Source organism: Apis florea, unplaced genomic scaffold (genome assembly GCF_048593485.1).
Source record: "Apis florea isolate Af1SG1 unplaced genomic scaffold, ASM4859348v1 contig_3585_pilon, whole genome shotgun sequence".
NCBI classification, from domain to species: Eukaryota; Metazoa; Arthropoda; class Insecta; order Hymenoptera; family Apidae; genus Apis; species Apis florea.
In genome coordinates this window covers 2259351-2381246 of record NW_028256788.1, presented here as the reverse complement: position 1 = coordinate 2381246, position 121896 = coordinate 2259351, and the positions used below count along the sequence as shown (strand labels likewise).

The following is a 121896-nucleotide window of genomic DNA, read 5'->3' as shown; positions in this document are numbered from 1 at the left end:
CAGCGTACGATCAACTCTACGATAAAATTACTCGCCGTAGAAACAATATCGCGTCTTTCACGAAATTGTTCAAAGATATCTATGCGAAGAAATGATTCGGTTAAGGAGAAGAAGAAAACGAAGGAAATCGTTGCGAATCAACGAAATCGAGCAAGGAGTGAAAACTTTTTTATAGAGAAGATAATTCCACGGGGAAATGGATTAAGTTAAGAGTTTAAACGTAAACAACGATCCCTGTCCAACCATCACAATTGAACGTCGTTATATACGGGAATAATTGCACGTTGGCCATTGTTCCACCTTCTCCTCTCACCTACTTTCATTTTTATTCGAACACGATTGATCACTCACCCATTCGGTAAATAGGTCGGTTATATAGAGAGAAAGATATATATATATATATATATATGAGCGGCTATATCACGTCTTTCGACGACATCTGTTACTTTAACCGCGCGGTTCTAATTCTGATCAAGTTCTCCTCCGATGCGATCATTGATTCTGCCGGGGTTACCGCTGGATTAACGACAATCATTTCACCGATAATATTTTCATAGACGCTGTTTGCCTGATATCGACACGTTTCACTCACCATCTCTTCTCGCCTGATTCGACCGATTATTTGAAATAATAATACTCGCTACTTGTTCTTGTTTTTTTTTTTTTTTTCAATCAAATAAAAAGGAAGAACAAACTTTTTGTCGTCGAGGGGATTGAAGAAAATTTGCTAGGATAGTTATAATTCTCGTGTTGGTGAAAATATATTTTTTATTCGATGATCGTATGATTTTTATTACATCGTTTCTGAACAATCAGCCACGACGAGACAAGTGTGAGGTACGCCTTTACGGTTCTCCGTGAACGAGTTACCCCTTCTCCTCCCCTCCTCTTGAAGCAAGTCATCCAGCACGGCTTCGTCGACCGTTTTCCCATTTTTCATGGGATTGTTGCTAGCTAGGAGAGGAGAATCCACTCTGTCAGAATTTATGGTTCCTCCGGCGTTGGACTCTCGTGGTAAATTTATCATGATATTAGGCTGTATGAAAAGAAGTACGAAAAGAAAAAAAAAGAAAGAGATATGAACGTGTGGAACAGGCTCAATTAGTATGCAACAATAGAGTTATTATATCGAACAATCTAATAGCAAGCAAAGTTTTCCACGTATATTTTTCAATACACCTTTTATTATTATAAAATAGCAGTGATAATAATTTTTTCAATCGAGTTTTCAGAAAAACCATGCATTACGTATTTTTATCATTAAGATTAATAACTTTGCAACATTTATCCATGAAATAATGAAAAAAAAACGTAATCAATCATCGGTATACAACCGATTCAGCAATTCTCAATTATAGATGGATAAAAGTTTTTAGATTAATTTCTTCTGTTTCATCGCGGAGGACAGGATTACCGCTAAGGAAGATTAATCGAATGCTATAGATCATCAACTTTTATGGATTAAAATTATGGTGGACCGATATAGAAAAATATTCCGGTATAGGGAATCGTAAACCAAAGTTTCGAGTACTTAATTAATTAATCAAAAAGTTTTAGAAACTCAGAGAAGAGAACTGTATCATCTTTAAAAATTTTAATCATGCAAATGATCTGTTAGAGAGATTTTAACATTTTTTGAATCGATTTAAGAAAAAAAAAAAAAAAAGATTTCGAATTTCGAAATCTCCCAAATCTTCAACCCATTTCTACTCTTTTTGTGCCTAATTAAAAAGTCTGAATTATTAAAATCCACACTCTGATATTTTAGTTCAAAACGATGTAACATGTATTTTTGTTTTACATTCTTACTTATGCTACTCTTACATTTTACATTTCTCCGCTTGCGAGACGCGAGTTCATTTCTTAGCGAGAGCCAGTTCCAACATCTGGCTAGATTCTCATAAATTGTAAGAAGGATATTTCGTTTTCCTCGCGGGAATATATAACGTGTTAAAATCTTGTTAGAGAGCCTTTATTTATTAATCTCACGCTCTTATCTTTTTAGTATCGATGCTTTTGAGAAAAATTTAAAAATTTCAATATGGAAAGGAAGAAAACGTAAATGTATCTTCTCGTTGATTGATTCGTTTTATTAGTAGCTGCAAACAATATGTATCACGAACGAAAATACGTGTTATGGTATGACACGCATAAATTGTGAATTTTCAATTTACCTGCAAATTTAAAACGTTCTCCAGTCCGATAGTTGGCGGCCTCGGTCTCAACGATCTGGAAGCGAGTTGAAATTGAATATCGTTCGCATCCCGATAACTCAAACATCTCGATCGCCTTGGCACCTCCGCCGGTAGTATTCTTCGTTTTTGTTTTGGCAATTTGCTACGAGCCTGCGGGCGTAAATAGGACGTGCATTCGTTCTTTTTATTACTTTAAAGTTATTTCTTTTTTTTTTTTATTACATTCCTTCCTTCACCAACTCTGTTGACACACCTCTCTCTCTCTCTCTCTCTCTCTCTCTCTTTCTCGTATTCATCATCCTCTTATAAGTATCCGCAAATATCTCGCGGAGAAGAAACGGGCGGAAATAATAGGCATGCAAGCTGGAAACCTTTAATTTTCACGATGTTCCCCGAAAAACTTTGGAAACGTTGGTTGGCCAAGGCAAACTTTCGAGCTTCCTTAAACTCATAGCCCAGGCTTGATCTTCGCTCCAACGAAACGTTTAATAGCGAACGTTTCGAATACACGATTCATCTAACATGTATTTTAGATGGAAATAACGTATAAAATTATGGAATTAATAGGAAAAATGTTTTTTTTTTCTTGCAGATGGACAAATACAGAAGGATTGAACTTTGGTTCGATCGTTAATTATGTTATATCGTACGATACCAACGAAGGATTAAGAGTATTATTCCGAATAATGATGGAGAAACGAGCACGTTACGCGACTCTATCCCGGCAAAGTGCTCGGTAACGAGGCGGAGTATTTCGTTGTCGATTAATTGGATGGCGCCACCTGTCGTCTCTCCCCACCCATTCGCCTCGTCGAATATTCGTCGGGTATTCGGGTGTCGCTTGAACGGTGTCGCATGAAAAATTGACACCCGGGCCCGGCCGGGGAAGAAACTTCTTTAGCCGTGGAAAACTTTCAAATTGGCTGGTGAAAAGTGCAAAAGTTTACATGTTGCCCGGCTGAATGGATTTCCGCTTCCGTGTCCCCTCGGTGAACGCGTTATTCAGACCGCGTATTATACAGAGTCGCCCGGTGCGGCTGTATAATCCGATGAGAGGAGGAAAAATGAAAGAAAAGGAGAGGAAGAGGAATCTTTCCGTTAACTTTCTCCGCGTCGCTTCGAGAAAAAAAAAATCGTGTCCAAACGCGAGGTTTATTTAAACGTCACAGTGTGAAAAAACTCGCGAAGAAAAAATTTGCTTTCCGATTTATTCAACGAGATTTATTCAACGTTGGCGTTCTTCGAAACCAATTATTAGATGCGATTATTGTATTTCGATATTTAAGATGATTTGGCTCAATTGATTTTTTTTTTTTTTTGGGGTGGGAGGCTAAAAGTCGAAAAGAGAAAAGAAAAAGAACGAGATGCAAACCTGTGTGTGGGAATAAAACATGGAGAAGTTGCTGACGATAACAGGAACCGGAAGAGCGATGGCTAAAACGCCTGCAATAGCGCACAATCCCCCTATGAACATTCCGGGAAAGGTTTTTGGTGTCATGTCGCCGTAACCAACTGTCGTCATGGTCACCAAAGCCCACCAGAGACCTTGTGGTATGCTGTCGAAGTCGTTATGCGGGTTCTCCTGCGGGCAACGGCGTAATCATAGGTCATTTTAAGATTTATGGACTCGAGCAGTGGTGAGAATTTTATAATTATAATATTTGGTAAAAAGAGAAGGGTAATTGTCTCGAATAATATGGAAATTATTCCTTTCGTTTCGTTTTAATTTTTTCCGGTGAATTATATTTCGATATTATTTTTATCAAAATAAATAAATAAATAAAATGTACGCGTGATATTTTTTTTTTATGTCCATCAATCTTTCAATGTCGTAAAATATTTTTATCCATTTTTATACAAATTTCAAACAATCTTCATAAATTTTTATTTTTAATATAACGAAAATTATTATATATTTGTAATTTTCTTCCATTTCGATATTTTAACAATTTTAACAATTTACGACATTGCATGCAATATTTTCTTTCCTACGTTGTATATTAATTTTTATAAAAATCAGTTATTCATACCAGAGGGGTTAGTTCTTTATTATCAATGAAAATAGCCAGTATGGTAATCTATTACGTTTTACTCGATGGAATTCCAATAATCCAACATACCGGGGAACATCAAATTATCAAATGTATTAAAATATTGGGCTGCACGCAATACGCGCATAAAAATGAGAAGAATGATGTAAAAATCAATCAATGTTCGTAACAAAGATAAGCTAAAAAAGGGAAACGTATTTGTAAGAAGAATAAACTTCTCGTATCTTTCCATCCAATTTTAAGACAATGAGATAAAATACAATGGCGTTCGATACAAAACTTTATATGATTCGATATTCAAACGTTTGCGTATAATTAATTTCACAGTCGACGAAATAATCGTACGTACAAATATTATCTCTCACCTCTTTTATCCATCGATCACTGTTCGCAAAATAATAATCACGATTATGCAATTCGTCCTATATGCCGGATTATCAGTGCGTTTCCAATCGATTCGCTCCTTCGAATTAACATTTTCGACACTCGAGCAATTTTAACTAAAGCGAACTTATCTCCCCTAAAAAAGATTACTTTAAAAATCGATCTTCTCCACGAGACAAAAGTTTGCAGCGAAGGTAAAGAAACAACCGCTTCTCCAATTACGACGAGTTCCATCACCGTTCCACAAATCTTGCACCTGGTGTACTGTTCCTGGTGTAAGCGATGTTGGAGAGAGGACGAAGAACTTACTTGAAGGCGCTCGGCGTAGAAGATGAGGCTGGCAAACAGGACTATGCCAAGGACGAGGAAGAAAACCAGCAACGCCAGCTCCTTGGCGGAAGCTTTGAAAGTGTGGATCAGAATTCTGAGACCTGGCGAGTGTCTCGTCAGCTTGAAGAGGCGCAGGACCCGGGCTATCGACAGGATCTCGAGGTACAGGCTGGATTTGGTGAGGAACTCCGTGTAAAAGCTGAACGTGGCGGCCAAGTCTATCGCGTTCAATGGCGACACGGCGAATCTCCTCAGACTCGGGCTTACCTGCAACCGTATATGGAGGATTATGAGATGAATCGATAAATTTGGGTCTGATTGAAATTTAGCTGGACGGTTAAAGGATTTTCATCGTTCCATCTTTGGATAGTGGAGATAGAATTGAAAGAGATCAGAAGAATCTTTTTCAAACTTTCGGTGGGAGAAAAGAAAAGTTATCTTCGCATTTTAACTTCGCCAAAAAGTTAAGATAAGAAATTGGTGAAATTGTCACGAAATTATTCCGTCAAAACGTTATCTAAGTCTTGATTAGTCGCTGTTGCACTCGGTTGTTTTAAAATCGAAACGAAATACAAGCGAAAACGGGGGGGGGCTTGACACGCGACTCTTGAAACATCATTCGCGTAATTTATGTTTCGCGTGATACGTTTGGTAATCGCCGCGATTTCGCGTATTGATTTTCCACGTGAAAACGTGGATGGAAAAATTCCAACGACGTGGACAAAGTGGCGAAAGATTTTTCACTTGTGAAAATCCTGCATAAATCATACGTGGATACTCGCGGTGTTCGATCGGCCAATTATTGAATTCCCATTTAAACACTTGGTGGAACTTGCATTGCTATGAATTAATAGAGGGATATTATCGTTATCGGAAAAGGGAAAAAGGAAAAATTTTCGAGGGGAAATTTCGTCGATTGCCTTATTATATTAACGAGATGAAATGTTCCACGATATTTTCGGACAGACGATCATTCGATCTTGCTAATTTGCGCGAGAATTGTCTCTATGAAAAAATTAAAGAAGACTTTTAAGAAGAATCTAATTAACATTTTTTTAAGCTGATACGATTAAAAATTTTTCGTACACGATGTGTCCGTGTCAACATTTTTAACGTTTTCTGATGTCTTTCTCGTGATTTTTTTTTTTTTTTTTAAGGCAACGATTATGTTTGGATATTCGAACATGAATGGTACAGATCTATGTTGCGAGGACAATGTCGTTTTTTGAGGGAGAAATTTGTATATTTGGAAACAATTCGACGTGGTTGGAGTCACGTCAATCACGTGGTCTTGGGACTTGAGACGACATTTTCCAGTCTCAACGGCAATCAGCGACATCTTATTTGAAAAGAGTTATTACAAGCACTCGCGGATCAGATTCCTGGGAAACAGTGGACTCAGTCTCGTTCTAGGAATTTTTCTTAGATTGGAGTTATCGTACAATCAGAAAGATCCATGGTGTTGTTGCTGTGCATCCCTTGTGTATTCCATCGAAGATTTGCGATTTCGCAATACGAGCATGGAGGAGGCTTTAAAAAGTATTCACGAGCGTTCTAGAAGAATTTTTTGAATTTTAGAAATTTTCGAATCTTTGGAACTTTTTGAACTCCTGAATTGTCAGAATTTTTCGAACCTTTTCAATCCTTTGGAACTTTTTGAACTTCTGAACTTTCAGAACTTTTCGAATCTTTTGAACCTTTCGGAACTTTCAAAACTTTTCGAACCTTTTGAACCTTTGGAACTTTCAGAACTTTTCGAATCTTTTGAACTTTTGGAAATTTTGAATTTTTCGAACGTTTTGAACCTTTGAAACTTTCAGAACTTTTCGAATCTTTTGAACTTTTAGAAATTTTGAATTTTTTGAACTTTTTGGACCTTTGAAGCTTTCAGAACTTTTCGAACCTTTTGGACTTTTGGAACTTTTAGAACTTTTCGAATCTTTTGAACTTTCGGAACTTTCAGAACTTTTCGAACCTTTTGAACCTTTGGAACTTTCAGAACTTTTCGAATCTTTTGAACTTTTGGAAATTTTGAATTTTTCGAGCTTTTTGGACCTTTGAAACTTTCAGAACTTTTCGAACCTTTTGAACCTTTGGAACTTTCAGAACTTTTCGAATCTTTTGAATCTTTGGAACTGTCAGAATTTTTTGAAGTTTCAGAACTTTTCGAACCTTTTGAACCTTTGGAACTTTCAGAACTTTTCGAATCTTTTGAACTTTTGGAACTTTCAGAACTTTTAGAAATTTTGAATTTTTCGAACTTTTTGGACCTTTGAAACTTTCAGAACTTTTCGAACCTTTTGAACCTTTGAAATTTTCAGAACTTTTCGTATCTTTTGAATCTTTGGAACTGTCAGAATTTTTCGAATTTTTCAAACCTTTAGAACTTTAGGAATCATTTTAAGCTTTAGAACTCTTTGAATTTAGAAATCTTCTGAACTTGTAACTTCGAATTTGCGAATTTAGCGGTAAACCTTCATTTTCATATGAATTTTGATCGTGTTACAATAAAACAAGTTCGCTTGTTAACAGCGGACTTTGTAATAAATTGATTTTACTGCTACATATCATAGCTCCAGGAATGAATTATGGATAGAATATGTGCCAAACACTTTTACCAATCACTATATAAACGTTTCTTAACTTATTCAGTAATTTTAAACTGTTTTATCAAGAAACAAGCCATCAGGCTCTAATTTATGTTTGTTTAGCAACCTAATCCTAAAATTAACTTGTACCGAAACGTATAAATTTGTTCGCTGTCATAACTGGGCAAAAACTGTGCTTTGTCCCAACTTTGTAGCATTGTGTTGGCGAACCACTTTTGCCCTGTCACTCGCGTGCACTTGAAAAGGACCGTAATTATACCGTGAGCTTGCCTCGTCATGGACGTCGCTCGTCTTTACGCGATACAAAACGATAAAAAGTCGCGTAAAATCGTTCCCCTCAACCCATCCTCCAACTGTCGAAAGTTCGTTCGATCGATGGAACGAACGCCATCCATAAATCATCAACTCGATCGAATCTCGTTCGTCGAAATTATTTAACCCTTTGCGTTCCTTTTCGCTCGGGCGAACCAACAACTTCACACGATTCGCAGCATCCGTTCGATGAATTTCTTAGCAAAAACTTAAAATGATTTCGCGCGTATAAAACTTTTACATTTCAATATTTTATCTATCTTTGCATACAAAGAAAGATAACTTGTTGAATATTAAAAATCTATATTGTTGCGTGATATTTTGTTTGTCAGGGCAAATATCACGATAAAATAAACCCTTTCTTATACCACATCTCTATTTTTATCACTACTACTTCCTACTCTTTATCCTCAATTTCTTCTTATTCAACAACGAAAAATCAAACTCGTCTTCGCTCGAACTAATTTCATTCACCGTATTCCATCCTTGCAAAACTCGAAAACTTTGAAAACAATATTTCTATCGCCAGTGATCGTCAAACTTCGATCCAATTTCATATAAAAGAAAAATCTAATCATTCGATAATATATCATTCCACGCTTCATAAGATTATACTTAAAGAGGTTAGGAACATCTATTGACGAAGCGATATTTTAAAAGAATCAAACATCAAATAAATATCGTCACCGTTCGAATTGGAATCGCAAAGGGTTGAAATTATTTAAAATTATTGAAACAACTTAGTGGAACAACGTACCAAGCATCGAAGGGTGATCTCGAGAGTGAACCACGCGTTGCACGCGTGCTCCACGTAAAAAAGCAGGGGATAAGAATCGTCGGATCGTTCCGCGTGACTCTTGAGGCAAAAGCATAGCACCGAGAGGCAGATGAAAAGTATCGAGATGCACGCCACGCACTTGGCAGCGAAGGACGAGTACGGCTCGTCGAAGAGAGCCCACAACCGTGCGCGTAGCCTCTGCCACCTCGTCAACGCCCCCTTCCCGTGCTCCTCCTCCAAGCCGAAAAGTCGCGCGATCTGCTCGTCGCTCAGCCTCTCACCCTCCACGTCCAATTTGTCGAGGATCGCCAGAGTCGCTTGAGTGTCCCTGTGCCTGCTGTACGTGCTCCAACAGCATGGCTCCACCTGTAACCCGGAATTACGGTTTCATACCGGCTTGGGTTTTCGGTTATACACTCGAAATTAATAGGGAAACTGCTCTCGTGGATGGATGGATGGGTATCGTGAGCAATATCGTGTATAATTGTTGAATTAATACGTCAGGAATTTACTTTACCAACCGAACAGAGATTGTTGGTAAAATACGGACATTAATTTCGTTTCCAGGAGGAGAAAGTGGTTTAAAGCGAATGGTACGAGGTTGCAGCATAGTTTGAAATTAGAATTTTTCTTTGTTTGCCTCGTTGTTCGATGTTAATATTATTAATAGTGTATAGCGAAATATGTATTGTTTAAGTATCAGCCATTTTCTTTATCGTGATTAATTTCTTTTTCTTTTTTTTTTTTTTTTTTTTGGTTACTATAGAATTATTATCACTTATAACGCTGTCTTAATTGGCACGAATAAATTCTCTTGGGACTTGCGGGGGAAAAAAGAGGATTTGGAATGAAGACGGGAAGGTTAATTGATATTGATTGCGTCATTAATTAAGCAACGAAACGCAAACGCAGTAAGTGAAAAACTCGGTTCTCATATTTTTTTTACTTCACATTTATTATTTGTACGTATCTTTCTTCCTTTCTTTTTCAAATCCTCTTTTTCTCGAAAAACGTTTGATTAATTGATTATATGACTCGAGGGATTTAAAAAATATTTTATTTTTCTCGATGATAGAAATAAAACGTAATTCCGTGAAATATTTGGAAAAAGAGGATGCAATATAAAGAAAATAAATCGTTCGAGTAAATTTTATGAAATCAATGAATCGTTTCGAAGGAAAATAAAAGAAACTTTTGTTCGCGCGATAAGTCAAAAGTTATTTTCACCCAACTTTTGAAATGTATTGAGAAGAAGATAGTAAAATTATTGAAATTATTGATGAGGAAAATATCAGAAATTGGTAAGAATCGATCATGTGAAATACAAACTTTGTTGTTGTCGAATAATATTTTTAAACAATTCCAATAAAAACTCGATATTTTCCAAGAATGTGTTTATACTAATACGATTACGCGTAAATAACGTGGATGCAGCGTTCGAGAAATATTTAATAGAATATAATCAGAACGTTGATAAAGTTTCGCGTGTATTATAAACTAAAGATAAACGGAGGATAATTCGTCATCGTTCTACAAAAGCCATCGATTTAATTTAATTAATGCGACATAAATGAATATTAAACGGAATAAATTTATTTTCGTATCTAATTACAATTTATGAAAATTATTCAACTTTGGACAATTGTGTTTTGTCATTTATGTTCTCATAAAATTATACCTCTTTTGTAATGAAAACGTTGGATCGATGTTTGCACGCGCGCAGAATGAAAGCAATATCGAAGCAAGGAAAAATAAATAAATTTGATTTAAAAAATTAAAAAGCGAATCGTGATTATTATTTAAACGATCAAACGTCACATTATTATAATATTATCTGAGAGAAGAATTGAAATCTAAATTGAAAAAAAGGAATCCTGGTGTGATATGCAACTAAAAATTTCAATCAACAAATTTATTATAATTGGAAATTGAATTAATTGAATAAAAATAATCGTTCATCAAAGAAGCAATATTATTTCATAACCGATATATTCGGCATAACTAACGTTGATTACCTGTCCATTTCCTGGATACACAGCCACCAATACAAATGTATGCTTTGCCACCACGGAAAATGTCTCGTTCAAAATGCAGAAACCATGGAACCGCCATCGAGCTAACAGATCGGAAATGTTTGCCCGACGACAGCTCGTATTGCGCAAACACCTATTCTTCTCTTTGATTTTCGATTCACACTATATATTTAAGCTGCTGCCAATCGTCCAATAAATAATAAACTATGTCTTTCATCGATCAAATCGTCTGCTGCTAATAACATTTTCTTCTTCTTCTTTTTCTTTTGAGAAGAAAATTATTATATGTTTAAATGTACGAAAGAATTTCATATAAAAATAGATGCATAGAGCGGTGCTGATTCTGCACGTGCAGAATATAAAATCGAGAAGGAAGAGCAACAACCGCTCTGTCTTCGTCGTACCTCTTAGCCTCGCTCTATTTTTATCTTGCTTCATACAACGCAAACTTTTTATTAATTACTTTCACAAATGAATCTCTATAGATCCTTTCTCATATTTATCTTCAAAATCGATCCTCCAGAAAGATATTTTATAAATTAACATCATACGCGAAATAAGAATACATAATCAAATTTAAAATTTTTTAATTTTTAAGTACCTCGACAGATTTGGGTATTAATCCGTTGAAAAAGTAGTTGAAAATTTCGAATAAGGTTACTTTAAGTAATTATTAAAAATAATATTTACTCTTTTCCCTATAACCTCGATTGTTTGGCAATTACAATTATTTCCGCATTATTATTACAATATTGTCTTGAACAATAAATTATCGAAGTAACTTTATTCGCATACATAACCTTCGACCATTAAATTTTGCCCATCACTGTGTACCACGATATCAAAATTAAATACTTTGTATATCGAGTCGTTTATATTTTCTCTTTTCTATTTCTATCTCTTCGAAACAAGTGTATCGTCGTTAACCACAGATTTCCAAACAACAAAGCAGAGTCGTTTCACGGTTGGAATAAAAGGTAATTGCAAACCTGATTAGAGTCCAGGCCCCAGAAGTCGAGTTCCTCCTCGAAAAGTGGTCCGCAGACGTCTGTTGGGTAATGAAGTTTTCCCGTACGATAGTAATTCAATACTTGGGCGAAGACGCCCGGATGCCGGTCGTAAAAGTACTCGTTCAAAACAGGGTCGTAATTGACCAGTGCTTCGGTTAAACGCGATAACCTGGTCGCTGGTATTTTCCTCAACGTGGATTTGTAAGTCTCGTGCCGTACACCACCAACGTTCAGGATCACACGGTCGTTCCATCTGCCGTCATCCAGTTTCCTCATCTTTCCCGACTTTCGTGGATCGCATGGTACGAGGAGATGCTCGAATGATAACTTTCGGATCCTAGCTCTCTCCGATGGTAACAGCTGTGCGTGAAATAACGATTTTAATGGAACGATGATACGTGCGCTGAGTATTTTATCGATAATTTGTTTAACTTTTTTTCACAAATAATGTTTAAACTTATTTATGGGTGATGTTCGAAATTGTCGTTATAAAAGTTTTATAAAAATGTTTCCTCGAAACTTGGTCAATTTAGAATCTTTTTTACATAAAAGTATTTCTTGTCGGATTAGAATAATCTTCATTGTAATTCACGTGAAAAGAGTTCGAGAATTAGTATTACAAAACTCTTGGGAAAATCGATAAGAGAATAGGTTAAAAATAAGAATTATTTCGCGAGGAAATCATCGATTGTGCAATTTAAACGAAGTCTTTCATCGATGATACGTTATATTCTTTTAATAGCCACAATTTGTATCGTTTGTTTGAAGAAATCTTTATTTCTTTCGAGAAATAACGAATTGAATCGAGCATTTTATTTGTACATTAATTTACTAATTAATTATTATTGATTAAACCGATTTGATTAGTTGATATAAGATCAAAATCGTTTCTTTTTTTTCCTAAATTTTTCCAAAAATTTAGTCTTACTTTCCACGTAATAAAATATATATATACACGCGCGCGCAACACAAAGAATGCCGGAATATATTTATATAATATATTTTGGAAGATGCTTTTATTTTTAGAACTTGAATTTCTTGCTATTTGCTCAAGTTAGAGTTTAAATATTTTATGGAAATACTATCGTGATTAATTTTTTAGAAATAATTATTATCTTTTTTAGAAATTAATATTATACGAAATAATAATATTTAATATTCAAATTTTGTAAATAATTCATACGTACATTTATATGGAAAAAGATGTAGATGGATAGATAAGTTTAAAACAATATTACTTTAATATTATTATATTTTAATAAAATCCTTGTTACACAAACACGTTTCAACAATCACATTTTTATCAGGCACTAATATTGTATGTAGAATTATATTTTCACAAAATTTAATCAATAAGATATATAATAATAATGATATAATTTATTTATTGCATATATTATTTCATTTCTCGTTTATATTTCTGTTTTGTAAGTAAGCGTAAAAATTTTATAGTATACACTCGAAAAATAATTTACTCGAAATTAAAAAAAATATATATTCACTTCGCATCTCGACACGTTACTGATGGAGAGAATATCGACGATTCTCCGCGGTCGAAGAATTCACGGGGAGGAATAACCGAACAGCACGAGTTCTATAAATTCGACTCTGTTTATTTATGTGGCCAACCGCGAACGTTCGTGTTACCATCGAATCGCGAACCGACGAAATCGATCCATTCTGGATACGAGATGGAAAATATTTACTTTCCCATCAAAGAGTCGTTCATCCTTTATTCACGTGAAGATTAATTAATATTAATGTGCACATTTCATGGTAAGCGTAAAATATCGTTTTATCTACGATCATAGAAGAAGTAATATAAAATATACTTAAAATTCAATACATTTTTTTATTCACTATCTCCATTATTATTAAGATATCACTCTCAATATTTATAATATATATAAACTATTATAAAACGGATAATTGAAGTTTCAAAATATTGGAAGGATTCGATAAATGAAATTCTTCGATAGAAGATTTTGATACCTTTCAGATTTCAAAATTCGTTTCTAATTCTGTTAAAATATCGAGACATATTATGTTTAGATAAAAATAGAATATGAATTTTATATTTTTTACATTAAAGATTAAGACATATTATAATTTCGAATTTTTAGATGAAATAAGTACAGTCAAAGTAAATTGAAATGGAAGAATAGATATTCAAGTAAAAATTGATCATTAGCGCTATCTTTTGTTAAAACATTTTACTAAAGTTCAAAAAATTCTTAATTCTTAATTTTCTATTTTACCGTGTAAAGATATATTAACATAATATTAATTCCACGATTTCTATTTGATATTTGAAACTTATATGTATAAACCAAATATGTATTTTTTAATTGTAGTACAAAAAATGGAAAAAAATGGAACCTTATTTTTCAATAAGATATAACGATAAGCAACAATAGAGAATAACTTTTAAAAAATTTATATTAACCAACATTTCATTACTATATTTGAGAAACGACGATGGATAAAATTTTAGAAAAAATAGTCTCAAGAAAACTAAATAGAAAAAACTTTAGATAAATTGTTAATAAACCATAATATAATTATTATATTATATTTTTTATTTACATTGTTGAATATACTATACTTACTATATATATAGATTATAGATCTTGTTGTTAATGCTAAATAATAATTTAAGCTAAATAATGATAAAGTTCAAATTAAAATGAAAAATCGTTAGTCCGTCAATCTAGTTATCTTCAAATATATATCCGTAAAAGGAGATAAAAGTAGTGCACGTGGATGAAATTTATAAGGAATTAACGTTTTATCGCAAACATCAAGCTTGAAATTTCGAAGAATTTTTATCAATCCAATTTTTACTTGATACACAGCAAATCGTGCACCTGGAACAAAATTCTAATTAATATCGTACAATTATCATTTTATTTTTTTATATTATCTTTGATTTTAAATTTCTACTATACAAGTGCATACCAATGCAATTTCTTGGTCCGTGACCAAAAGGTGAAAAATGCATAGGATGTCTTTGTTTTATCTTATCCTCTGAAAATCTTTCAGGATCAAATTTTTCTGGATCAGGATAAATATCTGGATCGTGATGAATGGCGTAAATAGGTATCCATATTTTTAATCCTTTTGGAAGTGTCACTTTATTACTTTCGAAAGTATAATTCTCAATTATTTCTCTGTTTAAAAATGGCAGAGATGGATATTTTCTTAGAGTCTCTGTAAATATAGGATAAGGAATTAAAAAGAATAAAATTATGAATAAAACTATAAATAAAATTACAAATAATCGTTCAAAATGTTAATACGTTAGTGGTACACTAATAAACCTTTGAAGATTTTTAGTGACCAAAACGAATGAAAATTAATTTCGTTAGATGAAGACATAAAATATACCAACTATCGTATTTAGGATTGACTCTTTAAATTCTTACGAACATATTAATATTTGCTATAAAGTAAAATGTAAATTAAAATAATTAGGCACACGAAGAAATAAAATTTAAATCTTGGTTTGAAAGTTAGAAATTACACTTGAAAAAACTATTTAGTAGTATTCACCTTGAAAAACTTTTCCCAAATATTCCATTTCCTTTATGGTTTCGTACTTCCAATCTCCATCATTTTTTTCTTCAAATTCTTTGATTTCTTTTCGTAACTTGTCCTGAATATCAGGATTCAAAGCTAATTCATAAAGAGCATTGCTAATCGTTGTTGACGAAGTCTCGAAACCGGCAACAAAAAAAATAAACGTTTGTGCCGCCAATAATTCATTTGTTATGTCTAAAATAGGAAAAAAAAGAATAGAAAAATTTTTGAATACAAAATAATTATTATAAACAAACAAAGATTATTACTATTTAGTTTAGTTGAACAGCGTTATTTTAAGCAATTATATTTTAAAAAATAAAATATTAATAATTATAATAAATAATATATAATATAATGAATAATGTTAACTTGCAATAAAATCATTAATAAAATAAGTATTAAAAAAAAGATACCAAAATTGCCAAGTTATAAACATTTTTTTACAAACTTTTTTTCTACAATAGATATGGATATACTAACGGAGGTCAATCTTTTCCGGATGTTTCTTGAGATTTAATAGTATATTCATAAAATCGGGCCTAAAGAAATTGTTTCTCTCTCTGTATTCCAATGTTTCCCTCGTTAATTTTATAATGTTTTCCGCCATTTCGTCTGTCGGCCATAAATAAAGAATATAATTGTAAAGTCGCGGCGTAAACTCTCTGATTCTATGCTTTATTATTCTTGCGTAATCTGTGGCAAAAACAGATTTTCCAAGTCGTCGAAATTCGCTCTCTTTTTCCGACAATGAGTTCATGTCCACACCAAAACCACAGCTTCCAACGACATCTGTGGTAAATCTTGCGGCAACTTCTCGTACGTTGATAGGTTCTCCTTTTTTTACCAAACTATCCACGTAAGTTACGAAATGCATAGAACACTCAAGAATCAAGGAAAACATTCCTTTAAGTTTATTGGCAGTAAATACTGGTGTGAGATGTTTTCTTAATGCCTGCCATCTTTCTGCCTCTATCGCGAAAAGATGTTGAGATAATGGTTCACCCTGAAACATTGAACATATTAGAAAAAATCAAATATTATTTATTTAAAATATTTCTTTGTCTCTTACAACTTCAATAATTAATCATTATTTATTCACTTTGTTATTTTTAGAAATAAAATATATATATAATATTCTGCATTTAAACATACAACATAGAATAATTTTAAAAATTGATAAGATATCATTTATGATAATGAAAAGGTAAAATGAAAATATGTCGTATATAGATAAAAAATGAGTTTGCACTAATTATACTACTATTGTTTTTTTTTTTTTTTTTCTAAACTATTACTTACTCAAATAGAACGTCAATTATAGCACAAATTGTAAAAAAAGACAAATTTCAATTTATTTTTTTTATTATTGTGAAAGTATAACTTGATATCGTATACAGTATTATTTTTTTTACTTACTGAGACTACTGGCAATAATCCTCGATTCATTATTTTAGAGAAATCTTTAATCAAGATAGTTTTTATGAGATCTGGATCATTGATGATTAATTCAGGTGTTCTTGTTGCAAATATTCCAATTATAGGCTCGTTTTTATATTCACGATACATTTTTGTAAGAAATTGTGTTATCGATTCTCTTCCTAACAATACCTCCTTTATATTACCAAATCCCAACATGGGTTTTGGTCCAGGTATTCCACGATTTTTCCAAAAATTATTATTAACCGTTAAATAATAGTAGAGCGCAATAAGCGCCACTACTATTCCACAAAAAATTTCTAAACTATACATTTTTTAGATTTTATGCTATGCGATGCGAAGAATGAATTTGTCACTTTCTACAAATTAATTAATTTAGATAATTTTCTTAAATATTGTTGTATCGAAATTGCCGATATTTTGAATAACGTGATTAATTATAAGTTTTTTTGATACTGTATATAGAAGAAATGTTAGAATATTTTTACGACTTTACTTTTTGTAATCTTTTTTAACAACTGCAAAAGTAACTTTTAAATGTTTTTCACTCTGCATGTTGATTGATATAAATTTTATTTGGTCAAAAGTATGTTAAATTTTAATTGTCTTTTTGTTTACAACAAATATCTTTTCTTTCACAAACAATGTCGCTCTAGGACTGATGTTATATTATGGAACGTATTTTATATATTCGAACGATAATAAATCAAAATTGTTTAACATTTAATTTTCAAATGTTACGATAATATGGGAAAAGATATGGGATATTTGAATATTGATTTTGAATCTTTAATGAGATTTTAAAATAGTATGATAAAATGCATGGACATATTATAATTACAATGTATCATATTTTGTGAATTCATCGGTGAATCGAATGAATTGAATTTCAATAATTTTTGAATTATGTTACGAATAATTTGATAAAGAACATGTGTACTTATTTATACATCCAACGTTATTATTGCTTATAATTTAATTTAAACGAATTAGATTTATTTTTTGCTACTTTTATGTATAAAGAGATCCATTATTAAAAATACCTCTCAGTACAGTAAAATATGTATAGAGTATGTATTTGAACTTATACATTATTATATAAATTTTAGAATATTATTTATATCCTGCATATAATAATCTCTGATACTAATGATAAAATTAGTGACAATTATTTATTCATAATGTTCTTTAGTGAAATATCCAATTTATGTAAATATTCAAACATGATAGTTGATTTTATCTTTCTCGCTAAAGCATAATGTCCAATCATAGGAGGTCATTTCATAATTTTCAAAGATTAGAAAAATTATCATTTTTACATTATTTATAAAAACGTTACATTATTTTTTCGAAATGTTACATTTGTTAACATTTCAAAATTTCAAATTAAATATGTCAGACCATTTCTGTATCTAAAAGTCGATCACTTCGAACAAGCTTATTAGTTACAATTAGTTACAGAATTAAATATATGGAAATTGATCAATTTTTTTAAAAAAGTAAAAAATATATTTATTTTTTTTTTAAACGGAATTATTTTTAAACATTGCGTGTAATGTTGTATATTAAGATAAAATAACGTATATTGTGAATTTAATTTTATTTTTGCACAATTTAAATTTATATTGTTTTAAATTAATTAAATTTATACATATACACATTATGGTTCTATCGAATTGAATTAATAAAATATAGATAATAATTTTTATATAAATTAAATATATAATATTGTAGAAGAATATTATCATATATATATATATAGATTTTTATAATATTTCAAATATAAAATATCATTACGAGTGCAAATGAAATATGTTTGAATAGAATATTCCATATTCAATGCATTTTATTCAATACTCTCAAACAATATTCTCAAACATAAGATCTTCTTTATCGTTTTCATAACAAATCCTAATATTATTTTATTAATTCATAAACACATTTATATAAATTATTGAAATAAGTGACTATTGTGAAACAAGTAGCTGGAGTTTTGAAAAATTGCAATTAGAAAATTGGACGGAAGACTTTTTCATAATATATTTTAAAATTCCTAATTCTGTTATTTCCGAATTAAGGGAAAATATACTTCAAATTCAGTTACTATTTCCGAGCAATAATTTGCATTAAAACACTTTTATTATATATCAGGATATATTATTAATAGCTGTTTTGCATAGATAAAAATATAATTTTTATATTTTTTACAATGAAAGTTAAAATACATTGTAGTCTCGAGAAAGGAATGAAATTGATATCCTGTATTTACAATTGTACAATAAAAACAAGTATGCAGAAAAAATACAAAGAAAAAAGAAAAGAAAGACAGAAATATTATAAAAAAAAAAAAATTGAGAAATTTTCATCTCTGACAAAGCAAAACTAAATAGACAAGAAACAGTATTAAAACAGTATAAAAAGAATTGATCATAAGTGGTATCTTTAGAAAACATCATGCTCATGAGATAATTTTCAATATTGTTCCTGTTTTACTATATTATTGAGAAAATACAAAAAGATACATATTATTAAGTAGACATTGATTCTTCGATTTTTATTTGATTTTTGAAATCTATTTCTATAAATCAATTATGTATTCTCTAACTGTAAATGTAGAAAATAGAATGTCATCTAAAGCAATAAAATATTTTTGCTATCATTAGAGTGAATATTTTTATGAAGCACTGATGAATATTAGAAAATTTAGAAATCGTTAGTCCGTCAATCTAGTTATCTTCAAATATATATCCGTGAAAGGAGATAAAAGTAGTGCACGTGGATGAAATTTATAAGGAATTAACGTTTTGTCGCAAACATCAAGCTTGAAATTTCGAAGAATTTCTATCAATCCAATTTTTACTTGATATACGGCAAATCGTGAACCTGGAACAAAACTCTAATTAATATCGTATTATTGCTATTTCTTTTCTCATATTATATTTGATTTTAAATTCCTATATTATACATACCAATGCAATTTCTTGGTCCATGACCAAAAGGTAAAAAATGCATAGGATGTCTTTGTTTTATATTATCCTCTGAAAATCTTTCAGGATCAAATTTTTCTGGATCAGGATAAATATCCGGATCGTTATGAATGGCGTAAGTCGGTATCCATATTTTTAACCCTTTTGGAAGTGTCACTTTATTATTTCCGATAGTATAATCATCAATTATTTCTCTGTTTAAAAATGGCAAAGATGGATATTTTCTTAGAGTTTCTGTGGAATAGCATATACAAAAATATATATATATGTAGAATAGAATATAGAAAAAATATAAAAATAGCAATTAAAGGTAGCGTAAAATTACGAATAATCGTTCAAAGTGTTAATACATTAGTGACACACTAATACCTTTGAAGATTCTAGTGACCAAAACGAGCGAAAATTAATTTCGTTAGATGAAGACATAAAATATACATAAACTATCATTTTTAGCATTGACTCTTTAAATTTTTATGAACATATTAACACCTGTTATAAAGTGAAATGTAAATGAAAATAATTAGGTATACGAAGAAATAAAATTTATATCTTGATTTGAAAGTCAGAAATTACATTTAAAAAAACTATTCACCTTGAAAAATTTTTTCCAAATATTCCATTTCCTTTATGGTTTCGTACTTCCAATCTCCATCATTTTTTTCTTCAAATTCTTTGATTTCTTTTCGTAACTTGTCCTGAATATCAGGATTCAAAGCTAATTCATAAAGAGCATTGCTAATCGTTGTTGACGAAGTCTCGAAACCGGCAATAAAGAAAATAAACGCTTGTGCCGCCAAGAATTCATTTGTTACGTCTAAAATAGGATAAAAAGGAATAGAAAAATGGATAATATATTATTTTTTAATTTTAGAATACAAAATAGTTATTATAAACAAACAAAGATTTTTTTCATTCGCATAAAAGTAAAATTTCCATCTAAGATTATAACTATTTAGTTTAGTTAAATAGCGTTATTTTAAGCAATTATATTTTAAAAAATAAAATACTAATAATTATGTAATAAATAATATATCAATGAATGACTTTATTTTTTTTTTCTTCTTTTTCGAATTTAAACAGGGAGAATAAGTTATCTTGCAATAAATCTTTAAAAGAATATCTATTAAAAAGAAGATACCAAAATTGCCAAGTTATAAAAATTTTTTTACAAACGACTTTTTTTCTACATAATAAATATGGATATACTAACGGAGGTCAATCTTTTCCGGATGTTTCTCGAGATCTAACAGTATATTCATAAAATCGGGCCTCAAGATATTGTTCTTCTCTCTGTATTCCAGTGTTTCTCTCGTTAGTTTTATCATATTTTCCGCCATTTCGTCTGTCGGCCATAAATAAAGAATATAATTGTAAAGTCGCGGCGTAAACTCTCTGATTCTATGCTTTATTATTCTTGCGTAATCTGTGGCAAAAACAGATTTTCCAAGTCGTCGAAATTCGCTCTCTTTTTCCGACAATGAGTTCATGTCCACACCAAAACCACAGCTTCCAACGACATCTGTGGTAAATCTTGCGGCAACTTCTCGTACGTTGATAGGTTCTCCTTTTTTTACCAAACTATCCACGTAAGTTACGAAATGCATAGAACACTCAAGAATCAAGGAAAACATTCCTTTAAGTTTATTGGCAGTAAATACTGGTGTGAGATGTTTTCTTAACGCCTGCCATCTTTCTGCCTCCAACGCGAAAAGATGTTGAGATAATGGTTCACCCTGAAGCATTGAACATATTAGAAAAAATCAAATATTATTTATTTAGAATATTTCTTTGTCTCTTACATCTTCAATAATTAATCATTATTTATTCACTTTGTTATTTTTATTTAGAAATAAAAAATATATGTAATATTCTTCATTTAGGCTATAGAATAATTGTAAAAATTTATAGGATATCATTTATGATAATGGAATGTTACCATAAGGTAAAATCGAAGTATATCTCATATAGATAAAAAAATATTAATTAGAAATAGCGCGCATTAATTACATTACTTTTATTTTCTATTTTTTTTTTTAATTACTTACTCGAATGAAATATCTCTTATAGCACAAATTGTAAAAAAGAATGAATATCAATTTATTTTTTTATTATTGTGAAAGTATAACTTGATATCGTATACAGTATTATTTTCATACTTACTGAGACCACTGGCAATAATCCTCGATTCATTATTTTAGAGAAATCTTTAATCAAGATAGTTTTTATGAGATCTGGATCATTGATGATTAATTCAGGTGTTCTTGTTGCAAATATTCCAATTATAGGCTCGTTTTTATATTCACGATACATTTTTGTAAGAAATTGTGTTATCGATTCTCTTCCTAACAATACCTCCTTCATATTGCCAAATCCCAATATGGGTTTTGGTCCAGGTATTCCACGATTTTTCCAAAAATTTTTATTAATCGTTAAATAATAGTAGAGCGCAATAAGCGTCACTACTATTCCACAAAAAATTTCTAAATTAGTATACATTTTTTAAATTTTGTTATTATACAATGCGAAGAATTAATTAAGAATTAATTTTTTGAATTAGCAATACGCTTTAATCAAGTATTAGTTAATATAATTAATTTTGTTCAATATCGTTAAACTATTGATATTTTAAAGAACGTGTTATAAAATATAATTAAATTTTTTGATTTTACGAAACACGAAATGAAGAATATTCGAATTTTCTTTCGTAATTTTCTTATCATTCATTAATTTATATTTAAATTATTATTGACTTATAAGAATCTATTATGTATGGTGTTATAAATATTTTAGAAATTATTTGAAAACACTACTAAAACTAACTGCTTATGTTCAAATAAGCGCTATTTATAAACAACAAATTTATTTAATTGACACTATTAACTATTAACATAAAACGTTTTATGTATTTAATAGATGAAATAATTTTATTATCATTAACATTTCCTTTTTAAGTCATATTTGATAAAATAGATTTGAATATCGATAGCTTTACTTAAATGGAATATATTATAATAAAAATATATACGATAGATACCATACTTTGCGAATTAAAATCGATGAATTATGTCGCTACTTCAATAATTTTTGAAATTATGTTACGAAGAATTTGAAGAACGTTTATTTATGTATGCATCCAACGTTATTATTACTTATAATTTTCGAGATTATTTATATAAAAATCTTTTTTTCGTGATTTGTTTCACTATAATTTAAATAAAATATATTTATCTTTTGCTATTTTTATATGTGAAGAAATCCATTATTAAAAATGCTTCTTAGTTGAATACATATGGAAAATATATATGTAGAACATGTATTCGGACTAATGCATCATTATATAAATTTTATTATACTATTTATATCTCGCATATAATAATCTCTGATGTTAATAATAAAAAGTGTTCATTTATAATAAAAATTTATAATAATTTTAAAAATTTATAATAATTTATTCAAATGAAATATGCAATATATGTAAATATTTAGTACTATTCAAGCATGATGGATGATTTTATCTTCCTCATTAAGACATGACGTTTATAAACTTTTAGGATATGATATATTGTTATTTACTATAATTTACATTAATTATAGTAAATTATAGTAAAATACGTACAAAACGTTATTTTTTCAAATCGCAATATTTGTGAACATTTCAAAACGTGCAACATATCTTTTTATTCTCTTTTTATTCTTAATCTCTTCAGATTAATCCGAAGATAGTGACATTTGCTTATTAATATCCAATAATGATGTGCAAATCATTGATTCAATGATTAACTATGTGGAAATTGATTGATTAATTTTGGTATTTTTGTAAAAAAATAAAAAACATTTTTATTTTTGGAAGCGGAACGTAGTTTGCTTGCAATATTATATATTAATATACAATAATATTGTTTATATCAGGACACACTATATTATGACACAATTCAAATTATTTTCATTAGTATGCTATATTCTATTTTTTTCTAATCAAACAATTCTATTATTGTATTCAACATATAGTAAATATATAAATTAAATAATTCTCTGAATAAATACTTCGTAAATCTATATGTACGTATTTGATTATATAAAATTATAAAGTAAATTAAAGAAAAGCAATAACAATTTTGCAAATTAATTATATAATTATATAGAAAGAGATGCAAATGGAATTAAAATGTTTTAATGCAAATATAATTTTAAATTTTAAGTTACGAGCAATTTCGGTAATATTTAAATCCAAATTTTGTAAATAATTAAATATTTTTAAATATTATTTAAATTCATTTATATATAAAAAGAAAATAGAAAAATTAAAGACAATATTATTTTCTTTTTATTGTTCGTGTATATATTTTTATCAATCGTCAAACATATAAACATATATATTGCGTTAAAACATTCTTATTATATATCAGGATATATTTTAGAATAATAAATATTGTATAAATAAAAATGTAATTTTTATATTTTTTTACGATAAAAGTTAAAATACATTGTAGTGTCGGGAAAGAAATGAAATTGATATCTTGTATTTATATTTTATTTATACAATAAAAACAAGTATGCAGAAAAAAATACAGAGTAAAAATAGAAGAAAGATAGAAATATTATGAGAAATTTTCACCTTCAACAAAACAAAATCAAATAGACAAGGAAGAAAATAATATTTAAACAAGAATTGATCGTCAGCGCTATCTTTTGGAAACGACAGATATTCCTAATCGTACTCATGAGATAATTTTCAATATCGTTCCTGTTTTACCATATTATTAAGAAAATATAAGATCTAAATTATTAAGTAGGCATTAATTCTTCGATTTTTGTTTGATTTTTGAAATCTATTTGTCTATAAATCAAATATGTATTCTAATTAATAAATACAGAAAATAGAATCTCATTTAAAGTAATAAAATATTTTAAAATATTTTTATCATTATAATAAATGTTTTTATGAAGCGCCGATAAATAAAGTTTAAAATAGTTTTAAAAAGTTGAAAGTTTAAAAAAAAATAGTTTCAAAAATGAAAATGGATAACATTCTAAATAAATAACTGTAGAATAAATATAATATTACATATATACGTTATACGTTATATATATATGTTTTATTTATATTAACACGTATGTTGTGCATATTATTCTTATTCTTACACATAGATTCTTATAGATAACATCTTTTATGTTAAACAATAATGAAGTTTAAATTAATAAAGAGAGATTGTTAGTTCGTCAATCGAGTTATCTTTAAATATAAGCCTGTAAGAGGTATTAAAATTAATCCACGTGGATGAAGTTTATAAGGAATTAATGTTTTGTCGCAAACATCAAGCTTGAAATTACGAATAATATTTATCAATCCAATTTTTACTTGATATACGGCAAATCGTATACCTGGAACAAAATTCTAATTAATATCGTACTATTATTCTAATTCTAATTATAAATAGTATTATTATTATTATTATTTTTTATATTATTTTCGATTTTAAATTTCTTTTGTACATATCCATACCAATGCAATTTCTTGGTCCGTGTCCAAAAGGTAAAAAATACATAGGATGTCTTTGTTTTATATTATCCTCTGAAAATCTTTCAGGATCAAATTTTTCTGGATCAGGATAAATATCCGGATCGTTATGAATGGCGTAAGTTGGTATCCAAATTTTTAATCCTTTTGGAACTGTCACTTTATTACTTTCGAAAGTATAATCCTCAATTATTTCTCTATTCAAAAATGGCACAGATGGGTACTTTCTTAAAGTTTCTATAAGCAGAAAAGAAATTAAAAACACTGTAATAATTATTACTCAAAGTATTAATATATTTTATTTTGAAGAATTGATGTGGTCAATTAAAAACACGCACAAAAGTTGGTATGTAAAAATGTTGATTCGAACTTATCTGTTGAACAATTTATATTTGTATTAGATAAAGCAAGATAGAGAATATAAGAATTTTTGTATGTTTTTTCCATCCTTATCGATTCTTCAATGTTTCTTGTCCGGCATTAACGTGAACGTATCAGGTTTCAGAATAGAGATAGTGAAATATAAATAAAAGTTTCAAATACACGCATCAACAAATTAAAATTTGAACATTCATTTGAAAAAGTAAAAAAGTTACGTTAGAAGAAACTATTGCGGTATTTACCTTGAAATATTTTTTCCAAATAGTTCATTTTTTTAACGGTTTCATGTTTCCACTCTTCATCATTTTTCGATTCAAATTCTTTAATCTCCTCTCGCAATTTGTTCTGAATATCAGGATTCAAAGCTAGTTCGTAAAGAGCATTGCTTAACATTGTTGAAGAAGTTTCAAAGCCAGCCGTGAAAAAAATAAATACTTGCGCCGCTAATAATTCATCTGTTATCTCTATAAAATTAGAAAATAGATAGCATATTAATTTTTTTATGCAGCAATAAGTTTACACGAAAACAAAAGTCTATTATTTTATTATATAAAAATTAAATTACCATTTAAATTTAATTACATAATTATCATATTTGCAATTAGTATAATAAAATATTAGTAATTATTTTCTAAGAAAAGTAATGATCATTTTATCCCTCTCCCTCTCTCTCTCTCTCTTTCACATTAAACTATAGCAAGGCCAATAGTTTAACGTAGCAACATAACTTACTTTACACAACAGCAATTATTAAAAGTAAAAAAAGAGTAAATTGTGAATATTTTTTCTACAAATTCTGTATCATCTTTGTATAGTAAATTTGTACTAACCGAGGTCAATTTTTTCTGGATGTTTCTTAAGTTCTAATAATATATTTATAAAATCAGGCCTAAAGATATCATTCTTTATTCTATATTCTATTGTCTCCTTCGTTAGTTTCAGAATATTTGGCGATATTTTATCTAATGGCAATATATAAAGAAGCAAATTGTAGAATTGTGGCGTCAATTCTCTGATTCGATCTATTATTATTTTATAGACATTTGTGTCGAAGATACTTTTTCCAAGTCGTCGAAATTCGCTCTCTTTTTCCGACAATGAGTTCATGTCCACACCAAAACCACAGCTTCCAACGACATCTGTGGTAAATCTTGCGGCAACTTCTCGCACATTGATAGATTCTTCTTTCCTTATTAAGATATCCACATAGTTTACGAGTTGCTGAGAGCACTCGTGAATCAAGTAAAACATTCCTTTAAGTTTGTTACTGGTAAATCCTGATGTAAGATGTTTTCTTAATGGCTGCCATCTTTTTGCCTCCAACGCGAAAAGATGTTGTGATATCGGTTCTGTCTGAAACATTGAACATATTAAAAAAATAGCAAATATTATTTATTTAGAGTATTTTTTTTTTATCTATTACATCTTCTTCAATAATTATTCATTATTTATTCACTTTGTTATTTTTACTTAGAAATAAAAAAAATGTATATAATATTTTTTATTTAAGTTATAGAATAGTTGTAAAAATTGATAAGACGTCATTTATGATAATGTTATCATAAGGTATAATCACAATATATCGCATATAAATAAAGAATGAATTGATCGCATTATATTCATTTTGTTAATTACATTTTGTTAATTTTGCTTTCTATTTTTTTTTTTTTTTAACTACTTATTCATACACTTATGAAATATCAATAAAGCACAAATTGTAAAAAAGAATAAATTTTAATTTATTTTTTTGTTATTATCTTGAAACCATATACAGTATTATTTTTATACTTACTGAGATAATTGGCAATAATCCTCGATTCATGAATTTTGAAAAATCTTTAATCAAGACAGTTTTTATGAGATCTGGATCTTTGATGATTAAAGCAGGTGTTTTTAGTTTAAATATTCCAATCATAGATTCGTTCTTGTATTCATGGTACATCTTTGTAAGAAATTGTACTAACGATTCCTCTCCAAATATTACCTTTTTCATATTGCCGAATCCCAACATGGGTTTTGGTCCAGATATTCCACGATTTTTCCAAAAATTATTATTACTTGTTAAATAACAGTAAAACGCAATAAGCGTTATCACTATTCCACAAAAAATTTCTAAATTAATATACATTTTTTATAATTTGTGTAGATCATGCGAAGAATTAATTCACTATCTTCTACAAATTGGCAGTAACATTTAATCAAATGGTAATCAATTTAAACAATTTTATTTAATTTTATTATATGATTTTATTATATGAATTTTATGATATTTTAAATAACGTATTTATAATCAGATATTTGATATTTCTGATTAAAAAACGGAGACGGAGATCGTTGGAATTATTTTTTGTAACTTTTTTTAAAATTTTTTCTTTAAATCATGATTACGAAATTAACTTTTAAGAATTTTTTATTTATTTAATGTGTTAATTATTTTATAAATCTTATTTATTTGAATTTGTATTAAAACTATGACTATATTTCTTTATGTCTGTTTAAGTAAAAATTGTTTAAGCAATAGTGACTAGGTTACTATTATATTAACTTCGAACGTAATTTATGTACTAGATAACAATGATGACAAACCGAAATTATTATCGTTATATTTTTAACTTATTGCGATAAAATAAAAATGCACAAATTTAAATTTCGATTTTTAATTGGATGGAAGGTTTAACTAATTTTAACAATTTTGAATAACGTTATATAAGAAAAAATTTTTATTTCATATTTATGTTACATTTAACGTTATTGCTGGTTATTTCAATCTTCACTCACATTTAAACGATATGTCCTGCGATTCTTCGTGTCACAAGTTCAGATTAATATTATATTTATTTATCGATAAATTACGTGATAAGTATTATTTATAAATTCTTTTGATATTTTTCCAATAAAGTATGTATGTGTATATAAAATGTATTTCAACTTGTGCATGTTAATTACATGGATATGACAAAGTAATATCTTGTATGTGATAATAATAATCTCACGTGATAATTAAGAATGATAATAGTGATAACAGTGATAAAAGTTCATTCATCATATCACTGTTTATAGATATATAATAATTATGTAAATATTTATTATTATTCGATGTGATGGATAATTTCGGCGACGAATTTACGATTTTTTATTAATACTTTTTGTTAAAAAGACATGATGCTGAAAAATATCAAATCGAAGCCAGCCAATTCACGAGTTTCAGAGGTAAGATGAACTATCTATTTTTTTTTTTATTACATTTATTTATATTAATATCATTTTTTACATTATTATATTATGTTAAATTTATATTAATTAAGTGAATAAATTGCAAACTAATAAATTTTTTTCAAAGACCACTGTTACTTGTTGTTGGTAATTCAAAAGTGAGATTAAACATAAATTTACATGCATAACTGATTGTCCGATTATTTGAACAGACTTGTTATTATTAATATTAATAAAATTCAAATCATTGAAATCAATGATTGTATTTGTTATATACTTATGTACATGAGAATTAGGTTAATTTTATCATATTTTTTTAAAAAACGTTTTTATTCGAGGCGAAACATAATTTGTAGATAACGTCATGCTGATATATATTAACATACATTGCAAGACAATTTAAATTATTATCAATACTATATCTCACTTTTATTTACAATTAAACGATTCGAATATTCGTCATATTCAACGTATACGTATAAATTGAATAAAATTAAATAAAATTCTTCCGAATAAATATCTATAAGATCTAAACATAGAATTATATGTAATTACATATTCCATTATTACGTAAATATAAAGTAAAATATTTTATATAAAAAAAAAAGGGAAAAAGATATTAATTTTTCAACTTAACTACATTCAAGTATAAACCCGTTATTGGTACTAAAAGAGCCGTATACGGATTAACTTTGTAAGGAATTAATGTTTTATTGCAAACGTGGACCTCGAAATTACGAAGAATCTTTATTAATCCAATCTTTGTTTGGTATACCGCAAATCGTGCACCTGGAACGAATATTTAGAGTTGAGCATATTGGAAAATATATAAGGAATTATTTAATATTCTCCAACAATATATTATAAAAATAACATTTTTATAAATCATGATATTTGTGGAACAATATAGATAAAAAAAGATATCACAATTTTATCATATGACAATATGATCGTAGTAACAGGATAAGAAAATTTATAATTTTATTATTAATCGAGTTGTTTATAGTTTAATAAATATCTCTCTCTCAATCGATATTTTTGTACATCAATTTTATATTTATTTTAGCCTGATCTAATTCTAATTTGAAAATGACTTTTCTTAATAATTAATAATTGTATTTTTTCTTGCATAATCTCGATTAACAGATATTAAATTTAAATTTCGTCATTCATTTGCTAAAGTTTGAACGAATAAAAAAAAAATTTGCAAAATAAATTTTTTTCACGTCATTGGGAGAATTGTTTGCAATCAAATAATTATAATTTTGTCACATACCAATGCAATTTCTTGGTCCGTGTCCAAAAGACAAGAAATGCATAGGATGCCTTTTCTTTATCTCCTCCTTCGAAAATCTTTCAGGATCGAACTTTTCCGGATTTAAATATATATCTGGATCGTGGTGAATGCCATAAATCGGTATCCAGATCTTTAAATCTTTGGGAACTGTTATTTTACTATTTTCGAAGGTATAATCGTTTATTAATTTTCTGCTCAGAATTGGCAAGGCTGGATATTTTCTCAGAGTTTCTGCAAATGGAAAATAATGTTTCAGAAATTGGTCACCACCGATCAAGCAAAAATTTGAGAAATTTCGATTCGAAAAATTAAAAATTTGCTTATCACCTTGAAAAACTTTCTCCAAGTACTCCATTTCTTTTATGATCTCATATTTCCATTCTCCATTATTTTCCACTTCGAACTTTTTGATTTCTTTTCGTAACTTGTCCTGGATATCGGGATTCAAAGCTAATTCGTAAAGAGCATTGCTAATCGTTGACGAAGAAGTTTCGAAACCGGCAGCGAAGAAAATGAAAATTTGCGCCGATAATAAATCGTTCGTTAACTCTGAAAAGAAAGGATCGTATAAAAATATCGTATATATAATTTTGTAAAACAGCGATTCACGAAAGAAAACAAGAAAGGATCCGATTGGTGGATCTGGATAACTCGAGCATTTTATGATAAAGTAAAAATTTACTTTGACCGACTAGCAATTATTGCTAGTATACCAACCGATATCAATCTTTTCTGGATGTTTCTTGAGGTCTAAAAGCATATTTATAAAGTCAGGCCTGAAAACATTGTTCTCTTCTCTGTACTTCATTGTATCGATCATTAGTTTCGTGATGATCCTCGTTTTCTCGTCCCGTGGGAATATAGAAAGGAATAAATTGTACAACCATGGGAACATATCTTGCATCCTAAGGCTCAATATCTTTCGCAATGTCGTGGCGAAGATTAACTTCCCTAATCGACGGAATATGCTCTCTTTTTCCGAAAGGGAGTTCATCTCTATCCCGAAAGCGCAACTTCCAACGACATCGGTGGTGAATCTGGCTGAAACTTCTCTAACATCGATGGGCTCCCCTTTCTTTATCAACGTGTCCATGTAACTTTCCAGTTGGTCGGCGCATTCGAGAATCAGGGAGAACATTTCTTTAAGTTTACTGGCGGTAAATAACGGCGTGAATTGTGTTCTCAACGGCTTCCATCTTTCAACTTCTAGATTGAAGAGATGATGAGTCAGCGGATCTCGCTATAACGATTCAACGTTATACATATTAAAAAGAAAAATTAAAATGTTATTTATTCATTTATTGTATTTTTTATTACACTCGATGGAAGAATTTAAAATAATTTCATATAATAATTTTGGAATAAAGTTGGACAATAAAGTATTTAAGTGTAATAATAAGAAAGAAATATAAAAAACAAAAATCGTGAAGATGGAAATGAAATGTTAATACAAGTGAGATAATGGAAAATGAATTTTCATTTGTAAAAAATAAATAACGTAAAATTTTGTATTATGTATAAATAAGTAAAAATGTGATTCATGATAGCTATACAGATATTTTCTATTGTGCGTTTCAAAAACGAAATATTGAAATCGTGGAATAAAAGATACGTTGCAATAATTTATTTGTCCTTTTAAAAATCGTAGAAAGAAAATAAGATCGTGAATTATTTTTCACGTTTATTTAAATACTTACTGAAAAAATTGGAAATAATCCCCGATTCGCAAACTTGGGAAAATCTTTGATCAAGATAGTCTTTATAAGATCTGGATCCTTAATAATTAAAATAGGTGTCCTTTTTGAAAATATCCCAATCATCGGCTCGTTCTTATATTCGTTGTACATCCTTGTGAGAAATTGTGACAGCGATTCCTTTCCAAATATTACATCTTTCACATTGCCGAATCCCAGCACGGGTTTTGGTCCAATCACTCCACGATTTTTCCAAAAATTGTTATCGAACGTTAAGTAACAATACAACGCGATAAGTGTTATCACTATTCCACAAAGAATTTCCAAATTAATATACATTTTTTTCTTTACTTTTTCTGCGAATCAATTAGGAGTCGAATAAATAATTTGCTGCAAAGTATAAACGATATTTAATGGATTTTAATAAACACTGGCAGATTCTCATTAACATAATATACACACGAAACGTTATAGAATAGATCGTAAATATAATAAATGTCAAACAATTGTATTTGAATATCTTGATGATATAAAACAATTATTTTTAAAAGGAATAAAGACATTTGAATCTTACCTGGAAGGTAGATCGAAGAGGAAAGAGGATCGTCTTAGAAGATCGAAAAAAAACTTGTGTAGATATTCATTAACTGACGACTTACTTGTGGATCGAATATATATATATGTATGTATATATGTATGTATGTACATATATACATACATGTCTATATACATATATACGTATATATATAAACCATTCGTGTTGATTTCTGAAATGAAACGAAAGATAACGGAATAAAAATGTAATAAGCTGAATAGTGATGTTATTCTAAATATACCTTCTCATTTTATCAAATGACTTTTAATAATTTCTGGACTTCGTGAGATTTATGGACAATTTATTTATTTATTTTTTTTTTTCAAGCAAACGGTTGCTTATCAATGATTATATTAAATAATCACATTTTGAAAATACAAAATTTATAACTCGTAAGATGATGCGATATATATATTTCAGATAGATCTAATATTTAATATATTTAATATTTAATATTCAAATATTATATATGTATATGTATATGTATGTGTATATTTGATATTTTGTAATTAATATTCTTTTTCTAATATATATTAGATAACATTTTATTTTATCTAATTTTATTTCATTATTATTCTTTTACGTCATAAATACTTACATTATAAGTTTATATAATGTTTGTGCATTGCACAATTATAAATTAATATTGTATAGATTTATGATATAAACGTTTCACATTATTATAACTTAATATCTCGATACAAAACGCATTTTTGAAAATTTTTGTTATATCTATAATTATGTATTAGATTTCAAAATTAGAAGAATTAGATTTCAAGATTTGAAAATTAAAATATTATCTTAATGATAAGATAATAGATATAATCCTTAATATTCTGATTTTTTTTTTCAAATATTTTTCCAAATATTTTTTGGCAACATTCACATTTTTCAAAATATTTACATGCTTTCAAATAAATCACGCATATTGAAATAATATATTTCTTGCATTTATGAATAAATCTTACTCTGCAACTTCTGAATCATAAATATTTAGACTTGATAAAATCTGAAATGAAAAATATTTTATTTTTATCATAGATAAACACAAACTTATCAATTTCCATAAAACTTCCTTCCTTTTCTACCACATTAGATTGATTGGTTTACCCCGATTAACTTGAACGAATAAAAAGAATTTATTAAAAATGATAGAATAAAATAAAAGAATAATAGAATAAATGGATATACTGTTTAATGAAATCTGTTTTCGACTCATAAACGTTTGTTTATCTTGCACGATTACAATTATATCTAATATGTTTTTTTGTTACAATTCTTGCTAACTGATTGCTAGAAATTTCCCATTCCCATAATTATATACATATACATTGTAATAATCTTTTTATATGTTTTTGATTTCTTTCTCTTAATAAAAACTTAGTATCTCTTATAAAACATTTTTATTATCTATTTGTGGAACATTATCTTTGAATCAAGAGGCTAAAGCAAATACAAAAATTAATAACACAAAAATGTTAATTGAGATTTATTTATTAATTTATTTTATTAATAAGCAATTGAAGTTTATATTAGCGAGACAATAGTGTGATGGAAATAAAGTTTTATTTTCTGTATCGTTTTTTCTATATTATTTTATATTTTTATATAGATTATTCTGTAAAAAATTTTCAATTTTTTTCGTGATAATTTCGTATAAATTATTTCTTAAAAACGAGTCCAAGTATAAAACTATGTATACATACACACATATATATAATTAAAGACAAAAGTACAAAAATGTTAAACTAAAATAAATTTTAAATTTAAAAATATTAATATTTAAAAAAAATATAATATTATAATGTAAATTTATAATTTTATTTTAAATTTATTTTATTTTTTCGTTGTCTTTTCTGATTATATCTATATATATATATATGAAATATTATATTCAACAATTTTGATAACAAAATTAATTAAAAATTAATACTTTTCTTTAAGCATATGAATTTGTAAAATAAATATAAGCAAAAAAATGATAAAAGAAGAACAAAGATAGAAGATATATAGAAGATAAGAATTGATCATTAGCGTCATCTCTTAAATGATAAAGATATTATAATTCTTATTCTACTTTATCATATTTGCTTATACGTATCATTTTCAAGGATAAGATAAATATTATTCTTATACTGTAATAAATTTTTGTAAAATTGAATAAAATAAAATTTTGATGTATAAAAATCTATAATTAAAATATATTGTGTTTGAATTCTTATACGATTTGAATGAATAGGAAATGATACTGCTTTAGTCGATTGAGAAACTAAGCAGATGAGTGCGCATCATAGTGCGCATGTCGTCAGTTTATAGTTGAAAATTGTGCTGATAGGTTGTATTTCATCGGCAAAGGTGCGTAATTAAATAAATTTAAGCTTATTATAAATTATTAAGTTTAATTAAGCTTAATATATTAAGCGTTGTTTAATTAATATATGTTTATTTGATCATTATTATATTAGAATTAACCATATTTTTGTACAGATTATTTGATCGAAGCTTCGAAGATGTCTTTGAATGTGTAATAGTTTCTCCGTATACCATGATAATTAAGATATATAATTGGACGATTTTCATCCAAATATAGTAAGTTTTTATTTATTTTACATATTTTAACAGAAAATCATTATAAATTTATTTTATCGTTTTATTCATATAAAGATCGAAATAGCTAAGTTATTTCACATACACATATTTCTTGTTTAAATGCGTTTATCTATTACGTTCAATTCGTGTATTATTAAAGATTTCTGTATTTGTTTTGATTTTACGCTTAAAGTCTTAAGGTTGAAAACATTTCTTTCCGAGAAATATTGTTCGCATGCCACGCTCCGACATGTTTTGACTTATCGAATTGTTGAGCATACCCCCTCTCATTCTCGATACATCGAAATTAGTACGCAAAATGTTATTCTGTTATCGACATTCGTCACAGCTAGATGCTTTAATTGAGATGCGTGATTTATTCCGTAATTATTTTCTTACTCTTTATATTATTATTTCATTAATAAATATTTGTTTAGTTATTGAATATTAATATGATTAATAATTTTTTGAAAAATCATTTTTCAATAATTTCTTCTTTTTTTATTTTATGTCAATTTGACAATTAGAGTTACCATTAACTCATATTGAGAGTTTCTAAAATAGAATTTGAATTAGATTACGATTAATTTAATTTTATATATTTTATACATTTATTTTAAAGATTTGACTTTTTTGCGCAGACAAATAGCTGATCGCTTTAACTGGAAAAAAGGATTTTCAATACAGACGTCACGATGACAGCTAACGTTTTATGGAACAGAGGTAAGTGCTTTTTTTTTTTTAACTGAATTTATTAAAGTAGTTAACAGTAGTAAGATAGTTAACATTCAGTTTTAAAATATATAAACTAAATAAGTACGAATTTTTTTATATAATTTCAATTCTGCGTACATACTTAGATTATAGCGTTCTAGATGGCGCAAGAAACGTTCTTTGTTAAGGTCGGTATTTCAGAATACGTGATTCAAAATTCCATAAGATATTATGTCTATTCTGTTTCTCGTTTGTGTGTCAGTACTGTCGATGACAAGTTGTAGCACGGTCGGTATATCAGATATCATTTGATTCCGTAAAAAGTTTGATCTTTATGTAAAATATCCTGTAATATGGAAAGGTTTTCGAAAGAAAACTAGAGAATCGCGGCGTTGGAAAATCGTTATATCGTTGCCAACAATTGAACCGAAGCAACGAAACGAGATAATACATCTTTCGATTGTCACGAACAGTCGTGGAAACTCGCGAGCGGGTTGTTTACCCGTACACAGCAACAAAAACTAGCGCAGAAAACGGACTGTCGATTCGTTGAACGCCATGTATCACGCGAATGCAAGCGCGCTGGATAAATACATAGTATAAAAAAATTCTAACGCTGTAGAACGAAAAGTTACGACCGTAGCTACGTTATTATCGATATTTATCATTCTATTTATTTAATTTTTCATCTTATGATCATCACAATATAATTATTTCTATCTTAATTTTACATAAAGAAATAACAATTTCTTGTGCATTTATAAAAATTAAATATCGAAGCTAATTCGACAAAGTTAAGATTTATAAGTTTTTTTAAATTAGATTTTGAAACTTTTTGATCTTGTTTATATACAACAGATATTTTATAAATAAGTCAAGTATAATAAGTAAAAATCTTTACTTCTTAAAAATGAATTATTCTCAACAGTCTCGGCCAGTTTGGCTTCCGTATAACTCACATCATATCGAACGGAATGTCATAAGTTTTCAATGCAAAATGTATCGTGAATTTTATCGCGTTGATTTTACAGGCAACGAGACTATTTGAATTTTTGACGATACAAGCTAGCATCTGTTTGAATTAGACTGACTACGAGCTCTGTACAAAGATGTTCCTCCTTTTCATAAGCATAAGAGTACGCATCCATTTCTCGCGTGGGCGTCAGTTCTTCCGTGGAGGGTCGATGACGTAAAACACGATTCTCTTTTTCTATTTTTTTTTTTTTTTTTCCCCGCTTCTACTCCCTTTTTCTACTCCCTTCCACCGCTATATCTTCCGTCTGATACGCTTTTTTCCAGATTGCCAATCCGTCAACTCGTAGGCGTCGCGCGATACGTTCTGTATTTTTTATCGAAACGCGATGACGTTGTCGTTAGCGAGAATATTTCTTTCTTTTGATGAGAGCTGAATCAATCGCAACGATCGATCGTTCTGCATGGTTTTTATCACGAACGTTTCTTTCTTTCTCTTTTCTTTCTTTCTCATTCGCCTAGGGGTTTTGTTTAAAGCATCATAGCGAAATTGAATTATTACGTAGGTTCTTATCGGATAAAGTTCAAATGGTCTCCGTTTCTCGCGTATATAAATATTCATTGACATGTGGGTGTCCATCAGTTTTCACGTGGGTTTCATTCAGTTGTTTCTTTTTTTTTTTTTTTTTTTTTTCAATTTAAGATTCAATTGTTCTCGAAAACTTGTGACAACTTTAATATTTTAACATTTATCGACATTTGCGCGTGCACAATGAAACCGAACCAGAACTTGATAAATCACATTTTCTAATTTTTAGAATAGAGAAGTTTTAAAGTTAGATTTATTTCAAGTAAAATGGTTAGTTACTGCATCCTACTTAAACGTTAGAGTTTATAAATTGAAGTCGCATTTCACAAAGTGATTTTATTAAATATGATGTCGTATTTAATGTGAAATATTAATTTAAAATTACTCTCGCCCCATCCATAAATAATAGCGATGCTGTTAATCTGCTATTTTGAAAGAAGTAAACTTTTATCAACTCACAAAGTTTTACTCACTGACTACTTTTAATCAGTTTTATTCCTTAACTAGTTTCAATAGCATTAAAACTAGGAGGAGATTATTATATCGAAGGATATATCTTCGAAAGGCATTTGTTTGGCTTTAAAAAAAATCTTCATATTTATAAATCTTTCAAAGATTTTACTTTATTTAACGAATAACACTTTATAGTCTTCGTTGTTGCAATTATTTTTAAAATATATATCTTTCATGTTTTCAAATTCTATAATGTTATTCAGCAAGATGTGAAGAAGCATGTATATCAACCAATCGATATCTTATATAATTTCTCCACCAATCCGAGTCTCGTTAATTCTACATTGTCGAAGGAAGCATCCTTATCGAATGCCCTGTGCAATTACCTCATTACACAGGTGGAAACAGTCGACTTGGAGGAATTCCAAGGAGATGGAATTAATTTCAACGCGATTCATTCGCGAATCCAACTCAATTTCATAACACTCATTTCAATCGTATCGTATCTCGTAAAAATATTTAAATCGTACGTGTGATTTTACAATTTTATCTTTAAAAAAAAAAAAAACGAAAAGGTAACAGCATGCGGCTATATATTCGAAAGACAAGAAACTGTATTCTTACCTTCGATGAAGCGTAAATACATTCCCTCTGTTGGAAGTCTTGGATTTCCCTTGAGCTTCTACCGCTAGTTAAAAGACTACGAAAGTATTGGCACAAACGATCCGAGGCTCGAGTTCAACCTTTCCTTGCTGGTTAACAAGTATCACGATTTCTTCCATGGATCCACTACCATCCTCCCTTCCACAATCTGAAATTCTCGTACGAACCGTGTTCAATCCTCGCCACCATGATCGAGGCCTTCGAGACATTCCATTCTCCCAGTTTCTTTCTTTTCCTTTTTTCCTACACTTTTCTTTTTCGTCACGATCTTCCATTCTCGGAATAACGAAAACGCTATCACGATGAATGCACGTTTTGTACAGGGAGATTTTTATTTATTAAGCGAATTAACTTTTTCATATGATAAAATCGTGTATTGTGATGGTATTTTGGGATAATAAATTGTTTTGATTTGCGAAACAGGAAGAGTATTTCTGCTTAAAATTATAAAAATTTTATTTCTTAAGTTTATCTGTTTGCAAAATTTATCTTTTGCGTTTATGATTTAAATAAAATGTAGAATATTAAAGAATATTAAAGAAAGGAATTTTATTTATTGAAATATATATATATATATATATATATATATATATATATATATGAAAAAAGTGGAAAATATGTTGAAGTATACATGAAAGATACTAGAGATACTGATGAATAAGAAATATAATAGCTTCATAGATTAATGTTTTATTCATTTATTTGAAGCAAAGGAAAAAATATATTTGATCAAGCTCGTATCATTTTTCTATATATAGGTTACGTTTTGATATATTCCATTTTTCGAATAATTTTTTATCTAGTTCGTGGAAATATTAAAGAAATAGTTGGTAAACAATTGTTAATAATATTAAAATTTTTATACAATACGATTTATATTTAACAAATTATATTTGTATTTGAAACTTTATGGATTTCTGCATCTATTTTTTCATAAACGCATTTACACAATAATACTAGCATTAGAAAAAAATTAGAAATTAAAATATTAAAACAATTTCTAACGCGTACATTTTAATACAATTCATAATTCTAACCTATAATTCTAATCTTATATAACTCTGCATACACCGCAATTGTACAATTTCCTTTTCGATCTTTGCGCTCATATCCGAAAACCCATAAATCCTGACACCTGTTCAACGCAAATTTCCTCTGTACTAGCTCGCTTTCTGTGAAAATAAAAATTGCAAAGAATACAATCCACAAAGAAATCAAGCGAGACAAATATTCGATAAGAAAAATAAAAGATAGGAAAAGATCGTAATGTAAACAAAGTTCTATTCTATATATTTTTAATCTACTACATTAAAATACTCGTAGTCTATTTAATTATTGCAAATCCCATCTTTTTATTCACGTATAATTTTAAATAAAATATATTAAATACCAAAAATACCTTTACAACTCTGCACATTTATCTACCACGAAATATTCATATTCTATTTAGTTATTACAAATTCCACTTATACTATTCTGAAACAAATTCCAACATTCCACTTTCCTTAAACTCATCCACAACGATCCAGTACACAATATCTATCGTGTACATCGCAAGGTTCGTAGTAGAATCAAAAAATCCTTAAATATTTAAATCCTCTTGAGTGCTATGATCACTCTACTTTATTTCGTAAAAAAACGTGAAAGTATCGTGTCTTATCTATATATAACTACCGCGTACCGTGTATCATCTTAAACCACTCCTTTGGAATTAAAAAATTTACACATCATTTATCAAGAAGCAAAGAAATCATTCTTGGTCCGTTTCCAAGATTTTCCATTTCGTTCAAAGTGAAATCTATCTAGTCGACTCGGATTCTAACCTTATTAAACTATCATAAATTCCAAATTCAAATTCTCTCCTATCTTTACGAATCCTTAAGCTCAACGCGATCCAAAAATCCAATTTCCACGAGCTACGCTAATTTTTCTTTTTTTTTTTTTTTTTAATCTCACTCTGAATATTTAAAACCCTCTGTATAAATGGATCACGGTACGTATAAGCCGAAGCATTACGCGCGTCCACGACTATTATTACGACACACGCGAGCCATCTTTCGCCGTGTTTCGGAATTAATGGAAACATTCGCGCATCATTCATTTTAAACGGGGATGAAACGGTCCCTGGCCAGTCCGCCCACCTCGAAACTCTCCTCCATCGTTCGCGGTGAGATCTCTCTCGTCGACGGAGCCCCACGTCCCCTACTTCCCTCGCTGTCCGCCTGTGGCGCTGCGCTCTCGGCCGTGGTCGGGATAAGTCGGCAGAACGAGACGATGTACGTTCGAGGGAGGGAACGGAGCGTGGAGATAGTCGACGAGGACGCTGGGTGGTGAGTGCCACCGTAACCGGGTCCTCCTCAGGGGTCCTACCGTCAGGACCACGGACAATTTTCTCATTTTTTCCCTTCCCGTTTCACGCGTTCTACCGCGAAAAAAGGGGAGAACAACAAGAGAGAAGGACAGATCGATAGAACCGGCGGCAGCGGCGGCCAGTGTGCTTTTGCTTGCTCTCGCCTGTGCTTCGTCTCCACGGTGCGTGCGTGCTTTTTCTCCCTTGCTCTCTTTCTCTCTTTCTTTCTCTCTTTCTCTCTCTCGCTCTTTCTCGCTATTTCCTTGCGTGTGCTCCGTGGAACAGCGGGGAATCGAGAGCACACACCGGGGTGCGGCCGACGATGGTGAAGGCCCCGACCATGGGTCCCTCGACCGGCACCCAGGGGATCAGGAAGATTCACCCTGGGCCCGAAATCGCGATGAATCCGAGGAATCTGCCGACCGCGAACGCTACTACACCTCCCAGCATCCGAACAGATGGCAAGACCACCTCTATGTATCATCCTCAGGTATATTAGGATTTTTCATCGTTTTTAGGATAGGATGTTTTTTAACCACGTTCTCTGGTGTTTATACGTTTGTGCAACTATACGTGTTTTGCGTGTCTTTTTTTCTCTCTCTCTCTTTTTTCTTTTTACTTCATCCTTTTTTTTTCCTTTTCTTTTTTTTTTTTTTTTTTGTTTTTTGATTTTACAGTTTAGTTTTTCCCGAAAGTTTCATATTTACGTACGCTGCCACCGCCGCCGCGAACTTTGTTCTCGGCTGTACGCGGTTTTGCTCGTTTTCCACTCTCGCGACGACAAGGGAAACAGTTTGAGTGTTGTGAACGGGTCGGGGGTTGCGACGGCAACATCCCTTCGCGGATCAGGATCCGTATCCCCGCCAATGCCCTGTTCTCGTGCTGATCTCCCTTTCGCCGAGTTTCACGGTTTTTGGCTTTTTCCACCACGTTTCCAGCTGTGCTCCGTTTTTTCCTCCCCCGTGGACGTTGATTAAGGACAAATTGAGCTTCGACCGATGTCGATCGAGTTCCCGGCTCGCCTCTTTTTTCTCGTCTCGGTTTAATTATTCTCGCATTCGCAAAATTTCATAAAAAAAAATAATCTCTATTTGTGCATTTTGCGAATCGCTAAATTCAAAGAACTTTATTTTCCTCTGGTTTTTTTTCGTTTGTTTAGATTTTAATTCTTTTACAATTGGTTAAAAAATTGGTTACAAAATTGTTATTGTATTTTTCGTATCGTATGTTGAAGAAGAATTATATTTAATCACGTTAATGATTGTACGATTATTTTCATCGACGTTTAATAGATTCTACGAATTCTTAAATTTTATAAGACGTTATCGGCTCGATGCTTCTTTTATTTTAGATTATTTTCATCAATACTTGAATTTCAATTTATTTATCGATAAAATAAAACGTATTATTTAAATTACGCGCGTAATGACGGTATATAAGTCTATCGATTATTCCTCTCTTTTTCCCCTCCTTTTTTTTATTACTATTTTCCTCTCGTTACGATTAATAAAGGTTATTATTTTTTTTTTTAATCAAATATTTATCGTAATTCCGCGACTATTAAAGGGAGAACAAAATTTCTGCGTATTTATTTTGCTTTACCTTTATCCACGATACGATTTTTCATGTTCGTGCGTTTAATCAACGTCGGCTCTATTTACGTGGTCATTAACCGTGATGCTTCATTGCGGAGATAATTAGATCAGTCGAAGCCTATTAAGTAGCAGGCGTCTTTCAAACAGAGTAACAGATGTTGAATGTTGTGGCAATCTTCGAAATTTCCCTTTAGAGTTCGAGTTATATACCATGCACGTATATACGTGTATATATACATATTTCCTCTTATCAAACAGAATACCCAGAATAGAGCGGTTAATGGGATAATATTTTTAATTGTTCTCCGATCACGATGTTTCTCAGATTTCGAACAATATTATTCGAAGTTATTGCAATTATTACGTTAAGAGTTCGTTTCATTCTTTATTTATTTTTTGGATCAGATATTTCTAAAATATTCTTATTCTTATCGGATGGAAATAGAATTAGAAAGCGTTCTAAATAATGAAGCTAGAATTACGATACAGTGGATTTTATTTCATTTTATTTTTATTTGTTTTTTTTTTTTTTTTTTTATCATTGAACAGGAGTGTCACGAAATCACTTAATCACTCCAGATCTTTTTTAACCCTCCATAAAAATCAAGTGATGCAGAAGTGACGCATATCAACGCGCTTATATTTTTAAAACAACGTTCTATTTGTTTATACCATTCGATTTTATCTCCACACCAATTTACACTGCAATTTATTTATAACAATTATCGCTTTCTAGTTTATCGATCGAAGTGGAAAACTTCGATTAATCATCAATTTTCTCAGAAACGAACGAAACTCCAATTGCAACTGACCTATACTTTCTAACTTTTAAGCTGAATTCATAACTTATACATATCGATCCAAGTTATCAAAAGGAAGAGAATTCCTGTATTCGTTCGTTCCATACGTAAATTTTTACAAATTTTTCAAACCAACTATTTCCATCGTTCATTCATGCTATCAATTATATTATTAAATTATTATTATTATTACTATTATTAAGCAAAGATGCCATCTACGCGAATGTTTCTTCCCTTTCGATTCGATTTCTCAAACGTCCATCCCTCGATTCCTCGATTTCTCGAGCACGATTTCGAAATTGCACGATCTGAATTTCCCCACCCACCATCTCTTTACTTCTTGCACCATCTCCCGTTTGATCTTTACGCGACAGAGCTTCTGGCTCCAAGTTGCTCTTCATTTCACACCTTTGTCGGCCCGACCTTTTTGCAATTCAATGATCGTGGAACGGTTTCGATGCGTTCGCAAATAAATTATTGTTAAATTCAGCGGGGAAATATTAGGTCGAGGGAAAAACGTGCGGGCGTATTCATGAATGAATGGATGCTTTCTCGAGAACAAACTCGTAATCTTTTAAATCCATTGATTTATTCGATCTCTCGCTTCTGTCCCTCTCTTTCTTTCTTTCCTTTCTTTTTTTCCATCTCTTTATTCCTCTTCCTTGTAATTCAATATTATCGCCATCGGCCGGATCGTAAACGAGCTAATTTGTACCACTTCTTGTACCACGTTGCAACTTCCGACTCGTAATTTGCTTCATTATTAAAGGCTATTTTTTCTTTTCTTTAATTTTCCTTTTTTTTTTTTTTTTTTACGCGAAATTTTGCGATATCTTGCTTCTGTTTTGATTAATGATTAATTATGTCGGATTATTTTACGAAAAGTAGTGACGGTATTCGTTTAAAATATCGACAATATTATCGATGAAGTTAAATTTTATTGAACGAGAGTGGGCAGTATTCGAATTGTCAAGTAAGTTGACAACAAGTTTAGATTTTATGAAAGGGTTGTTGTATCAATCGGTTTAATTCGTAGGTTTAAACATTTTCAAAATGCACGATTTATTCGATTTCGATCGATAATATTATATACGGTAAATGGGGGAAGAATTAATTAATTAAATCTTTCTAGCGAAAATGCAAAACAGCTTGAACTATTGTCACAGAATTAAACGAATAATTTTACCACGTTGAAATCAATGAAACCGAGCCATAGATTGGAACGTTTAATAACATATTTTCTTGTCCATAACAGGTTCTCCTAAAGAAAGCGGAATGTAATCGTGGAAAAATTTTAAATTGCGAATTAATCGCTTCATTTAAATATTCATTCGCATACGTGGATCGAGTAATTTATTCTTTTAAGTCCATTTTTTTTTTTTTTTTTTTTTTGCTTTCTTTATGAATTTTTAATACACCAACGAATTTTAAATGTTAAATTATACTAAATACGTTCCAATTAATTTCTAAATATGCATGTATAAATTTATTTTATTTCGTTTCATTTTATTATATCTAAATCGTTCAATTTATAGGTTTTTTCAAAGGTTTATTCTATAACCAATGTCAACGAATAAAATAGATAGTATCTATTTTTCATCGAATGCAAGGATCGAATTATTTCTGCAACGATTAAGCTACTTGAAAAGAATTATTTTTCACGGGTAAAAAAAAAAAAAAAAAAAAAAGATAAAGCAGAAAACACGTACGTACAGTATCCTTTGTTCTCGAGAAAATCGATTTTCTGGATACGTGAGATACGTGTGTTTGACTAAAATTCGGTTCAATGAATATCACTGGAAATGTCTATTATGTTTATATCTAATACGGTGTGTACGTGTAGATTCAGCAACCTGCCGCTAAAAATATCGTCCCCTTTAGTAAAAATATCGAGGATCTTTTATAATTAGGGAAAGAGAGTTATTAAGATGCACAAACGGTTAGAAACTCAAATTATGCTAATGATGCACTCGATCCACATTCTCGGTGCGATAAAACCTTGCCAAAATTATTTAAATTTTAAACGCTTGATATCTAAGCCTTTAATACCTGTTTGCATTTTATTTATTAGGACGAACAATTTTTTTATTCAAAAAAAAAAGAAAAATGAATCGCATACGATACACATAAAGACAATCTACATTATTATAACGAAAGTGTAGAATTTTATGATAAGATAATAATTAATTAACACAGATATTTGTACAAATAATAATTGAAACAGCAACAACTTTCTGTTAACTGTTAACAACGAGTACACAGTGGTACACCGTTCTGTGTATTTAATTTTTATTTTCACCAAGGGACGACTTATTTTCTGCTTGTACTACTTGCACATTAAACTGTGCGCTCGTAAGATCGCGAGTCGAAATACTTGTCCAGAAAGTTTATAACACTGGCCAGACATTTTGTGTAACAAACTATCTCAATAAACAGAGTTCTCCCTAACTATATACACGAACGTTGGAAGATGTCACGAGCAATTAATATATTTCGGCTACTCTACAATCCGTGTAACCTACATATATATATATATTTATATCGGACATCGAGGGCACGCATATCTCGATTTTCCAATATTCCATTAATTTCCGCGATAAATTTGTTATAATTTTGTTTCTCGTTAGAAATTGAACCGCATCTTTGATCCTTCGATCATTAATCTGTTCATCTTTAATTTGACGAATTATGTTGTTTTTTTTTTTTTATCACGTTAAAAATACGCCACCCCCGAATGTATCCAGCTTGATTTCATTCGATTCGTTGAATTACTTCGATTGGAACGTCGCTCGATACGATTTCTTTCCACGGAGTTTAAATTTGCGACGAAAGATTATAATTTATCTCGATTATTTACCTCGAGGAAATAAAGTTGCTCGCTTTGTTTTCGATACTTGAAAATTAACTTTTATATTCCGAAATTTTGTTCAACGTTGTGGAACGTAATTTTAATCAAAATTGAAACGCGTGCAAACGAAACCGAATTCAATACGATAGTTGAATTTATTTATTTCTTTTTTTTTTCTTTTTTCGTCGTTTAGACACGTCGATGTCTACGCATTTACATCGACGATAAATTACGAAGTTACGTTTCTAAACGGATTTTTAGAAATTCGTGGAAAAAGTAAAAAAAAACACCAAAAAAATTACTGTTACATTACAACATCGGTTTTTTCTAATATTTAATTCATTTCTCTTTTCAAAACGATCCAATAAATTAGATCATTTAATTCGATGATAATTTTCTTTCGAAATATCAATATTACAAGGAGACGAAACCAATTATTAATGTGCAAATTATTAGTTTTTTTTTTTTTTTTTAGATGTAATCGCAAGACGTTGAAAAATTCCCCGCTCTATAATATAAAAATTATCAAGCAAATGAAAAATCTAAAAATATGCTAAAACTTCGATTCGACTTTTGAAATCAAGCATAAGATGGCATCGAAGCCACGCTGAGTCTACGACCCCTTTCTCCCTTTCCCCCTTCCCTGGATTGTTCCATTTGTTAATAAGGTCCGATTAATTATCGGGCACGAAAATTCGATAAACAACGATACCGACAATTCACAAGGAATCTGTCGGCTCGACCCACCAGCCAGCCATTGAAAGTGTCATAAAGGGCCCAGAAAGCGTAAAGAACTCGAGTTAGCTGTAAAGCCTTTAATTAATCGTGATTACCGCTCGAGGAGTTCTCGTTTCTTCTTCTCCTTTTCGCCTCTCCCCTCTCCCCCCACCACCGAAACGAACGAAAGAGTGCACGACCTCGAATCGAATCGAAGCTCAGCCCTTCGTGCCATCCTCTCGTCTTTCGTGTAAGTGCTCGGGTACGCCTCGATGATGCACTCGAAGACTCGTTTCCCGCCGATCATCGAATGTGGGTCAGTTTTATCGAGAAGGGGTGTGAGAGAGAGATCCGTTCCATTTTACTCGTCGAGGGAGGGGGGTATACACCCCCTTTTTGTTGATCTTTTCACGCTCGAATTCCAATAAATGGAATTACGGATGGCGGAGGAATTTTCAACGTCTTTCGCGGATTAGAAAATTTCCCGGGATTATGCTCGGCATAGTCCGAGGGGATAAAGCATTCGCTGATATCTTCACCGGACCGGATTCCAATAAAATGGCGTCGAGGGAATTTTCGCCCCCATCGATGATTCTCGAGATGCTTTCACTCCCCCCTTTCCGTATCGTATCTCTTGGAATTGGGGAGGTTTTTTTTTTCCTTCTTTCTGGAACCAGAACTATTCGCTGCTAATTTTTAACGCGCAACCCCTCCGGTCGCGATGACGAACTAGATTTCTAGCAACCGACGAATTGGATCCGTATAGAAATCGTGAAAAATCGTGAGAACGAGGGATATTTTGTGACCGAATTGTAATAATAACGAGGATCAACGAAGTTTGCTCGGTCGGGAAATGAGTATATTCGTAAAATTCGAAATTGTCGCGCAGTTTCGAGAAGATGGAAGGCGCGGGGCAAAAGATTTACGGCACCGCGTTAACAACACCATCGTACTGTCACGAGCAAAAGTATATATATACATGTGTGTGTGTATGTTCCACACGAGATGTCGCATATTCTCGAGGACCATAAGCGAGGGCACTCGTAACTTTTAAAATGTCCATTCATATAAACGGTGTTTCCCACTTGTGACAACCTGTGCCGCGTAACTGCGAATCTAAAGTTGCATTTCTCTTGTGGAGGGAAATGCGCGTTTCGAAAGGAAACGTAAGAAATTTTTATGTCACTCGCGCCTAGGTTGTGTAGTGGAACTCGACGATGAATTTAAGCAAGATTAAATTGCGATTAAAATGTGCGAGGAGTAACGTTTGTAAATACGTGAAAGGATAGGATAGGAGATAAAAAGAGATGAAATAAATGGAGAAGGTGAATAATGTTTGTAATATAAAGTGTTATTTAATAAAAGTAATTTTTAAAATCGGTTCTTATATTAATTGTATTCTTTACTTTCGACGGACGCTTTGAGTATTTTCCATAGAAATTGAACGGATTAAACGATTGAATGAAATGAATGAATCGTTTCGAAAAATTTAATAACACTTATTATTGTTTCTTAGGTATTAAAAAATTGAAAAAAATTGGCATTGCGCGAAATGAATTTCAATTATATCCCAAGCATAAATCTTCGATATTATATCTATCATTTTATCCGCAGTAATACTTTTATTGGATCTTTTTTTTCGGAAGCAAATTACTATCCCAATCGACGTATGGAGATAATTACAGAGGAAAGAAAAAGTGGTGGAAAAGGGGAATGGAAACGGGGAGAGGCAACTCTTAAAAATTATTAGAATTCCAATTTTCAGTAACATGGAGTATTCATCGAGAGAAATAACATCTCGCATTGTGTAAAATTATTAAAAAAACAAATAAAGAATAAATTCGAAAATAATAATCACGATATTATGATAACAATTTTTTCATCGATAATGTTTAAACAAATTTTTTTTTCTATGTATCAAACGTTCTGGAAAAAAAGGAAAAAAAAAGAGGAAAGAAGCAGATTAATTGGTTTTTTCATAACCTAAAGAGTGACTCTCTGACAATTGTGTCATTGTTCTTTTGCACCGACGAAATAAAAGGTGTGTTGTCGAGAAGCGTGTTAAGTGTCGTTAGAGTATCGCGAGTATCAAAAGAGAGTTATTAACGTCGCTTGAGTTTATAGTTGTATCGAACATAGTTGTTCAACGCTATTCACATTTACCATAAAAAAATTTATCACAAAATTATCTCATTAATTATTACATAAAATGCGTGGTATCATTATAAAATTTATGAAATTATCTTTAAAAGATACGTTATCAAACAAATTTGAATAACGATATTTTCGAAATAGTATCGAATTATTAAAATGAATTTATCTAATTATTCATTTAGCATCCCGTTGTCCGTTGCATTTTCTAATTTCAGTCGGAGAGATAATAAACGAAAACTCTCCACCACTTTGTTTCCCCTTAATTTTAGTTTTCGATGTAAGAAAAAGTTCACCGCGTGTTTTGCGATTTTCAAATTACGCGGGCCACGTATTCTCACGTTTATCGATAAAGAAGAATTTCTTTGGCGCGCGTGTACAAGAACCTTGCATTATCGATCTTCGTTACGGAACATTTTTGTTCACCTTTTTTGCGGTACAACAACAAAGAGAATTATTGGAGTAGAAGCATGGCGTCTGGTCTCTATGGTAAAAAAGGGAAGAGACAAAAAAAAAAAGGAGAAGAAGCGACTTGAAAGAGAAAACAAGTTTGCAAAGTCTGTTTTCAACCAAATAGAAACGTCAAAAGCGATTTTGCCGTTTCTGATTCTTAAAATCGGTAACCTATTCTTCTTTTCAACCTGGGATAAGAACTTTTTTTTTCTTCTTTTTTTTTTTACTCCAGCGACCGGTTAAATACACGGCATTTTACAGTGGCAATGATAGAAAATGCTTGTCTCTCTGCAACCATTTTAATTTTAAAAACGTTATTCCCTCTTGAAAAAGACTTCCACGCAGGATATTTGAAAAATATATTTTTAAAATTAGAAAATTTTGTTCGACTAAAGATTAAGATCACTATATATATACATATATGTGTATTTTGAACTCTTCATCAGCCTTTATATCTCGTAATTCTTCCTTATGCTCCCTAAAACTATGTCGACTCGTCGATAATTCGCGTTAATCGCATCGAATCTCGAGCCAATGGCATCACTTATCGCGGTATACGGCCGGAAGACATTAATTTTTGATGCGCTCGCAAGATATGGCTCGTACACCCCGCCGAATCATTATCACCGCGTGATCGTTTGACCGGAATATCGCGATCATTATTCCGCTTGATAACCGTTTCCACGAATGCCGAAAATGAAAAGGTCGAGGCTCTTGCAATGTAATTGGAAGCGCGAGCACGACAGGTGTGCACGTGTCCCATCCACCAAGGCAGAAACTCTTAATTAGTCTCTAACGATCAATTATCGCTTTTTTCCCCACTCTCGAAAAGAAATCGAAAATTTGTATTTGCCGCGTACGCGTGCGTGTCGATCGAACCCTTCTCGTGTCATTGTTCTCGTATAGGTTCGATGGTTGGTGTTCACTGTTGTGGAAAAGGATGTGGAACTGGATTGCAAAGATCCCCAAGTTTGTGATGATTAAAAGTGTCTTTTAATTATTATCGTTGGAAAAATTTTTCTGATTAATATTTCTTGCCATCTTTCAGGAGAAAGTTTAGCAATTTTTTTTCTGTTTTTTTTTTTTTTTTTTTTTTTTTAAGTTTTAAGTTCGATTGGAAAGTTTTTGTGTATGCCTTGTATCTGGGATCGAGTTTCGTTTATTTTTCCGATAAAGAAAATGATACAATTTCTAATTCTCGCGTATGTTTTAGATAGGAAATTTTAACTTCGATCAAAAAGAGCAGAGATAGTTGTAACGTTCGTTTGGGAAAAGAAATATTTATTTGTGTTTTTGTTTAGGATAAAGCTAGGATAACCGAGTAGGGCAAAAAAAAAGGAAAAAAATTTTTCGAAAAATTTTTTCCACTCGAAGCTTTGTTTTCGAGGGAAAAGTGTGCGAAAACTTGTCAAATATAAACGAATTTGGCTAATTTTGAACGACGATTGAAAATAATCGAAAAATATAGGATAAAACTCTTTTGTTTTAAATTTTTGTTTCGAACGAGCAAATTGTACAAAAATAGCATACAATGCTTGACATTATACACGCAAACGAGTAGCAAATAATTCAATTAAATTTATATTTGAACGTATAAAACTTTTCACGGTACAGAACAGGAAGGAATAAAAGGGTAAAATTATACATAGGCTTGCAAAAATTTTTGTATCGTAAAAAGTTTGACTATGTCCATTTACAAACAAGTTAACAACCATTGAGCACAATTTTTCACGAATATTTTTTTCACGCGATAAATGATCGACAAGTTATTTTCACGACTTACTTACGCAAAAGAATTTTCAAACTAGATAATAAAAAAAAAAAAAAGAAATCGTGAAGATTTAGAAAAAGCATAAAAGAATCTAGCAAGAATAGTTGTACATAAAAGAATTCATCATTAATTCGTCACACATTGTTTCCGATTTCAATCCGATTTCGCCTGGCCGTGCGACGAGTACACACAAGCAGCAAATCGGAACCGGATTAAGAATTAACGAAAAGCTGAAAGGCGAAGTCTCTGGCTGGGAAAGGGGCACGGTTTTGTATCGTGTAGCATCTTAGACGCGTCCCATTCTCTCTCCGCATTTAGGAAGAAAATTGAATCCCCGACACGACGAGCATCATTGACTGAAAACGAACCTCCATAGATCTTTCGTACGATTGAAAGTTGTGCAGCGCACCTATATTACCGACAGAGATGAACAGCTGAACGACTCGTGTCTCGCTCGAAACGACTTGATTAGGCACTTTGCAACGCATTGGAAAACAATTTTCGCGAATTAAAGGATAATCTCTGCGCCCTGTTTGCAAATCGAATCGAGAATTTCTCTTCTTCGTTTATCTTTTTTTTTTTTTTTTTTCCTTCATTTTCAACATCTTCGTTCGTTCACAATCGTGCAAGAATATTATTTCACGTGTCGCGGTATGAATTGCGAACACGTGATTCACGATGTCGTGTATTTGATAATAAATTGAGCGGTTGAAAAGATCGAATTATACAATTGAGATTGATGATCAATACAGTATATATTCTTTGAATTCAAATTATACGATACAAATTAGATCTAATTCCAACAATTTCAAACAATTTAACAAGGAGTGTTCACGCGATGAACGTGAAACTTTTTTTACCTTCGTATCCTGAAAGAAAATTTCTTCCCTCCCATCTGCATCACACCATAAAACTTTCCCCCTTCTCCCATTCACTCTCTTAATTTTCATTGGATCTTGCCTAAAATTCCTCTTGTAAACTTTAACTTCTTCATTCGATATAGAACTTTCTCGTCGCTCGTCGCCTCCTCCCCCCTCCCACCCCACGTTTCTCGATGTTTTTTCTCTCTCGCCCGCTCTGTTTTTCCCCGCATATTTTTTAACCGTAACTTTCGAAACTTGTTTTTCAAACTGTTTTATTCCATTGCATCCTTCTCGAACAATTCGAGCAACTTCTCCAAATTCCATCCTGTTTCTTCCCTTTTTTTTTTTTTTCGAACATCCGATGTTTTTTTTTTTAAACGAAAATTATTCGCATTTTCGAAGATAATTTCTAGAAGAATATTTCGATAGGATCGTTATCAATTTTGTAATCTTCTTTTTATTTGCTTTTTTCTATCGAAGTTGTTCGTTAATTCATTCCTTTAACTTTAAAAACTAGGCGAACAATTCCTCGCAATTTTTACTCTCGCTGTTTTCTTTTTCCCCCTTTGTTTCTCTCGAGAGAAGCCGTTCCTAAAAACTTTTGATGGTCTTACATTCTCTTCGGGTTCACGAGATAATCTCGAGCATTTCTCGCTCGAAACATTTCTCTTTTCACAGGTGTAACGTATCAAGGCATATATACGTCAATCGTATATATTTCTACTTATTTCTTATTAAGATTATTTTAAAAAAGCAAAGAAGCATTATTAAAGATCGATTGTACAAAAACGTCTCGTTGTTTTTGTATACGTGATACGATTATACGTAAACAGGTGTTTACGTTAAAGAAAGGAATACGATTCCTTCGTTCGAGGCTTCGTTTTCGAAACGTTTGTCAAACGTAAAGTTGGTTAACTTTGAAGAAGAAACCTTAAAGACGAAACTTTCTCGTTTAAAGCTTCGAAAGAAATTTCAATTTTCGAGGAAGAGGCGAATTGAACACGAATTTCGATCGAGAAAATTCGATATTTCTCGAGAACGAGATGTGGAAAACGAGAAAAATTTCATTCAAATTCTGGAGAATTTAAATTGATTTCCGTCCAGTGTGCAAACTTCGTTAAATCACACCAGATTGGCCGGGATCATTTTAATATTTACGCGTAATTTTCGAGAAGATATTATCAATATCCCCGTAGAGGGAGTCTCAAATGAGTTAATCAAAGTTCCCTTATAAACACTGTTAATCATATTTCGTAAACTTAATCATCCGTGTTATATCTGTCCAATGGGATTTCACTTTCAGAGATACATTACGTCATAAATAGAATAAAATTACGTCTCGCTCGGAAACTCTTGGCGATTGTATTATTCTTGCGATAAAGAAGATTTCTTGGGACAAAAGCGTGAAATAAATTATTTTGAAAGTTTTTTTTTAGTTTTGTTATATATATATCGAGATTATTTAACAAACATTTCGTTATTATTGATTTTGAAACAAGTTTTTCAAACGTTGTTTATAAATCTGTTATACGTTAAACCCCTAATCACCCATCCTCCAATTTATTTCAACTCTTAATTACTCAAATCAGAGCCATTGAAAACATTTTATACAAAGCTCGAATACACAGTTCCACCATCATCTCCAAACTCTGCATTGTCCCAATTTCATCCAGTTCCTCTCTATTTGACCAGTTATATAGTATATACACACACATATATATAACATGCATATCTAAACGTTGCTTCATCCCTGTTCTATAATTTCTCCCTGAATTTCTCGTTCGATTTTTCGAACGATCCTAGTCCGATCGCGTTAAATCTCAATACGCGTTGAAAAATCGTACGAATCGTTTAAGATTTTATTGCGATACGTTTCGTCCGATTGTTTTTTTTTTCTTTTTAATAATTTTAACAAAATTTCCTCTCATCCTTGACTCCTTGAATCTTGCTGCATACTCTGAAACGTTCAAACACATTCGTTTCGAAGAGTTTTTATTATTAAAAATGGAGATGGCGGACGGAATAACATTTCCAACCCATTACGATATCCACTCTCGAACCGTGAACAGTACATTGAACACGAAAAGCAACGTTCATCCAGTTTATAATAACGAAACCTTTACGATGGATACTCGGTGGAAGGGGAAGGTTTGAAGCCCGAGAGAATTCCCTTCGATCGCAAGCGGGGTCTCTCGTTGAGAAAATCCGTTTTACCCTTCGATTTCGAAACTCTTTTTCGTGGCGCATCGATCGCCATTTCCGATCTCGCCAGGATCGAGGGCTGTTTAACCCTTTCGCTACTACAGGCGACTATAATTGCTCTGCTACTAAAATAGTACGGCCGATTATAATCACTTTACATTAGACGCCACTGAGATATTACAAACGACTATAATCGCTTTGCATAAGATGCCATTGAGATTACGAACGATTATAGTCGCTCTACATAAGATGCCATTAAGATTATGGACGACTATAATCGCTTTGCATAAGATGCCACTGAGATTACGAACGATTATAGCCGCTCTACATAAAATGTCACTAAGATTATGAGTGACAATAATCGCTCTGCATAAAATGCCATTGGGATTACGAACGATTATAGTCGTTCTATATAAGATGCCACTAAATTAATGGGCGACTATAGTCGCTTTGTATAAGATGTCACTGAAATACTATGAACGACTGTAATTACTCTGCATAAGATGCCACTGAGATTACGAATTATTATAGTCGCTCTACATAAGATGCCACTGAGATTATGGGTGACTATAGTCACTCTACATAAGATGCCACTAAGATTATGGGTGACTATAGTCGCTCTACATAAGATGCCACTAAGATTATGGGTGACTATAGTCGCTCTATATAAGATGCCACTAAGATTATGGGTGACTATTATCGCTCTGCATAAAATACCACCGAGATTACGAATGGTTATAGTTGCTCTGCATAAAATGCCACTGAGATTACGAACGATTATAGTCGCTCTGCATAAGATGTCACTGAAATACTATGGGCGATTATAGTCGCTTTGCATAAGATGCTACTAAGATTATGGGCGACTATAGTCGCTCTGTATAAGATGCCACTGAGATTACGAATTATTATAGTCGCTCTACATAAGATGCCACTGAGATTATGGGTGACTATAGTCGCTCTACATAAGATGCCACTAAGATTATGAGTGACTATAGTCGCTCTATATAAGATGCCACTAAATTAATGGGCGACTATAGTCGCTTTGTATAAAATGTCACTGAAATACTATGAACGACTGAAATCACTCTGCATAAGATGCCACTGAGATTACGAATTATTATAGTCGCTCTACATAAGATGCCACTGAGATTATGGGTGACTATAGTCGCTCTACATAAGATGCCACTAAGATTATGAGTGACTATAGTCGCTCTATATAAGATGCCACTGAGATTATGGGTGACTATAGTCGCTCTACATAAGATGCCACTAAGATTATGAGTGACTATAGTCGCTCTATATAAGATGCCACTTAATTAATGGGCGACTATAGTCGCTTTGTATAAAATGTCACTGAAATACTATGAACGACTGAAATCACTCTGCATAAGATGCCACTGAGATTACGAATTATTATAGTCGCTCTACATAAGATGCCACTGAGATTATGGGTGACTATAGTCGCTCTACATAAGATGCCACTAAGATTATGGGTGACTATAGTCGCTCTATATAAGATGCCACTAAGATTATGGGTGATTATTATCGCTCTGCATAAAATACCACCGTGATTACGAATGGTTATAGTCGCTCTGCATAAAATGCCACTGAGATTACGAACGATTATAGTCGCTCTGCATAAGATGTCACTGAAATACTATGGGCGACTATAGTCGCTTTGCATAAGATGCCACTAAGATTATACTATAGTCGCTCTGTATAAGATATCACTGAGATTAAAAGCGATTATAGTCGCTCTACATAAGATGTCACTAAGATTATGGTCGTTTTGCATAAGATGCCACTGAAATACTATGGGCGATTATAATCACTCTGCATTAGATACCACTAAGATTATGGGCGACTATAGTCGCTTTACATAAAATGCCACTAAGATTATGAGTGACTATAATCGCTCTGCATAAAATGCCACTGAGATTACGAACGATTATAGTCGCTCTGCATAAGATGCCATTAAGATTATGGATGACTATAGTCGCTTTGCATAAGATGTCACTAAGATTATGGGCGACTATAGTCGCTCTGTATAAGATATCACTGAGATTAAAAGCGATTATAGTTGCTCTACATAAGATATCAAACTGATGTACTACCGACGACTAGAGTCGCTCTGCACAAGATGCCGCGTATCGTATGATATGACGAGTTGACGACAAGACGATTGGAGTTATCGCACATCGAGTATCTTTCTCTGGAAACGTAGCATCGATATTTTGTTTTTATCATCAATTTTTTTTTTTTTTCAATAAACACCGTCAAAACAACGATATTTCTCGAGCACAACCGTGCACATTTTTGATATGGCGACTCGTTCAACGGGAATGGCACGACGGAAAAGTCGAAAAGTCGGGTTAATCTGGAAACGATCGTGCGAAGCCGAATTCTGTTACGTTGAGTTTAGTCGTCGAGAAGATCGTTGGAATGGCAATCGTCTTGTTAACGTTCGATCGATCGGCCTTCGAGGACCGCCGTTAATCTCGCCCCGTCTATGCAATTTGCGCTAATCTTGAGGAATCTAGGAATGGGAATGGGGCGGGAAATTGACCTCTTGCGATCGAGAAATCGGTTGGTATCGTAAGTTAGCTAAGAGTTATGAGTTTCTAAGACGAATGTTTCGGCTAAAAAAGAATAGATGTAACGAGAATAGATTGTTATCGTTAGCGAGATTCGATGTAGGATGGCTCGCCAACAGGGTTGATGAGGATTTTACTTTGAGGATTTCTTTTAATTTCACGGATATTTTGTCGTCAAAAGGAATCGAGAATCTTGCGGCTTTGGGTTTTTGAGTTATTATAGAGGCAATGTCGTGTATGTCGCGACGTATGAGCCGCAAAAATAATGAATTCAACGAAAGAAACGAGGGCAACTTTCTACTCGTTTTAACTTTTTCGAAACTGTTGTTATTATTTTCTTTTTTTCTTTTCTCTCTCTCTCTCTCTCTTTCTTTCTTGTATCAATTTATCGAATAGTTAAATTTCGAACTGACGATTCTTTTCATACGATTTAAATCGGTTTAGGTTTTACTAAACGAGACTTTTCGAATTTGTATCAGCAATATTTATATTTATACGCGTTTAAAAATCGTATTTTTCAAAAATACGTTTGACAAATCTATCATGTTCAAGATTACAAAAAATTTAGAAAAGCGAATATTTTCAAACACGTGGACAGATATATTTTCCTTTGTTTTCTATTTAATCAACATTTATATCAAATTACGCAAATAATATCATATTATAACACAATAATAATAATAATATAACAATACATTTCACTTCTCCAAGATAAACTTCATCTCAACACATTTGTAATGATAATAAAAACAACCGTGAAATTATACAATATAATAATAACAACACAACAACGATATATATAATTTTCAATTCAAAATTGTCCACGATAATTACAAATTTCTCCCCGCCTTGAAGCGTTTATAACGATGGTGCATTTTATTAACTGACGCGTCCAGCTTCGCAATTTAACCGCCCGTTGGGAATAGAGAGACGGTTGAGGAAGATAGAGAAAGGCATCGATCTAAATATCCCATCTCCGAATCATCATATATGATACCACGCGTTCCTCGAGTTTTCAAACGTTTCTTTTTTTTTTTTTTTTTTTTTTTTTTCTTAAGTCACGCGCTCACGTGTATCAATATTCCTAGTGACGCTAATAGCGTTGCAGTTTCCGTTCGACACGGCGCGTATCGATCAATCTGTGAAGGATCGATTGGCCGCCGAGGCAAGCTGAGCCGGAATAGACGCGTTAATGGAGGATAAAAGAACGTTTGCCTCTTCTTTCTCTTTTTTTCCCCTTCCCCCTATCCATCTCTCTCTTTCTCCGTTCCTTTCTTTTTGCTCCGCGAGGCCAATTAGAGATCAACGAGTATCGGCGGTCGATAAAATTGATGCGCGTTGCCGGGTTTTTAGGAGAGGATGATATTGAATAATGACTTTGAAAGTGGAAAAAAAATATCTATTTTTATACGCGTGATATACGTGTATTTCGAGTCGGATATTTTGGCAGCCGAATTTTGACGGATCAAAGTTTCAATTTGAGGTTATGCACGGAAACGTGTACCGAGTTAGAGTACTTGTGGCGCGGAGCAGGGAGCTATTTTCAGACGGTTGTGTCACTTTCAACGTTATCGATTCGAAGCGGAATGAGATTAGAATAGAAATGGAAATTGGAATTTCGCGGGGATCAATTAGAAATTGACGAGGATTGCAGCGACCAGTTCGAATATGCGCAAAATTGTTCAGTGTTCACGATGGAATATATCGTGATGAAATTTCATCGGAATGAATTTCTCGGATCGGATGTATATTTCGATCGAGATTAAGTCTTTTTTAAACTACGATTTTAAATATCGTCGTGTAATTTGATATTGATATAATTTCTTTCTTTTTTTTTTTTTTTTTTTGTTTTTTAAATAATTTCGAAGAGACAGGGAATCGTAATCGACGGTCAAATTAGAAATTATTTTGTCGATTTGACAAATTTGATTTCGTAACTCGTAATGGCGTAAATGGTTCTCGTAAATTTGAACGAGCGACATTGTGAAAGTGTCGGTACGATATCGATATCGTCACTTGTTAATTGATCTCAATTTTAACAATTGGAATAAATCTGAATGAGACGGAAAAATGAACATTTGATGCAATTTTTCCCTTTTTTTTTTTTTTTTTTTTCATTCTTGTTTATTTTCGATCGCTTCTTGAAATTGCTTTTATCGAAGTTTGTCATTCGAAGAATATCACTTTTCGCACGGCTTTAAAGTTACTTCGCGAAAGGGATATCGTTTGAATAATAGCTTTCTTGTTTTTTTTTTTTTTCTTTCTTCTTTAAAGTTTTCTTCAAGTAAAAGTATCGCGTACACTAATAAACATTTGTTCGTTACAAAAATATCGTAGAAAAAATTCAAAGAAAAGGATTGAAATTTGTCTCTTTTAATCTTTTACAACGATCAAATCTCACTGAAATCTTTTCCAAAATATCTCGTTTAAATTACATTTACGTACACGTGGCAAACTAATTCGAACGCTTTCTAACCTGATCTGATCACCGCCCATCGATTCTCCCCCGCTAATCAAAGCTTACCTGGTGTGGGTGACAGGTGGACGTCTCGACTCAGGTGGATCTGCAAGTCGGTTTCGTGGCGCCAGCAGGCAGTATCAGCATCGACTGGGATCGTAGAGCGACTCCCCTTTACTCTCGCGAGGACATCAAGGAGCAGTATTGCATAACCAGCCGGCAATTGGACGCGGTCGAGAAATCTGGAGGTGGGTTCTTCGGTTGCCTGTCGACCAGAGGTCCGTCGCCGTGCGCCTCGGCCAGAACCTCGATTCTCTCCGCCTGCGTGAGGAGCGTGCCCAGCGATGAGAACCTCTGCGATGCCCCCTACCCCCGCCGTTCCCTCCAGATCATGTATCGTCAACCTTACCCAACCTACTCGAGAGGTTTCTCGCGTTACGACCTGGAGGACGAGGCCGATTGGATCGAGAGTTCCTACTTCAGGCGCAGACCGAGATCTTTCTGCACTGTGCCCGATCCGAAAAGGTGAGAGTAGGTTTTGCCTAAAATTTAACCCTTTGCACTCGTATTTATATTTAAGAAGGTTAACAATCAAGGGTAATTATGTAATTATACGTGCCTAAAATGTAATTATACGTATAATTATACACATAATATATAATAAAATGTAGGATGGCGATTATATGGCGTACGAATGCAACGGTAAAACGTATCGTGTCGCCTGCAAAGGATTAATAGTTGAAGTTGATTCGAATAAAATTACTTCGATAATTTATTGTTCAAGGCGTAATTATTAATTATGTGCAAATAAGATCTTTCCTCCTTTTTTTTTTCCAAATTCAAGATTTCATTACGTAAATTAGGTACAAGATTACCCAATTGTTTCAATGGGATAGATACCACTTGTCTGGTGACTCCTAATCTTTCTGCCAATTAATTCTTCTCGCGTCTGGATTGGATTTTCGTCGAGCCAATTCCACTAACTCACCGTCGTCAAACTTTCTCGGTACACCTGAACGATCATTATCTTCCAAATTAAAATTTCCGGCTTTATAAATCTTTGGTATCACTTTTTGCACTGTTCTGCAAGACACAGTTCTCCATTAATGGCACACAAATCATTTCAATAGCTTCGACAATTGATTTCCTAAGCTGGAATGCTAAAAGTAAACAGTGACGCGAATGATTTCTCGCACGCCATATTGAAATCGACTGGAAACTCTTAGAGCGCTCGTCACGGCTCTTTTTAAAAACGAAAGAACACTTTTTCAGATGGCGCCACAAACAAAATAAAAGTGAAGTAATTCGAATTCGATTACGATCGTAGAAAAAAAGAGAAAGGAACTTATTTGTACCTGATAATAATCGAAAGTAATTGTAAACAGTCGAGGTTGTGTGAAAAGCGGATCTATTATAATAGCTACGAATAAATTATTTCTAACTAGTTACTTTTTTCTTTTCGGGTTAACGCCCTACTCTGGTTGTTTCGCCTATTGGTAACACGAGGGTTCGTGTAACGATGTAACGAGGAGTATTTGAGCGGTAGAGCTCCCTTTACCTGTCGCTTGAGTTCAAAGAAGGTCGTGTGATTAAGTTGTTCGTGCGATAAGTTCGCGTAATAATCTCTTATATAGGCGTTCTCTTACTCGGAGACGATCTTTCAAATAACGTAATAATTGTGTAAATTTTAGTATATCTTTACTGTATCCGGTTCAAATGGTGCAAAATTGATACGTTTCGTCAAGTTTTCGTTTAGATTTTCTGTCTCAAGAGGAAGAGTAAGAAAGTTTTGTGAGATTGGAGGTAAGGATTTGTCTTGTCGTTCAAAATTCTTTTTGCGTTTTAATTGTTTTCAAAAAATCGATCGTATAAATGATCGATCTGATATTGTTATACACACTGTTTTTGTATACACTGAATATTAATTCCAAAAATTTTTATATGGAAGCAACGATATATGTAAATCTTTTTGATCCGCCAAACGACCTGATAATTATAGAGTTTAGATATGAAGTGAATTGGAAGAATATCAAAGTGATAGAAATTATGGACGAAAGTCTGTTTAGAATTAAAGTAATATATTTTACGCTGTTTCGTGGATTATTTCGAGTTGGAAAATAGCTCGAGCGATTCCGTCATTATGGGACGGGATGCGACAAAGTGTCTCAATTTGGTTTTCGTTGTCAGACCTCTTTCTAAAATGTTTTTCAGATTTTCGATTAAATTATGATAATCCAAGCGATATTATTCCAAATTGAGAAATTCATCTTGATCCACGAACTCGGACTATACTTTTTGGAAAGTTATCAAATTAACAATTCGTAGAGATTGAGAAATGAAAAAAAAAGAGATCGAATGACGTGACATACTAAAATAAAAAACATGAGAAATATATAGATTATATATATGACACACGTGTACGTAGAATTAATTTCACTAAAAATAATCATTTCGACAGGGTTTTTCGTTTATTTCCTTATAGAAATATTCCTTATATTCTTATATGAAATATCGAGCGACAGACATAATTGGGTTTCATCAAATTTTTTTTGTTCGATTGTAATTTATCATTAGGATTTTTTCCAGGGGAAAAAAGTTAAACAACAAAAATTCCATCGATCACTTCTATATTATTCTAGCTGCCTTTTCATTTATAACCACAGATTTAATCCCTGACGTACTCGCAGCTGTCACGAGTTGACGTAGTACGTTGACCAGCCTCTGACTGGTCGCGTCGCGTTAAAAAAAATAAAAAATAAAAATAATAATAAAAAAAATAAAAAAGAATAGAACCCCAAAAAGAATCGAAATACATATAAAAGAAAAGACAGTGACAAACGATAAAGAAGGAAAGATTCGTACCGACGATCGTGGACGACTCGAGTAATTAGTTAAATATCGTACGGGAAATTTAACACCGCGCTGCCTGCCGCATAACGACGATAATAATATCCTCGTGGTACGTGAAAGAGATTCAACCGCAGACCGATGAAATATCTCATCGTTCACGGTGCCGCGATTCGAAGGCGCCGAATATATTCCGAAGCGATGGCAGAGAGGAATTAAACCGGGTGGAACAGGGACGTAAACTGCACGGTAGAATCCCCGATAGAATCTTAAGAAGGATGCTCGCAAGTTTCGCTTCCTTTCCTTCGACTTTCGCTCCACCCGAACGAAACTTCGTTACGGGGCCGATTTTCGTGAGGGAAAACGAGGATTTGATGGCGTGTTCAACGGGATTCCGTTTATTTCTGATTGCTGTCGCGTGGAGAAAGAGAGAGAGAGAGAGAGAGAGAGAGAGAGAGAGCAGCCTTGGTTGGCGTTGCTTCAAGGCCGTGGCCGATCGATGGAAAATTATGTTCCCGGAGCGTTCCACGCTGTATTTAGACATTGGTTACGCGTCGATGCGAAAAAGTGCGGAAATAAATGCAGACACGTGACCGACATCGATTTTTTTTTCTTTTTTTTTTTAATTGTTGCGTGAAGCGTAGGATCGAACGGTGTATTAATAGTTTGAGGTCGGCGAAGGATAAATTGCGTTACATTTGATGGATTCGTTGGCTCGTAAATAATAATAATTGGACAGATTTTGTTTATATCGTTTATATTTGAAAGAAAATTCTGTTTCGATATCTCCATTTCTCCGGTTTTACTTTCTCCGTGAATGGTAGCCGATACAATTTGCAGCACAATTAAAAATGATTACAAATATCATGTTACAAAAAGAAGTGAAAGTTGTAAAATAAATTGTTGAAAGAACTAAGTTTTCGTTAATTGGTCTTTCATTTTTCTAAACTGGTTAGAAACTTAATCTGTTCTGCATATTTTCTCGAAACGAGATTTACATTAAAGAGAGAGAGAGAGAGAGAGAGAGAGAGAGAGAGAGAGAGAGAGGAACGCAGCAAGGATGTACGACGAAACGACGTAATTACCTGTTATTTTCAAATAAAATCAACCGAAGAGAAGAGCATAAAAACCTACGAAACGACTTGTTATTTCCTCGGCATAAAGCTTCCTTAAGCGGACGCGATAACCTATAAAGCGACTTGTTATTTTTTTTAAACGAATCTTTCACGACAGAATGCAAAACCGACTGCATATTTCCTCGAAACAAGCCTTCCTCGAGGGGACGTCTCACGGAATAATGCAAAAAGTCCAATGTAACGTTGCTCTTATTAAACCGATGTCTTCCTCTTTCAAAAAATTACAACAACGTCTCTCCTTAATCGTGAAATTAATTCTCACCATCGACGAAAAATTAAAACGAAGGAACACGCGTCTCTACGAAGCTCTTTAGCTACAACACGAGATTAACTGAATTTAAAAAAAGTTAAAAACGACGAACGAAGATCCACGTTAAGGACAGAACGAAGATTTGTAAAGCTTGAAGACAAGCTTGGATTTTTTCAACAGCTTATTGCTTTCCAGATCCAAATATAGAGATATAGCAGCAAGGCTCACGACAATCTTCTAAGATCAGATCAATTAAAATAGAACAGATAAAACAGAATTCAACATCGAAGTGAAGCATCATTAGAATCAAATCAATGATCGGAATACAATTCCAGTAAAACAGTAAATGATAGATGCTTGGAGTAATATAGCGTCGCATTCAGGCGTCACATTTCACGTTCAATATTCGAAGTCGTTTCAACGAAAAGCCAAGACGAAATTAGCTCTTCTGCTTCCAGAATTAAAATGGCTGTTGCACGATCGTTTCTTGATCGTCGAACGAACGCGAAATTAATTTTCACGAACGACACACTCTGCCGATGCAACGCGATCCAACAGGTGTCGCGGAAGAAACGTTTCATAATCGCGTGACAAAATGGCGTTAACGATCTAAAGAAAGCGCGTCGCGCTTTTTTCCCAACGACATTAGGATGAGAGGACACGCGGTTTAATTAACCGATAGACGTTCATTCCGGATTTCCTTTCCTTTTCTTCTTCTTTTTTGTTTTTATTCAGAGATACAACGTCGCGTATAGATATCGCCACGCGTTCATACATTCTCGTCTCCCATTGTGTCGGGCAGAAGCCGATCCTCACGTGTGACAGGCATTATCTTAGGGGAAAAGTGGGTGACGCCAGCCGTTGCTTCTGCGACGGTGCAACAACGACCCAGATAAATTGCATTTAGTCCCCTGGCTGGCTCTCGAGGGTGCCGTAATAACGCTGGCGATCATGCCGCTCTCTCTCTCTCTCTCTCTCTGTTCTGCTCCTTCTAATGTAAATTTTCTCTTCTTCGTTTCTTCTCCATCTTTGATCCTTGATCGAGGGATACGCAGTTTTTGTATTTTATTTTGCCTACAAGTTTTTATCGAAGCGAAAGTTAATTTTCAATTTTGTTCCAATTCGAGTCTTCTTTTTCTTTCTTTTTTTCTTTTTTCAACTGCCCCGAAAGTTCCCTTCCCTCGCTTCGGCGGTTCAATATTTGTGAAACAATATTTGGCCAGCCCGCTTTGTTTCTCTTTGACGTTAGGATATTCAGTTGTCTTCTTCACAAAGGTGCGTTCTTTCTTCTCTACAGAGGTGTGTGTTTGTTGTCTCTTAAAATAGTCTCCTCCTAGTCTCCTTTTTTTCCTTCTTCTTCTTTTCACGTCTTTGCGGCGTGGCGCCACGCTGTTGCTCCAAAGAAATGCCGGGAACGAGATTCTGCATATGGAAATCATCCAGATTATCGGTTTCTTATCTTTTCTTTTTCTTTCTTCCTTGCGGATTTTCTTTGTTTTCCCTGTCACGAAAATTCGATCGTGAGAATCGAAAAATCGCAGACTAATTGACCAGAATTGGACATTGACCCCGTTGAAAAAGTAACTGGTTAAAGCTACTTTAAGTTACTTTATACGTAGTTATTATACTCGACTTGCTTCCCGTTTGCCATTACGATTATTTCCGATTATTATTATGCTTCGAACAATAAATTATTAAATTTTAATCTGATATTTAATTAGAGAGGTTTGTTTATTAACTTGACAGTTCACGGTAAGAAATACTTAAATGTATAAACTTGTATATTGTTGTTTAAATAGTATTTAAACAAATTTATGATTAATAATAAAATATAAATTCAAGTCAAAATGCAGTATATTTAAAATGAGTTTCAACAAATTATATTTTTGGATAATTTATTTTAATATAAATGTAATAAAGAGGATTTGAAAGTAAATAATTCTTTTAAATTAATTGAAGATAGTTTTAAAAACTGTACAAATCACCCGTCAATTTCATTCAAATCGAAAATAAGTCGTGAGCGTTTTTGGAATAAAAATTTTAGTTTAATAAAAATATTTCTTCTACATTCAAAAGATTAAAATTAAAATTTTTAGTGTTGATTTAACAAATTATTTTTTTTTTTGATTCAATAATAATTATTGATATTTAAAAATTTTTAAAAATAATAATTAATACTTAATAATTTGATCAACAATTTTTGAAAAAAATTTAATGATTTTGCCGATAGATACAAATAAATAAATAATTGCGAGAAGAAAGGAATACGATCTTATTTCTCCAGGGGAGATGGTGAAAAATGCTGCACGAGAATTTTCTTCTGTAGATACACGTGGCTTCCAGAGGACGAGGAATCGACGAAGCTGGAGGGTCCTCGGCCGGTGTTGCCCCCGGCCCCACCCCCGCCCACGTCGCAAGCACCGAAAACGAAGCACGTGAGCTTCGCGAGATCGTACACTCTCACGTCGTTCGACGTTCCAAGGAGCAGAAGCCCCCCAAGGCCGCAGAACCAGGAACGCCTTATAGATTCCCAGCCAACGATGCAGAACGCTATGCTTCCCTCGGCCTTACCCTTGATGCATCCGTACACCGCTAACGAGCCCCGAGTTATTGTCCTCGGTGAGTGCGCCTTCCTCCTCGCTCTAAATACACTAATTCGCCTCGCCTAATTGCCCTTAACGTTATTCCTTTCGAGAGAATGTGAACGTGTTCTCTCTCTCTCTCTCTCTCTTTGTCTTTTTATTTATCATGTTCCATTTTGAGAGGGAGAGAAATTCAAGATGAAATATCGATAACGATTCGTAATTTATAGAATGTTGAATTAGAATGGAATTATATATAAATGTGGTGATAATTAAAGGTATCAGGAGATGATTTATGAAATAGTAGTGATTGGTGATGGGTAATCGAGGATTGGTTTAGATTAGAAATAGGTAATCTTGAATTTTTTTAAAAGTTTATTCTTATTTCACTTTAATGCTGAAAAAGATTTTGTTTGTTTTTTAGTATATCATTAGAAATAAATTTTCTTTTCTAATGATAGATCAATTGGTGGTGGATAATCGAGGATTAGAAACAGATGATTTTCGAAAGTTATTCATTTATTCATTTTACAAAGTAAATTTACAAATTTAAAAGTGATTAGATAAATATTTTATTCTTATTTCACTTTAATGCTGAAAAAGATTTTGTTTGTTTTTTAGTATATCATTAGAAATAAATTTTCTTTTCTAATGATAGATTAATTGGTGGTGGATAATCGAGGATTAGAAACAGATGATTTTCGAAAGTTATTCATTTATTCATTTTACAAAGTAAATTTACAAATTTAAAAGTGATTAGATAAATATTTTATTCTTATTTCACTTTAATGCTGAAAAAGATTTTGTTTGTTTTTTAGTATATCATTAGAAATAAATTTTCTTTTAACGATAGATTAATCGGTGGTGGATAATCGAAGATTCATTGATTTTCGAAAGTTATTCATTTTTGAATATACGAAGTAAATTTACAAATTTAAAAGTGATTACATATATATTCCTATTTCACTTTAATGCTGAAAAGATCTTGTTTGTTTTTATCGTTAAAAATAGACTTCCTCTTTAATGACAGATTAAAACCTTCTCGATGAGAAATCCTTGCGCTTCGTGCATAATTCCTTCTTCCAATCTTTCGTCGCGAGAATCGATTTATTTCGAACTTGAATTAATTTTAATTGGAGCAGCCTGATCAGAAGCAATAAGACGAAAATAAAATAAAAGAAGCGCAAACTCAAGTACTATAAACGATTCTCATTGAAATTTCCCTTACATTCTATAAGTCTCAGGATGCCACCTTCGAGGTCAATTTTCACGCGTTCGTACTTTTTTACGGTTCGCTCCCGCCTCTGCGACCCTTGGAAAGCACACACGTGTTCGCGTTATGTAACTAAATAGGTTCTCGGGTGTAACTTAAAACTAAAGCTGCATCAAAAGCGCTCTCTAGAGAAAATGTTTCAATAGAAAATGGCTAGCTCGAAAGTTTCCTTCCTTTCGTTGGAATTGGTTCATGATTTAAAAGTGTCGAATTTCTCGTTTTAATTAGTACTGTTCCGATCGATGATAAGTATATTCGAATAACAACGAAATTTCTTTTAAATTTTCCAAGATCAAAATCGATAAGAGTTTCGATATTTTTTTTTTTTTTAAAACAAGAATTATTGCAAAATAATGAAGCATTCGTTCATCGTGGATTAATTATAAAATTGTTTCGTATTTTATGGATATTTTTCAATTGCGAAAAGTTTTCCTTTGAGGATGAAACACCTTTCGTTTATTAATAATTATAAAAAAAAATCCGATAAATTACGATGACGCAAGCATAAGCTTTGTTCAGATGCTCCGCCCTTCTTAATCCGGAATGGGAATAGAGATCTTCTTGAGAGGGGGAAAAGTCGGACGCCTTGATGACACTTCATCGATCATTCGTGATTAAGATATAGCCAATAGTCAAAAGTGAAATTGTTCCATTGTTTTGGCACGAACCAAGAGAGAGAGAGAAATTTCAGATTCACTCGTGTCAATTCCCTCTACGATTTTTTTCTTTCTTTCCAATTGGAAAAAATTACCCTTTTAACATACATCATCCATTAACTCGATTAAAAATCAAAAAACGAGTCGACTACATTTTTCTCCCGCGTGTCTTCGTTGTTCCACTATCCGTTATATATACCCCATTTATTAATATAATAAATCAATAAAGGATGAAATCAAATCAATTCGCGGAAATAAACAAGGGGAAAATTCCATGATTAACAAACATCAATAATACCGTGAAATATATACTGTGCGGAGAATCGTGTTTTTATAACAACGTGACAACGAGAAAAGAAAAATTCATTGCACGTAAAATTCTGACTTTTTATACTCGCTGAAACAAAAAAAAAAAAAAAAAAAAAGGAAGGGGAACAATATGAAAGCTCAACACTGTGAGGAGTTAACAGGACGTGTACCTCTCTCTCTCTTCCAACGGTAATGCAATATATATATATATACACGATACATATTGAAAACATGATCGGCAATATGAGAGGAATGGAATACCTGGTAAATTCAATTTTTCTTCGATAAAATGACGAATAAAAAAGATCGACCTGAACGAGATACGTATCTATAAATAGTGGATTATTCGTATTTTAGCTCGGTGTACGAAAAATACATGGAACGTACACCGAAGAAAGAAACAAAAATCCAAACTTTTTAAGTTATCACGTTTACAAGATGTTGTGGAAGAAGATTTGATGGCAAAATATATATTTTACAGATAAGTAATAAGATATACGTAATACTCCAAGCGATTTAAAAATTATCTCCAAATCCTTTACCCCTCGAAGCAACAAGACGGATCTTTTATTTAATCCGGTTCGATTTGCCTCGAATTTAATTATCTTAATCGAACAGTTTTACGGGAAAGCCTTCGATATCCTGCCTCTTCTTCTCCACGATACGAGAGGGGAAAATTGGGACGAGCTCGTTCCAAAAATTCCATTTCGATTATTTCCCTCGTTTTTTTAACCGAATCGAAAAAATCCATCAGATTTAATAAATAAGAGAAAGTATATAGAAACTTTGCTCGTTACAAACAAATAAATTTCCAACAAAGGGAAACATCCATTCAAAAAAATGAAATTTTTCCTACTCGCGAGCGAGCGAATATTAGACGACGGAATCTCTGTTTCCATTTCTATTCCGCGACGCGTTCCTATAATCGTCCCTTCTTCTGCTATATTAACTTCTTGCCTTCGGTCCGGCTGTTAGCTCGATATTAGCCAACAAATTGCCAATATAGTCGCTCGAATGAGACCCGATATTGAACTCGCGTAGGAAACGATAACGACTACTGGGAGGGGAGGAGGAGGAGGAGGAGGAGGAGGCAGTCGCATTGACATTAGATCCGATTCGCGGTGTTAGATCGGTGGAGGGCGTTAATTCAGCTTCCTCGATTAATTTCTAACGAACGTCGAATTACAACGTAAATTATGTCACGGAAGGGTAATTTGTACGAAGGAAATCCGTTTCTTATCCTTCCACCCTCAACGAACGTGTGTTGTATATATGTGTGTGTGTATGTGGAAATCGGATCGATAAATTATGCTTGATCTGAGAGAAGGGAGTTTGTGATTTGATTTACTCGTTCTTGGAACAAGCGTGTTAATTTTTCCTTAAGAATTAAAATTTTTATTTAAATAATCATGAATATTCATGATTACATATCGTTATAAAATTGTGAAGTAAAAAATTCTGTTATTTTCATTTTCGATTTTCATTCGGGCATAAATTTTATTTTTTATTACGTATACTTTCGTATATTTCGAAATTAATACTATATAACAATTAATATTCATTTGCTTGTAACTTTTTTTTTTTTTTTTTTTTATTTAATCGATCGAAAGTGTTATTGAGAACGTATGCAAGAATTAAATAGAATTGAATTATCAAATTAATAGAATATTTCGTATATTCGTTTATTAACATCATCACGAAGATCAAAGCCGCTTCGATGTGATTCAAAATGTTGTAACGTCTTCCCACGTCTAAATATATAATATTAAGTCAAGAATTTGATCCAATTACATCAAAAGACATCCTCCTTCGCTCTAATACCGCATCTTCAACTCGTCGTTACAAACAATTTCCGTTTGCGTTGCAAAGTTCTCCCCGTCCTTCGCGAAGGAACTTCCTTCGTTCCTTTGTCAACAAAAATCCGCTTAACATTCCAACAAAACGAACATTCTCGAACACACCTGCCCAACTTCCCCTCTTCCCCTTAATTCTATTCGAATAATAATAAAACTTATCGATGAGCCTAATATTCCAGATTAAGACAAAATTAAGACGACATTACAAGCTTCCCGTATTTTTACGATTTAGCTGATTAAAATTTAATAATATATAAAATCAATTACTTTAATTTTCTAATAATTAATACTGATTTAGCTGAATGGATATATTTATACGTGAGTGCACGTGTCGGGCTACAGAACATCAACTGAACAATTGACGATCGCGTATCGAAGATAAACGAAAGGATGCCAACTACAGAATAGCGACACTGCTAGCAACAATTTAACAATAAAATAATAGATAGAATTTCAGTGAACTTTCATACCCTATAACGATTTAATTAATTTCAAATTTATTTAATATTAAAAATACAATTCAAACGGTAATTTAAGTGTAATAAAAGAGGAAAAAATTCATACAATAACCCTCCCCCCCCCAAAAAAAAACAAAAGTGTAAAGCACTCAAATCTTTTTTTATTTATTTCCCCTCAATTATCCTCGAAGGTGAATTCCAATCGAAGGAAATCACGATGGATTCGGTTTCAGAGAAGCCACCGAAGCGCGGCACGATGAAAACCCAGGCGACCCAGACCGAGATCCCGGCCGTGTTCCGCGCCCGCGTCCCCGTCACCCTCAGCCCGAGGACGATACACCGCGTGAAGATGGTCTCGCAGGGGGCGCAGACGAACGGCCTGTTCAACGGCAGGAAGTTGACCAAGAGTTACTCGGAGGCCGGCCAGCTGGGCACGCCTTTGGGCCAAGCAGGGGGGGCGGGGAAGGACGAGGAGCACCACGAGCCGCTGCACAGGACGCAGAGCGAGGAACCACCGAGGTCGCCCTTCCTCGTCGACACGCCACCCCCCCACGAGGTCGTCGAGGAGCCGTTGACCAACGGGGACATCTCCGACTCTATCATGGCCGTCGTGAGTAATAATTATTTCTCTGGTTTATTATTGAATGCGGAGATTTGCATTCTACATTTTATCGTTATCGGTAGGATTTATTAATTTTGAACGAACGTGTGACGTGATTACGTTCTAGGGATTCTTGGGAATTCTTCTTAACACGGTCGTCGTGTTATGTGGGTGACGCTTTCTTCTTCGAGAAAAATAAGATTTTTAATTATCATTTACATTTGTATTTATGAAAGGTTATCAAATAAGAAGAGCTCTCTAGAATGTAATTATATTATATATATATTTATTAATGTAGGATAGCGATTATACGGCGACATATGAATGCAAAGGGTTAAAGTGGAATTTTATAAGCGGTGAAATATAAATATGAAATATACTTTGGAATCACAGAATTTAAATTTTAAGAATAATAGAAAAGAGGGACAAGTATGATTTGTTAGCGAATCAATCCGCATTTTTATACAATTTTAAATCTAAAATTATACCGTATATGTCGTTCTATAATAATATAGAACCGTTGAAGTTGCCAATCAGAGGCTTATATTCAGACCAAAATACTTAAAATTGACTTTGGAAACGAAGGAAGTGGGGAGCGAGGAAAAGAAGTGGAGACACTGAAAACAACTAATTCAGAATCGGTATCACAGAATTAGTTAATGAAAACTAAGAACTAATATATATATAAATACATCCTAAATTTTATATTAAAATATATAAAATAAAAATATTAAAACTACTTCCGACAGTAACGTTTGGGCCCCGTTTGAGAAACTCAACGAAATCGCGCTGGCCGACGAACGTGTTAAATATAAATACGAGTGCAAAGGGTTAAATTTGGCTCGAAACTACTGTTGTAAAATAATTTTGGATCGAAGTATTTTGAGAATTTTTAGAGAACTTGTCCATTTGTTAGGAACATTTTTCGATGACGAGGAATGATAATGATAATTACGGATATGAATCTTCGTTTTAAAATTCGTTTGTGATAGAAGGTAATTTACGAATTTCCTCATGCGATATGTGTTACACGGGTGCACAACAATTATTAAGCCGCAACTCTCGTGTACAGATTGACTTTAAACGATTCGCTTAAAATTTGCACAATGCACTTCTCTGGTTTTAATGAATAAACTTTGGAGAGTGGAAATGTCCGAAGCGGGCGATACACTCGTAGTAGTCATCCAACAGCTATAGCGAGGTTGATTTATAATGTCAACTCATTTCCCTTTATCACCGCCCGCCAACCAGTTACAGAGATTTTCGAAGTAAATTACGGAGAGAAGAACTTTATCTGTATGTATTACAATAATATTTCACCCAGGAGGCTTCGAATTTTCGACTAGGTGACGATAAGGTGGAATTTTGCAAAATTTCGATTCTGTCGAATTTAAAATTCAAATTCGGTAAAAGTGTATATTTAAAACACGCTGACCGTGAGCAATCAGCGTTTCTAATCGTCAATTATTATCTGTATTATGTTATATTCATCGTGTAAATTGTTTATTTATCGAATGATTTAATCTAATAGCGATAATCGTAAAATTCGAATGGTTAATTAGCATAATTAAATCGTGTTCTAAATTTAATATTGATATTCCCCTTCTAAAGTGATATCATTTTTCGAACGAATAATACGGTTCTCAACGGTTACCAAGGAATTTACTTAATCTGTTGAATCGTTGAATCCCATGAGAGATTTCGTCATACGTGAAGTAATATCCGTGGTGGAAGGGAGAAAGAGGATTTACAGGGCAAAGCGGAAAAATTAATGTGAAACGTTAAAGGGTGCTCGAGTTACATTGAATTTATCCGCAAAATACGAGGGAACAGGATGAAGATACAAAAAATGTGACATTACCAATTAAAATCGTACAGCGATTTCAATTTTTTCGTTTCATCGATTAGATTGTGATTCACACGATTGCAAATTTTTTTTTATCTTTTCTCCATCCGCAATAAAATCTCTCAAAGCGTTCTCGCTTTTGAAAAAAAAATATATATATATATATATAAAATCATTCATCGATGATAAAACTCTTTATCGCATCCCTTGATCGATTTCTTTGATCAATTTTTACTTCGTCTCGTTTCAAATTTTTGCCCTGTACGTGGCAAAAATTACTTGGAAAATTGAAATTTCATAAAGGCCAGTCCCGTGAAAATCAGTCGTCAATTAATTCTGCATTAAATTCTATTGATTTCGTAGGCCGCCACGTTTCAATTAACCAGTTAAATGCTCGGAACGCGTGACAACGTGTCCTAGCGAGAAACAAATGTGGTTTCGGGATACGGGGTGAACTGATATAATTTGATCGTATCTTGATTATTTTCATCGCCTATCCTATCACGATCTAATCGCGTTGATTATTTCTTTGTTAACCGAAACTTTGTTCACCTAAGCTTTCCAATTATTTTTTAGGACGTATATTTTGAATCTCGTGGATAATTTTATCATGAATATAATAATTAGAGATATTCTATAAATACATTTCAATTATAAGAGCTATTTTTACTCTCTCGACGTACAAAGTGTGAATATATTCGCAAGGCATCACTTTAAAGGCCGAAACAATATAAGCTGTTGTATAGGGAAACGTTGGTTGAGACTTATTCATTGAGCTATGAGCAATTTTCCGTTAAACGAAAAAGAGACGAAGATATATAGCAAGACAGCTTTATCTTAGTTACACCGAAGCGCCACGGTGTGGCGTGTCACGTCATTCTACGTCTCGCTCCATCTTGAACCTAAATATTCATAATATAAACGATTAAAAAAGAAACAAAGTTAATTCTTGTACATTCCTTGCTTTAATATGTTCGAACGTATATTAACACGTTGTATATCGAGAGAGTGAAAAAAAGCCCTCTCTCAATCGATAATTAGAAATGGTAAATTTGTAAATTGAAAATTATCCACGAGATTCAAAATATACGCATTTATTATTATTTTCATTCGAAACGTTTTTAAATACTATAAAAAAGAAGCAAAATAATATTTCATTACTTTATATTTACCTTACACGTACGTTTTCTTATCAACGTATTATCGCATATGCGAAACTTTTCTCATCCAATCATACTTTACCTTAAAAGTTTGAGTTACGTATTGCTAAAAAGAAGTCTGGTGGGACGAGACTAGAACCGTCTATCCCCACTTCACACATTTTGTTGACAATCCTGACGCTGCACACTAGCAGTGGAACAGTTATAGCTTGAATATTCATAATCGTTATTCAAAAATTATTTTCATTTATGAATTCACGTTAGGATAATCATCCAAGACTGGAAATATTTTCGAAGCTTATTATTAATTATTTTGATATAATATTAACACATCTATAGTATGTTTAACTTAACTCGTATACGTACAATTAACTGCTCGAACACGAGATTACATTTGTAAATTAAACTATCGTTACAAATCGTAATTAACCTAACGCATATTATGAGAAATAAAGAAATTTTTATATTATATCGGTATACGTTAGAATATTCGAGGTTTACAGATCGTCGTTTCGGATTGACTTATTCATTGATTCGGAGTATCATGCTAGAAACAAAAATACTTCTTTCCACATTCTTTCCACCAGTGAATAAGATCCAGAGAAATCTCACTCCCCTCTACGATCTCTCCTCGCAGCATAAACTCGAAAAAAAGTAAAAAAAAGGATTGTTGACACGAATCTTTCCTTAAAAACTTGCTTCACTCGCGACGTTTGTCCTTTCGATTTCAATGGTGGCCAAAATAGAAAATTCCTTTGAAGCGGGGAAGCAATCGTACGGGGGAATCTCATTGATTTGGAAAGGGCTTTCTGCGATGCTCGGCTCCGCGTACTTGACGCCACTCTCGATTCAACGGGTGGGGATATTACGAATTCCAATTTGGGGTGGTTAAGGAGCCGGGCATGAAAATCTGTCGAATTATTCGCGATCGCGGCGTTCTGTGATGCGGGATCAAACGTTTCTCTCGCGACATCCGATTCAATTTCACGTATGAAATCTCCCCCGCTGTCGCACACTGGCCGGGAGTGGATATCGATTAGCTCGACGATTCGGTTTTCCGGATGGGCTACTACGCAACTTGACGCTACACCGATTAACGTGTGTAACGATGCTCCAGTTTTTCTTTTCCTCCTTTCCTTTTTTTTTCTTCTTTTCTTTTTTTTTTTTTTTTTTTTTTGTTTGTTTTCAGAGAGTTCAAGTCGGGATCGAAACTCAGATCTCTGAATGAAAAATCACGATATAAATTGTAATGAATGAATTTCTACTGAACCAGTTCCACTACACCAGTTCGGTTATTAATAATCGTTATTGATATGATGGAATTTTCATTCATTCGCGTGCAAATCCTTGCAAGTTACGAACGAGTTATGCATCGTAACAAGTTGTACAAGATCTGTCTGAAAAAAAAGTTTCGCATAATTATGCAATTACTACCGTTCGTGTTTAACCTTTTTAAGAAGAATTTTCGAAAGGATCTCAACTCCCATGGAGACTTCTTTTCTTTTTCAAAATTTCCAAATGAATCGAGTAAATTGCGGTTACTCGATTTCGAGGATAGAAATATAGGGAGGGAAGAAGAAAAGCCAAATGCAGGGAACGTCGAGCCGAAATGTGGGACGTGATGCAATTAACGCGTTCAATGAAATCGTACGAGGGGATTAATTAATTTATTTCCGTGTGCTCGGCATAAATCATGGGGTGGCCGCCGTCATTGTGTGACGCTCGATTACACGGAGGGGGGAGGGGGAAGCACGAGGGGAGGGTGAGAGGGAAGATCGGACAAGAATCAAATTTCCCCGCTATTTATAGCGGATTGTAATGGTATCGTGATCGAATTACTTGTCCGGTTAACAAAATAGACGTGGTGGAAAAGGGAAAGCTTGTGCGTCGGTGAAGTGTAATTAAAGGACACGCGTTGTTACGGATATTAACGTATCGATCGGGCCATCGTTGTTCCATCGTTGTTTTATGACGTTGTTTTACGTTTCGCATCGTTTCACCGCCGATCAAAACGCTCGTACGTTTCGTCTCGCGGCGAAAATTCATTTTAATTCGCGCGATCCTGGACAGGTTTGACGGAACAAGATGCACGCTTTGATTACTCTACGTCTGTTCAACACGTCTCGCACAGTGATTCGGATAATGTGTAAAATTTATTTTTATACAAGTGTGTAAGAAATAATTGTTTCGATGTGACAAATTTTGCACATCGTAGTTAAAATTCTTGTACGTTTATTAAAATTTTGTAATAAATATAGGCTAGAGAATTGTGATATTTCAATAGTTGAGAAGAGATATTTTGTAATTTTTTTTTTTTTTAATAAGCGTTTAAATTTCAATTTTATAATGAATATAATGAATTATCGATAGGTTTTTTTGTTTTTGTTTTTTGTTTTTTTTTTTATAAATTAAACTTAAACTTGAGTAATTAGAGTTAAGTAATTGAGTTAAGAATTGAATTGTACGGAAAGTAGAAACTTTCTGCTTTTTTTTTTATTGTGTATATTCGATTTCGAAACTATAATGATACGTTCAGGCAGGAGGAAAATGCTCGCGGATTATCTAACGGATTTTTTACTCTAGCCATTCATATTTATGGATTAATTTTAACCTATCTTATGTTATAACATATGCATTTCTATCATCGTTTATTTATCGTTACTTTCGAGAAATAAACAATAATAATATTCTTAAGTTTTCTATTCCTTTCAATCTTTGAACGGTATGTCTTCTTACAGTGTCTTTTTAATTGTATAATTTTCAGTTTTATTGTTTTTATTATTATTTCGTAAAATTATCACTGTTTATCGCTCATATCTATCGGATAATTTATAGAATTGTCGGGAAGATATCCATAACTTCTTTTCTTAATAAGCATTTTCCCCCTAACATCTGCTTCTCTAGAACACTATTTCCAATTCTCAACGTCCAGTTTATCGTATGTTTGTCGAAGCTTTCTTTCTAACTTAACTTGTGACCGTATTGCTAAACGTTTCGACGATCGCTAAATAGATCGGTAAATAGAATAGAAATTGAATTGAAATTCTCGTAAAATGATTTATAATCCCTTGCCTTGAAACGATAGATTCTTAACGGTTTATCGATACGTCAACTTTAATCTTGTTTTATTCTACGAAATTTTATTCTACGATAGATACGTATTGATTATTTTCTCTACGATTTTATTTCGATTCGTAAGTCGATTCGTAATAATTCTCGATCCCTCGATTAGAAGGTTTGCTCGTTAACGAATGAAATTTCAACCTTTAGTAAAGCACGCATTCAATTCGATTAATATGATGATGATGATAACAACAACAACAACAACAACAATAATAATAATAATAATAATAATAATAATATAAACATAGCTTGGATAAAATTCGATATTATTCTTCTCGTTATTTCTTTTCAAAGGGGGGAATAACAAACGCGTGGAGAAAATTCATCCCTCCTGATGATAATGTGGATAAATACGATCGGTCGACGATGAAATAAGCGTCGATAAACGTATTATATCGATAATATCAACGCGCCGTATAAATACACATTGTCGGTGAAATATTGCCCGATCGAAAAATATATATATATATACCAATAAAATGAATTGAGCCGCTTCGGAAAGAGGCCGATTCATTTCCACTTCCATTTCTTTTTTTTTTTTTTTTTTTTTCATCAACGAACTCATCCCTCCCCGAATATTCATATCAACGCATCGTTAACGTTACACGAAACAAATTTTACAACTTGAAATTTTAACTCCGTCGCTCTCAAAGATACCCAAGGAACCAATAGTTTCGCGAAATTAGGCGGACTAATTGACGATTAGTCTTTTTTGGAAGCTGCGTCCCAACTCGTGTGTCTCAATAATTTGTCCAACCGTGTGTCCAACGATCGGAGCACGGTTTACAATGACTATTAATTACGATTTTTCTGCCTGAGAGTTAGCGTTGACTGGCCGAGTAGTTTGCTGGTCGAAGTTCTTGACGGTAGTGTCCGATAGCCAGGAAGAATCGTCCCCTCTCTCTCGAAAAAGAAAAGAGGATCGGCAAACCAACGAGAGCAGGGCAACAAAGAGAAAGAATTTTCTTTTTTGTTCCCCCACAGTCCCAGGGCCGGCGAAGATCGTACGAATTGGACGACCAAGAGATTCTGATCGACTTCAAGCCGGCGCCCGTGTCGCCGGACGCCCGGGCCCTTTTGAACCGGATGTCCCAGACGGGGAGGAGGTTCCTCCCGTTGCAGAAGACGCTCTCAGACGGGGAGATCCGGGTTGAGAGGCGGGAATTGATCGGCGAGGCCGGCGAGCCGAGTTATCCGCACACGTGCAGGAGGAATCACCAGGACCCCTGGGGCAGGACCGTCAGAGCACCCGTCCAATTCTCCTCCACGCCCGAGGATCTGTCCCTGCTCAGGGTCGCCTCGCCCCAAGAGGATCATCCCGAGGAGGTAACGAATCACCCAGCTTTCTTTGCACCAGGAAACGAGGGGAGCAACAGTCTCTCCTTCGATCTTTCTTTCGCTCGTTTCTTTCTTCTTTTTCTCGTGCGATAGAAACGATAGATTTCTTTTTTTTTCGCGCGCAACGAATGTCGGAGAAGTTTCAATTAAGCGGAATTCCTCGAACGCGTATTCGTTGCATCGGGGGAGGAGAACGCATTGTGAGAACGGCGAGATTGCCGCTTGAGAAGCATTTCAAATCGCTGACTCGGCGCGTATTCCTGCTTGCAACGTTGGAATCTTGCAATCTCTATATATCAAACTTTTCAAATCATCCCCTTCTCGAACGTTGATAACGAGGATGGATTCGAATACCAACGTGTTCGATGCGTGTATAATCTTTTTTTTTCCATTGTTTCTTCCAAAAAAATATTAGACGATCTCGTTATTGTATATTTTTAAAGCCTCGATCTTTTTCCTCCAATGTTTTTCTTTTCCAATTTATCGTGTAAATTCTTGTGTAAATTCCGCGCGGAATTTCAATCTCTCGTATCGCTCATTTAATTTTAAAGGGTGTTTGAGTTGAGAGTGTACAAATATTCGATTTTCGATAAAAAGATATTTTTCCAAAGTCACGGGGCAAAAGTTGGACGCTCTTGAAGTTGAATTAAATTTCGAAGGATTTCTCTGACCGCCTCCCAAGTTTTTTAAGTTAACATCGTGTGCAATGCATCCTGAATTTAAGCACATTCGAAAACTTTCTTTCGAGGCCTTAATTGCCTCGAATTGAAAAATTTTCGCCCCCGGAATCGCTTGCCCGGTTTTAACTCTTCGTTTGTGAATTATTCGTTTCCTTCTCTTTCTTTCTTTTTTTCTTTTTTTTTTTTTCTTTTTTGCACATCCTTGATCCAGTTTAAAGTAGCAGGTTAAAAAGAGCCGAAAATGGAAATCGTTATCGATCTTATAAATGAATTAAACAGTTTTCGTCTCTTCGTAAATCAACCATTTATTTTAGAAAGGTTGAATCTCGTTTACTCATTTATATCGTTGCATAATCTCGTATAATTTTATTCATTAGAGTTAAAAATGAATTCATCTTCTATCGTTTAAAAATCGTTAAAATTTAAACTTACTAACTCGTTGATAATGTATTGCGATAATTTAATCCTTTTTTTATCACGAGTAATTTTACATTTTAGAAGGTAAAATTTAACGTGGCACGTTTTTCTAATTTGTTCAGGTTTGAAGGATTTTTTTAAAAAATACAATTTTGTTTGTTTTTTTTTTTTTTAACTGGATTTACATGCATATCTTGCATATAAAATATAAAATATTCGACATTAATGTTTGATATCTTTTGCATTCGAATAATCACGATTATTCGTCACTTTGGTTCTATGAAGCAAGTGAAAATTAAAAAAAGATGAAAAAAATCTTATTCTCTGATAATCCAAGACTTTTCCTTAAGACTTTTATCTACGCTTAAAGTCTTCCTTCGTTTTTAATTTTTTTTTTTTTTTCAAAAAATATCTTTAATGACGCATTTTATTCTACTTTCACCTATTTTTCTCTGTTAATGCGAGCAACTGAGTTCATTTGTTCCTTTTAATTTTTCTTTTACTTTTTACTCTATTCTTTCTACTTCGTACTTTTTTTTTTTTTTTTTTTTTGCTTCAACATTTCACCAGTTGAATCATATTCTCAATTACAAAAATATCTTTCATGAAAAAATTTTATTATTCACAACACGCGTATTGAATAACACAAAAAGTGAAAAAAAAAAAAAAAAGAAAAAAAATGAAAACCAACCAAGTTTCTCCAAAAGCTTCCATCTCTTAAACCTCTCCCTCTCTTCTTCTTACTTCTCGCTGAGAAAATAAAACCGACTGCAAACACGTTAAAAACTATTCCCAAGTTCCATTCATAAAGTTTCCATTCATAAAGCAGTAAAAAAAAAAAAAAAAAAAAAACATTTTCTACACCGTCGTAAAATTCTCACAAATCCACCTACTATTATACATCTTCAGACAGTCCCTCTTCTGTCGTACACGTCTGAAAAAAAAAAAAAAAAAATTTCTACGAGCTCGCGAATTCCGCCAGAGGGCTACTCAGAAGCCCGCCATAGGCCTCCCTTTCGAGCGACTTTCGAGCCTCGAAACTCGAAGAGACTAGAAATCGATAACCAACTCGAACCTTTCCTTTCCTCTCATCGAAAAAAATCGCGAATATAGAAAGCATGAGAGAGAGAGAGAGAGAGAGAGAGAGAGAGAAAATTCTTCCTTCGATCGAGAATTTATTCGTTGGAAGCGTATCATCACCATGTTCGTCGATATTCATGTACGACACGTTGCAGGAGTTTCACGAGAATCTCATCAGGCGAGGACTGTTCCGCAAAAGGAGCGTATCGTTGGAAGATGGCGTGCAAGGATTGGCATCCGACGATTTTATGCTACCCAGATCGCTCCCCACGTCCCCTACATCGCCGACAGCGGTATCAGGTACAGGAGGAATATGATCCATTTTATTATTTATGCAATAAGCGGAATTTTATCGTGGAATTTCGCACAAGTTTCGCACGGCGATGTTTTTCTTGAACAAAGGATATTTCAGAGTGGCGGAATATCGTAGGATATTTTTTTAGAGTTTTACAATAATAAAGGTGGAATAAAGTCGAAAGGATTCGAGTTGTAACGCTGCTTCATTTTCTGATTGTTTGCTTTGATAAAAGGAAAAGAGGACGAATTAGAAGAATTACATTTTTTTCTTTTTCTAAATATAATAATAAGTATCATATTTGCTTGTCTGTGATTCATTTGTTTCAATAATTAAATAATTAATAAGATCGAGTTACAGTTTTGAATATATTTCTTAGGAATGGAATAAGATTTATATATATATATATATATATTTGTGGTTACTCGAATTAATTTTATCGAAAATTATATTACTGATTCTGAAATATTTTCACGAAATTTCTAAATTTCGTCTTTTGGCAAGATTTTCTTCTATTTCTTACTATTGTGCATATCCTGCTTTTTTCCCTGTTTCTACTCTTCTTTATCTCGCCTCTCGACGATTTATATTCTTGTATCATGCTCGAAGAAAGACTTTTTCTCAGTTAGATTGGATTGTTTTTTTTTCTTTCTTTTTCTTGCTTTTAACAGTTTCGTAGGTGATGCTTTGAATAAGGGAAAAAGATAGTTAACTTAAATCACGTAAAAATTTTACGTTTTACGTACATAAGTATTTATTTTTCATTGTTATGCCATTTCTGCAAATGTTTTAAACTTTCAATTTATTAACCGTATATCAATGTCAAATAATACACAATTCATGATAATAATAAATTACAGAATGTTAATACATGAGTGATATATTATTGGAGAGTTAAAAATCAAAATAAATACGAAAAATGTTGCTCGATGCTCATTTGTTAATTATAAACAATTTAGATTTGTATCGAAGCGAGACAGAGAACGACATGTCGCGCCACGCTGTGGCACGTTGGTGTAACGAAAGAGCAGCTATCCCTCTCTATCTTCGTCTCGTCTCGTCTAACTTTGTTAAACTTCAATTTCTTATAAAGTTGCAAATAAGTTTCAATCAACATTTTTGCATACTAATGTTTATGTTTGCTTTCTAAAATCGATCTTCCAATAATAATGTTTCATGCAATATATTAACATTCTAAACATATAACAGTGTTTGTAACGAAGTTAAATTATTTTATAATTGGGATATTATTTCACATTTCATATATATATTTTTAATAACTTTTTATTCTATAAAACTTTTTTGAAACATTCTTTACATTCACAAATGTTATTAATATAAAAAAATGGAAAAAAATATTTTTCGTAATTACAGCTTAACGTGTCACATATTAAATTGTCATTAAATTTTTTAGTTTTAACTTTAATTTTTGCTAAATGTATAATTTCGTATGAAATATAGGAATTTTTGCAAGCAATTAAAAAAATTACATTACATAAACGACAGATACAAAATGTTTCATAAACGTGACTTGTTGTTACGGCAATATTAAAATAAATCAAAATTAATTTTGTAAAACGAATTGATGTCACGACAATGGAATTGATAAAAATTCTCTCTTCAGTTTCATTCAGTTCAATTGCTAGCTCATCTATTTTCACGATTAAAAATATGATCGAGAAATTTATAAGAATTTGATTACAAAATTTCCAACGAATATTTTTAATTTTCAATATTTTCACTCGCAAATTTTAAATTTTGCAAAATTATCCTTTCCTTATTTTCCAAAATTTAATAAAGTAACGCGAAAATATAAATATGCTTTATGAAAAGTAATAATTACACGTCGAAATTACAATTTTATAAAACTTTTTCCGTGAAAATATATATATCCGCGTCCGGTTTATTTCTTTTGTTTATTCCTCGCTCATCAATTTTATTTTCCAAAAAAAAAAAAAAAAAATTTTCTCCTCCTACATTTATTTCCATTACCTTCAATAGCCAATTTTAAACTTTGACTTTCATACACGTTCGAAAGCCGTCAAATTTTTCAAACAATTTAGTACGAAAGCTAGCCAGTCCAAATATCGGATTTAAGGTGAAAGCACGGGTCAGCGAGTTGGGTAAGAGAACAAATCGTGCAGCAAATAAAGAGCAGGGATACAGAACTTGATCCGAGTAGTATCACCTTTATCTCGTCTTTATTCCTTCCTAAAATATTTGCTTCAAATATGTTATCGCATATTCGTCTCACATTATTTACAGAGAAAGATTTTATTCGCAGAATACTCGAACAATCCTACATTTTTCGAAAACGGAACAAGCAAATTTAATTTTTCTCCATATTAATCCTTCGAATTATCCATTTATCTGTCTTGTCAAATCTAAAATAAATATAATTCGATTAAATAATAAGGTGACGTTGTTGCAGCGCCACGAAGGATTTTACAAAGCCCGAAGGACTACGAGTCGCCGACACGGCCATTGCGGCAAACCGGGCAAATTTGCCCGTTACTTTTCGGGCCTGGAACCGTGATATCCGGCATGATCACATCTCCGTTCGCATCGAGCGATTCGTTAACGAACGACGTCACGAGGGACCACAGCGACGGAATTTGGAACGAGTCTCAGGCGACCGTGCTCCAGGCAGACTCGTTGGCCCTTTTGACACCGTCCTCGAGGAGAAGGCACCTACTGCTCCTCCAGCACCAGCAACGTTCCTCGATGGATACCGAGGCGCTCGATATCGAGGAGACGATGGAATCGCGCCCATCCAGTCCAAGGATACGCCTCGAGGCTGCCACGCCTATTCAACCGTTAACGCCAAGGTAATGTATCATTGGACCTTACCTCATCACATCCATATTACCTGGAGGCCACGCAAATCCCCCTAAATTTCACGCGAACACACTCAAGGGAGGTTTTGGCCTCGATCGTTGAAAGAAGAATTCTATTCTTCAAGATGTTTAGCCCTCTGCCATGTTACAGATCTCCCTCGATACGAATAGCTAGAAAGAAAAACGCGCTTCTTTTCATTCAATTAATAATAATAATAATAATAATAATAACAACAACAACAACTTCACACAACGTAGTTAACCTAACCTCTCGAAAGTTACACGACCAAAAAAAAAAAAAAAAGAAAAGGAGTTCCAAAGTAGGGAGGGATTAGCCAGAGAGGTTATCAACACACACCGCATACGCGCGCACACCGCTCACATCAACGCCATCTAACGTCGGCCCGTGCTAGAGACGACCCCGTGTACGATCCGATTTTTAAAGGCAATTACTTCTCAGCGTCGAATCGTGCGTCACGTCGATGAACGGAAGGCCGAGAGGCGGATTCCGTCGTCCAAGCCCCGGGCCCCCCCTGTCCCAGCCCCAGTCGCAATCCTCGAGCGAGTTCGGGCTGAGCCTGGCGCGGACCGACTCGGGCGGTCGAACCAACACGGATCTGTCCGAAACCTCGACGACCGAGGACTACGTCACTGCCAACACCTCGACCGAGACCGGGACCACTACGGGCACTTCCGCAACGACCAGCTCCTGGTCGAGGCCCCCGCACACCTCGAGCGCAGCGGCCTCGGCCTCGGCCACAGCCACTGCCGCGGAGGGAAGCTCCTTCGAGAGCGCCAGCTCCATCTACAGCCTGGCTCGCAGCGAGGTCAGCTTCTTTTATCTTTCTCTTTTCTTTCCACCGAGTTCGCCAACCTTTTGTCGAACAGAAAAGTTTCGAAAGAAATTGTCGATAAGAGTGTGTATATATATATATATGGGGCAAGTTTTCATTTCGAGCCGAGTTTCTTCCGAGATTTCTTTCGAATCGTTACAATTTCTCTCTCTCTCTCTCTCTTGCAAGTTTTAAGTTTTAAGTTTTATGATTTTATACCCGGTGAATTATAATCGGTGTCTTTTTGACTTTTTAAATTTAGTTTTTTTTAATAGTTTTGAGATTGATATCGCGTAGTTTTCTTTATATATATATATATGTGTATGTGTTTTGTGTATCGTCGATATAATAGGTTTCTTGAAACAAGGTAAGGTTTCGTTTAGCAGTTATCTGTGTAGAGCGCACTACTCGTGAAAGATGCGCAATTAGAGGCCGATACGGTTCATTGATATTCGAGCAACGTGCACAATCTTGGATGTTTATTTGCGGCACATATCGGTGTAATGAATACGGAATACACAGGCTCGTCTGAATAGGGAACACTACTCGTGCATAAATAAGAAAATGGGGAGAAAAATACTTTTTTATGATCGACAGTAAGAAAAGTATGTGCGGGGGAAATCGAGGAAATATATTAAAAGTTGAAATTATACGAAGGGGGATAATTAATGAAGGATAAATTAAAGGAAAACATTTCGGTATAATCGAATTAAATTCTTCGCAAAGATAGCGAATGAGAAGGGGAGCACGAGATAAAATAGATATAACATTTAGATCGTGAATACTTTTTTTTAGATAGATTTATATAGAGATACTTTATAATTGAAATAACGAAATATATTCTTCTTTACCTGTATATATATTTACACTCTATTTAGTAGAGCTTTTCAATTATCCGTAAATACGATTATCGATCATTAATTATTTCAATAATTATCGACTGTTATGTTATCGATTTTTCTTTATTAAATCAATTTTCAATAATTCTAAAATAAATCAAACGAATAAAATTATTTAAAATTCTTTTAACGAGTTTAAGAGAAATATTTTTCTCTCTTTTTCTCTCTCTTTCTCTCTTTCTCACGTTTTAAATATTTTATTAGACGCAGTAGCATTCTCGTGGTTGTGAAGAAAATATGAACCGTGATCCAGGCAAAGGGGTGAACGTGAATTATTAACGTGCACACTTTCGTTCATAAATATTAAGATACAGGTATTAAAATAGCCTGGTATAAACAAAATAATTATCGCAGATTATCAGAGAAATGGTCAATTAGTTAAAATTTTGCATTTATGAAACGTAATGATCTGAATATACGGTATATCTGCAACGGTCGCAGAAATATAACGAGATAAAATTTGCATTAGCGTTGAAAAAAATTTACGAATTGGATAGAAAAAAATTTCTGAGAAATTAATAATAAAATCTGAATGTCTGAATCTGCAACTCGTCGTAATTAAGTAATTTAAAAAAAAATTGTAACGCGTAATATCGATATTCATAGATATTATAAGATTAATCAACTTTCTCTCCTTTTATTAAATATATTTTAGAAAACTAATTTATCTTTCTTTGTGAGACGTGTACGTTTAAAAATATCGCGTAAGCGAGAAAGATAATTTGCTGTGTGTGTACAAAGAAAAAAAAAAAAAAAAAAGTGTAAATCTAGAAATAAGTACCAACCGTGTATCTACGTGTTCTTAATTTTTCGTTACACGAAAAAGAAAATTAAAATTCTATAATCATTTTCTGACAATAAAAAAATCCTGCGTTTAATCTTCCAGATTTTTCTCTGAAAAATAAATTTCCCATAAAGATTAATTATCACGATGCGCAAAAGTTTCGATCCTTTTCTCGTCAAACGATATTTCACAATTTTTACCTAATATCATCGATCGCAATCTATTCTCGACACGACGATATTTCAAATTTATTCGAGAACAATTCTCTTATTCGTGAAAAAAAATTTCTCCGGCCAAACAGCTTCAACAACTTTGCAACGATCGCAATTTTTGTTCGTGAAATATTCTCGTTTTGTTCCTCCACGCCACCGCTATAACACAAATAAAACTGTGAGTAAATCTCGCTTGGGTTTGTCGTGGCCAGGCCGTCGTTGAAGAGCCGTGCAGCCCGCCACCGATATTGGAGGAAACGGAAATTCCATTTGGATTGGAGGCGCCCCCCTCACCAGCTAGGTCCACGAGCAGCAGCAGTTCGGGCAGCTACGACCTGAAAGACGCGATGACAGATCCGGGCCAGGAGTTGGAGCAGCGGACGGCGCCGCCGAGCGGACACACCTCCGAGACGGAGCTGGATCATGACGTAAGACACGATAATTAAGCTAATTCGAATCGGCCAACTTCGAAATTTTTCTTCTCTGAACACGTTTGCGAAATCGATCTTTGCGCTCGCCAACGCATATGGAAATGTTAAAGCGACGAAATATGCGAAACGATGAGAGTTCTTCTTTTCTCTTCTTTTCTTCTTTCTGCACGAGCTGTCTCGCGGAGAGTTTCTCTCACGGATTTTGCAATTTCGAATTTCGTTAATGGTTACGTCGAATTAGTCTCGCTCCAGTTGAGCTACGATCTCTGGAAGATTAAATGTGAATTTTTTTCACTGGGATTGAACGGATCCACGTTTCGCGGTTAGGATGAGAGAAAAATTTATCGATAAAATTTATATATTGATTCTAACAAGGAAGGAAAGATAATATAAATACGGTTTCTTCTTCTTTCTTGCATCGATTGCAAAAATTGACACTTTTTTAACCAACCAGTTTCAAATTGCAACTCAAAATGATTTTTATATATATCGTTACATTTGAAGAAAGAAAATTTGTTGAATATTAAAGTCCATATCGTTGTTTTGTGCGATGTTTTAATAATACAATTATCAAGATCGTCGCATCCTCGGTTTGTCAGGGCAACTATCACATAATAAAATCCCAATAACGTGCTCTTGCATTCCCAGTCTATTATTCTTACTTTTCCTTCTCTCTCTCTCTCTTTCTCTCTCTATCGCCAATCTCTCATCTTCGCTCGAACTGATTTCATTACTTTATTCCACCCTTAAAACTCAAAAACATTGAAAATAATATTTCCAATCCGCTAATTCGAATAAAAAAAAATCCATTTTCTCTCTCATTTCACAATACATTATTCTACTCTTCATGAGAAATCTGTTCGTGAAATAAAAGAAATCAAACGTAAATATTGTTCGATTTGCAAAGCACCGAGTGGGTGAAAGTTGATTCGAAAAGTATCCACCGTCAATCGTGGGACTAACTCCATTTTCATAAAGTCACGATACATTATTCTACTCTTCATGAGAAATCTGTTCGTGAAATAAAAGAAATCAAACGTAAATATTGTTCGATTTGCAAAGCACCGAATGGGTGAGAGTCGATTCGAAAAGTATCCACCGTCAATCGCGGGGCTAACTCCATTTTCATAAAGTCACGATACATTATTCTACTCTTCATGAGAAATCTGTTCGTGAAATAAAAGAAATCAAACGTAAATATTGTTCGATTTGCAAAGCATCGAATGGGCGAGGGTCGATTCGAAAAGTATCCAATCGTGGAAATAACTCGATTGCAGGAGGGTCACCGCTCCTCTTCGGGCGGCTACGCCGAGTCCCCGCCGGATCTGCGCGGTTGGACGGAGGAGGAGAGGCGTAGACGGAGGAAGACGTTCTCCCTCGACTTTCTGGGGGGCGTGGAACGGGGCGCGGAGCCGTACGGGGACAGCGTGGAGCTGAGCCCGACGCCGAGCCACCGTCATCGGCCGAGGGGGAAATCGGCGAGCGCGAGGAGTCCGCACAAGAACAACAGGAAGCGGGAGATCGCGCAGCAACAGCAGCAGCAGCAGCAATCGGTGCAAGCGCAGCAGCAGCAGATCAGCAGCAGGAGCCCCCAGAAGGAGGAGTGGCGGGTGGAGCAGGTGGAGGATGGCGGCCACGTGCCTACCTCGGACGATTCCAGCTGCAGCCACCACTATCACATGCACCATCACCATCATCATCACCTGCATCGCGAGGGAGTGGATGCAAGGCACAGGAGGACGAGGGAGAGTCCGAGGAGGAAGACGACTGGTTATGTTTCCACAAGGAGGAGGAGTAACGAGGTGAATGGGAACATTCGAAGGAAATGTTCACTTTTTTTTTTTTTTTTTTGTTTATTTATCTTTGCAATAGTTTTATTTCGCATCAGGAAAGAGTCCACGCTGCCGTGGTGTTCTAATTTGCATTTCAAAAATATTGGAGTAACACGAGATATGAGTGTGATATGTGATATATAAATAAGTATATTTTCAAATTCATGAGTTAGAAATTTTGAGAATACGAATATAGTTCTTCGAGTGAATAATCGTAGTATGCAATGTTGTTTTTTGTAATATTTCTTGTAATAATCTATCTGGGAATTTAATTTCGAAATTATCTTTTGGCAATCAGTGGGATTTTCCAGTAAGACATATTTCTAAATTCTTTAACCTTACTTTTTTTCTTTTCTACGTTTTTTCACGTTAAAAAATAGTTTTACACGTAAAGTGAAATTTGTAAAGTGTATCATTTATATATATATATATATATATATATATATATATATATATATATATATATAACTAAAATCCTGCATGGTTGTTTAATATTTTAATATAACTTCTTTAAAAAAATAATATCAATTTCTTCCTCTTCGCGATGAAATAATAGTGCAATCTATTAATATATTTAAGAACCATATTAATTGAAACTCCCACTTTAAGTATAAATACAGATCAAGCACTCGATCAAACCTTTCAAAGCACAATTAATTAATATTGGCACGAGAACAATTGTAGAATTGAGTGGAAAAGTGGTACTAAACCTCTCCATCACAAATCAATTATTAGAAAAAAAAAAAGAATCGATCGAAGAGATGCATAGACACGTGTGCTCGAATTGATCGAATCTAAAAATATATAGAAATATATTCCTCGAAAAAAATAACAAATCGAAATATTGTTACCGAGAAAATTTATATTATCTCTCATTAAGAATTTTATTATAAACTTCCAACCCTCTCGTTTCGACGATACACTTTTCCATATAATTTCCAATATATCGAATTTAAAAATAAAAATTTCGTGCCACTTTTCGATCCAAGACCCCGATATATTTGTAATCCTTTCGCTACTACGGGCGACTTTTCCGCCGCGGCAAAAGCGTGCTCCAAAAAAATCGTTGCTTTAACGGTATTTATTGAAAAAAAAAATATCTATATTTCCAAAGAATCATACGATACACGGCATCTTGACCAGATAGTCGCCCGTAATAGCGAAAGGAAGTTAATCACATTTTCCAAAAATTGTGCACCGCAATCATCACTGAAAATTCGAAAACTCGGCAGCGAGACATTCACTTTTTAACAATTTCTTCAAATTACCCCAATTTCGTTCCCTTCGACCGCTCGTTCGACGCTGAAAGGGTGAGGGTCCAATAACTAACGTTTCACACGTTTAAGGACAAGAACGCGGCCATAACGGGGAGCCTGCCACGAAGAAGGTCGCGGGCGGCGGACGACATAATGTGTTCAAGGTTGAGCCCGGGCCGTTATCAACGAAGTCCCGGGCACAACGGGCAAAGGGCGGTGATCGTGGAGTCGCAGAGCCCCGAGGCTAGACTGAAGGCTCTTTCAGCGGAATCGTTGAGGTCTGTCAGCCCCGGCAGCGACAGTGTTTTCTACAGCGAGGGTGCGGACCAATGCTTGACCATCGGCGCCCTGGACGCCCCGCATTGCCACCACTGCGGCAGAGAGGTAAATTATCCTCCACCACCACCACCACCGTTTCTCAACGTTTCCTCCTACGAAAGGAAGCAAGTTCGAAGGCATGATACACGATAGGGGCTGCCTTCTTTTTTTTTTCTCTCTTCTACCAGGTTTTCGTTCCCTCCCTTTACTCTTTACTTTCGGTGGAATCGAGATTGTATTGTTGCAACGTTATAGTTCACGAATAATCGCGAACTAGATGAAGCGGTAGTATATATATAGAGTAGTTTGTTTAATCGTTGCTTGAATTTCTTCCTTTCTTCCTACTTGTTTCTGCTGATTGGCTAGAGTTTCTTATATCCAGAATATCGTGGAACACATTTGGAACGTCGATTTCTAGAAGCGAAAACAAATTCGATTGGACGAAGCGTGATACGCTTAATATTCGTTCCCCAATCTCTAGAATCGATTTCTTCCCAAACGTGTTCCCTTGAAAAACGAAAAGAAACAAAGTTATTCGACCGATCAATCAGTTTAAATTCGACTTAAATCTCCAGCAAGCGCCAAAAAAAAAAAAAAAAAGAAAAAAAAATATGGAATCTCGAATCGATCTGTCTTCTCTATCTGTCGGTCTATCTACCTCTTTTCTCTATCGTGCGTGCCGTCGTGTTGCTCCACCCTCGGAGGTCTCGGAAGAGATCGTTCGACCGCCGGCAGGTTTCGCGGACTCACCCGAGGGGCACAGGTCGTCCACGTCGAAGCACGTGCCCGGCCACAGGCTGTACAAGAAGTTCGACAAGAGGTACAGGTCGGAGGATCGTGGGGACAGGCGGCACAGGCGCAGCAGCGCGGGCAGGTCGGACGTCAGGGCGAAGTCGGAGGAGAGGGTGGCCTCGAGGCGAGGGAGCAGAGGTTCCATCGACGACACTGCCGCCGGGAGGAAGAGGCTTCACGCGAGGAGCACCGATGTCAGCTTGGAGATCCTCACCGGTTGGTATTGCCTCGCTTTACGGCCAAAATATTTAAGGAAAGCGTATATAATTGGGGATCAATTACAAAATTCGATTAGATTCAAAAAGCAGTTCATAAGCATTTCATAAAGCAGGATCGAGATCCTGTCTCTATGAATTTTGATGTGTTGTAAAGTAAACTGGGATATTGTTGCCTGTGCTTTAACACGAGAAATAAATTTAAACGCAAAGATTGGAAATGGAATCGCATGGAATTTGAGCCTGGCAACCTTTCACCAACTGTGATTATCGTATATTGATTCAACGACGTTCTATCAAATTTTATACACGTATACAGAGTTGGTACGTGTGAAATATTGCTAGAGAGATATGGATAAAGGGATTAGACCTAAGAAATCTCGTGGGATACGTGGATCTAGGATTGTATACGAGAAGGTGATATATACATCGTGGTGCAAGAGTAATGGGAAAAGAATCGGACGTGAGACGACGTATTAAATCTTAATGCTCCGGAGGAAATGTTTTACGGCTTGTCGTGTATCTCTTTCTCTTAATAACGACATTTTGCTTGTTGGATGACTCTAGAAATTTTCTTCAAAATGTTAAATTGAAATTAATAGAATTCAACGCGCTGGAATTATCGAGTCGATTAATTTTTTTTTTTTTTTTTTTTTTAGTATTAGCAATATTATTGATTATAGCAATAAATGATAAATTTATCATCGTATTATCGTAAGGATTATCTGAAAAGAATTTTGCCAACGAAACTTTTTCTATTTCTTATCGCGTTTCATTTTATTATTAAAACATTTTTTGCGATGGTAAAAAAAAAAAAAAAGGAAAGAACTTGAGAAAAAAACATTACGCAAACTTTATTAACTTTATTAACTGCTTTCATATTCTAGCACGAATATGAAAGGTAAATGGGCGTACAAAGTATCCGTGAATAATAAAAGCGGATAGGTATCGCCCCCTTGTAAAAAGTTACGTTAATGAAAACGTGATTTAAAACAAAAAAAAAAAAAAAAAAAAATTTAGCGAAATACCGCGGCGTTCATTAATTAAAAAAGTTCATCCTGACTCTCTCGTATCATTTGTCTTCCTTTAAGGTGATTAGTCGTCCCGCCGTTTGTTAAGATTCCATCGATTTTAATCAAGAAACAAAGTTTTATTAATTTTTTTTTCTTTTTTTTTAATAGATCTATTTCATTCACCCGGTGTTTTCATTTGTGGATCGATCGAATAATAATTTCTAATTTAGAAGTACAGAATAAAAAAACATTAAAGAACGAGATGTAAAATTAGGAAGGATAATTATACACGCCTACGAGATTGCTCGATTAATAAATTTCAATTATTATAAAAAAAAAATTTAATGTTTTTAAATAATTGGAGATAAGTGAATCAAAAAATATAAATATGTTGGTTATAAAATTAATAAAAATTCATTCATATATAATAGAGATTAAGAAAAATATTGAACGCTTAAAATGTAATTTAAAATATAATTTCGGTGCTCGAATAACACGAATACGCGTTCGAGAAAGGGTGTATCGGGTCACTTTATGTAATATTCTATTCAAAATTTTCTATAAAAGCGTAAATAAAAAGCATTGTTGGGAAATATGCGAAATATATTCAATTCGCAAAAATATTTATCCTTCATTAATACGTAAAACATCTGCGTATTAATAAAATTTTCGTTCGATAATAATAGAATGAATATTCATTATTATTTAAATATATTATAGATACATATACTTGCATTAAAAATTCGTATCTATAATTTACATTACTTGTTCAAATAACACATCGATAATGGAATATTTGTTTCTTAAGATAGAAACATTAAAAGTAATGAAGAATAAAAAATATATATATATATATATCTTCAAAAAACTTTCATTCTCGATGAAACGACAACACGTCCCCGAAAATTTATCTCGTGAAAAGTTTTTTATTGCCTCCAAACTCGTTGTTTTTACGTTTTAATGTCTGTTTTAAGGTCGAGAGGACGAAGACACGTACGTGGAGCCGTACACAAGCAGCGAGTGGATTTACATCGGCGATCTCGAGGAGAGCCACGTGTGGAAGAGGCCGGACGGCAGGGAAACGGACGACGAAATTGTGGAGAGCGTGGCGAAGGAGAGGAGGGGTTCGCAGGAGTCGACCGAGAGCGAGAGAAACTTCAGGAAAAAGTATCAGGCGACGACTCAGAGGATAGTGCACCGAAAGATCAGCGGAGAGATGTACAAGAGGATACAGACCAAGTGTTTCGGTGAGTTGTTCCACACCATTCTCTCATTATTCCACGCTGGCCAACTTCTTTTATTAGGTGTGGAGAGAACGACAGTTCTCCGCTTTTAGTTTTATGGTCTAAAGCTATGTAGTTGGCTATATAGAGCAGCTTGGGTGTTTTCGTTCCCCTTCCACGCGTTTAAGGATTACGTATTGCGCGTATTATGGGAAACGTGTAACGACAAATTTATTCAATATTTCATATAGTATTTTTGAAAATCGAATCGCAGTAATGGTGTATGATATATGCGTGAGTCGGTATTGAAATATTCGGTTCGGTGTAAAAGATTGGAAAAATTGAGTAGAATAAAGAGGACAATATTTTAAACGTACGATCATTATCATTGAATCTGTATTTATTCTGTTATAAGTGTAGGATTACATCATGTTCTCTTGCTCGTGGATTTTCTGCATTTTCTTAATACAAATAAAAATCGATCTTGAATGGAATGTCCTCGATTTATACGGACACACTTCAGACTTTGTGAGTAAATCTCAACGTAAAGGTTATCTTTCTAAATATAATATTGGAATATTTAAAATGAAGGCTTTCGTAATCAAGGCTGAAATCGATCGATTTGTAATTCACCTTGTAACCATAACATAGATGTCGCTGCTTATATATTATATATTTATATTCTTAACAATAAACATTAGAGATTTTTAGAATTTTTTTTAAATACTGCATTTTCTATAAAATTTGGGATCTAATAATAATTTAATAATATATTTTTGTTTTTTTTTTTTTTCATTCGTTGATAGTTTATCGAAACAGAATAATTTATCTTGTGTATCTATTACACTGCAAAATAATATATTCATAGAAAATTTTATCAATGAAAAAAAAAAAGTGAACGCGCAAAAAATATGAATATCAATTTTCATACATTTTTTTTTTTTATACGTTAAAGAATGCTTGTGCAAATATTGTGGATATAAAGTTTAGCTTATGAAAGCCAGATTTCAAATGTAATGTAATCGATAATAGTTTTCGTTTGATATAAAATAAACATATTCGTATAACAAATAGAATTATAATTAAATTCTGTAATTCTGAAACCTATCAAATTGCATTTCAATGAAATTTCGTTACTACAAAGTAACGACAATTAATATTTTTTTAATCATCGATTAATTATTTAACGTTTCATACTTGCAATTATTCTATTTAATTTAATCACATCAATCTAAATTCTTTTAATTATTAATTGCGAGCTTTATAAAATAATATCGGCTAATTGAATTCAACATTTTCATTCAGCGCGTAACTTTGTTAAAATGCCTTAACAAAAGGCAAATCTCGTAAAATTCTCATCCATTCATTCAACTTTTGAATAAGTTAAATATCCTATGTTAAAATTAGAAATAAAATTTCCATAGAAAGAAATTACATTCTTTCATAATACATACGTGTATTGAATCTAATTTTCAAAAAGTCTTCTAAGCAATTTATCATCACTTGTCGAAATACGAAAAATAAACGAGGCTATTTATGACAGACGTTACGTCTCGATAATCAGTGATTGTCCAGCATTAAAAAAAAAGGCTCGTTTAAAATAAATCTGATGCGCTTGAGCCGATCATTCGAAAACAAACCATTTTAAATACATTCCACTTAGCGGACTATATTTAACAATGACGCTCGCAATTGGGATCAAGAGTATTTTACACAAAAACTGATTGCTCTTTGCTTGGAAATTTAGTCCGTTTCCTAAACGATGGTTAAACGATCGCCATAGAAAAACATTCATTCGGTGTTTATTATTGACAATCTGTTGTTGCAATCGTTATCGATATACAACAAACGTGCGTGCGTGTAATTAAGCACAGCTAAAATACAGCTTTCAATATGTTAATGGCTCAATTTACGTTGAGCTGCTGCAATTAATTTACAATATATTATAAATTCGCGGGGAAATAAGTTAGCATCGCGTTTATTGGAATAGAATTTCAAAAAAAAAGAAGAATGTATAGAGAGAAACGTTCGCAAAGAAAATGAATAAATTGTCACGAGAAGGACTTGTGACGAAATGGCCAAGTAATTGATCGCAGTTGAATATTTTTCGCTACTCGTGATAAATCGTGGTCGATATCTCGAACTACTGCGATGCTCGCTGCAATAAATATTCGCCATATTCGCCCGTTCTCATTGTGCAACTCATGTTAAAGCTGTCGCTAAATTTATGCCCTGCGGGAAGATTGCAAGGGGCATTTACCATCCCTTCAAAGATGGTCGATGTTACAGGTTGTGTGTGCCGAGTGTCGACAAGCTTCTCGAGATAGTTATAACTCGGGGAAAGAATTATCCCCGATAAGTCACACGAATAAATCGAAATTTTTCACGTAACACGAGACTAAAGAGGATGCTTGAGTACATAGTTTACGCTACGGGGATAGATTTACGATGGGACTGTTTAACTTGATACTCGTTGCTTTCATTGTTTCACGACACGAGTCTAAAGTTAATACGTTGCTAATGGACTAACTCTTAATCCTCTGGTTGGACGAATAAAAAAGTTGGTTATTTGTTCGATCGAAAAATTATTTTGAAATTTGAATAATTTTTCTTTCTTTTTCTTTCTTTCTGTTTTCTTTTGTTTAGATGTTAGTTATTTTATTTTCGTCCTTCTGTCTATCCGTACTGTGAGGTGGTAATACATTTATGGAACACCTTTGGAGGAATCCAGATCAACGTGAAAGTTGGTATATAAAAAAATGTCGATTTTATGTTTTATTCATTAAGTTTTGCATGATATAAAATATCGATATCGATCTATAACGTAGTTAGAAATTATATTGCACGCACGGGTGTACGGGAATCGTGAAAAATAAGTATAGCATACTTTTGAAATTCATATCACAAACTATGTATATAAGTATGCAAGGTATGAAGAGAGATGAAGGTAAGGGAGAGATATTCAAAAGCAAAACTAATATGTGAAATGTTAAGTATGACGGATATAGGTTAACTTTTATTATTGAAAGGAATGCAATTTAAATTGTGAATAATTTTATTTGGAAATTTAGTGGAAGGAAAAATTTGTTTCAAATATTATCTTTCAAGGAAAGTATTATTATTAATCGAACAACTATTTTTATAATTTTTTCATTCATATTTTTTCAACGTATAGAGAAACTTGCTAATAATATCAACAAATATTTGATAATTCAATAAAATATTCATTAAAGATATAAAAATCAATATAATTCAAATAATAATTTTTCTTATAATTAACGAATAAAAATCATTTTTGTCAAATTTAATTGAAACAACATTGTCATGGAAAAAGATGATAAAGTGATACCGAAGTAAAAAATATTTATTTTCCCATACTTTTTTATCTATTCGATATAGTTTCAACTTTCCATAGATGAATATTTATATATCTTTGTGCCATGCTTGACTTTTATTCCATTAATATTGTAAAACTTTTCGAATGATTGAAATATGCGTCGAAAAGAACAGAAACATACATTTGGAATTATTTAAAATGTGTAAAAAAAAAAAAAAAAGAACAATAACCACGATCCTCTTTTCAATTCTTTAAATTACAAAAGCAATTCCTCATCCTCTTTTTCAAATTCAAATCGTCTCAGAATATTGTATAGATCGTAAAATTTGTAGCGAATAAAAATTACCTTATCACTTACCTACAAATAAAAATCCAATCAATAAGATGGAAATAATCAATCAAATTCTAATACATCACTCACCTTCCCTCCCAAAAAAAAAAAAAAAAAAAAAAACTTAAATCGAATCGAACCTAATTAAACAAACTCACCATCGAGCTAAGTCGAGCGAGTAAACTTCCACCATATACTCGAACGTAAGACAAACAGTCCAGAGTAGTAGTAGTAGTAGTAGTAGTGCAGTGTATCAACTCTGGGAGAAGAAAGAGAGAGAGAGTCATCGATTGTGGAAGCGCTTCCTTCTCCCTCCCTGCTCATCACGAGAGTACAAAGTGCTACAAAATGCGCGACGAAAACGTAGGAATTCCATCCTCGATGAAGATAGTTGGAATGAAAGAGGAGGAGGACGAGCGTAGTAACTAAAATTTACTCCACGAAGGCGACGCATCGCGAAAGAATGCCGTGGAAACGTGGCCAGAGGGACGGAGAGAACTCGATTCCTCGATATCGATATACGATACACGAGCGTGTATCGTGCATAAGGTGGGGGAACGAGGAAGAGAGGGGGCTGGAAGAGGGGTGGGAGACGTGGCGGATGGCTTTCTCCGTGGAAGAGGGAGGGAATAACTGCGAAAATGGAGGGATAAAACGAAGAAGGAAGAAGACGAGGTGGATAAAAGAGAAGGAAAGAGGGAATCGTTCTTCCCGTTTCTTTAAATAAGCACCGCGTAATACCCGGGCTAAATATAACCGAAACGGCGTAGCTTGAGAGAAAGAGCGTCCGTCCGGCTGGTAGGTAGCAACGCTTCCTCTACCTACGATTCTGCGTCAACTTGGCGCGTGTGACGAATAAGGTCGTTGCTTGATCGGAACATGTATTTTCCTAAATTTTACGCGTTACGTATTGCATTGTACGCGACTTCGCTCCTGGGCGCGAATCGGATGGATGGAGGTGTTTCTAATTCGAGGCTTCATTATCATAATTACCCTTATAAGCGTTATTCGAGATCGATTGTGCATACAAGTGATAATAGACTATTCCAAATATTGCTACTTCATTTCCATTATCTTCCGTGAGAATATTATCCGAGAGGATCGTCGTGGAAGAAAAAAATTGGAAAATTCTCGCGATATACATGTTCAATCTTTCTATTCGCGATATAACTCTACAACAACACGTGGGGACGAAGTATGATGAAAAATGTACAAGTAAAGTACGCTTCGTGAAATTTTATTTGAAAGAGAAGCAGGGAAAGGAAACTTTGTTATTTCATATCCATCTATAAACGATTTCTTAATTTTAAGAATTAAACGATCTATTCTCTTATTGTACGTGCAAGTATAAATAGCAGTGTACCTCCAGAGATAAAATAACAGATCGAGCGTAAACAGAACAATTTGATTCGATAACGGCATCAGTTATTAGTATTATTCAAAATTCTCTCCTCCTCGTATATCAAAATCTATCACCAAATATTCGAAAATCGACCTCCTCCCTAATCTCGCCTTCTCTCGCCCTTCTCGATTCCATATTCAATGATAACACCGAAAACCGCATCCATCCCTCCCCCCAACCATACCGGAAGCATCGATCCGGTATCATCGAGATACAATTTCGAGCAATGGATTCGAGGAGTGGATTCTACGCACATGTACATATACACACACATATATACGTGGAGGCATAGATTCGCGGCCGTCTGAATATTCCCGCCGAAGTTAAGCCAAAGCTGAATACAGCTGGCTGCGAAGAAGGGGGAGGACGAGTGGAGGAAGAAGCTTTTGGCCGGCAGTCAGTGGGTCAGGGCGGCGAGTCGCATTCCACGAGCCGGCTGAAGGCATCCTCCTCGGAAGAGCAGAGCTTTCGTCTCCGGCTCCCGCGTTCCCGGTGGCGCGTGTGCACCCATTTTTTTTTTTTTATTTTTTCGAAAAAAGTTTTCTCCCGATAAAAAAGATATATATATATATATATATATATATATATATATATATATAAAAATAAAAAAAAAAAAAACTCGAAGAATCCGATAGGAGAAGATCTCTGAATTTCGTTGAGCGAACCGGAAGTTGCAAACGTTTGGTTTAATAAATCGCGTTTATTATAACGAGTGGTTGGAAGTGTTTTTCGTTCGAAAATTTTCCTGCCTTTCTTCTCGAGAAACGGGAAGAGGATTGAGGATTAATTTTTTTTTTTTTTTCTTTTTCAAATCGTGTGATATAGAGTAATCACGTGCACGGTGTTGTAAACCGGAAGTTGTAAATTGGAGTAGCGGTGGCTCGTCGGAAGTTGTCGTCGCGTGGGTCGAGATGGTGTGCGATTGCACTGCCTCCGAGTGTTCCACGGAGGTTGGAGAGGATGCGTCCTTGAAGAGGGCCTTGGAGGAGCTGCTGAAATGTATGCTCAGAGTTTGGTGCAGGGAGGGACAGGCCCTTACGAGACTTGGCGCCGAGACCCATGGTAAATTATAACGGCTGTTATTATTGGTTGGAATTGATTGCTCTTTGGACACGAGACGACTCGTAATTATGAAGGTTCTTTGTAAAAGCAGATATCACGGATGCCACGTTTGTGTGTGTGTATGTGTGTGTTATTATTTAATTCGTTACGGTTAGTGGATATTTATGCATTTATGAGAAATGTATTTATATTTTATACGTTTGTACTTAAAATTATTTTATTTATCTCTTACTTAACGTGTATGATATAACGTTACGTGTATGCTCCGTTTATCAATGAAAAATATTTTTTTTTTAATCAATGAGAAATAGGAAAGGAATACCGTATGTCGTTGTACGAGTATTTTTAATTAAACGAGAAGAAACATTTACACTGCGATAAGTTTCGAATAATCTATGAACTTGTATTTTCCCATTTTTTGATGAAACGAAAAGCAAAAGGTAAATGTAGCACACGCATATATATAAAGAAGAAACGGAAGACAGAATCTTTCTATTTCAGTGCTTGCACGCAATTTGTAAAAACCATCACTCGATATTGTTCAAACTATCGATATTTGTTGATGGAGAAAAACGAAATTTTTATTTTCAGAATTTTTTATTAGAAGAATTCCATTCTTTTGCGGATTACAATTAATACAAATTTTTTTTAAATTTCTTCATTGATTTTAAATTGGAAAATTTTATAAAAATATTGAAATGTCGATCACTTTTTTCACATTGAAATTTTCAAAGAAACGAACAATTTTCCAGATCGCGCGTACACCGAAAATTTTCCAAATGTAATTCCCTCGCGGACGATCACCAATATCATTAATCTCTTGATCACGATCGATCGATGAATCGAATCGTGACACGCATGCGTCTCGTAAAACGACTCGTTCTTTCGAGAAAATAGGATGAGAAATGAAAAAGCGGAGAAATTCCCTAAGTGAATAATTAAATTGATATTCCGAATGTTTGCCGGGACGGAAGGAAGTCCCCCGTGGCGTCAAACTTTGTGTTATGAAACGTATCCCAAAGCGGTTCGCTTCCTTGCTCTTTGGCTGCGTGCAAAACTTGCTACGTGTAATGATATCAGAAAATTTTCGAAACTCGTGCAAAGACTTACACGGGAAACCATAAATTTCCCGTAAACTTGATCTTCTCTCGTTTTCGAAACTATTTTTACAAGATCAATTTTCCTACCAAAACAGAGGATTCTGATTAAAAAAAAAAAAAAAAAAAAAAAAAAAAAATAGTTATTTTACAAAACTTCATAACACAAGAATGTTAAAAAAATTTATAATTGATTTGAATTTAATTCAATTGGCACACAATTTTTGTATATTATAGAAGAAGATTAGAAATACAAAGAAGCATTAAAAACGAAGAAAGGTATAAAAAAAAAAAAAAAAAATGTTTTATACCCGTTTTAAATTATTTTAATATTAAATTAAAATAAAAATTGTAATTTAAAATACAAAGTCTGGTAACAAATTACCACTGCATTCTTCGATCGTATTAAAATTTCTCGTTTTAATATCGTTTCGATGAAATGCTTGTCATAGCGCATAACTCGTGCAGCCAGTGACATATAGGATTTTTTTCGATAAGCACAGTGTAATGAAAAACGTGAACGGCGCACGATGATTATGCAACAACCATTAATCGCCATTTTGTTGGGTATTAAATACGTAAATACGATTATTCCGTATTGATTTAATTATCGAGCGAAGATTTCTTCTTTTTTTTTTTTTCTCTTCGAAAATTCACATTTTTAGAGAATTTAAAAATTTGATATAACGATAACGTAAAGATACAGCAATGTAATATAAGTTACGATAATATTTTTCAATAAATTTAAATTTTCCAAGGGAAGAACGAGATTTTTAAACGAAATTTTTTTTTCTAAAAATTCCATCCACGATTGTTAATTAAAGATCGCCGAATCTTAAGCCGAACGGAGTCACGGTCGATAATTATTTTCTGCGTGACCGTGAGACAACAGGACGAAAATATCCAATTTGAATACACGAGATTATACGATTTTCGTATGTTCTGTAACCGATTTATCGAAGCCATTACGAACAAGTAGCGTACATTAGAGTGCTTGTTTCATCCAAATTTGTTCGTGGTGTGCGCGCTAATTTAATGACAATAAAATTAGATTTCCACACGAACGATGGTGTTTCAGCTTGTACATACACCTGTAATTAGTTTAGCGTGTTCAATCTTTCGGGATACGATCCTTGTAATTAAATATTGATCCATCCGTTTCCTTCTTTTATTTATCTGAATTTCATATTCTCTATCTTTCGATATCGTAAATATTTCGCGATCAATCTTCTCCATTTATTCATCTCATTTTGTCTTCGCTTGTTGAGACAAAATTTATTTTCACTAATCAGTGAAGTGAATTATTATTGAAACGTATTTTAATAATAATTATTATTATTGTCTAATAATAATTTTTAAAGGTAAATTGTATTTTAGCGTCTTTTTTTAATCTATTTTTTCTTTTCTTTTCTTTTTCACTAAACACATGTAACTTTTTGCGTGAGCAATACACACTTTTGTATATTTTTCGATGTGTTTGGTGAAATCTAAAAAAAAAAGGAAAATTGAAAAATATGCTAAACAGAACAAAAAGGAATAATCTAAATAAGGAAAGGAAGTATGGTAGATTTTATTTTTCGGTTTTGTCACTTTTTTTGTGTAAAGTGTAACAATTACTGGATGCCGGAACAATGCCAATTCCGATATTCAGAAATTTATAGAGAAACGTGATCGTCGGCGGGACGATAAAATCGGAAGTGTGCCAAGTCGATGCCACCGCATGGTTTGGTTGTCATTAATCGAACAATACGTGCCACTGCCAATCGTGCCTTCATAGCGATCAGGGTCACGAAGCTGAGGCGTGTTTATAAGAAAAATCTTTCGTATTTACAAACGTTCGATTTTTTTTTTATATATATATATCCTCTTCTACATAATACTTTTGAAGAAATTACGATTACGATCGAGACACGTAAAATTTATTATTAACCTTCTCCTTTCTATTTTTCATATTTTCGCGGCGTAATGTTATTGACGCAAAACGTTTCGAAAATTTTCACCGTGCATAACAAAACAAATTGAAAATAGTTTATCAATATCCCGAGTAATTAAACACGCAACGTAATTAAAACACTTGGCGTTTGAACGTTTCGATTCATTGTTGTTTCTTGTTGTACAGAGTTGTCGTTACAGGAAATTTAAATAGTTTTCTGAAAATACTGGCCGCGTACAAATTTAATCAAACAAAAGTTAAGAGAGGCTTTCCTCCCCTATCGAAATTAAAATTCACACTGGTTAAATGGTCGCCACGAATTTTCTTAATATCGTTCTTCTTGATGTAAACAAATTTGTACAGCAACGTGGATTATTCCAGCTTCAAAATCACTTTAAGATCAGCTTTAAGATCTCTTTCTTTTTCCAACTCCGTTGAATTTCTTCAACGAAACCAGTAAACTTGCCACGATTGCATCAATTCGTTGCCATGTCACAATAAGAACAAAAAAAAAAATAAAAAAAAAACGAATTCGTATTGCTTTACACGTCGATATGCAAGATATTTTACAACCAGAGATCGCCTCCCCTTCCTATTATAAAATCCGTAACAACTCTCTCTCTGGAGCAACCAGTGTAACCTTGGAACGCGAGAATGTCAGGAAAAAGACAACAAAGTAATTTTTTTTTTTTTTTTTTTTTCGCTATTTCTGACACCACGAAAGGGGTTGACGAATGATGCGTGCGAGTTCTTTATAAGCGGAAAATAAAACGAAGCCTTTGCGTGTTTCTCGTAGTTGGAGGGGGGGGCAAGGATGATGAGACAAAAGGCTGAGCACGTATCTCAACACACCTGATTACGTTTGAAACTCGGTGACGCAAGGACTCGATTATTTTTATGGCGTGACGCCCCTCTCTCTCTCTCTCTCTCCTGGATAGCCTCAAGTCGGCCTGTTCTTATTTTCAACGCCGTTCAGAGAAAGAGAGATACGAAATGAAATTTTTCTTAGAGTTTCAAGTTCATCCAAATATTCGAGAACGTTGGAGATTTACGTTTAAAATATATTGCACGAAATAACGCGTGTTGCGTATATCGAAGGAAATTGTTTGTTGGCGAATGAAAAATTGATTCGAAAAAGCGTTGGAAAAAGTTTGTTGTGCTAAGGGAATTGTTGAACTTTTCGTGTGCAAAGATATTGTACGCGAGTTGTGAAATGGCGAATGAATGGCATGTTAATTAAAAGGAGTGCCGAGTGCGAGTCGAATTAACGTCGTCTCTCGTTCCAGTTTAATTGATTGTGTGCTTGTAAGTGTTATAAGCAATTTACGTACATTCACGGGACATTTGATGAAGATATTGTTGAACGATGCCGCAGATACTAGATACTCGATAATCGATTTTGTATAAATCGGCCTCTCTCTCTCTCTCCGCTGTTTAAGGCCAAGTTTAATTGTTGGGGGATTCAAATATGTTTTATTTCAGTTTAACTTACCGTAACGTAATAATATCGATATTAGAAGATACGACGGTTTTAATATCCCAATCGATTTCCCATTTCTAGAATTTAACGGAGATATACACGTGTTCGTACATCTTGAAAAAGTCGAAGCAATTTCAGTTTCTAAAACGTGATAATCTTATTACTTTTCATCGCAATATGATTTCAATATCCATTTATAATGAATTTCTTACTTGCATTTGCTTTAATTGCGAGAACGACGCTGAAGAAATTGAAGGCAAGAAGATAAAGAAATTATGATAATGTAAGGAATATTAGAGAAATTATTCAAAGTTTATTAGGTACTCTATTTGATAATATAAGGCATAAGCAGATCGCTTTTCTACCATCTTAGGAATTGGAGAAGGATTTTCATTCATTTTACCAGTTGATTTTAAAAATATATTTTTCTTATTACACTATACCGTGTAATAAGAAAATAGTTTATAACAAAATTGTATATCCCTACGTTCTAACACAGAATATCTTGAAATATTGATATGAAAATAGAATTAATCATCGTATCAAGTTATCAAACTTATCTTCCTATAATTGGATTATAATTCGATATATCACCGCATAGCGTCGAAGATTCGATGAACGAATTCTAAAGTTCGTTCCATTTGTTTTTATTCATTTATAAGAGATGCAAAGGGGGAATCTACTCTGGGTTATCTCTCACGTGAAAATGAAAGTTGTTATATAGTAGTAGGTGAAACAATCGTCTCTTTGGGCACAGACATACCGCGCCACCGTCGAGAATGCGGTGACGCAAGTAATTATTTTTGTAGTACGTTGCACTCGTAGGCGACGATTCTGTCTTATTTTAATTTTGTCCACCGTTCGATCTCAATTCGGATCTCGATTACGAGAATACCTAACAAGTAGTTAGATAGCATGTAAACAGAAACGCCTACGACACATTGCAACACGCTTATTGTTGTTTAAACGTATAAATAGAGATTGAAATTCAATTGAATTCTGGAACATGTGAATTTGTAGGTTATATCGTTATTTCGTTTTTATTTATATTCATACGTATCGTTCAAAGAAGAAATGTTTTTTTGTCTCTTGAAAGATACATAGATTTGACCAAGGCGTCGATTGTTATGCAAATCTTATACGTCTTAACCTGCAGCTTCGAAGTGTTTTTTTAGCATAATGATTGTAATATCCATAAATGTATAATGCATATCGCTCGTGTTTTTTTTTTTTTTTTTTTGAAAAGTTAAAAACTTCTGTCCTAAAGAATCCTAGATTATTCAACTGTTATTTAACCATTATAAAAATTTCTTTTAATTCGTGTAATTTAGTTAATATTTTAAAAATTCCAACAATTGATAAAATTCATAAATAATATTTTTTTACATCTTTATTCTATTTGTATTAATTTGTGATTAATTAGTTTTCTTAATGATTAACACGGAATATGAGAAAAAAATATAATATTTTCAGGCACGAATGGGTGGCTTCCTTCTTCTAAAATAGATTTCATCATCTTCGTTTATAAACCGAGCTTAACAGTTTCTACGTTCCTAGACTCTATAGATTAAACTTCAAGTATTCATAGATGATGATACGTCTAGCAAACTGATTTTTGATCCAAAACCAAACTTTGTTTCTCATTTACATAAGAAATAAAAAAAGAAAGAAAATTTATTTTCTTGAAAGTGCAACACACCACGGTTACAGATGGGATATCTTCTGAATATTGATTTTCATTCCAAATTTTTACCTTACATGTATCTCGATATTCAATATTTACCGAAACGTTGTTTGCATAAGAGAGAAGAGAGAAGAAATTTGTTTTTAAAAATGTAACATGTCCTACGTTTAGTATCGTTAATATTTCTGTAGAGATGAGACGACACGCAGAATGACTTTTTCCCGAACTCTTTGAACGAAGTATCTTGCTTTCAATGTATTATTTGTAACATGAATTTTTTTTCGCTTAAAGGGAAAAGAAACGATGTTTGAAATTTGCTCTTGACAGGGAGTAATATAGATGTATCGTGTGTTTAATATCGTTTCTATTTACGTTATTTGCAGAGATGAGATATCCTTCAAATTGAATTTTATTTTTAAACAAATTTTAGCATCGCAACGAGCAGTGCACTGAATGCGGTTGCTTGCAACGATGATGAGGGTGAATATATATTGCGAAAATCAATTAAATTTTACTGACTGTGATTACTGACTGTGAAATTAGATATAGTTATAGGTGATAAATGAATTCACATTTTCATTCAACAATGCAATTTTTATTTATTTTTTCGACAATATCATAAAATTCATAAAATTATTAAGTTAATAAATTTTTACAATTATTACACTCGTCAATATTTTGCTACTTAAAATGCAATAATTTAATGGAATAATTAAAATTCCCGCTAAACCATAGTTATATCATAATTAAATATAACAAACCACAATGAAATTGTATATAATAATAATATTTTCCACGATATTATATTGAAATTTTAGCTTCGTTCTGATTACTTTTTTTTTTGCCCGCCATCTTTCCCCTAACATTTCAAAAATTTAAATACTTCCCCCTTTATAAATGTTAAGGTTAAAAAAAAAAAAAAAAAAAAACGGCACAAAAAAAAATAGAACTGAAAATGCATTTATTTATGTAGCTACGACGACGTAGGACCGTCCTGCTTTCATTTTATTTTTACCCAGTATTCCTTTCTATTTGTGCGCTTGCTTTGGGGAGCGCATAGTACTCTCTCTCTCTCTTCAAATTTGCACGACAAACGTCGGGAGTTACCAAGATTTCTCTGTTTCTGAAACGAAAACGATTGAAACGTTTCCGATTCTATGCTCATTCATTGTTTTCTGTTTTTTTTTTTTTTTCCCCTTCCCCCCTCCCCCAAAAATATCTGTTCTCCTGTTTCGTGACGTTTTCAAATACTCGCTGCCTCTGTTATTTTGCATAAATGCAAATTGCACGAACGTTGTTATTATTATAATATTGCGGGGGATAATTTTATCGTAAAAGATATATTTTGATATCGATTCGCGCGCGCGCGCGTGTGTGTGAATGAATTTGTGCAAGTATTTTAAACTTTCGCAAGAAATGACTTCGTTTAATTAATGTTGTGTGATATTTGTGTAAAAAAAAAGAAAAAAAAAAGAAAAATTCGTAATGTTTACAGTTTGTGTTAATTTCATTCGAGGAATAAATAATTTTTAAATTCGATTCCCACGCAATTTTCACGAATAAACGAAGAAAGAGAGAGAGAGAGAGATCGAAATATTAATTTACAATACGACTAATTTACAATTTCGAAGCATATTGACGAGATTTTTCAATCGTGTTGCATCTAGAAACGTAGGATCGATAGAAATGGAAGAGCGATGGAATAAATTCATAATTCGTTATAACTTAAATAAAAATAAAGTTGAATTGAAATAATAAGTAATCAGGTAGTGGAGATAATCAATGAAGATTGATTCTCCCAACCGACCAATTTTAAGATATTTTATCATCGATTGATTCGATTTTAAAACAGACATTGTTTTCGTTCGATAATTCGTTCTCGTGGAATAAATGATAACATTGTTATTTGCAAGAAATATTTTTTGTTTGTTGCGAGTAAATTTTATTTATTTAATTTAAATAAGTAATTCGATAAACGAAATTGCGAGTGTTGGTTCAGCTTTTATTATTAAAACATAGTGTAGATTGTTAACGTTGTTTGTAATGGAAAAACTTTAAAACTCGTGAAATTGGTATGGTATGAAGTATCCACGAATAACAGAGTTTCGTTCCACTATCCGTTCTTCTTGATTTTTCCAGAAAATTTGACTGTTTAAAAAGATTAATTAAACATTTGAACAATTTTTTAAGAAAAGTTTCTGTTTAATACATTACCATGAAAATTTCTTTGCAAGATATACCTAAAGAAATTTTATCACCATACTATTTCCTATACTTTGTCAACTCTTAATTGATACATTAAAAAGTTTAATAAAAGTACGAAAGTGTTCGTTCAGCCGCCTTAAGTGCACCCTTCCTTAGCCTTTAAAAATAATTACCAGGCATTAATCTAGGATTATATCGAGTAAGCGAACACGGGAAAGCATTTAAAGCGTTTCTTTAGAATCGAGAGAAAAATAGCTATTAATATTAAAGACACATAATAATCGCAATAAATTCATTGCGTGATATAAAAATTATTGCAAGAGTGGAAAATCACGTACTGAAACGATCGACGAGCGATATCCTAATTATATAACTAGAATGAAATCCCTAGAATTGCACCGTAATTCTATCGAACCGCTTTATTCGCGCAAAGTAACGTACAAAGGAATGTACAATTCCATTTGATGAATACGCAACAATATGGAATAGAAAATGAAGCTCGGACAGCTGTGGAAATATGGTTTGAGAAATTGGAGCAACCCTTAATCCTGGCCAAAAACTCTTCGTATAAATTTTCCAGCCCCGAGAGAATGATTTATTTCACCACTGCACTGTTCTCCCCAAAAAATATCCCCGCAAAATTGCAGCCGAAAGTTCAAACCAAGTAAATCGCCACGGTTATCTCGCGCGGAATAAAAAATAACCGTCTTGGAAGGGTTCGAAAACGAGGCCAAAGTGATGTAAGGGTAATGACAATGCCTTTTCTTTCCACGCCCGATTGCTGGTTTGCTCGTGACACACCTTTTAACGATGGATGTTAAAAGGAACAAAAAGTCTTTTGTAATCTTTTCTCTCGGCTTATGGTCATTGGCGCCCGGCTATGTAGAGAGCTGATAGAAATCGTAATTAAAAAAAAAAGGGGGGGAGGGAAGGAATCCTGGATTAGCGATTGTACAGCGTTCGTCCCTGTTGGTGTATTTATATTTTCGTGAATTGTACAGAGGAGGATAGAAGTGAGATTTTATTCGAAATAAAATTACGAAATTATGGGACATTCTCTGAATGGTTTAATTCTAGAAGTTGAAACAAATAGAAAAATGTTGATTGAGGCTTATTCATCGCTAGTTACAAGCGATTGAAGATTGCATTAGATGGAAGCGAGATGGAAACAACATGGCACGCCGCGGTGTGGCGTGGCAGTGTAACAAAAGTAAAGCTGTCTCCCTCTATCTTCATTTTATCTTCATTTCTGACGCTAGTTTTAATTATTTATAAATTAATAAATAAAATTTCACTGTACGATATTATAGATTTTCACTTAAAAATTTAATATTAATTTTTCTTTAATTTTCGTTTAACTTTATTAAATAAAAAAAAAAAAAAAAAAAAGGCTTTTCAACTAGACAAATCTAGTAACAAATTATCTAGTATAATAAGTTTTATTAAGAAAGAAGTTACTTTCTGTCTTAGAAGAATAATTTAAAAAAAAAATTTCTTCCATTCTAAATAATTGAATCATTTAATTAGAGAAAGAAGAAAAATCGCTAAGAAATAAATCTTTCTCGTTTATAAAAAATTCCCTTCTCCATTTATTTCTCAACTAACCGTTTAATTTTTATTAAATATAATTTCGAGGAACAAAAATTATTGCAAAGGACAATCAGCTCCGTCATTTTGACAAGAGAAACGACTTCCATAATTTATTCGGAACCATCTGCTCTGCTCACAAATTTCCGTTCGTAATCGATCATGTGCAATCAATATTGCACATTGTTTCAATGCTTGATAAATAAGATGGATGGATGGATAGATACTTAGACCAGAAATCTACACACAATGTCTGACAAGTGTTGTATAAATCTATTAAATCTACACCATGTACTATAAAATTAATATTTACATTATAGAATTAATTATCGTGGATCTTGCGACTATAAGATAGAACGTTTTCAAATTAGATTGACAACAAGGAGACAACTCATTCAAAGTACGTAGAAGCAAATAACAATCGAAATTCGAATATTCATCTTCATCTCTCGTTTACAATAATATTCCCATCAACCATATCGAAAAATATTTCGTTCCACACAAAAATCGCAAGAAAATATAAACGCTTTAGACAGCATGTCTAACGAAATGTTTAAAATTTAAAATCGTTATTTATTTAACCAAAAGGATTTATTGATTACCAATCAATTTTCTCATTCCCTTTTCAAATAAAATGAAAGGATGGAGTTTTTGACTTTGCAGAGAGCGACAAGAGGGTGGTGGTGAGGCGGGAGGCTGGCGGGGAGTTCGGTTTCCGGATCCACGGCTCGAAACCGGTGGTCGTTTCCGCGATCGAGCCCGACACGCCCGCGGAGAGCTCGGGCCTCGAAGTCGGCGACATCATAATGTCGGTGAACGGGAAAAGCGTGATGGACGCGACCCATTCGGAGGTGGTGAGGCTCGCGCACTCTGGAACCGACGTCCTTGAGCTCGAGGTGGCGAGGACGTGCAACGTGCTCGCGCCGCGGGTGTCCAGGCCCGGCACCAAGGAAGGGAACGACGAGGCGCCGCTTTGTTCCGGATACCTGTGGAGGAAATCCGCCACCTCCTCGAGCACGGACAAGTGGGTGAGGAGATGGTTCGCCTTGAGACGTGACAACTGCCTCTACTACTACAAGACTGACGCGGTTAGTACTTCGAACCTTTTTCTTCTTCCTCTTCTTTTCTCTTTCTCCAACTGATAAATGGATTGTGAAATGTTTATTCGGTATTTAGAAGAGGATTTTTTTAACATCCAATTCACTGAAACGACAAAGTGATACATTCCTATCGATTTCTCGTGAAAATTTATAATACAACACAGATTTGAGATTTCTAATAAATCTATAGTATATTTATTATATTTGTTTAGGGATAAAACTTTTAATAAGAAATTGTTATTAACACGTTCGTCGGTCAATGATTTCGTTGAGTTGCTCAAACGGGGCCCAAACGTTACTGTCGGAAGTAGTTTTAATATTTTTATTTTATATATTTTAATATATAAAATTTGGGATATATTTATATATATATATATCAGTTCTTAGTTTTTATTAATTAATTTTGTAATTCACCGATTCTGAATTAGTTGTTTTTCAGTGTCTCTACTTCTACTTCTTCGCTCCCTACTTCCTTCGTTTCTAAAGTCAATTTTAAGTATTTTGGTGTGAATATAAGCCTCTAATTGGCAACTTCAACTTAGTTCTACATTATCGGTGGTAATAACACTCTCCTATGTTACTATATAATTTTAGATTTAAAATTGTATAAAAATGCAGAGCGATTCGCTAACAAATCATACTTGTCCCTCTTTTCTGTTTCTGTTATTCTTAAATTTTAAATTCTGTGATTCTGTGAAAGTATATTTTATATTTATATTTCACTGCTCGTTCCGTTAAATTTCCTTTAAAATTCCTCTTTAACTCTTTGCATTCCATGTAATCGCTATCCTATAATACATTTACACTAATAAATATACGTATGATATAATTACATTCTAGAGGGCTCTTCCTACTTGATCGATAACCTTCTTAAATAATATAATACAAATGCAAATGGTTAAAATCTTATTTTTCTTGAAGAATAAGAAAAATAAGAAAGCGTCATTCATATATGGGTGACACGGCGACGAACGTGTTAAGTAATATTGATGCGAGATGTTTAAATCAGCATTGAAAACTTCGATCTAAAACTTTCGGGCAATTTAATAATAGGTGAGATGTAATTACAATTGGTGATAATGTAACGAGGTCGCCAACTAGAAAAGCTCGTACAACTTTCGCGATCATCCTCCCCTATACTCGCCATCAGGGCTTCGACTAACTATCCTTTTCATGCGAGTGGTACATCCTGTGACCTAGCTTTCATTATCCCCTCGTTTAACGAGAGAGAGAAAGAGATCTCGAGGACACTGATTTTTTCACGAATCTTTTCACAATGAAGAATTGAAGCCAACGATACCCTGTTTTACCAGCAATCGGTTAATTTCCATTTCCATCTATCTTCTGAAAGGCAACCATTTAAAAGCGCTTGCATAGAGTCCGGTTAGAGATCATTTATGTTCTCCTTAACGAAATTCCTCCTTATCCCAATTCCTACATGCATATGTATGCATAAATTTACGTAAATAAATTTTTCGAAGGAAATAAATGTCGTCACGTGCCCATTTTCTCGAGTTATTTTCTCAGTGCGAGGGTATCATCCCCTTTGGACACCCGCTTCATCTTCCGCTGGAGCAGAACAGTTGCAAAAGTTGGGAAAAGAAAAGTCGTTCACGGCTCGAAAGCTCATTTAACACGTTCCTTCGTGCGAATCGGCGCGACGACTGTTTACCAAGAGAAATTTCTTCTCTGAGAAATGATTCACCGGGCGACGATCCGTTGTTTTTCGCAGGATTCACAGCCGGTGGGGGCGGTGATGCTGATAAAGTACGATGTGGAGCAAACACCCGAGCTAAGGTTGCACAGTTTCGCGATCAAGAAGCAGGGCGCGCCGACGCTTCGACTCGCAGCGGATACGGAAGAAGCGGCGGCTCGATGGACGACGGTCATCAAGGAGGCCATTGAGAGAAACGACCAAGTAAATGTCGCGTGTAAACTCAGTTATTCCGTTACGTTTGCTCGGAGAAATTTGTGTTACGCATAAACATAAGTGAGAAAAAGTTTTTGATATCTAAAAAAATTTATTTGACAAAAATTAAAATTGATACGAATTTTGCAAATTGAACAATTGATATATATTTTGTACAAATATTCTCACTCCACTATCGGGATTTTAAAAAAAAATTTAATGAAACGATAAAATCCTTTGTAAGTTTAAGAAAACGAGATTCGTGTTGAAACTCTCCAAGTTTCGAGACTCTGCCTGTTGGAACTTAATTGAATGGCTAGGTTAGACGCTCTGGAATTGTTGCGAAGAATCGCGTAGTTCAATCAGTTACGTTGAAGTCTCATAATAACACGAATATTCTAGAATATTAATGAAAATCGTAAAAATCAAGTCGAATCTCTTATAAACTTTCAACACCAGTGTCTCCCTCTCCCAACCTTTTCTAACCTTTATTAAAAGACACTTGCAAATTTTCACAATGTGCTCTTAAAGTATCGAGCACAACATTCGAAAATAAAACTTGTTTTATCTCCACGTTTGAGATTCGATCCTGCAATAACCAAGAATCAATGTTCCTCTTCAATCACCGTGGGCGCATTTTACAGGTTGACACCTGGCTGGAAGCGTCGTTGAGAATGCGCGAGATGGCGGCGTGTGCGATTCACAGACCAGATTGCTTTGGATATCTGAGCAAGCAGCAGGAGCACGCCAGGAAAACTTCCTCGCCAACCGGTTGGTCGAGGCGGTATTGCGTATTGAAAGACGCTGCATTGTATTTCTACGACGACGCGAATGCCGAGAAGGCGTTCGGTGTCGCCTGCCTTCATGGTTTCAGAGTGCACAGCAGCGCCCCCACCTCCGGTGGCAGGAAGCACGCGTTCGAATTGCAGCCACCTGACCCCACGCAGAGGAGTTACATCTTCGCCACGGAATCAGAGATGGACAAGAAACGGTAACCCGCTTGATGATTATTTTTATTATCGTCGTATTATACTTGTTTCATGTAATACGATTTTTGTATTACGGTTTAATTAAGTTTCATTTTTTTTTTTTTATAATTTAACTCTTTGCGCATCAACGCAGGCACCACTTGGATTGTCAGCAATTCGAATATTTATTTATGTTTGATTTTTTTAAAATATCGCGAATAGATTCTTAAACTCTTTAAATATAAATTTATAAAGCGTGGAATAATATACTATCGAGTGGTTAGATTTTTTTTATCTAAAATTAGATCGCGGATACATATTCGACGTTAGTCCGATTATATATTGATTTGACTGTCGTGGCGATAGAAATATTATTTTCAAAGTTTCTGAGTTTTAGAAGCGTGGAATATTGAAATTAGTTCAAGTGGAGATGAGTTTGATCATTTCTATTTAGTAAAAAATTGACGATAGAGAGAAGGAAAATAGTGAAAAATTGAGATGCGGTAAGAGAAGGTGAAAAATGATAGACAATGAATGCGAGAATAAGTTATTGGGATATTAGTTCAAGATGAGTTATTATCGTACTTAAATAACGAAATTATTCATTAAAAAATTGACGATAAGAAAAATAGTGATAAAATTGAGATATAATATAAAAAGATGAAAAATAAGAATAATAAACGAGAATATGTTATTGAGATTGTAAAGTAAGTTTGTAATGATATTTTATTGTGATATTTGCCTTGAATAACAAACCGACAATGTTTCTTAGTAATTACTTTATCGTTAAAATATCACACAACATAGATTTTTAACGTTCAATAAATTATCTTCCTTTATATGTAAAGATAGACAAAATATTAAAATATAAAAGTTTTATACTTTAATTTGCGTGTGAAGTCATTTTAAGTTAGCTAAAAGATTCACCGAAAAGGGTTAAATTAAATTATTTTAGATAGATGATTGTCTTGTTTGTTCCAAAGAATATTTTATCGTTAGGGATTACTCGCGTGAAGAATTAAAAAAATTTCGCTCGTTAACGAATTTGAACGAATTTAGGGGAGAGATTATTCAATTCGTCGCGTTCGAATTTCAGATGGCTGGCAGCACTCGAGTATTCGATCGATCGATGGATAAAGATCGGTTGACAAAGGCCGACCTACCGTACGAAGAAGCAAAGAAGTCGAAGCAGCGAAGACCCTTTGAGATGTCCTTCGCCTCTTTCTGTTTCCGGTTCCTAACGAACATTGTCGAAAATCACAAATTCATCGATCACCGTCGCCGTTATCACCTCGATCGTCGTTCGCAAATTCATCGCGTGGATCGTGTCGCAAATACTCTTCAAATTCGCGATTCGTCAGAAATCACGATGAGTGATTTCATTTATCTATTTTCAAATATTTATTATTTACTTTAGTTGAGTAAAGAATTTTTTCCTCTCGTTCGATTAATTTTAATCGAGATCAATGATAACGTAACTTTTTTAATCTGTCGTATTTTTCTCTACTTCGCCATTAGAAACGTTACTTTCTAATTGCAAACTTTCTCAAATTCAGTCAATGTTGTTGCAACGTTGTTCAATTATATATCGAACAACATTGGATTACAGAAATGGATTTTATCGATAATTAACTCTTGATAACCGCCTCTTTACAATTTCAATTTTATACAGATTTGTGTAAATTTAATCCTTTATTGTATAAATTTCGATAATTCTGCTGTTTCCAGTTTTGAAAAATTTCGTCACGTTACTCCCGTATAGCTGTTTTACATTTCCGAATTCACACGAATTTTCGTCGATCTCGTTGTTGCCGGTGATTCCGATGCTCGATTCGTAAAACTTCGTCAATCTCTTAGTGTCACAGATCATTTTTTATAATAATTGCCGATTGTCAGTGGCGTTGCATTTATCAAAAGTTATTGAATACTCGTAACGCAATTGATACTTGAAACAATGTTTCTCAACGTGTATTATATTTAAAACATTTGATAATATGCTGTTGATTCCCCATATATGCTTTGTATATCGTTCAAAGTAAAAAAAAAAAGAAAAAAACATTGCTTATCTAAAATAATTTTAATCATAAAACAATTCCAAGATAATTGATTTCGTTAAATATTTTTTTTATCTTTGAAAAAGGAGTTTTTTAATTATTTTAACAAATATATTTATAAAGTCACGATATTTCACTTATTATCGTGTAAGAAACTTGTTAAGAAACTTGCATAATAACATAGTAGGCTGTAAGATAAAATTAAATTTAATTTTATTTAGACTTTTATATATTCAATTTTTTAACCAACTCACTAAGACATTTGATATGATCTAGTGTTCATGTAATAACGATCAACCTGCTCATTAATATCGTCAACGATCACTGAACGAATAAAGATCAGCTTCAAGATCCCTTTCATTTCCCTACCAAATATATATACGCACAATTTTTACCGTTTGTACAATCGTTACTTTTTCGATAATGATCACTCACGAAACGCATAAAGACTCGAAAACATCGTAAGAAAGTAAGGAAACAGTAGCTACTAGTACATCGTTTAAAATGACAGGGAAACTTGAGAAACACTGTTTCAAGCTAGTCCCAGTATCGAGTCAGACAAATTTTGATACAATAGAACTTTTGTTTATCCGAATTTTATTCATTCGAATTGCTATTTGCTATCGCTAATTTTATTTCATCGTATTATAATAGTAATTATTAATTTTGTGAGATTAGTCATATCATTCGAAGAGTTATATATAATCGAATTTCACTGAGTTCTACGCTTTTTGCTAAGTTTTAGAAGATCTCATAACATCGCTATTATGCCGCTAGATGTCTCGTCGATCGATGCAAAGATGGCTAATTCCTTAATCTTTGAATAAATTCGTGATAAACGAAGTTCTATCGTATTTATAATCCTCGTGATTCGTGTCTCGTGACTTAGAAAATTTTTGTATTGTTAATCAGCTTTTGGATTCTGTTTTTATATATACAAACGTTGCATACTTTATCGACACACAGGAATTGAAATCACACAAGCGTGGAACATGAAAACAAGAAGAAGAAAAAAAGAAGCAAAGGGGATGATGAGAATTGTTTATTCACCAACTGTGTCTTGTATTAAAATGATTACGATTACCGACTTTTTCTCTTACAGAATTAGGATTCAGATTTAGATTTTAAGAGAATTTTGAACTGTCGTCCACCGAATTTTCATTGGAAAATTTTTCTCATAGCAGAATCGAGGATACATTAGGTCGATGCAAGTGAAATGGCTGAATTTGAACGTTTTGTAATTTTATCGAAAATGAATTTGTTATTAATGAAGATGCGATTCAACAGATATAATACATTTTGGAAAACGTTAATAAAAAAAAGAAAGAAATGAAAAATCTTTTGTTTAAGCTTTAAATTTTCATAACACGCGACTTTCGTATCATAAGTATTATAAATAAATTAATTGGAACGTTTAGCTGAATTCAAATTCTGAATAATTTTGTACTTTTATAATATTGGCCATTTCATATGCAACAATTTAATACATTTTCCAAAAACCAATTGTTCGTATTGTACACTCTGGTACAGTCAACAAACAAATACTCGAAAATTATTGTAACGTTAATTAAAAGTTACATGTTACCACGACAAACAATAACAAACAGGATTTCCTTTGTTATTCGAGTTGTATTTGTTTTAAAAATTCGAACAAATTGTGTCTCTAAAATGAAATGAAAGAATCATTGGAACATAAGAATCGTGAATAATTTGAACAGTTTGAATTGGAATCAGGTGAAAATAATGCATTTATTTTAAACGAAATTTTTATTCGTGAAGGATCGTGAATAATTAGAAAAATGATCCTTTCCTTATGTAAATAGTTGAAGATTTATTCGGATAATCGTTAAAACAAAGAGAAATAAGAGAAGAAAATTGAAGAAGAGAAAATTTAAATATAAATTTTACAAACTTACAAAAGAAAGAAAAATATTAGAGATTTGATTGTTCGAATAATTTTCAACTGAGAAAGATCATTAAAGAATAAAGCACGAATAAAAATAAATCAGAAAAGAACCATCACGAAAATTCCCCTCGTGCGAAGAAAAAATAATTTTTCGCCCAACAAGATTTGATTTCTTCCGCGTGCTTGTTGTGTGAGTACGAACAATCCAACAACTAAATCACACGTGGCCGTGTGTAATTGGAATTGCCGCCATTATATCGCCAATATTCTTACCGCCAAATTTAAGTATCGATAAACCACGCGAACCGTGATCTTAGAAGAGGAATCAAAATAATAATCTTTCCTCGAAGAGAAACGAAGAAAATAATTTCGTGAGTGATAATTTCAAGGGGGATCGGGGGAACGAAGAGTATTTCAACGAAGATTAACGTGAGCGCTCGTGTTAATTGCGACAAAAATCGATAGATGTCGCGCGGAGAGCAGAAGAGGAACGAAGGACAGGGATACAATCCGAAAGTGCGTCTACAAGTGACGCGAGGAAACGCCAGGAAAATTGAACGACAGACCGCTCAAAAAAGAAAAAAAAAAAAAAAAAAAGCACACAGATAATAAAATAGGAAGTTTAATACAATTGTAGAATGAAGTGCGTCAATTATTTACCTGTCACCCTTCGAGCTGGTTTGAAGGACGTTGGTTTTATTGCTGTTTAGATGATGCAGTGTCTTTTCCATAGGTAGGAGGATCCTCTTACCGCCGAGAAAGCCGGACAGCGGTCGCTCTTATTGACCAATGTAGACATTTCCTTTCTTGGATTCTGTATAAAATAGTTTTTATACAGATGTTCATTACAACTGTATTTTTTGTGGATACCATTTTCTTTGGATTTGTTTTATCGTGACTGAATTGGTAAATTATTCACGTAGAGAAAGAGAGAGAAAGAGAAAGAGAGAGATATCTATGTTCTTTTTATATTTGGCGAAAGAACGGTTGATTAAATAGAATTATATTGATTAAATAGAAATATATTTATTATGTGATAGAGTAGAACGAAATAGAAGGAAAATTTTTTTAAGATTCATTGAAATGAATAAAAATTATATTAATTTATTTTTAATTAGTTTTTAATATTTTTTCTGCATATGTAATAATTTTAAATAGGAGAAATTTGAACGTAAACAGATATTTGAAAAAAAAAATCATTTTATTAGAATTTGTGTTTTATTTAGAATTTGTTTTATTCAATTTTGATCTTTTTCGTTCTACTCTAAATAATATAGTAATGTTGTATTATAACTGGCCGTTAAAAAATTAAATTGGAGTATTTGTAATGCAAAATCTATTAAGCCAAGTTAAGCACATTATTATTAATAAAAATCAATACTTATTTTATCCATAATTTTATCATCGAGATCTCATATCAAAATTTTATATAATTTTAAATTTTCAATATCTATTATTTCACATTAACAAAATTTCTAATATTCTCAATCAATGGCCAGTTAATAAGTTTCTTTGTTTCTTTGTTAAATTTTTGTAGTGGATGTATGTGATTATATTTAAAATATGGATAAAAATGTCGATGATTGTGTCTCCGTTGTTGATCAAGTATTATTGTAGAATATTTGATAAAATTATTTAGAATGAATCATATAATTGGAACAAATTGTAATCGTTTCATTTTATTGCAAAAAAATATGTAAAAGACTAAAGCTTTACAAGCTATGATGCTTGTAAAATTTATTGTATTTATAAATATGAAAAATTTTTGAACAATTTTATAAGTGGGTAAAAACTTTAAGCTTTTGTGAGTAATTTATTTAATTAATGATTGTATTACGTGTTATTAATAATTTTTTTTTTTTTTTTTAGCTTTCCAGATTCAAATATATAATTCATTCTATGTATATATATATATATATATCAATGAAAAATCATTCTCTACAAAGTGAAAAAAGCGCACAAATTCAAATTTGCGAATTAATTGAAGAAACATTTTATTGGTTAAGGATTAAAAAATTCATAAATAAGTAAAAAAATAAATAAAACAAAAAATAAGAATGTTAGTGGCTTTACGATAATAACTTCACATAAAAAATAGCGCTTTTTTATTTCTATAAAAATCAAATTATAAAATTTCGAATTAATTTTTTGATTATTGTCTGAAATTCATAAAATTACACTGATAAGATAATTTTTATTATCTTATATGTAGCCAATAAAATGGCTGATTCGTTCGTTCAAATTTTTTAAACATTTTAATAATAAGAATTTTTATAAAGTGTATGAGAAAAATGAAAAATTGTGCAATATTATTGTAATAAATTAGAATCAGTGTGATTGTAAAAGTACAAAAAAGGTCAAATGTAACCGTGTCCGTCTTTCTAGTGCCAAAATTGGAATTATTTAATTGAACCAATCGAGATTGTAATAAATGTCGTTGAGAGAAAATAATATTTGCATTATTTTATTGACTTTATATAGCACAAATTTTTTATAACGCAAATTTTTTAAAAACCATTCATTAATATAATTATAGATATAGATAACACAGACACAACACACAATAGACTTATTTATATTTTATGAAATTTTTCCTTCTTCAAATAATTTATTTTACTTTATCACTAATTGTGTATAACAAGTTTTAACATTTCTCGCATAGATGGCAACACAAGTCTAAAACCACTAACAAGTTCATTTATCTGTCGGTAAAAATGTCCAAAAAGTTTGCGCAATGAAATAATACGTTAAGACCTAAAAAAAATTTTAGATTTTTGTATATATCGCAAATATCTATATCTGTATGTTTAATTTTCAAAAATATGATAACTTAAAGATATTAATATGCAAAAAAAAAAAGTATATCCATTCCATTATAAATTAAAATTAAATAAAATGAACAAAAAAAGATTGCGTCATTTTTATCTAGTATGTATTCTATATCAATGACATAGTTTTTGACAACTGCGTTCCCATGGACTCGAATTGATAATAATTGTCCACTAACTATTTCCAAGTATTCGTGAAACAGACTCCCAAGATCGAAACGTATAATTTCGCAATGGAATTCGAAAGGCTTCGAAGATTATTAGTCAGTTTGCCGAACTCCATACGCAATCACGATACTGATACATTACACTATACCTGCGATATTACCCATTAATTCCATAGTAATTATCGTTAAATTATTGCCATTAGAGCCGTATATTATTAATTTCAAATTTGAAACTTTCGCTGTATTTAAACGAATTTTAGACGAAAAAAATATCTTGACTATCAAAAGATAATTGCAATACTTAGGCCAATTAAGTATTTGCAAAAGTTGTACAGGTAATAAAGACTGCAGCTATATAGATATATTTTGTATAATTCTTGTAATAATTTTTAAATGAATAACGGCGGCATTGATGTTAATTTCTGAGATAAGGAAGAGGAAGATTAATTTAGCGTAGGAATTACCGTAGTAAAAGAATTACCGTAATAAATTTAGTATACGAAACAACCTTTGCATCATCTAGCACGATTCCAAAAAGAAAAAAAAAGATAATTAACCAGAACCAGAACTTAAAATAGAAAAGAAAATTGAATTATAAAAATTATCAAGACAATTTAAAACTTCAAAAAGTATATAACAAACTTTTATATATATATATATTGCGATTTGTGATTTCCAAAAATTGTCATTCGAAAAATTACATCTCGACGAATCTTATCATTCCCGAAATGAAATTCCAATCTCATCCCTTTGGTTAGGCACGAAAAACCCGAAAAGCTAGCAAAAGCGGGAAGATGGAATCAGGTTAAATCAGCGAGGTAGAATCCTCTCGTCCAATGATTCGGGGACGAGGTGTAAAACAAATTTGAGCTTGGTTAGGGCCCGGTACACGGTTTATCCGAGGTTGAACCGGTGGTATCCGTTTGATAGCAGATAGGAGGCCGAACGACGCTGGTATGTTCTCATTACGCGTCGTGTAGGTATGCGGCGGCCAGTTCGTGTTCTCCATGCCTCGAGATCCGTGCACACGGCTCGGGACCACGTTTCTTCTCCTTCCTCCTATGCGTTCTTCCTTCATCTTCTTCTTCTTCTTCTTGCTCCCTTTA

At 33.1% G+C, this 121896-nt stretch overlaps 6 protein-coding genes and 1 long non-coding RNA gene across 13 annotated transcripts; 1 reads left to right on the top strand and 6 right to left on the bottom strand.

Moving 5' to 3' along the window:
* Positions 1-750: 750 nt before the first annotated feature.
* Positions 751-13293, bottom strand: LOC100869595 (potassium voltage-gated channel protein Shaw). Of its 4 annotated transcripts, none has more exons than XM_086914178.1 (7): positions 12890-13293; positions 11682-12062; positions 8639-9025; positions 4940-5227; positions 3568-3777; positions 2175-2345; positions 751-1036 (listed from the first exon to the last, which is right to left on the bottom strand). In XM_086914178.1, the coding sequence occupies exons 2-7, from the start codon at positions 11976-11978 to the stop codon at positions 794-796; spliced, it is 1596 nt and encodes a 531-aa protein (XP_086770304.1). In that variant the 5' UTR covers positions 11979-12062; positions 12890-13293; the 3' UTR covers positions 751-793. The 4 variants fall into 4 exon arrangements, with proteins under 4 accessions (XP_086770304.1, XP_086770306.1, XP_086770307.1 ...); XM_086914180.1 differs by having other exon boundaries at positions 751-954; positions 12890-13278; XM_086914179.1 differs by lacking the exon at positions 751-1036 and adding an exon at positions 1763-2099 and having other exon boundaries at positions 12890-13278.
* A 944-nt stretch (positions 13294-14237) lies between these two features.
* LOC147656607 (putative cytochrome P450 6a13) lies at positions 14238-17381 on the bottom strand. Its single transcript, XM_086914182.1, has 5 exons — positions 16701-17381; positions 15765-16287; positions 15255-15476; positions 14661-14912; positions 14238-14569 (listed from the first exon to the last, which is right to left on the bottom strand). Exons 1-5 carry the CDS (start codon positions 17031-17033, stop codon positions 14400-14402), a joined length of 1500 nt encoding a protein of 499 aa, XP_086770308.1. The 5' UTR covers positions 17034-17381; the 3' UTR covers positions 14238-14399.
* A 1854-nt stretch (positions 17382-19235) lies between these two features.
* On the bottom strand, positions 19236-22228 carry LOC147656606 (putative cytochrome P450 6a13). The gene is made up of 5 exons (XM_086914195.1): positions 21869-22228; positions 20919-21441; positions 20301-20522; positions 19691-19942; positions 19236-19604 (listed from the first exon to the last, which is right to left on the bottom strand). Exons 1-5 carry the CDS (start codon positions 22202-22204, stop codon positions 19435-19437), a joined length of 1503 nt encoding a protein of 500 aa, XP_086770321.1. The 5' UTR covers positions 22205-22228; the 3' UTR covers positions 19236-19434.
* A 2023-nt stretch (positions 22229-24251) lies between these two features.
* Positions 24252-28006, bottom strand: LOC105735702 (putative cytochrome P450 6a14). Of its 2 annotated transcripts, XM_086914194.1 has the most exons (6): positions 27400-28006; positions 26666-26960; positions 26438-26569; positions 25850-26071; positions 25212-25463; positions 24252-25090 (listed from the first exon to the last, which is right to left on the bottom strand). In XM_086914194.1, exons 1-6 carry the CDS (start codon positions 27733-27735, stop codon positions 24921-24923), a joined length of 1407 nt encoding a protein of 468 aa, XP_086770320.1. In that variant the 5' UTR covers positions 27736-28006; the 3' UTR covers positions 24252-24920. The 2 variants fall into 2 exon arrangements, with proteins under 2 accessions (XP_086770320.1, XP_031772912.2); XM_031917052.2 differs by having other exon boundaries at positions 26438-26960; positions 27400-28003.
* A 1163-nt stretch (positions 28007-29169) lies between these two features.
* LOC100869830 (cytochrome P450 6A1) lies at positions 29170-59396 on the bottom strand. 2 transcript variants are annotated; one of them, XM_086914143.1, is made up of 8 exons: positions 59255-59335; positions 38348-38534; positions 32386-32578; positions 31815-32201; positions 30835-31357; positions 30445-30666; positions 30097-30348; positions 29170-29609 (listed from the first exon to the last, which is right to left on the bottom strand). In XM_086914143.1, the coding sequence occupies exons 4-8, from the start codon at positions 32148-32150 to the stop codon at positions 29440-29442; spliced, it is 1503 nt and encodes a 500-aa protein (XP_086770269.1). In that variant the 5' UTR covers positions 32151-32201; positions 32386-32578; positions 38348-38534; positions 59255-59335; the 3' UTR covers positions 29170-29439. The 2 variants fall into 2 exon arrangements, with proteins under 2 accessions (XP_086770269.1, XP_031772930.2); XM_031917070.2 differs by lacking the exon at positions 38348-38534 and having other exon boundaries at positions 59255-59396.
* LOC100869951 (uncharacterized) lies at positions 40945-115558 on the top strand. 2 transcript variants are annotated; one of them, XM_086914141.1, is made up of 18 exons: positions 40945-41226; positions 59271-59713; positions 65748-66040; positions 70789-71165; positions 78270-78611; positions 80956-81100; positions 83527-83923; positions 84378-84759; positions 86873-87088; positions 88369-88893; positions 89222-89233; positions 90270-90563; positions 91202-91505; positions 93492-93764; positions 110522-110946; positions 112691-112876; positions 113512-113858; positions 114932-115558. In XM_086914141.1, exons 1-18 carry the CDS (start codon positions 41059-41061, stop codon positions 114981-114983), a joined length of 5181 nt encoding a protein of 1726 aa, XP_086770267.1. In that variant the 5' UTR covers positions 40945-41058; the 3' UTR covers positions 114984-115558. The 2 variants fall into 2 exon arrangements, with proteins under 2 accessions (XP_086770267.1, XP_086770268.1); XM_086914142.1 differs by lacking the exon at positions 89222-89233 and having other exon boundaries at positions 40946-41226.
* Positions 83235-84726, bottom strand: LOC147656605 (uncharacterized). Its single transcript, XR_015294118.1, has 4 exons — positions 84386-84726; positions 83965-84103; positions 83791-83901; positions 83235-83479 (listed from the first exon to the last, which is right to left on the bottom strand). It is a non-coding gene; the product is annotated as an uncharacterized LOC147656605 (long non-coding RNA).
* Positions 115559-121896: the final 6338 nt, after the last annotated feature.

Excerpts from the sequence above, each read along its gene's own strand:
- LOC100869951 (XM_086914141.1), top strand. The coding sequence starts at position 41,059 with ATGGTGAAGGCCCCGACCATGGGTCCCTCGACCGGCACCCAGGGGATC. Across the intron at positions 41,227-59,270 it reads CCTCTATGTATCATCCTCAG|GTGGACGTCTCGACTCAGGT; the intron begins GTATATTAGGAT and ends TGTGGGTGACAG. Across the intron at positions 83,924-84,377 it reads ATTCAACCGTTAACGCCAAG|GCAATTACTTCTCAGCGTCG; the intron begins GTAATGTATCAT and ends CGATTTTTAAAG.
- LOC147656607 (XM_086914182.1), bottom strand. The coding sequence starts at position 17,033 with ATGTATAGTTTAGAAATTTTTTGTGGAATAGTAGTGGCGCTTATTGCG. Across the intron at positions 15,477-15,764 it reads TCCGGAAAAGATTGACCTCC|ACATAACAAATGAATTATTG; the intron begins GTTAGTATATCC and ends TTCCTATTTTAG. Across the intron at positions 14,913-15,254 it reads TTTGGGAAAAGTTTTTCAAG|AGACTCTAAGAAAATATCCA; the intron begins GTGAATACTACT and ends CTATATTTACAG.
- LOC147656606 (XM_086914195.1), bottom strand. The coding sequence starts at position 22,204 with ATGTATACTAATTTAGAAATTTTTTGTGGAATAGTAGTGACGCTTATT. Across the intron at positions 21,442-21,868 it reads GATTATTGCCAGTGGTCTCA|GGTGAACCATTATCTCAACA; the intron begins GTAAGTATGAAA and ends TCAATGCTTCAG. Across the intron at positions 19,943-20,300 it reads TTTGGAAAAAATTTTTCAAG|AAACTCTAAGAAAATATCCA; the intron begins GTGAATAGTTTT and ends GCTATTCCACAG.
- LOC100869595 (XM_086914178.1), bottom strand. The coding sequence starts at position 11,978 with ATGAGGAAACTGGATGACGGCAGATGGAACGACCGTGTGATCCTGAAC. Across the intron at positions 5,228-8,638 it reads AGATCACCCTTCGATGCTTG|GTAAGCCCGAGTCTGAGGAG; the intron begins GTACGTTGTTCC and ends ATACGGTTGCAG. Across the intron at positions 1,037-2,174 it reads AGAACGTTTTAAATTTGCAG|CCTAATATCATGATAAATTT; the intron begins GTAAATTGAAAA and ends CTTTTCATACAG.
- LOC100869830 (XM_031917070.2), bottom strand. The coding sequence starts at position 32,150 with ATGTATATTAATTTGGAAATTCTTTGTGGAATAGTGATAACACTTATC. Across the intron at positions 30,349-30,444 it reads CTTGGAGAAAGTTTTTCAAG|AAACTCTGAGAAAATATCCA; the intron begins GTGATAAGCAAA and ends TTCCATTTGCAG. Across the intron at positions 29,610-30,096 it reads CGGACCAAGAAATTGCATTG|GTGCACGATTTGCGGTATAC; the intron begins GTATGTGACAAA and ends TATTCGTTCCAG.
- LOC105735702 (XM_031917052.2), bottom strand. The coding sequence starts at position 27,735 with ATGTATATTAATTTAGAAATTTTTTGTGGAATAGTGATAACGCTTATT. Across the intron at positions 26,072-26,437 it reads TCCAGAAAAAATTGACCTCG|AGATAACAGATGAATTATTA; the intron begins GTTAGTACAAAT and ends CTAATTTTATAG. Across the intron at positions 25,091-25,211 it reads CGGACCAAGAAATTGCATTG|GTATACGATTTGCCGTATAT; the intron begins GTATGGATATGT and ends ATTTTGTTCCAG.